This window comes from Cryptococcus neoformans (genome assembly GCF_000091045.1).
Source record: "Cryptococcus neoformans var. neoformans JEC21 chromosome 13 sequence".
Taxonomy (NCBI): Eukaryota; Fungi; Basidiomycota; class Tremellomycetes; order Tremellales; family Cryptococcaceae; genus Cryptococcus; species Cryptococcus deneoformans.
The window spans coordinates 1-117,839 of NC_006682.1; the positions used below are offsets into that span (position 1 = coordinate 1).

At 48.9% G+C, this 117,839-nt stretch overlaps 45 protein-coding genes and 2 pseudogenes across 45 annotated transcripts in view; 24 read left to right on the forward strand and 23 right to left on the reverse strand.

Annotated features, from left to right (window-relative positions):
* Positions 1–212: 212 nt before the first annotated feature.
* On the reverse strand, positions 213–2,368 carry CNM00010 (transporter, putative; the record flags this gene model as incomplete). Its single annotated transcript, XM_568395.1, has 12 exons — positions 213–298; positions 539–635; positions 692–772; positions 826–858; positions 927–1,134; positions 1,175–1,245; positions 1,301–1,402; positions 1,456–1,510; positions 1,567–1,704; positions 1,769–2,031; positions 2,081–2,134; positions 2,216–2,368. The coding sequence occupies 12 exons, from the start codon at positions 2,366–2,368 to the stop codon at positions 279–281; spliced, it is 1,275 nt and encodes a 424-aa protein (XP_568395.1). The 3' UTR covers positions 213–278.
* Positions 2,369–2,814: 446 nt separating this feature from the next.
* CNM00020 (expressed protein) lies at positions 2,815–4,183 on the reverse strand. The gene is made up of 5 exons (XM_568392.1): positions 4,045–4,183; positions 3,738–3,993; positions 3,633–3,683; positions 3,202–3,350; positions 2,815–3,155 (listed from the first exon to the last, which is right to left on the reverse strand). The coding sequence occupies exons 2-5, from the start codon at positions 3,938–3,940 to the stop codon at positions 2,953–2,955; spliced, it is 606 nt and encodes a 201-aa protein (XP_568392.1). The 5' UTR covers positions 3,941–3,993; positions 4,045–4,183; the 3' UTR covers positions 2,815–2,952.
* A 1,008-nt stretch (positions 4,184–5,191) lies between these two features.
* Positions 5,192–7,793, forward strand: CNM00030 (multidrug transporter, putative). The gene is made up of 13 exons (XM_024658239.1): positions 5,192–5,305; positions 5,355–5,472; positions 5,521–5,574; positions 5,621–5,745; positions 5,796–5,863; positions 5,926–6,066; positions 6,110–6,494; positions 6,537–6,591; positions 6,643–6,935; positions 6,977–7,066; positions 7,116–7,179; positions 7,222–7,273; positions 7,330–7,793. Exons 1-13 carry the CDS (start codon positions 5,230–5,232, stop codon positions 7,492–7,494), a joined length of 1,686 nt encoding a protein of 561 aa, XP_024513984.1. The 5' UTR covers positions 5,192–5,229; the 3' UTR covers positions 7,495–7,793.
* A 279-nt stretch (positions 7,794–8,072) lies between these two features.
* On the reverse strand, positions 8,073–10,578 carry CNM00040 (expressed protein). Its single transcript, XM_568390.2, has 11 exons — positions 10,377–10,578; positions 10,264–10,299; positions 10,185–10,195; positions 10,097–10,130; positions 9,781–10,032; positions 9,667–9,729; positions 9,518–9,600; positions 9,341–9,456; positions 9,207–9,287; positions 9,064–9,151; positions 8,073–8,988 (listed from the first exon to the last, which is right to left on the reverse strand). Exons 1-11 carry the CDS (start codon positions 10,427–10,429, stop codon positions 8,243–8,245), a joined length of 1,563 nt encoding a protein of 520 aa, XP_568390.1. The 5' UTR covers positions 10,430–10,578; the 3' UTR covers positions 8,073–8,242.
* A 1,587-nt stretch (positions 10,579–12,165) lies between these two features.
* On the forward strand, positions 12,166–15,436 carry CNM00050 (amino acid transporter, putative). The gene is made up of 11 exons (XM_024658240.1): positions 12,166–12,330; positions 12,387–13,150; positions 13,211–13,335; positions 13,395–13,502; positions 13,554–13,580; positions 13,634–13,723; positions 13,790–14,102; positions 14,198–14,272; positions 14,344–14,457; positions 14,550–14,972; positions 15,041–15,436. The coding sequence occupies exons 1-11, from the start codon at positions 12,222–12,224 to the stop codon at positions 15,269–15,271; spliced, it is 2,379 nt and encodes a 792-aa protein (XP_024513975.1). The 5' UTR covers positions 12,166–12,221; the 3' UTR covers positions 15,272–15,436.
* On the reverse strand, positions 14,954–17,136 carry CNM00060 (expressed protein). Its single transcript, XM_024658852.1, has 4 exons — positions 16,963–17,136; positions 16,606–16,912; positions 15,692–16,364; positions 14,954–15,638 (listed from the first exon to the last, which is right to left on the reverse strand). The coding sequence occupies exons 1-3, from the start codon at positions 17,096–17,098 to the stop codon at positions 16,280–16,282; spliced, it is 528 nt and encodes a 175-aa protein (XP_024514416.1). The 5' UTR covers positions 17,099–17,136; the 3' UTR covers positions 14,954–15,638; positions 15,692–16,279.
* A 185-nt stretch (positions 17,137–17,321) lies between these two features.
* CNM00070 (Rho GTPase, putative) lies at positions 17,322–18,820 on the forward strand. The gene is made up of 7 exons (XM_568391.2): positions 17,322–17,380; positions 17,429–17,460; positions 17,526–17,671; positions 17,844–17,934; positions 18,067–18,069; positions 18,132–18,325; positions 18,396–18,820. The coding sequence occupies exons 1-7, from the start codon at positions 17,359–17,361 to the stop codon at positions 18,505–18,507; spliced, it is 600 nt and encodes a 199-aa protein (XP_568391.1). The 5' UTR covers positions 17,322–17,358; the 3' UTR covers positions 18,508–18,820.
* An 80-nt stretch (positions 18,821–18,900) lies between these two features.
* On the reverse strand, positions 18,901–19,957 carry CNM00080 (peptide alpha-N-acetyltransferase, putative). Its single transcript, XM_024658241.1, has 2 exons — positions 19,209–19,957; positions 18,901–19,128 (listed from the first exon to the last, which is right to left on the reverse strand). The coding sequence occupies exons 1-2, from the start codon at positions 19,926–19,928 to the stop codon at positions 19,042–19,044; spliced, it is 807 nt and encodes a 268-aa protein (XP_024513983.1). The 5' UTR covers positions 19,929–19,957; the 3' UTR covers positions 18,901–19,041.
* A 428-nt stretch (positions 19,958–20,385) lies between these two features.
* On the forward strand, positions 20,386–22,314 carry CNM00090 (glycoprotein, putative). Its single transcript, XM_568387.2, has 8 exons — positions 20,386–20,743; positions 20,799–20,835; positions 20,898–20,923; positions 20,989–21,114; positions 21,175–21,293; positions 21,366–21,554; positions 21,622–21,665; positions 21,740–22,314. Exons 1-8 carry the CDS (start codon positions 20,423–20,425, stop codon positions 22,081–22,083), a joined length of 1,206 nt encoding a protein of 401 aa, XP_568387.1. The 5' UTR covers positions 20,386–20,422; the 3' UTR covers positions 22,084–22,314.
* A 398-nt stretch (positions 22,315–22,712) lies between these two features.
* On the forward strand, positions 22,713–24,843 carry CNM00100 (expressed protein). Its single transcript, XM_568385.2, has 4 exons — positions 22,713–23,348; positions 23,419–24,105; positions 24,184–24,385; positions 24,496–24,843. The coding sequence occupies exons 1-4, from the start codon at positions 22,752–22,754 to the stop codon at positions 24,690–24,692; spliced, it is 1,683 nt and encodes a 560-aa protein (XP_568385.1). The 5' UTR covers positions 22,713–22,751; the 3' UTR covers positions 24,693–24,843.
* Positions 24,736–27,004, reverse strand: CNM00110 (tRNA (5-methylaminomethyl-2-thiouridylate)-methyltransferase, putative). Its single transcript, XM_568380.2, has 8 exons — positions 26,693–27,004; positions 26,575–26,636; positions 26,202–26,521; positions 25,954–26,149; positions 25,755–25,893; positions 25,462–25,651; positions 25,191–25,361; positions 24,736–25,107 (listed from the first exon to the last, which is right to left on the reverse strand). The coding sequence occupies exons 1-8, from the start codon at positions 26,904–26,906 to the stop codon at positions 24,963–24,965; spliced, it is 1,437 nt and encodes a 478-aa protein (XP_568380.1). The 5' UTR covers positions 26,907–27,004; the 3' UTR covers positions 24,736–24,962.
* A 187-nt stretch (positions 27,005–27,191) lies between these two features.
* On the forward strand, positions 27,192–28,797 carry CNM00120 (hypothetical protein). Its single transcript, XM_024658242.1, has one exon. It carries the CDS (start codon positions 27,622–27,624, stop codon positions 28,549–28,551), a length of 930 nt encoding a protein of 309 aa, XP_024513982.1. The 5' UTR covers positions 27,192–27,621; the 3' UTR covers positions 28,552–28,797.
* Positions 28,722–30,480, reverse strand: CNM00130 (hypothetical protein). Its single transcript, XM_024658243.1, has 5 exons — positions 30,035–30,480; positions 29,654–29,973; positions 29,457–29,597; positions 29,208–29,346; positions 28,722–29,119 (listed from the first exon to the last, which is right to left on the reverse strand). Exons 1-5 carry the CDS (start codon positions 30,183–30,185, stop codon positions 28,893–28,895), a joined length of 978 nt encoding a protein of 325 aa, XP_024513980.1. The 5' UTR covers positions 30,186–30,480; the 3' UTR covers positions 28,722–28,892.
* A 159-nt stretch (positions 30,481–30,639) lies between these two features.
* On the forward strand, positions 30,640–33,825 carry CNM00140 (hypothetical protein). The gene is made up of 4 exons (XM_024658244.1): positions 30,640–30,883; positions 30,926–31,569; positions 31,629–32,910; positions 32,969–33,825. Exons 1-4 carry the CDS (start codon positions 30,656–30,658, stop codon positions 33,716–33,718), a joined length of 2,904 nt encoding a protein of 967 aa, XP_024513979.1. The 5' UTR covers positions 30,640–30,655; the 3' UTR covers positions 33,719–33,825.
* Positions 33,826–33,955: 130 nt separating this feature from the next.
* On the reverse strand, positions 33,956–35,649 carry CNM00150 (hypothetical protein). The gene is made up of 3 exons (XM_568388.2): positions 35,522–35,649; positions 35,227–35,462; positions 33,956–35,165 (listed from the first exon to the last, which is right to left on the reverse strand). The coding sequence occupies exons 1-3, from the start codon at positions 35,573–35,575 to the stop codon at positions 34,034–34,036; spliced, it is 1,422 nt and encodes a 473-aa protein (XP_568388.1). The 5' UTR covers positions 35,576–35,649; the 3' UTR covers positions 33,956–34,033.
* Positions 35,650–35,807: 158 nt separating this feature from the next.
* CNM00160 (conserved hypothetical protein) lies at positions 35,808–36,987 on the forward strand. Its single transcript, XM_024658245.1, has 4 exons — positions 35,808–35,947; positions 35,998–36,087; positions 36,152–36,295; positions 36,352–36,987. Exons 1-4 carry the CDS (start codon positions 35,860–35,862, stop codon positions 36,897–36,899), a joined length of 870 nt encoding a protein of 289 aa, XP_024513978.1. The 5' UTR covers positions 35,808–35,859; the 3' UTR covers positions 36,900–36,987.
* A 139-nt stretch (positions 36,988–37,126) lies between these two features.
* CNM00170 (asparaginase, putative) lies at positions 37,127–38,915 on the forward strand. The gene is made up of 6 exons (XM_568375.2): positions 37,127–37,317; positions 37,374–37,691; positions 37,740–37,936; positions 37,996–38,411; positions 38,460–38,592; positions 38,658–38,915. Exons 1-6 carry the CDS (start codon positions 37,222–37,224, stop codon positions 38,680–38,682), a joined length of 1,185 nt encoding a protein of 394 aa, XP_568375.1. The 5' UTR covers positions 37,127–37,221; the 3' UTR covers positions 38,683–38,915.
* Position 38,916: 1 nt separating this feature from the next.
* On the forward strand, positions 38,917–41,755 carry CNM00180 (cyclohydrolase, putative). The gene is made up of 9 exons (XM_024658246.1): positions 38,917–38,966; positions 39,030–39,190; positions 39,249–39,606; positions 39,965–40,018; positions 40,081–40,247; positions 40,303–40,398; positions 40,469–41,320; positions 41,404–41,476; positions 41,554–41,755. The coding sequence occupies exons 2-9, from the start codon at positions 39,119–39,121 to the stop codon at positions 41,568–41,570; spliced, it is 1,689 nt and encodes a 562-aa protein (XP_024513976.1). The 5' UTR covers positions 38,917–38,966; positions 39,030–39,118; the 3' UTR covers positions 41,571–41,755.
* Positions 41,583–43,884, reverse strand: CNM00190 (expressed protein). Its single transcript, XM_024658247.1, has 3 exons — positions 42,399–43,884; positions 41,704–42,349; positions 41,583–41,644 (listed from the first exon to the last, which is right to left on the reverse strand). Exons 1-2 carry the CDS (start codon positions 42,884–42,886, stop codon positions 42,079–42,081), a joined length of 759 nt encoding a protein of 252 aa, XP_024513974.1. The 5' UTR covers positions 42,887–43,884; the 3' UTR covers positions 41,583–41,644; positions 41,704–42,078.
* A 4-nt stretch (positions 43,885–43,888) lies between these two features.
* On the reverse strand, positions 43,889–45,234 carry CNM00200 (hypothetical protein). Its single transcript, XM_568443.2, has 2 exons — positions 45,071–45,234; positions 43,889–44,998 (listed from the first exon to the last, which is right to left on the reverse strand). Exons 1-2 carry the CDS (start codon positions 45,182–45,184, stop codon positions 44,027–44,029), a joined length of 1,086 nt encoding a protein of 361 aa, XP_568443.1. The 5' UTR covers positions 45,185–45,234; the 3' UTR covers positions 43,889–44,026.
* Positions 45,235–48,287: 3,053 nt separating this feature from the next.
* Positions 48,288–50,302, forward strand: CNM00210 (annotated as a pseudogene).
* CNM00220 (conserved hypothetical protein) lies at positions 48,435–50,990 on the reverse strand. Its single transcript, XM_568386.2, has 14 exons — positions 50,872–50,990; positions 50,632–50,802; positions 50,468–50,573; positions 50,387–50,424; positions 50,315–50,329; positions 50,051–50,258; positions 49,923–50,002; positions 49,764–49,866; positions 49,623–49,689; positions 49,295–49,574; positions 49,148–49,238; positions 48,943–49,092; positions 48,860–48,881; positions 48,435–48,809 (listed from the first exon to the last, which is right to left on the reverse strand). Exons 1-14 carry the CDS (start codon positions 50,923–50,925, stop codon positions 48,587–48,589), a joined length of 1,608 nt encoding a protein of 535 aa, XP_568386.1. The 5' UTR covers positions 50,926–50,990; the 3' UTR covers positions 48,435–48,586.
* Positions 50,991–51,135: 145 nt separating this feature from the next.
* CNM00230 (hypothetical protein) lies at positions 51,136–54,176 on the forward strand. Its single transcript, XM_024658248.1, has 5 exons — positions 51,136–51,229; positions 51,289–51,961; positions 52,018–52,165; positions 52,219–52,307; positions 52,388–54,176. Exons 2-5 carry the CDS (start codon positions 51,786–51,788, stop codon positions 54,039–54,041), a joined length of 2,067 nt encoding a protein of 688 aa, XP_024513973.1. The 5' UTR covers positions 51,136–51,229; positions 51,289–51,785; the 3' UTR covers positions 54,042–54,176.
* On the reverse strand, positions 54,152–55,736 carry CNM00240 (NADH-cytochrome b5 reductase, putative). The gene is made up of 8 exons (XM_568369.2): positions 55,584–55,736; positions 55,420–55,504; positions 55,203–55,359; positions 55,054–55,148; positions 54,859–55,004; positions 54,746–54,804; positions 54,507–54,670; positions 54,152–54,421 (listed from the first exon to the last, which is right to left on the reverse strand). Exons 1-8 carry the CDS (start codon positions 55,684–55,686, stop codon positions 54,346–54,348), a joined length of 885 nt encoding a protein of 294 aa, XP_568369.1. The 5' UTR covers positions 55,687–55,736; the 3' UTR covers positions 54,152–54,345.
* A 115-nt stretch (positions 55,737–55,851) lies between these two features.
* Positions 55,852–58,035, forward strand: CNM00250 (vacuole protein, putative). The gene is made up of 5 exons (XM_568436.2): positions 55,852–56,430; positions 56,483–57,374; positions 57,483–57,654; positions 57,736–57,788; positions 57,849–58,035. Exons 1-5 carry the CDS (start codon positions 55,913–55,915, stop codon positions 57,945–57,947), a joined length of 1,734 nt encoding a protein of 577 aa, XP_568436.1. The 5' UTR covers positions 55,852–55,912; the 3' UTR covers positions 57,948–58,035.
* Positions 58,036–62,184: 4,149 nt separating this feature from the next.
* Positions 62,185–64,628, reverse strand: CNM00260 (conserved hypothetical protein). Its single transcript, XM_568384.2, has 6 exons — positions 63,793–64,628; positions 63,636–63,738; positions 63,162–63,576; positions 62,756–63,099; positions 62,634–62,697; positions 62,185–62,568 (listed from the first exon to the last, which is right to left on the reverse strand). Exons 1-6 carry the CDS (start codon positions 64,520–64,522, stop codon positions 62,497–62,499), a joined length of 1,728 nt encoding a protein of 575 aa, XP_568384.1. The 5' UTR covers positions 64,523–64,628; the 3' UTR covers positions 62,185–62,496.
* Position 64,629: 1 nt separating this feature from the next.
* CNM00270 (expressed protein) lies at positions 64,630–67,450 on the reverse strand. Its single transcript, XM_568378.2, has 5 exons — positions 67,007–67,450; positions 66,766–66,918; positions 66,694–66,709; positions 65,991–66,633; positions 64,630–65,941 (listed from the first exon to the last, which is right to left on the reverse strand). Exons 1-4 carry the CDS (start codon positions 67,313–67,315, stop codon positions 66,272–66,274), a joined length of 840 nt encoding a protein of 279 aa, XP_568378.1. The 5' UTR covers positions 67,316–67,450; the 3' UTR covers positions 64,630–65,941; positions 65,991–66,271.
* Positions 67,451–67,556: 106 nt separating this feature from the next.
* Positions 67,557–69,595, forward strand: CNM00280 (annotated as a pseudogene).
* Positions 69,596–70,327: 732 nt separating this feature from the next.
* CNM00290 (conserved hypothetical protein) lies at positions 70,328–73,119 on the forward strand. Its single transcript, XM_024658249.1, has 15 exons — positions 70,328–70,423; positions 70,479–70,617; positions 70,702–70,872; positions 70,936–71,041; positions 71,097–71,134; positions 71,190–71,204; positions 71,275–71,482; positions 71,541–71,620; positions 71,680–71,782; positions 71,844–71,910; positions 71,969–72,248; positions 72,312–72,402; positions 72,468–72,617; positions 72,692–72,713; positions 72,785–73,119. Exons 2-15 carry the CDS (start codon positions 70,570–70,572, stop codon positions 73,008–73,010), a joined length of 1,605 nt encoding a protein of 534 aa, XP_024513995.1. The 5' UTR covers positions 70,328–70,423; positions 70,479–70,569; the 3' UTR covers positions 73,011–73,119.
* A 261-nt stretch (positions 73,120–73,380) lies between these two features.
* CNM00300 (hypothetical protein) lies at positions 73,381–79,430 on the forward strand. The gene is made up of 8 exons (XM_024658250.1): positions 73,381–74,665; positions 74,736–75,673; positions 75,720–76,610; positions 76,660–77,412; positions 77,464–77,944; positions 77,995–78,796; positions 78,847–78,921; positions 78,985–79,430. The coding sequence occupies exons 1-8, from the start codon at positions 73,459–73,461 to the stop codon at positions 79,130–79,132; spliced, it is 5,295 nt and encodes a 1,764-aa protein (XP_024513972.1). The 5' UTR covers positions 73,381–73,458; the 3' UTR covers positions 79,133–79,430.
* Position 79,431: 1 nt separating this feature from the next.
* CNM00310 (conserved hypothetical protein) lies at positions 79,432–81,616 on the reverse strand. Its single transcript, XM_024658251.1, has 6 exons — positions 81,128–81,616; positions 80,601–81,027; positions 80,302–80,530; positions 80,119–80,237; positions 79,875–80,044; positions 79,432–79,791 (listed from the first exon to the last, which is right to left on the reverse strand). Exons 1-6 carry the CDS (start codon positions 81,295–81,297, stop codon positions 79,545–79,547), a joined length of 1,362 nt encoding a protein of 453 aa, XP_024513977.1. The 5' UTR covers positions 81,298–81,616; the 3' UTR covers positions 79,432–79,544.
* A 56-nt stretch (positions 81,617–81,672) lies between these two features.
* On the forward strand, positions 81,673–84,703 carry CNM00320 (Rab GTPase activator, putative). Its single transcript, XM_024658252.1, has 9 exons — positions 81,673–81,943; positions 81,987–82,078; positions 82,126–82,163; positions 82,211–83,384; positions 83,435–83,591; positions 83,670–83,741; positions 83,799–83,890; positions 83,954–84,292; positions 84,365–84,703. The coding sequence occupies exons 1-9, from the start codon at positions 81,874–81,876 to the stop codon at positions 84,683–84,685; spliced, it is 2,355 nt and encodes a 784-aa protein (XP_024513971.1). The 5' UTR covers positions 81,673–81,873; the 3' UTR covers positions 84,686–84,703.
* An 8-nt stretch (positions 84,704–84,711) lies between these two features.
* On the reverse strand, positions 84,712–86,946 carry CNM00330 (trans-aconitate 3-methyltransferase, putative). Its single transcript, XM_024658253.1, has 4 exons — positions 86,090–86,946; positions 85,701–86,005; positions 85,522–85,607; positions 84,712–85,401 (listed from the first exon to the last, which is right to left on the reverse strand). Exons 1-4 carry the CDS (start codon positions 86,215–86,217, stop codon positions 84,787–84,789), a joined length of 1,134 nt encoding a protein of 377 aa, XP_024513981.1. The 5' UTR covers positions 86,218–86,946; the 3' UTR covers positions 84,712–84,786.
* Positions 85,551–88,862, forward strand: CNM00340 (hypothetical protein). Its single transcript, XM_024658254.1, has 3 exons — positions 85,551–86,880; positions 86,941–87,230; positions 87,298–88,862. Exons 1-2 carry the CDS (start codon positions 86,541–86,543, stop codon positions 87,225–87,227), a joined length of 627 nt encoding a protein of 208 aa, XP_024514017.1. The 5' UTR covers positions 85,551–86,540; the 3' UTR covers positions 87,228–87,230; positions 87,298–88,862.
* On the reverse strand, positions 87,239–88,837 carry CNM00350 (conserved hypothetical protein). The gene is made up of 4 exons (XM_568374.2): positions 88,324–88,837; positions 88,183–88,236; positions 87,807–88,091; positions 87,239–87,735 (listed from the first exon to the last, which is right to left on the reverse strand). The coding sequence occupies exons 1-4, from the start codon at positions 88,681–88,683 to the stop codon at positions 87,370–87,372; spliced, it is 1,065 nt and encodes a 354-aa protein (XP_568374.1). The 5' UTR covers positions 88,684–88,837; the 3' UTR covers positions 87,239–87,369.
* Positions 88,863–89,594: 732 nt separating the features above from the next.
* CNM00360 (aspartate transaminase, putative) lies at positions 89,595–91,849 on the forward strand. Its single transcript, XM_568366.1, has 13 exons — positions 89,595–89,668; positions 89,777–89,810; positions 89,870–89,889; positions 89,960–90,016; positions 90,215–90,222; positions 90,279–90,377; positions 90,435–90,509; positions 90,562–90,783; positions 90,838–90,858; positions 90,911–91,129; positions 91,179–91,360; positions 91,408–91,523; positions 91,587–91,849. Exons 1-13 carry the CDS (start codon positions 89,665–89,667, stop codon positions 91,769–91,771), a joined length of 1,242 nt encoding a protein of 413 aa, XP_568366.1. The 5' UTR covers positions 89,595–89,664; the 3' UTR covers positions 91,772–91,849.
* On the reverse strand, positions 91,630–93,739 carry CNM00370 (Aryl-alcohol dehydrogenase, putative). The gene is made up of 10 exons (XM_568365.1): positions 93,635–93,739; positions 93,498–93,578; positions 93,212–93,440; positions 93,051–93,147; positions 92,841–92,997; positions 92,627–92,770; positions 92,394–92,558; positions 92,248–92,336; positions 92,042–92,185; positions 91,630–91,986 (listed from the first exon to the last, which is right to left on the reverse strand). The coding sequence occupies exons 1-10, from the start codon at positions 93,696–93,698 to the stop codon at positions 91,954–91,956; spliced, it is 1,203 nt and encodes a 400-aa protein (XP_568365.1). The 5' UTR covers positions 93,699–93,739; the 3' UTR covers positions 91,630–91,953.
* A 1,295-nt stretch (positions 93,740–95,034) lies between these two features.
* Positions 95,035–96,362, reverse strand: CNM00380 (hypothetical protein). Its single transcript, XM_568364.2, has one exon. It carries the CDS (start codon positions 96,314–96,316, stop codon positions 95,075–95,077), a length of 1,242 nt encoding a protein of 413 aa, XP_568364.2. The 5' UTR covers positions 96,317–96,362; the 3' UTR covers positions 95,035–95,074.
* Positions 96,363–96,550: 188 nt separating this feature from the next.
* Positions 96,551–97,462, forward strand: CNM00390 (expressed protein). Its single transcript, XM_568363.2, has 3 exons — positions 96,551–96,921; positions 96,976–97,077; positions 97,129–97,462. Exons 1-3 carry the CDS (start codon positions 96,706–96,708, stop codon positions 97,375–97,377), a joined length of 567 nt encoding a protein of 188 aa, XP_568363.1. The 5' UTR covers positions 96,551–96,705; the 3' UTR covers positions 97,378–97,462.
* Positions 97,428–99,620, reverse strand: CNM00400 (expressed protein). Its single transcript, XM_024658255.1, has 5 exons — positions 98,801–99,620; positions 98,336–98,740; positions 98,261–98,288; positions 97,964–98,211; positions 97,428–97,908 (listed from the first exon to the last, which is right to left on the reverse strand). The coding sequence occupies exons 1-5, from the start codon at positions 99,342–99,344 to the stop codon at positions 97,538–97,540; spliced, it is 1,596 nt and encodes a 531-aa protein (XP_024513996.1). The 5' UTR covers positions 99,345–99,620; the 3' UTR covers positions 97,428–97,537.
* A 256-nt stretch (positions 99,621–99,876) lies between these two features.
* On the forward strand, positions 99,877–103,302 carry CNM00410 (beta-glucan synthesis-associated protein, putative). The gene is made up of 7 exons (XM_024658256.1): positions 99,877–100,776; positions 100,828–101,665; positions 101,719–101,985; positions 102,038–102,650; positions 102,709–102,726; positions 102,784–102,901; positions 102,959–103,302. Exons 2-7 carry the CDS (start codon positions 101,046–101,048, stop codon positions 103,075–103,077), a joined length of 1,755 nt encoding a protein of 584 aa, XP_024513970.1. The 5' UTR covers positions 99,877–100,776; positions 100,828–101,045; the 3' UTR covers positions 103,078–103,302.
* Positions 103,303–104,307: 1,005 nt separating this feature from the next.
* CNM00420 (expressed protein) lies at positions 104,308–105,796 on the forward strand. Its single transcript, XM_568361.2, has 3 exons — positions 104,308–104,841; positions 104,915–105,387; positions 105,434–105,796. The coding sequence occupies exons 1-3, from the start codon at positions 104,418–104,420 to the stop codon at positions 105,788–105,790; spliced, it is 1,254 nt and encodes a 417-aa protein (XP_568361.2). The 5' UTR covers positions 104,308–104,417; the 3' UTR covers positions 105,791–105,796.
* CNM00430 (hypothetical protein) lies at positions 104,498–107,332 on the reverse strand. Its single transcript, XM_024658257.1, has 4 exons — positions 106,869–107,332; positions 106,660–106,789; positions 106,223–106,594; positions 104,498–106,172 (listed from the first exon to the last, which is right to left on the reverse strand). Exons 1-4 carry the CDS (start codon positions 107,280–107,282, stop codon positions 105,832–105,834), a joined length of 1,257 nt encoding a protein of 418 aa, XP_024514018.1. The 5' UTR covers positions 107,283–107,332; the 3' UTR covers positions 104,498–105,831.
* A 174-nt stretch (positions 107,333–107,506) lies between these two features.
* Positions 107,507–108,559, forward strand: CNM00440 (ADP-ribosylation-like factor, putative). Its single transcript, XM_024658258.1, has 7 exons — positions 107,507–107,565; positions 107,610–107,670; positions 107,725–107,835; positions 107,891–107,907; positions 107,964–108,109; positions 108,159–108,239; positions 108,287–108,559. Exons 1-7 carry the CDS (start codon positions 107,562–107,564, stop codon positions 108,446–108,448), a joined length of 582 nt encoding a protein of 193 aa, XP_024513969.1. The 5' UTR covers positions 107,507–107,561; the 3' UTR covers positions 108,449–108,559.
* Positions 108,529–111,341, reverse strand: CNM00450 (expressed protein). The gene is made up of 7 exons (XM_024658259.1): positions 110,636–111,341; positions 110,199–110,572; positions 109,651–110,137; positions 109,350–109,601; positions 109,044–109,300; positions 108,927–108,989; positions 108,529–108,877 (listed from the first exon to the last, which is right to left on the reverse strand). Exons 2-7 carry the CDS (start codon positions 110,287–110,289, stop codon positions 108,717–108,719), a joined length of 1,311 nt encoding a protein of 436 aa, XP_024514000.1. The 5' UTR covers positions 110,290–110,572; positions 110,636–111,341; the 3' UTR covers positions 108,529–108,716.
* Positions 111,342–113,281: 1,940 nt separating this feature from the next.
* Positions 113,282–116,986, forward strand: CNM00460 (allantoin permease, putative). Its single transcript, XM_024658260.1, has 12 exons — positions 113,282–113,603; positions 113,753–114,007; positions 114,650–114,813; positions 114,863–114,973; positions 115,023–115,184; positions 115,232–115,374; positions 115,429–115,664; positions 115,712–115,828; positions 115,875–116,130; positions 116,189–116,238; positions 116,294–116,498; positions 116,550–116,986. Exons 3-12 carry the CDS (start codon positions 114,662–114,664, stop codon positions 116,756–116,758), a joined length of 1,641 nt encoding a protein of 546 aa, XP_024513968.1. The 5' UTR covers positions 113,282–113,603; positions 113,753–114,007; positions 114,650–114,661; the 3' UTR covers positions 116,759–116,986.
* A 204-nt stretch (positions 116,987–117,190) lies between these two features.
* The window catches only part of CNM00470 (conserved hypothetical protein), a 1,929-nt gene continuing 1,280 nt past the window's right edge, over positions 117,191–117,839 (reverse strand). Inside the window, exons 8-10 of the mRNA XM_568357.2 lie at positions 117,780–117,839; positions 117,540–117,719; positions 117,191–117,493 (exon numbers count right to left, since the gene is read on the reverse strand). The exon at positions 117,780–117,839 is cut by the window's right edge and continues 26 nt beyond it. Coding sequence (XP_568357.1) covers positions 117,455–117,493; positions 117,540–117,719; positions 117,780–117,839 — 279 coding nt within the window. The 3' untranslated portion in view covers positions 117,191–117,454. The remainder of the gene's footprint in view (positions 117,494–117,539; positions 117,720–117,779) is intronic.

A 117,839-nucleotide genomic window follows, 5' to 3' on the forward strand; every position in this document is an offset into this window, starting at 1 on the left:
TAACCCCCTAACCCCCTAACCCCCTAACCCCCTAACCCCCTAACCCCCTAACCCTAACCCCTAAGTCCGATCTCAGTTTTGAGTCGCCGTGTAGTTAATAATCTCAACCTCATAACCTTGCATTAAAATGTAAACATCATATACATTATTCGTAAGCGAAAGCTTCAAATAAAATTTAAACAAAGAGATTCTATAGCATCCAAAGTCCCATGAGAGGTACTCGAAGGATTGGTCGATTTTCGGAATACAGTTCAACCGATCTATCGTTGAATATGTACTCACTTCTCCTCCTCAATGTCTTGAAATTCCAGTTCTCGACCGCGTTGTGGTGAAATTGAGCTCTCTGCAACTGTGGCAGCTGACAATCTCTTGTCTCTTGCCTCGAGCATTTTGAAAATCCCTGTGAAGATAATGCTCGCAATGGTAAAGGCGGCTGCTGCCTTGTAACCGACCTTATATTTTGGCGCTTGACTTGCTGGGTATATGAACACTGCTGTGTATCAGCTTGCTTGCGTTCTGTATTTGATTTGGGACCCACGATTCATCCAGCTGTCCATGGCGTAAACGAGACTAACGGTAACGCCGATGATTATGGCTCGCTCCTCTGGAATGGGGCACATGTCTGCCATCCAAGCCTAAAAATGTTCCTCAGCAAATTTGCCTGCAGCGAGAATGGTTGATTTGATCTCACGACGAGGATTGGCGAGATAGCATTTGCTGTGTAAGTTAAAAAAAAGCCGGCCATTTTGATTGGGACTCCCTCAGGCCAAACCTAAACCATAAGTTTGTGTTCTAGGAATGGCCCACGATGTGACTCAAACTCACAGAAAGTATAATACAGCCGATGAGGAAAAGAATCTATTGGGTTACATAACATCAGAACAGGGGACAGGGGAAAAGCATGTCGGCGAGAAGTCGAAACTTACATTTTGCACAGAGACCCAGGTAGCTCTCCACCCCGTTCTCGAGCTGAGCCATGCGAAGAGCAGCATCAAGACGAGCATCAGCGCAAAGCCACCAATGGGAATCGCATTGATCTCCTGAATGGTGAAACGCTTGGACCCGTCAGGATGAGTCAAAGCTTTAAGCCAGAGCATGAACCATGAGTTCGCATCTGCAGCCCAGGCTGCAAAACTGAGAGGTTAGCGCAGTCAACTGCGTCGATGATACGTACGCATACGCTCCGAAGAAGATGTAAAGAGGCCAACCGGTGAATGTTTTCTTCAGAATAGCCTTGGTCAATCTCTAGTAATGTTTCGATTTTTCAGTTTATTGTCGCTAGATCGGGGTAGACACTTACAGTTGGCGGCTGCTTGTGAACTCTTGCCATACGTGCAGCAGATATCCGATTGTCTTCCTCTGACATCCAATAAGCTTTGGTCGTCCCGGGAGAATCTGGTACCTGTTTGAGATCAGTGGTGTTATTTTTGACATTGAAAATTTGGAATGGCGTACGAGGAAAAAGCCAGCGACGGCAACGAGGATAGTCATGATGGCGTTGAAAATAAACCTTGGAATATGTAGTCAGCCAGCCAAGCATTATGAAATAAATGTTGAGCTACTAACAGCCATCTCCACCCAGAAATGCCACGCGTTCCGTTAAGGGTCGACTGAATTGCGACCTGCATGAATGAGACAAACATCGATGCCGCGGGATAAGACGTGCCAAACAACGCTATCCTTGTTGCGAGCTCCGAAGGTGTACTGTATCACTGTCAGCTGATGTGTCGCCTCCCGCGCCACGAATTGTGTATGGACTGAGACCTACTACCAGTTACATAGAACGCTCACGATGCCGGGATATGATGAGGCCTCAAATGCGCCGATGAGGAATCGAAGTGCGTACATCCCCTTCACGTTGTGCGCTGCAGCCATTAAGCCTGTCATCACGCCCCATAAGAGCTCGAGTGGCGGAAGCCAGAGAGAAGGTCTGACACGTGTCAAGATAATTTGGGAAGGAAGGAGGAATATGGCATATCCTATCTTAAAGTAGGTGTTGAGATAATTGAGCTCATTGGCATCCAGTTTCATCTAACAAGTTTACATTCAGCGGACATTTTCGTGGAATCTTCTCACTCACATCCTCTTTCATCCCCGAAACGTAAGCGGTCTTGTAGTTTGATGAGTCGATTTGCTACATCTCCATCAGCCTTCCCGTCCACTGTCATACCTTCGATGATCCAACGATAATATATGGAGAAGGTCACAAACTTACCTTGATAAGATAAGCTAGCCATGCCCATGAAATGAGACACACGTCCAGTTTCCATAAAAACTTCCTCTCACGCTGTCGCGTATAAGACAGGTCCTCATAGTCCAAGTCGAAAGACGTGGACTCCACCCCAGGCGTCTCACTCAATTGTTTCATGATCCGGCCAGTATCGTTATCGCTGTGGTAATTCTAAGGCTAGATACAGACTAGATATTAGCAGTGCACAGCGTATGATTTGATGATTGGCCACGGCAAGTCACTGGTACACAAATTTATAATGTCCAACAGCGTCGGGAACCATCGAGTCCCCCCCGTGTCGGGGCCCCGAGCGGTTTCTCTTATGTAATTCTACCTTTCGCGGTTGCGACGTTATTCGCGACTGTGGCCCAACGAAAGCGGTAGCACGGCCGGGTGGTTACCCGTATTTGCAAGCGTACTGGGATCAAAAGGTGGCTAAAGAGGAGGAGATTACGGAGATGTTAGATGTTACAGAGATTACAGAGAGGTTACCCACCCATGTAACTTCTCGCCCGCCAGAGATTACCATTCTACCATTTACGGGGAGACCATTCAAGAAGATCCGGGTTTGGACACCATACGTAAAATTCATCATCGATTTCATCGATTGACTAATATTTAAGATAACTAATTACTTATCCAGTTTCAACCCAATCCTATTCCCAGCCGTATATTCAATACCAATGCATGCAGATGCGATCTGGCAGCCTATTCCTTAAAAATCATCCTGCCCACTTTGAACTCATTCCAACTGAGGCAACCAGACTGGAATTATCGATGATGTGTTTCAATAGGTCATCCATCAGCCGGAAAGCGGCCCTTCTTACATCAGCAGAACCCAATAGACACAATGTTTTTATGCTTGCATGGTTAATGATGGCGCTTGTCATGTTGTGTCGTTCGCAAAACTGATTCATCGTTTCTCCTTAGTAGAGTAGAACCCAAATAAATCCTCGCCGGATGATCTAGACGAGTGGTAGAAACGACCATAGGCGAATGTTTAAGATCCAGGTAACTGAGGAGAAAGGTGGACAGTGGCTGACCTTTGATGTGAAATCGTGAGGGATAATGTCGAAAGGGGTGGGCAGATGTGAGACGTTTTGAGAACATATCTAGCCGTCTATAAACTGAACAGTTTATGATTGAACAAGTCATTGCGAGACGAGCTGGAAGCTAATCATTGTGAAAGAGGACACGCAGTTTGTTGGGAGAGACATCAGCCACAATAAAAAGACACAGGGAAGCGAAGGTCGCTCCCAACTCACGGAACATAATACTCAGAAAGTCATCCTCAGAGCCACTCTCATTTCCGGGCATCGTCAATGAGAATTAATCGCCTGATGGAAAGATTGAAGCTAGGTATAAGGATAGAATCTCAAGGAAGTGTAAGCGGCGTTGAAACATTATACGACTGGAGCAGTTCGCAAGACAAAGATAGTATATCGCAATTAGGCTTGTATACAGCATCAGCAGATGCGAGAAAAGCGTTTAGTTCGAAAGCACTTACGTCTTAGATCCCATGTATTGCCCTGCAATTGCTTGATAATTTGGACCACTCATCGCTTTCTCCTCATCGGACATTGGTTCACGAATGTTGAGCGGCGGTCCCTCTGAGCGCACTTCCCTTCTCTTTCGTTCCTGCTCCACCAGCCTCTGATCCGGCATCATCACTTCAACTCCTCCTGATCGCAAATATGAGAAGGACGACATGATATCATATACAACATGGGCGAGCGGAGGGGAACAGATGAGAAGCCGACCTGCTGTACAACGTCAGCGGATGGTGGAAAAGCATGCAAGTTGAAAGTCCTTACATCCGAGTCCCACTCATAATCCCGCACGTTTTCCTCGCATCTTTCCTTCTCCCGGATGTAGGTATCCGAAAAAAGAGGTCGTGGTAACTGGCGAAGATGAGAGTAAATGGAAAGCCAGGTTGCCGCACTACATCAGCAGGCAGTAACCGGATGCGCAAAGCCTAAACTTACAGCCAACATCCCCATGCACCGCACGCTTTATTATATATCAAGACCTTCCTCGAGATGACTGTGGAGAAGACCAAGCGACTGGCGAAGAGAAAGAAATAAGAAATGAATAATAAACTAGGTTGATAACGACATCAGCAAGTGTCACGAATACGAGCATGTCGATGGTATTATACGCACATACAAGACGAACTCATGGATGCATCCGCGATCGCAGTCCACGCTCGAGAACGTGTAAGATTACACGTCTGTGCATTTAGATCAACAGTCAGCAGTCAAAAGGTATACAGTACGTCCTAATGGAATGATCATTGAAAGCAAAGGCGTCATTGTCAAAGCGCATTAAACTTACACCTGTGGGTTTCGCATATGTACCTATTCTGTCTTTGCATGGTGTCAATAATTAAGACGTCGTAAGTACATTGTCGAAATTAGCCGTTAAATGCTGCTTTGTATCAATACAGCATGCTACGATGGATTGATGGTGAGTAAATATGAGAAACACGAAAGCTGCCAATCCAAGTGATGCTGTGGACTGGGCTCAGCGGCTCGTGTTCCTCCAAAGGTGACGCAAAAAGCTCCCACCAAAACCATAGCAACGACAGTGGTTACAAAACATGTGACAGAATCGCCAAGCCAACAGTTGTTGGTTGATGGTCATAGATGAAAACGACGTAGCATTTACCTGACTTCCGTTAATCTGAAGGATGATGAGGTGGAGGTCGGTGGAGTTCGCAAAAAAAGGCAGCAGTACTCAAATGTCGCATCATGTCTTCCGCCTTGATAGATCGGTCTACGACGACGTAGTTCTCGGGATGTGTGTCGTCTGGCCCCACATTTTCCTGACGTCATCCGACATTACCGGCGGCAACGTAGATCTTCGATATTCGAGGAATGGATTACCATTTTGTTCGCGGTCAAAATGTTAACCCTATAAGTAATGATAAAGATGCACATCTTCATAACCTTCTTAACACCTATTGAAAGCTAACTCGTCATTACATATCAACCGGTAAAATGAACGGCAGGCAATCACAACGACTGGCCGATGTCGAGAAGGGGCATAACCAACAGCAGTCGCCTCCACACGCTGGTACGGATGCTCTCTTCAGCGCGCAAGAAGACCTGCTTACACCTCACAGATAGCCCTCACGAAGCTGAGAGCAACACCACGGAGACAACGAGATGCGCACAGTACCCTACAGATGAAAAAGGACGTGAAATCGTAGATTGGGATGGCCCGGACGATCCTGATAATCCGTCAGTTGACTCCTTTACATGAGTTGCCATGTTTGATAGTTGGGGCAGGTTCAACTGGTCAAGGAGTTACAAATGGTTGATTACTATCACAACATGCTTCATGTGAGTAAGACATTTGAGAGGCGTCACGCTGACTCGAGGGGAATAGTTCCATTCTCACGGGTCTGCCAGCGGGCTCGTATAGCGCTGGGAATTCATACATGGAACAGGATTTTGGGATCAATCAAGACAACTTTCCATGGTTGACATGGGCTACGGCTAGCTGGAACGTAGGTGAGTCAAGAAAGGCCAATGGGGCTGGTCTCGCTAATATCATTTGTTAGGAGCCGCCGTTTTTCCCCTGCTGTTCGTCCCGCTCACTGAGAACTCTGGTCGGATGCCGGGGTATTTTGTGCGTGCTTTATTTTTGGTCAATGATAAACCTCACAAATGACAAACCTCACACCTCTGCAGATCTCTTATATCATTTTCTTGATCTTCCTTGTGCCGTCCGGCGTGGGCACCAATTTTGCGACCATGGTCACCACGAGGTTCTTTGGTGGTGGCGCTAGCTCAGTTTCGATCAATATTGTCGGGGGGACAATCGCGGATATCGTAAGTTGGCGTTGTTCTCACCGTTAACTGACTCAATCTCCAGTGGAAAGGCCCTGCCGAACGGAGCGTCCCCATGTCCATCTTCGGTATGACGTCCGTCGTTGGCATCGCCCTGGGACCGTTCATCGGAGGCGCAATTCAAACCAACGAGACAACAATCAACTGGCACTGGATCTACTGGATACAATTAATTTTTGACGGTGCTCTTCTCCCCGTCTTTTGGTTCATCCTTCGCGAGACAAGGGGCGACGTAATCCTCGCCAAAAGAGCGAAACGTATTAGGAAGGAGACGGGTCGTCAGGCCTATGCCAAAGCAGAGCTCGAGAGTGAAAAGGTCTCCACGATGGTCTTAATCTCGTTTAAACGTCCAACAAAAATGCTTTTCACAGAATTCGCCGTCTTTTCCTTCACCTTATGGGTTTCGTTTGGTGAGTTGTGGTAGAACCGAGCTTTGCTAACGTGTACTTTAGCATGGGGACTGCTATTCCTCTTTCAGTCGAGCATCCCGCAGACTTTCAGTGCAAAGTGAGTGCGGTGAGGGATGTGGCCGCTGCTACCTGGCTTACACACGCCCAGCTACGGCTTCAATACGTTCCAAAGTTCACTGGTCCAACTCGCCCTTTCTGTCGGCGCGATCATCGGCACGATCATCAACCCTTACCAGGACAAATTGTACCTCCGATCCGCCCACCACAACAAGGAGACCGAGGGTAAGCCCATACCTGAGGCCAGATTGTACTTCTCCATCCCCGGCAGTTTGCTTTTCGCCGGCGCGTTGTTCTGGTATGGCTGGACCAGCTACCCGAACATCCATTGGATTGTACCTACCATAGCTATCGGTTTTATCGGTTTAGGCATCTATGCTATTTGTAAGTTCTGCTGTATCAAACCCACGCTGATGCCTTGGCAGACATGGCCACCGTGATGTACCTCACTGATGCGTATGAAAAATATGCAAGTTCTGCGCTCTCTGCGGCATCTTTGGGTCGAAATTCATTTGGTAGGTCTCCAATCAACCAAAAAGAACTACCACTGACTTCAATATCCAGGCGCTTTCCTACCCCTTGCCAGCCAGGACCTCTTTAACAATCTGGGCTTCCAGTGGGCGGGAAGGTAAGCGAATGGGTGTGAACCACGCGCTGATCATTTGGCCAGCTTACTCGGCTTCCTGGCTTTGGCACTTTCGGGCGTTCCTATCCTCCTCTTCGTGAGTATCGATCAGTGGTATTGCACGAGCATTTGTTGATTCGCGCCGCCTTTCAGTTCAAAGGCAGATATCTCCGTTCGAGATCGCCGTTTATTGCAGAAGCGACCTTCGAAGAGGGCGATTCGGAAGAACGTCGCGAAACAACTAAGCAGGAGGGGAGTAAAGGTCTTGGTGGTCCTGCCGGCCAGGCCAGGCCCACCGCGCCGACTATCGGGAGGTAAGGAGACTTGTAAGATGTCAAGTACATGCAATGTGGTGGGATTAGGTGTTTGTGACACGCGCAGGAAGCCAGGTTAAACTTCCGAACGTCGAAAGCGATCTTGCCCATTGCCGCAGCAGAAGTCAGCTAATGAGCAATGCCAAATGGGAAGTTACAGGTTAAGGAGCTTTACTTTTGCCATTAGCAACCCAGAATCTCGGGACTGTGATGTCTTTCAGAAGATTGGAGCACTGGTGCCCTCTGTCAGAATTAGCTGTTCCTGTTTCAGTCTCTAGTAATTCTCGTGGGCTAGTTACTTGCGAAACGTCGTGACTCCTTGGACTCTTTTTGCCCATTCTCATGTCGTCGAAAAATACATAATTAGTACTTACCCTTGCCTGATCTTCCTTAGGGCCATGTACTAAACACCAACAGACAGAGTCAAGAGATATACCATACAATACTTCATTGGTTAGTTAAACTACGGCCTCCAATCTTCTCTTCTCGTCTTCATGGCCGAAGATCGTGGAACGAGTCATAACAGGCACACTATTTGAGGGAGAGACGATGGAATCCATAAGGCACGCGAAAATGAAAACAGTTCAATACATGCACCAAGATGGGTTTACATACCGTTTATGCTACGATTCTAGGCTAAAAATTCCTATACTTCCATACCTTAAAACCCAAGAAATGGACATCCATCGTCCCATTCACTTTCTACCCCCGAAATACCATTCCAAACTCGTCTTCGAATGTACTATCTTCTTTTATAGGAACCTCGAGCAGCTGGGGCACCTCCATATGACAGTCCTCGCCTCGCTCTCATCCAGATCATCTCCATGCGTCAACAGCCATTCCTCCACCATTTGTAGGATACTCGGATGCGATTCATCCGCTCCAGCGACCTTGGCTGTCACATCCACTGCTTTTTCCTTTGTATCACCACCGCCATTCCTTTCGCTATCGCTTTCTACCTTGATATTGATGACAGAGTTGGCTGAGGACGAATATAGTGAGAGATTGATGGCATTGCAGATGATTTGCCGGGCTCCGAGGACTTTTCGGGCATTGCCAACTACTCCAGCTTTCTCGCCTCGTAGAATAGGAGCGATGGCTGCTTGTTGAATAACTTCCGGGATCTGCTCATCCACCTGTCCAGCCCACGCCTGAAGCTCCGCAAAACTCAGAACCCCTTCCTTCTCCTGCCTGACCTTATCGCTCTCCTGGTCATCCCGTTTTGCATACTCATTCTGACATTCTGCCAATCCTTCTTCTCTCAATTTCTCAATTTCTTTCGGTGTAGGAGTGCCGTTAACGACTTCCCAAAATGGTTTTCCAGGCGTAAGGGGCCGGATGACGTCGGATTGGACTTCGGGAGACGATGTGTAATCTGCTAGAGGAAGTAGTTGGAGGCCAGAAGAGCGGATATATGAAATGGAAAAAGGGGTGAGGGGACGGCGATAGTCGCCTCCACGCCAGTCGAGACAGCCGAGATGAAACCATTTAAGACACCCTAAATACACACAATCAGTGACGGATTCAAAGACAAGTCTTATATGGGGGAGAGAGACGAAAAAGGAGTCCTTACCAGGGTTGGGACAAAGAGCCATAGGTTCTGGGCGGTCGGTTATAGGGAGATAGGGTTCCGTACAGTAGCATGTAGGTGGTTGATATTGCTTTGATAGGTCCATCAATAACTCATCAAGTGCTCAAACAGAGATTCACACGTACGAAAAGATGTCTTGAACGAGAGATGTCAGATTGACGAGCTCTTTTGGAGCTTGCTTTCGCGGGGTTCAGTTTGGCTTGGATCTAGCACAAAAATCGTCAGCATATGAAGTATCGCAGCCAAAGGTAAATCTCACAACAGCAGATTCCTCGAGGCTGGGGGTGCGAGCTTCACTTCGATAGAAGATGGTATTGTTGTCAAAAGGCTCCTGCATGGGATTGGATTCATCATAGAGAGTCACAGGAGCGTGAGCTATGGGAAATTTCACGATGAGTGCCGGATGTAAGAAAGCAAGGCAGACGGAATGACCCACATTCGACAGTGCCGACAGGCTGGACCGCGTCAAACTCTCGACCAAGCATAAAGATCTCACGACCACCAACTTTGCCTTTTGGTCTAATACGGTACTGCAAGCTTAGCGATTGGAGATTTGGATAGGTCGATGAGGTAGACAAAACGTACAGTCCGGTCTTCACATCCGATTCTCTAAGCTCTTTTACTGTTCGGCACATCCATCTGACCTTCCTGTCATCGCCAAAATCCTTCAGCATCAATCAGCCCAAACCAGTTACTTACATCCAAACGTAAGTCTTATCCCTTGCCCTAATCTCCACAATCCTCCCTATCCAGTATCCGGCCTTCCACATCGCGTCGGCCTCCCTTCTCTGCTTCTCCTCTTCAGTCTCATCAACTTCCTCCTCCTCCTCCTCGTCATCATATTCTTCTTCTTTTTCAACCGCTGATTCGGCTGCATGAGAAGCGCGTGATTTTTTACGAGGAGGCGATTCCGGAATGGGTGGTCGTGAGTGTTCATGAGCGAGCCAAACACTACGTGGATGGATTAATATCAGCAAACTTTCACGGCCGTTATATGCGAGATAGCAATACTAACAAATCTCCAAGATAGTAAGAGATGTTCGGGGGCACTGTTGGTTACTGATCAGTGCGTATTTTGATGGATGCAAGCGTCAATAACCCACTCAGAAATGACCTAAAACGCAACCGTTAATACGGTAAACGTAACATAACAACATACCAGAGTTTATAATGGCAACTTACTTGTACCGTCTTAAGCTCTTATATTCCTCTTCAGAGCTACATACCGGTGGTCTTCTGTCAGTCAAAGCCTGTGCGACAGTAGCTCAAAGACAAACGAAGCTCAAAAGACTCACGGGGCTTCCCAAGACAAAGGCGCAAGATCGCGAGCTCGTTTGGATGGTGACATAGTATATCGGTGATAAATTCGTGATGGCGGGGTATAGTTTAGCAAGAGGCAAGGAGTGGCGAAAGAAGTAGTGGACGCTGAGATGGGACTGAAATTGAGTGAGATGAACGCGATTGACCGATAACAGACAAGCTCGCGCGAAGATGGCGCCCTCGCTCGAGGCGTAAAAAAAAAAAGACAAACAATCTAAAAATCGCCCAATCGTAATTTGGACCTCACGTACTTTCTTAAAATACCACGCTTTTTTGCACATCTAAATATGCATAAAAAGTGCCCTATAGAACACACTTTGCGTTAATTCCATATAGTTGGTTACAGCTAGCAGTTGGTTTCTCTAGCATAGCGTTGAATGCAATTACTTACTTATTCAGAGTCAATAAACATCCGTTAAGAGGCGCCACCACCCTCCCCTTTCGCCCCTAGCGAGTCCTCCGCTGGTCTTATATTTACTTTAAATTAACCAGTGAAAAGAGTCTAGGTGAATGTCGACGAGAAGACTTGAAAATCGAATCGAAAAAGTTCATCTCCGAGAAGGGGCTTCTTTCCTTTTCGATCCTTCAAAGAAGACAAATGTCATCAGATAGCGAGAGTGGCGGGCCTCTGTCGAGCGCCCGGGGGCGTTTGTTCTATGACCATCATCCCTCACAAGCTTCACCAACAAGACGCAGGCATAGCAATCACAATGATATATTATCTCTCTGTTTCTGCTTTATACATACTTCTATGCTAAAGCACCTTACGATATAGGTTATCGACCAAATGCAACGCCGCTTTCGCCGCCGCCCTCTCGGTCTTTCCTGTCAAAGCTTTGTCCATATCATCGTTATCTCAAATCCATAGCTTCTCTTAGCACCGAACTGAGACCAGATTTCATTTTCTGTCAAAATAAGACGACATAGGGTGTGGGGTGAATAAATGGGAAGAACATTCATTCAGTACAGAAAGTGAGGAGACTTGGACCGGAAGTGCCGGCAACGATGATGTTCGCTGAGAAAACGCTTAGCTACCCGCTCAAAGAATGGAACTCACACGCCCTGCAAAAAGTAACCATCACCAAAGCATTTACATCACTCTCCAAAAGCTCTAGAGAGTCATATTTCATTTCAACTTATGTGTACTACGATCCCACCACGCCACAAACGATCTCTCTCAGAATTCCGTACCTTAGGCTCCCATCTTCTCGCTCAATCAACATACCTGACAGTGATGCTAATAATGTGCCCTTCCCGGCTTGTTTTTCATTGATTTGTGCCAGCTTGAAATTGGAGTCTCGTATTCATGATCATGTAGTCTTGGCACTGATCCTTGCCCAAGCTTTCCAAAAGGGAACTAGCTGGCCTGCACAGGGCGCACAACTTGATCTTGAAGACGAAACGAACATAAAAACCTGACCCACCAATAGAATTTGTTGGAAGATTCAAACATCAAGCTACAAGCCCATGTTCAGAATGAGATTGTTGAGAAGTTCTTAAGAAGATGACCGGCCTTCCTCATCAAATAGGTTTTCGTCGTTATAAGACGAACAACGAAATCGGTTTTGCGAAGCGAGCAATCGAAAATAAAACATGTATCGTTCGTTTGTTGATCGTTCGTCACTTTAAGACGGATGAGCGATCAATATCTCGTCGTGACGTTCCTGGTGTATCTTTTTTATCATGCGCTTATCGCGGGTGGCCTATGCCGCCTAGAAACGGCCAGCGAGCAATCAATCTCCTTTTTTGTTCTGTCGTTCTACTTCATTTCCTGCTCATTACAATTCACACCCCGCCCATAGCCGCTCCGCCAAAGTACTATGTCCCCACCTCAAGGAAAGGGTGTACCGGTTCCTAACCTTGGCCTGAAGCACGAGTCAAAGAAGAAGGGACATGTCATGCAGAGCTCATTGGAACTTGTTTTCAGTTGTACGTATCGAAATTTGTTCTCGGTACGCGGCGATATGCTAATAAATAGCGAATAGATTCTCGGTCACAGCAAATGCATTATGGATCACGATCAGCTCCCTCTTTCCTAGACGACAGTTCATTTCGAGGCGATCAATTTGATGTTGATGACTACGATGAGGATCAAAATTACAACGATATCTACGACGGGATAGAGAGAACTGGAGAGGAGCAGTTTGAAGGTAGAGATTTGAGTGGCAGATTGGAAGATCTGAAAGTGGCTGGCGCTATTTCTGAAGCAAATGAAGATGGTAGCACGCAAGAAGAGCTTGGACAAGACTCGCACATTACGAGACGATCATCCGACGAACCGGCGTTCTTCCACTCCGACTCTGTGCCTATATCACCCATTTCCCAACTTCAACCGTCGGTGAACCAAGGCGCCAAAGTAAACACACTCCTTCCAGATGGTATCGGGCCGATTCAAGGGCTCTTTTTGGCTGCTATGCCATCTCCCCGACTTGCACCCGTTCTTCCACATCCCGGATCGCTCGACACTTCATATTGTACAGAGGCGGGACCATCATCTAATCCACGTACATCCAAGCGATGGAACAGTCATAGTAGGGGTGATTCGAACCCGATGGAGATTAGAGAATCTGCTGCTCTAGTATCTTCATCCCCACAATACCATGGCAAAGGCAAGAGTGCAGAGAATCGGCCTTTGCTGGATGGTCGGCCGACAGAAGGGTATGCTTCGATACAGTCGCAAAAGGAGATAAGACGAAAGTCAAATAGAAGAAAGCGAAGCGAAGATGGCCAGAGCACAGAAGGACAAACCGTAAGTCTGATCCTCTCTATCTCTCTCTCCCACACTAAAACCCGCTTGTTCTATCTCCAGCTGTTCAACGCGACGGCAGTACTAGTTGGTATAGGTCTCCTCTCCCTTCCACTTGCTTTCGCATATGCCGGATGGATAGGAGGTACGATCATGCTTCTCGGCTTCGGGTGGCTGACTTGCTATACGTATATTTTGTTCTCATCTACTAACTTTACCGGAACACTAATCATGAGGCTCGTCATAGGGCGAAGCTACTGGCGAGACTGATCAGAGCCGACGGAAGAATGATGGGATATACAGACATTGGTCTGCGAGCTTTCGGCAGTTGGGCGGGTGCGGGTATAAATCTATTGTAAGTGGCGGTCATATCAATCACTGAATGATTATGCTGATTACAGGGTAGATTCTGCATGGAGCTCTTTGCATTAGGGTACATTTCATCGTCTCGTCTTGTAATGATGGTATACTGACAACAGGCTCTAGTGTTGCCCTAGTTCTTCTTTTCGGAGACACACTCAACGTTCTCTACCCTTCAATACCATCAAATGTCTGGAAGCTCGTTGGTTTCTTCATGTACGCTCCACCGAGTTTTCACCAGTGTTCACACCCTTGGTTTGCTAACGCCCTTTTGATTGACAGTATCGTGCCCACTGTTCTGCTTCCTCTCCGTCTTCTGTCACTCCCTTCTCTCCTTTCCTCAATCTCCTCCTTTTTCCTCATCATAGTTCTTCTCGTCGACGGTTTTCTGCCTTCCCCTGAGCCCTCATCGGCTTCGACCGGCTCTCTCCTCCACCCCTCACCAACCAGCCTTTCTCCTGAATGGTCCCGTGGTAACTGGTTGGGCGGAATAGGGCTTATTCTAGCCGGTTTTGGAGGCCACGCAGTGATGCCCAGTTTGGCGAGGGACATGAAGCGGCCAGAGAAATTTGATGGGATCGTTAATTGGGCATTTGTAAGTTTCGCTATTGTCTCTTCCTATCCTCTCTCAAACTCGGTGTGACCATATAACAAACTTTTTTTCGTTTTCTGACTCGGGATTTGACACAGGCGATAGCAACTGGCATATCTTTCACAGCAGGTGCCGCTGGGTATCTTATGTTCGGTGAGACCGTATCTGACGAAGTATGTCCCTCCAGCTCTCATTTTTTCCAGGATGGTTCCCTAGGCTGATGAGATGTTGCAAAATTACCTAGGTTACGAAAGACCTGATGCGAGAGAAGTATCATTACCCTCGAATACTCAATATTGTGGCTCTATGGATGATTGTCATCAACCCCCTTACAAAATTTGGGCTTTCCTCTCGTCCTGTGAGTGTTAATTTATTTTATGTTCGCCTTTTCTTGAGAGCTAGGCTCCATTAGTATGGGATCAAACGCTAATGGATAGCTCTCTCTTGCAGCTCAATCTGACAATCGAAGGAATACTTAGGATATCCCCTTCTCCACCACCGTCCCTCTTCTCTCCCTTTGATGGTGGACTCGAATCAGCGCTCGGGTCGGGTGCACCAGAGACAAGCCAAGTTAATTTTCCCAAACGTCGCGATCGGTCATCTTTCTCTACTCGCAACGATCCCCGCACATCCCGTCGACCGTCTGCCCTCACCTCTCCATCCAACTCTCGCCCCTTTCCTCAGTCCCAATCTCAGATAGTCGCCTTCGAGCAATATGTCTCTAAAGAACGCAAGAAGAGATGGCTGCGAATGGTGTCGCGAGTGGTCATTACCGCTCTCTGTGTGGGTGTCGCTGTAGTCTTGCCGGGTTTCGGACGTGTGATGGCCTTTTTGGGAAGTTTCTCCGCATTTATGATTTGTATCATCTTGCCTGTACGTCCTCATCTGCGTTTTCACCATCCTCCCTCCGGAACTCAAAACTAACTTTTGTTTTTAAAAAGCTCCTATTCTACATCCGCCTGTCCCCCACTCTCCTTCCAACTTGTCCCCCGTCGCCCCATTCGCTCACATTCCCACCGACTGCCCGCTCGCAACCAACGTCAAAATGGGCCAGCGAGAAATTTACGAATGCGATACACTGGGTATTGGTAATCGCCAGTACGGCGCTGATGATAGCCGGGACTATATGGGCGTTCTTGCCAGGAAGTGGGCATGATGAGTTGGAAACGTAGCGGTTTCGAGGGCATAGAAGGGCTGTAACAGTTGTAGCAAGTGTTTCGTTTTGATAGTTGTATTTTTCAAATCAGGTCTCGCATTTTACTTTGCTGCTTTTGGTTAGAGATAAGGATTAGAAATTATATAAGGATCTATAGACGAATCTGAAACGTGGTAGAATCCATTCGCGATTGACTTGGCCTGGAGGTATCTTAACCCTGTTGTTTTACTTCCCTGAGCGAAAACCTGGCGAAAAACATAACGGAACTCTTCTCGTCTGTTTTCCTCCAATCTCTTGAAACAGAATAGCTATCAGAGTTGACGAACAAAATCATCACCGCCTAGCGAGTTCTCCATTCATCCCTTGTGTTTAATAAGCTTTCCCTATAACTGATTATCTCCATCCGTATCTTTCATCCATCAAGCTGTATACATACGTCAAGGTGAGTCCAACTGAGCATCCTTTTGTGGTTCATATTCCTTTCCAATGAATTAGGCCATAGATGCTATTTCATATGCTTTGCAATTTGCTATAAAAAATCTGCCAGTGTTAGGTTTTCTAGCATCTTTTCACGTCTTGACTCGAATTTCAATGGTGAAAAACCGACTGTCTCAAGGACATCTCGCTTACTCCAGGTTTTATTCCCAATCATTTCCGAGTCTCGCTCAATTCTCACTCTCACGTTCGTCTTCAGTCCAAGACGTAATTGCCACATTTCCCAACATCTTGCCGATCCGATTGCGCATCTCATCAGTTTATCCAGTACTCTCCAGATGATCCATACGCAATTGGTCGTGATCTTTGCTCTCCGTTGTCTGATCTGTATGCATACCCTCGGCACCATTCCCCTGATGTCCAAAACGCAAAATTCTACACTTTCTACATTTCTTTTCTTGGCACCGTATTGAAAAGATTTTGAGGGTTATCTCGCGGTTAATCCGCTTGAAGATAGGGATGAATGGGTTGAAAGATTGTGGGGGAGATTACGATAAAGGGCGGGATAAGGAGAAGAATGAGTGTCGTCTTATTGAGCAGGTCGGACCTTCAAATCAGACAAATCGGCTTGGGAACCGACGGCGATAGAGTGGGGGGATGCTTGTTCGAATGAGCTACGCAGGAAAATGTTAGTTGTCATTCTGCTTTTTCACCATGTCTGGTCGCGATGCCGGGGTGGGTCCTCTCTCTTTTTTCTCTCGTTTCCTCTTCCCCTTCGTTTCCCAGATTGTGCCTTTCTGCAATATCTCCCTGCACACCCATCCACCCGCACTTCCTATCACTCGCTGGTAATCGGTCCGCCGATGCAATCACCCGCCCACCCCATCTACCACTCGCTTTCGCTCACAAACTCACTTGGGATACCTCATCCTCAACACCTTTGGCCTCTCTCCCTCCTGGAACAACAACTTGGTCTCCGCGGCCTCCTTTGTCAACTCCAAATGCTTCTCATTCCTCTGTGACCACACTTCGGCCTTTTCCGTCTGCTTGGCAAACCATCTCGTCAAAGCTGGAAGCGTCTCATCCTTGCGGGCGGCCGCGAACGCTTCAGGATCGAGAGAAGGGGATGCGGGCTTGTCGGAAGGGGAAGGGAGGTAAGGGTAGATGAGGATCGAGGCGGTGAGGATGATGAATGCGTTGCGCCAGGAAGGTGTGAAGAAGGCTAACAGAGTGATGAGCTATCGCACACTGCCGGGAGCAACGTCGACCTACACTCGTTGGTATAAGCGTCACTCTGGTCCTCGGCGCCGTGGTGGTCGCTGTGGGCTGCTCTCCTGGGTGCCGAGGTGGCGATACCCCTGGCGGCGTTGAGGGTGGTGGCGTGTCGGAAGAGAGGCCTGAGTGACATTTCTACGATTTCCCGAGAGACGAGTACGAGGAGTATGTGGGATGAGAGATCCATCACCGCTGATAGGCCGAATCACTTACCGCGGCGTTACGCGGTGCTCTGCGGTGTGGCGGCGGCACTGAGATTTGGTTCCGCGGATTGTACGCGTCGCGGGTGTCTGTGCACACTCATTTCGACGCGTACAAGGGGATTCCACACTCCCCCTCGACTGCTTGAAAACAGCCCCGAACCGGATTCGCGGCACAGCGCAACAGCCCAGGATGGCCATGCAGAGTATCAAATGTACGTCGTTCCCTTCTCCCGCCGCTCAGCGCTGACTGTCCCACCCAGGCGTCGTCGTCGGTGACGGCGCCGTCGGAAAGGTACATTATCATCCCATCCCTCTCAATCCGCTACGCCATACTAACCGCAGCGACGGCGTGGATAGACATGTCTCTTGATTTCATACACCACCAACTCATTCCCCGGGGAATACGTCCCGACTGTGTTTGACAATTACTCTGCCAGCGTACTCGTTGATGGCCGGCCGGTCAGTCTGGGATTATGGGATACTGCCGGGCAGGAAGACTATGAGTGCGTTTTCCCGTCTCTCTTCTTCTCTTCTTCTGCTTTTGCACCTATTATTTATCCCTTCTTTCGCACTGTCCTTCTTTACGTCCCTTTCTTCATCTCCTTGATGTGTGACGCGTGAACAAAAAGTGGCTGACATCACCCCCCATTCCACCTTTCCCACCACTCGAAACAGCCGACTAAGACCACTATCCTACCCACAGACCGATGTATTCCTCGTCTGCTTCTCAATCGTCTCTCCACCAAGTTTCGAAAATGTCAAAACGGTAAGTCATTGGAGTCTTGGATTTTATGGATTCTGGAGGAATCGGACGCGTCTGGAACCGTCTTGACTTGAGCTGACCATTTTCCCGCTTTTGTCGTCCATTGCATCGTAAAAAAAACGTCTTGGAAAATAGAAAGTAAATCTTTCTCGTGCTTTCCCCCGCGCCACCCACGCTAACACTCCCTTGCCCACCTACAGTGGATCCCCGAAATCCGCCACCACGCTCCAACGACTCCCATCCTTCTCATCGGCACCAAACTCGATCTCCGGGACGACCCTGTCACCCTCTCACGGCTGAAAGAACGCCGTTTCCAACCGATCGGGTTTGAGATGGGTGTCAGATGCGCGAGGGAGATTGGGGCTGTTAGGTATTTGGAGGCTTCCAGTCGGACGTGCGTTTGTTGCCTTTCTCTTCTTCTGCTTTCCGCTAACGGTAACTCTTGTTGGAAAATAAATAAACAGACAAAAAGGCTTGAAAAACGTATTCGACGAAGCGATCCGTGCGGTACTCAGTCCTTCTGCAAGGGACGCGAGGGAGAAGAAGAAGAAGAAACAGCAGTGTTTGATTCTCTGAGCGGCCGCTTTTAAACGAGGCGGTTGTCTAGTAGGGCGCGAGGGCACAGCATGCGAGAGACATTTAGATTTAGATGGATTGGCCGGCGGGGCGGGGGGGTCATAGGGAAGGACAAAGATGAGGCGGAAAGGTTGGAAAGAAGGTATCACCAAGAGAAAAGGAAAAAAGGTACTGCCCCCGAGTTGACCACAAAAACCAAGCAACGATCACTGTCATACGGGGTAGTCGTTGAATTTTTCTTTTTTTAGCATCTTTTTGGATTCATCGATTGATCAAGTTTTCCCCTTTTCCCATGCAAGCACTGTATTTTTATCCCCCCTTCTTACTCCGTGGTCTATGATCTAATCTCGTGGCGGTTAGTGGGTTGCGCTTTGTCCGTTTTGACCATCCTGCCCTAGTTGCTTCATTTCCGGCTCCCGTGTCAAGGTTTGACATTGTATCATTGTGCTCTATGAAATGCTGATGTTTCGACTCGCCTATTGGCACTCGCCCTCGCCCAGATACATCCCAGCTTCGCTGCCAAAACTGCACCTTTTACGGCCTCTTGACCTTTACCTTCATCCTATCTGAAGCGCCCCTGACTTTTTCCCTCCCGTGCGATGCTGCGCGCGTTAAGCCGCCCTATTATGTCACGAACCGGAAAACGTCAGCTTACAACGAAAAAAAAAAGTAAGACCAAAAAAAAAAACAAAAAAACCCACCTTGCCAACCCATCCCCTTTTGGTCAACCAGCCCACAAACTTTGGCGTCCACGCGACGGTCAACCCTGCTCTAATAGGTAACAACGCCGTCTTATGTATCGTGTACGCCAACACTGCTTCTGCCCAAAACGTCTTTCCAAACCATCCGCTCTTGGCCTGCTTGCCCTCCTTCTTTTCAGCGGCCATCTCCTCCTCCCTCTCCCGCTCATCCTCGACCCTCATCCTCTCCGCTTCCTCGACCCCGTACCTCTTTGACCGATAGAACGCTTTCGCCGAATCCATCAGCGGGGCGATCCGCTCCGCGCCGAGCGAATGGACGAGCAGGAAACAGAGGGAAAAGTCGATGGTGGAGAGGAAAAAGTACATGCCGACGGCCCACGAGCCGTATTTCCTGGTGAGGGCTTTGAATCTTGCATAGGCTGATTTTGGTTCGGCCCCGGGTTCGTGTTCAGGTTCGTGTTCGGGTCCAGACTCACTCTCCTGTCTCTTCTGGTCAGAGCCAGAGCTCGTGGTATTTCGTTGAGAGGACGCTTGGAGGTTGGCGTTAAAGATGTGCGGGGTGGAAAGAAACGAGCGCGAGGAGAGCGTAGCGGTCAAGGGGAGGATAAACGATCGGGAGAGGTGAATGGCAGTAGGGCGCAGGAGAGCGGGGTGTATGGCTGTCGTGCCACGGACACGGGCCAACGAGACAGGGCGTATTCTGGCGAGCGGGACGGGCATTGCGCAGGGGCTATGGCTGGAAAGCGTGTCGAGAAAAGCGAGGCCTGGCAAAATGTCGTTGCGTGTCCCGGCCGGCGGGCGGCGGGGGTGTTATGTAAGTGGGTGGCATTACGTAACGCGAGCGGGTGTGTTTGTGCGGGTTAAAGTGCGGCGGCGGCTGAAGTTCTTGGCGTGCGTTTTGTGTTGCCGGGTAGAGGTTGCTGGGTAGAGGAGATGTGCACCGAGGCATGCAGAGAGTGTGTGCGTGATGGCTGGCACGTGGCCGCTGCACCCGCCACGTGAGCAGCACGAGACACCGCCTCCGCTGCAGCTCGCCGTGGGGTTTCCGATCGAGATGGGTACCCGCCTCGCTGGTTTCCGCATTTGCCCTGCCAAGGCGGCTTATACTTGGCGGTCGCGCCCGTATATAAGACTCGCCCCGCCCCTGTTCCCCGTTCCCCTCCCCCGTTCCCCCCACCAGCCCTTTCCACCCGCCCTTTCCACCCGCCACCACCATGCTCCCCCTCTCCTTCCTCCCTGCCCTCCTCGCCCTCGCCCCCCTCGCACGGGCGCAGGTGACTGCCACCTACCCCAACGGCGCCACGAACCCCGACACCCCCGAGTTCGCCCCCATCGGCTCCTATGTCAACCAGAGCTCCGAGTCGCGCCTCATCTCCCTCAACGGCGTCGACGACTTTTGTCTCTGGGGTCCCCGCAATATCTCGGCGGTGAGCACTAATCTGATAGGGAATATCGAGCCGGAAGTGGTAGCGTACTGTTCCAAGCCGAGGAATAACGCCAGGATCATCCCAGACGGGGTTGTTACTGCTGCCCACGTGGGTCGACTTTTCTCCCTTTTCTCCCGATCGAACGCTAACCATCGACGGGTAGTTTGTCAAGACCGCGCTGTACGTCCAGATCTGGGGCTGTAAGTCGTCTCTTTTCTGTCGGCCGAACAATCTGACACTGATGCGCTTTGTCCCATTCCAGTCTGGGACGCGACCAGGATCGGTATTGTACGTCGCGTTCTACACTGCAGAGATGTGAGGAGTCAAGACGAGAAGCTGACATCCGTCCAAAGCCGGACGGCGACTCTGGCGGTGAACTAGACCCCCATGGCGCTGAAAACCTCGGAAACCCAATTGGCGGCAACGCCACTTCCAACGTCGATGGAACCGACGTGTTTTACGAGGAATGGATGAGCTTTGTAAGTCGCTCGTCTCTGTCTCTTTCTCCTTTCCAATCTAATGGCGAAATCAATGGATAGATCTCGTACGACCAGTTCTGTCTCCGTATCTGTACAGCCGAAACTTCAAACGTGACTGCCGCATTGCAGTGCGAGCATGAACTTGACATCATGGGTTGTGCGTTTGTCATGGCTATCGAGTACGTGTATTTCTCTCCTCCCATACCTGCCGGCCTCTGCTAACGCCATTCGTCTCTTCTCGCGCATCACAGCGACTTTTACAACACCAACAACTCTTTCACATCCTGCGACGGTGAACCTGCCGCCCCACCCGGTCTCTACCCCCAGGCCAACGGATCGACCTCGACTTTCCGACAGCGATACACCGGTACTTGGTCCAACGCCGAAACGACCGACATGTTTACTGTAGGACAAACAGTTACGCCCAGTAGTGTTGCTTTGTGAGTTTTCATACTTTTTAAGTCTCACCTATCGCTTTCGATCAAGCTGATGCCAATCGGCGATTAGCTACCCGGCGACATCCAACTGCTATACCTACTCTACCATCTCTAGTACGTCCATGCCCCTTGCCCTTCCAATCCACCCTCCACGCTAACATCCTCCACTCACTCCTTGTCACTCGCAGACGGCATCGACACGGCCAACTGGCAAGTAACGGCCACCCCTTCCACCCTCTCCGGTGGCTCCACCGTCGCCGTCGCCTCTGTCGGCACCACCTCCCAGTCCCCTCCTCCCGGTATCTCCACCTCTTCCCCAACTTCTTCTTCTTCTTCTTCCGGCTCTTCTGGCTCATCCGCCGGCAGCTCTTCCAGCTCCAACACGGGCAGCGCGTCAACCGGTGCAACAGCCGTCGATTCTTCCGGCTCGTCCTCTGCCGCAACCAAGGCTTCCACCGTCCACGGACAAGGAATCGTCGTCATGGGTGTTGCAGCTGTCGGAATGCTGTTTGGTGCTGCCGTCTTGCTTTAAATTTGAAGAAAAAGAAAAGACCTTTTGACAAGCCCAAGCCAACTACCTCCCCGACTTTCCTAGTCGAATCTATCCCGCGTTCAGCCAAGCGTAGCATTTCTCTCGCATCTAAACCCCAGAAACTTTCGAACCATTTAAAATAAATCAATACTTGATGTACATAGCTAATCATGTCTTTTTCGAGCCCCGGATGATTTCTGAACGTGTCGTCTTCTTTTATGAATTTCTCATGGACTATTTCTTCTTTTTAAAACCTTGTGGTGGCACTTGCTCTCGTCGTCCTTTTTTTCCGTTTCGGTTCGTTTCGTTGCATTGATGTGGTGCGCGGTAAGACGAGATCGATCATCCAAAGTTGACGTTATACATCCTGAATCGCCTTGATCTTTTCTCTGAAATCATTTACGTGGCTTCCTGGTTGCCGCTTCCCGACATTAACCCCTAATACATGGTGAAATGGTGATGATGGATGATAAAACCCCTGCCATCTTGTCTTCACACGCCGGCACGCACCACTTTGAAAAGCAGTCCGAGATGACACAAAATAAGCCGTGACGTGGAACATCCACCTCCCATCGTCCGATCCTGTTTTTGTTTTCGTCCCTTTCCGTCGTTCCAGTCGAGTCCCCCAAGGCGAACTCGATACAACACCTCTGCGTATCCCAAAAAGAATGACGACAGGAACGACGACAGTGGTATCCTCCCCCGGCAAGGTACTCATCGCAGGAGGATACCTTGTCCTCGACACACACTACTCTGGTCTAGTCATCGGCACTTCTAGCAGATTCTACTCTTGTGTCTCGAGCCGCGCAACGTCAAGCCGCGCAACGTCCAGCACGCCAAGCATCGATGCCGATACCAACACCGGCATTGACACAGACACTTGTCAAAATAAAGCGACCATCTCGGTACGCGCCGGCCAATTCCCTCCCGACGCTTCGACATGGGTCTACTGCATCTCAAAACCTTCTGCTTCTGCTTCTGCTTCCGCCGGTGAGGACGGCGAAGAAGGTGAAGAAGGTGGAGATGGGACTTTATATCTTAAACTAGAGCAGACCAATGAAGAGCAAGCGGGTAAAAACAAATTCATCTTTATCACGCTTTGCAAAGTGCTCGAGTATGTTTACGAATCCATCTTGGCCCACGTTGGGGATGAGGAAACAGCATTGGACGAGTTGATGAAGCGGATAAAAGGTGGTGGGGGTGGTGAGGACGGTTTGGACGTGGTCGTCTTTGCGGACAATGACTTTTACTCTCAACGCGAGCAGGTGCGTATGATATATTTTCTTGTTAATGGGATAATACGGCTTCGGACCTGACAGACCTGTATCCCTTCAGCTCACATCGCTATCCCTCCCAACCCGGATATCATCCCTTCCCCATCTCCCGCCATTCACCCCTCTTCCCCGCCCAATCCCCGCAACCAACAAAACCGGCCTCGGCTCCTCTGCCGCCCTAGTCACTTCCCTCGTCGGATCTTTGCTCTCCCACCTCCATATCACCCATTCCTCTCCAGAGGGCAGTATCGCAGATGACGACAAGGCTGTCATTCACTCTGTCGCTCAGCTGGCGCACTGCCAAGCGCAGGGTAAAGTTGGATCAGGTTTCGACGTTTCCTCTGCCGTCTACGGTTCCCACCTCTACACCCGTTTCTCCCCATCCATCCTCACGCCGCTCATGTCCCTTGCCCCATTCTCCCGACCTCGACCCTCTCCCGGCTCAACATCTCTCCTCCTCGATGCACTCCACCCGAGCAAATGGGATAACAAATCCATCCCTTTCCGACTCCCCAAACATTTGCGTCTCTTACTCGCCGACGTTTCGTGCGGTACTGACACGCCATCTTTTGTCTCCTCTGTCCTCAAGTGGAGAAATAACGATAGGGAAAAGGCCGATGAAGTGTGGGCGAGGCTGGATAATGCGAACAGGGCCTTGGGTAAGGTGCTGAGCGATATGGTGGCCGCAGAAAACGAGATTGATTATGAAAAAACCATGATGGCCGCCTCAGAACTCACATCGGACGAGGTACGTCCGCAAATCTCCTCTCCCTCTCTCTCCCATTCTTTCATTCCCCGTCACTGACTTTTAACCGTCCTGTTGTAGCTTTTGAACCTCCCTACAACCCCGAGCCCTTCACGCACACTCCATCTCCTCCACCGCCTCGCCCTCTCCCTCTCGTCCATCCGCGCTCTGTTGCGTGAAATGTCCGATCTCTCGGGCGTACCCATCGAACCAAAAGAACAAACGAGATTGCTGGATGCATGCGGACAAGTCAAGGGTGTTGTAGGCGGTGGCGTTCCAGGTGGTACGTCCTAAATTCCCTCTCGTCCCAACCCCACTCGCAAAACTTTATTCCCAGGGCCCTCAGCCCCATCGTATAACAGCACACATGCTCATGCTTCGATTTGTTTCTAGCGGGCGGCTACGATGCCCTTTACCTTCTTACCATCGACCACCCAACCCCTATAGCAGGTGTCGATAAACTTTGGGCAGAGTGGACGGAGATGGACGTCTGTCCCCTGTCCGCAAAACAGAGTGATGGCGGGATAAGGCAAGAACAAGTTGCGGAAGTGAAGGGTTTAAAGGAAGCGCTGGAGAGAGCGAGGAGATGAGCCGTGCATCGGAAGATAGCATATAAGGATAAAGGTTAATGCCAGGCTAATAGATTCGTATTGTGTTTATACCCTGCATGAGATATGCCGTTTTGACGACTTACGTGACGTGAGTCAAATGCTCTGTGCAAAGTGAATGATGCTATATATGTTACAACAGATTGTGTGTTTTATGATGCTATGGTGATATGGTGGAATTTTCGATCCCCCCCCCCCTCAAGATCTCTCTCATTCCGCCAAAATATCTTCTATCTCATTCACACTCCCATCTCACCCCGTCCCCCCCCTCATATTTTCCCCTTCACATTTTGTACCGTCGATGACCCCGCTTCCAAGACACCAACCATCATGCCAGATGGCTACGACTTGTCCAGGGCTCACGCCGACGATCGGATCATTGAACTCTACAGTCACACTTTCATTTCACTTCATTAGCTACTCACAATTTCTTGGGGGCAAGGCGATATAAGAAATTATAGGACAAAGCTATAGACTCACTCCTTGACGTTACCACCTACGACGATTCGACCGCCAACAGGATTCATCCTATGCCTGACTTGTATACCCACTTTCTCCGGTTCTTTCACAAGCAATTCTCGTGGGAATGTGTCGTGTATCCAGTGGAAATCGGAGGTATGAACACTTTTGCAGAGCAACATCGGATGGTCCCTACAATACCCGTCAGATCCGTAAATCGCATTCTTCCTTTCCCTGTCCATACCAATCGGAAGGGGGAAGAGGAGGGGATAACAAGATGGAGAAAACTCACGATCCCGGGACGACTAATATATCAGTCCCCTTCTCCCCTACGCCTTTCTTTGCGACAAACATGGGTTTCAACTGATTCGCAACCCTGGCCCGTTGACCAATGGTGTAGTACCAGAGTCCCTTGTGCTCTGCCAAGCGCTCACCGGAAAGGTTAACAAGATAGCCTGATTCGGGTGGGGACGTGTATTGCGCTGTGGGTGGAAAGTCAAGATGGGCATAATAAACGGTGGATGGTGGATTATGATTTAGCCCAGCAATGAATAAACTGATGGAGTAATGCGATATATAACGCACAGATGAAATCTCCAAACTTTCCCCGCTCCCCAATGAAACACACGCCCATAGACTCTTCCTTCTTTGCGTTTGGTAAACCCCAATGCTCTGCCAGTCGTCTGACGTCGGTTTTTAATAAACTTCCGAGTGGAAGAATTGCCTACCACACATTTATTCAGCTTACACGAGCAAAAAAACAGAAATATACTTTTGAACGTACGCGAGATAGCTGTTGTTCGGTCATTTGAGAGAGGTAATAGGTTTGATCTTTGGATTTATCCACTGCTCGTAGAAGCTTTGAAGGTCCTGGATGTGATAGTAGAGGGACGTGAGCAACACGGCCATAATGACCCGTTGCAAGGAAATGCCTGTCTTTCTTTGGCAAGACATCCAACAGAGCACCAAACTTGATCTCTCTACATTCCATTATCAGCCGATCATAAACATGTCAGTATTATTATGACGTACCTATTACAATCCACATCTGGGTTAGGCGTTCCCCCCCTCTCCCATACTCCCACTGCGGGCTCAAACACTCTACTCCAATACTCCTTCGACAGATCTACAAGCTTGATCGAGTCCTTTGGGATCCCAACTTGTGTAGCCACTTTTAGGACATCATTCCAATCTCGCTCCCATTGGCAAGGAGAAAGATTCTGCTCTCTGTTCGAGGTTGAGCCCGAAGAGTATGCTAGAGATATGGGAGATGGTGGCAAAGAAGATTCAGGAGGCGATTCAGATAGTAGAGGGTCCCAGTTGCGCATGAATACAACGTCAAGATGGATGGGCTTTTAGCTTTGATTAGCACTGAGCGGTCAAATGGGAGGTGACAGATACGCACAAACTCTCGTAATATTCGCAACGTTGTTGCAGAATCGACCCCACCTGACATACCAACAGTTACTGTACAAAAAAGATCAGTCTGAAATACAACTACTTCAAATATTTTGCATACATACCGTGATCACCTTCTCTCAGACCGAGTTCCTCCATGGTCGGCAGAAGGCTCCGAAGCTCCCTTTCAGCCAAACTGTGGCTACTCCTCATTCGGACCAAAGGCTTCAGCTTCACATTTACGGCTCTCGGCAGACATTGTCGGGATTTCGAACCAAACACATTTGAACAACGGAATTTGGATGTCGTCGGTAGCGGTCGTAGACATGCAAACCACATCTCCTTAATAAGAGAACCGAGGCAGCAAGCAATTCTGAGCTTGCCCGTTTGGTGTGCAGTGTATGGGTGTTTTATTATGCTATATAATGTACGGACAACGAAAGATGAATGCAGGAGGATGAGTATCGACCTTTCTGTTTTAACTTTTTTTCGGCTTTGTCCGGTACGATCACGACAACCGCTGAAATCGACCAAAGGAGTTACTCTGGCTCCGCGGGCCATCAGACTTTAACGGTTGTTGCATCATTATTTCTCTTTTCATCGTTTCTACGAATTTTCGACGGGCGTCAGCACTATAGCCAGGTAATCGCCAGCCATGGAACATAGCATCGAGTCAAAAGACGTACCTTTCACGGCAAACACCTACCTTTGTGTCAAAAAAGATACATCTTTCGGCTTCCCGTTGTTCGATGCCCCAGGTCCGAGGTTCCGATTTCTGACTCTCAATAATTTACTCCCCGACACCCCCGCTTTATAGACAAGACCAGGGTACTAGGCCAGAATACACATGTAATGGAGCGGAGTTGTAACAGCGTCCCACTCACATTAGACGATAGCTAAAAGGACGAGCAGCCTCGAAGTCTCGCCCCCTCACCCTCAACGTATAAAAACTGCTTTTTTGAAAAGCAACTCATCAAAGCTCTTGTTAAGCTCCAAGGATCAAAAATTTCACTGGAAACCCTTACAAAGCAAAAGCACCCGGTACTACGACGAGATGAACCACCGAATAAACAACAGTCGTACTGATCCTTCCTCTTATGGAACCGGAGGACCCCCTTCTGGCTCTGATAGACGAGGCACGAGGGACTTGGGATGGTATGTCCAACTTCTTGAGCAAATCCAGTCTACTACTCCTCATGAGGAAAACATGCCTGTGGTAGATTCTGTCATCGAAAATGGGCAGCCTGGCATTACTGTGACGGCCAATGCCCCTGTTGGCGACCTGTTCCCGTACACAGAAGAAACATACTACATGGGTCCAGCATCATCTACTTTTCAATCTACAACACCTACAAGCGGCCTGTTCTTCCCTATGAATGAACCAGAAAGAGTGCTGTCTACGGCCACCAATTATTTCCCAAGAGGGCGCCAAATAACCACTTCTCATTTTCCTTCGGCAGAGATTGAAAGAAATGATGGTGGTATTACTCACACGCTTCGTACTCCTCCTTTCCAATCACACCCGCCTACCAACAACCTGTCAGACCTTACTACCCGTCAATATGTCCAACGGGCATTATCCGCATCAACCCTTGCAAGCTATCGATCCGCCCCTATGAATAGACATGGGAGGGCGCCGCCTACAGCCACTGATTCTTCCCGTCACAGAATAACTTTTTATTTTTCCCCTGAAGAGACTGGAAGAAATGATGGCATTAATTTTACAGTCCATTACCCTCCTTTCGTATCAACCCCAAGTACCAATGAGGCCGAATGGATAAACTACTTCAACGTTCGCGGCGTCACGACGAGAGACGGAAGGAGCGAGATCGGATTGGATGAGGCTGTGGATACCGAAGTTGAACCGACCGATGAGGGGCATCGTGAGCGTGTAATGAGCAGAATTTGGGATAACTTGATGGAGGAATTTCATATGAGGAGCGGAACGACAAGTACAGTACGAGAAACAGGTCGAAGGGGCTGATTAGTTCTAAAAGTCAATTCCAGAGTTAAGAGTTCGAGAGAGTAGGCCGTGGCATGTATATGCGGCTTTGTCAAGTACAAAATGCATGAAAATAAGACATGGCTACGACTACTATATTAGGGTTTCCTTTGTAGGAGCAGTGCTAGTCTTCCACCCACCGTCGGCTCCAACTTGCTCAACGACTGTTTTTTCCAGCTAGTATACACCGATAGGGAAAATTGGGCATTTGGAGAAAGGAACAAATCGGACGATTTTCAAAACTCTTGTAAAACAAATGTCAAAACTAGTCGATACATGCTTACAAAACAAAAACAAAACAGAAAACACTACTCTAACCCATCCTAATCAATCACGATTGGCTCACCCCTATCATCTCCCTTCCTCCCTGTAACTCCGGCCTTTCCTCCTGTGGCGTTTGTGCTGCTCGATTTCGGTGCCGGGGGTTTCACGACCGTATCAGGCACTTGGATCCTCGTATTCAACCCGGCCAGCGTCCGGAGTCTGGGAATGGACTTGATAGGAAACCGTGTTTTACACATTGCACAGATGGGTTTTGGTTCGCAGAAGACTACACGTGTTGTAGGGGTGAGGTTAGCTTTTGCCCTTTACCGAAAAGCGGGAGAAAAGTGAAGGAGAGAAAAAAGAGGGGAACGTACTGGAGAGACACACGCTACATACGAATCCCACGTCCAACGTCCTGTGATGACAGAAACATACTGCACGAAAGTTGACAGCGTCTTGTGGCGGGGTGACGAACGGGTTATGTCGGAGAGAAGGTGGTGTGAGGTATATACTCTAGTTCCCATTATGACATTACCGCATCAGCTGTCCTGCTATCACATCTTACCAAGCTTCAATGCAAGCAGATGCATGAGATGATAAAAGGGCGAGAAAAAAGAACGTACGTGAAGATACTGGAGCAAACCGCCTCTTCCATTCCATTGCCAATACACTCCATCCGTCAGATGGGCGGCTTGTTGCAAGAAGACGGGAGGGGAAGAATCGATCGTCGATGGAGGAAGGGACAGGATATCGATCGGGACTTTCTGCAGGACTGAATGTCAGACGAACGCGGTAGATAGACAAAAGAGGGATCACTTGCAGCTTTTTGAGCGGCAAAGACACAGTTCATCAGTCCGACATAACCACCGCGCATGCGTTGTTGCCGTCTCTGATTTTTCCGTTCTTCTTCGTTTGCATCCCCATTTTCCTTCTCCGCCCCATCGCCTCCTCCTGGACGACCATCCGGATCCGCTCGACCTCCCACGGCAGCTCCGGGAGTCGCGTTTATAACTAATATCCGAACTTCTTTACTTGGTAAAAGGCCGCCAGAAGTATCCGAGGTGCCGCTATTTGGGTCTGAAGATAGTGGGAGGGCTGTTGGATCTGCAGGGACTGAAGGTGATATCCGTCGGTTAATGACTATCAGTGTCACAACGCTATCAGCAGACAATACGAAACAGCTTGGGAGACGACGACTTGCAGCAGAGAGCTTTAGTGAGTGCCGAGACCATGGCGGGAGGTTGGTTTATAAACCCGGCGCCTTCGGTATTCAATTTTCCCTCTTCCTCCCTCACAACTTCTTTTAGCCCTTCTTCAATCCCCTGATCCAAAATCTGGAACGGCCTGTACATATTCGCACTCGGCTTTGCCCCTTCTCCCCTTTGCCGTATCTTCTCGTTTGAAGGCGGGTAGATCAGCTCGGCCTTTCCGGCGGATGCAGTATAGACGACGACTTCATTGCCCCATTTGCTTGCGAGATGGGCGTTGAGAAAGACGGTGAGGATGGTGATGAACTGGTCGAGCGATGTCGGGGATGATGTGGCATTGTCGAGGATCTTGTTGTCGGGCAGGGGGGGCGCTGGGGGGAGATGGGCGAGGAGGTGCCAGGAGAGGGGGTGGGTGTCGAGGACGAGGATGAGCGTGGAGGGGGGGGCCGGCATTTTGTGGTGAGACGAATGAAATCACCGGGAATCATAATAAATCGGCGGTGGAGGGACTCGCCCCGGCGGACATCCCCGCCCAATACGTAATCAATCGATGTGCATAATTTTGAATGGATATTTTGGTTTCTCGACTGTGACTATACAAGGGCATCCACAAAATGTCAGTTCCTCTGCACCGCATACGCTTCTACGACCACACGCCCTCCCCCATCACCGCCATACAATACACCCCCCTCCCTCTTCCCGCCCCTTCTTCGACCCCCTCTCAAACCCCACCAGCCCACCCAGGAGACTGTATCATCGCAAGAGAAAACGGCCATGTCGAAATATGGAAACATGTCTCGGACAAGCAAGTAGACTCGTATGGGAACTGGGTCCTCTACAAGGTAAGTCTTATCCATCCGAAAGACTAGCTAACCCATGCACAGACACTCCCACCAACCCTTACCCATCCTACCATCTCGCAACTTGCTCTAGTTATCCGTGACCCTCTCAACTGCTCCACACCTGCCTTGAACGATCTTCGACTGTTCACGTCTAGTTCAGATTCTGGAGATCTCGTCGAAAGATGCTTATTCACCGGCAAGATTCTCCAAACCTACTCCATCCCCTCGGCGCCTATATGGTCTCTTGCAGTAGCCCCTACACACGACCTCCTCTGTCTTTCCACCACCTCTCCCAACCTCCATTTCCTCTCTATTCCACCTCCGACTATGTTTGACCCCTCGCCCTCCCTTGAACCGCCTCCTCCCCATCTCCTTCGAACAGACGCTCTCCCCTCTCGAACCCGAACAACCTCTATCGCTTTCGGTCCTCCTACGTTGACCCAGCTTCCGGACGGTACAGCCGAATGGCGCAATACGACATTGGTGACTGGAAACTCGGATTCATCATGGAGGAAATGGGAGATCCCCGCGCCTGCAGACGGGTCCAGGCAGGGTCCCAATCGAGTGGTCTTGAAGGGACGAGCTGTGGTGGAGAAAGTGCAGAAAGCTGGAAGAGGTGGACGTAAGGCTACGGGTGCTGCTGGCGGACAAAAGCAGACCATTGTCTGGTCCATTGGTATCCTGCCGTAAGTTCTTGCTTTTTTTTTTCTTCTTTTTCCACGTAACACACTAACACCCCACGTAGAGATGGAACCGTCGCCACAACCGACTCTCTCGGCTCTCTTATATTCTGGGACCCCCTCTCCCTCGCTCAGCGTCAACATTTCCGCGCTCACAAAGCCGATGCCATGTGTCTCGCCATCGGTCCCGGTGGTTCAACCGTCTTCACATCCGGCCCCGACCAGCGTGTTTGCCAATTCGTTCGGGCTCGAGCTCCTGGAGGAGAATGGGTCCTGGTCAGCGCCAAGAGGTTACACGCCCACGACGTGAGGGCTCTTGCCGTTTGGCCGCCGTACGTCCCTGTCCCTATCACTACAGACACCAAACATGGCACTAGCACTGTCGGAGCTGGGCTCGCCCCCGTGCTCGCCTCGGGCGGTTGGGACATGTCCCCCACCTTCACCCCCGCCTCCCACCCTTCCTCACCTCCCCTCCCTTCCCCCTTGGCTCGCCCCTCCCAATCCCAAACCCTCCCCACATTTGAATCCACCCATCCTCGACGGATGGGCTACCTCTCCTCCGGCCTTCTCTCCTCCTCTTCCCCCATCACATTCTCCCCCTCTGCTCGCCTGGTCGTCGGGAAACGCGCCCGAGGCGTGGGCATCTGGAGAGTCCACCCCAACGAGAACGGTTGGGAAAAACTGCTCGAAATGGAACTTCGCCTCCGCACCACTATTATCGCTACCACCATCTCGGAACACGGGAAATACCTCGCCGTCTCCGATCTGTACGAGACGAAACTCTTCAAACTCGTCCCAACCTCTTCCGGCCTGAAACCCACCCGTCTCCCTCTCCTTCCTGCCCTCCTCTCTTCCCCGCTTCTTCACCATCTAAACACCCAATTAACGACTCAAGGCTGTGGCTCAACGAGTATGGTGTTCACCCCCGATGGAGGCAGGGTGGTGTTGGGTCTCGTAACCGGACAAGTGCTGATCATCGAGCTAGCCGAGGATGAGGAAAATGTAGAGGTGGAAGTTGTCAAGTGTTTTGAGCGGAAAGAGAGGGTGGTGAGGGGTAGAGTGATCAAGGGCAAGAATGTCAACGGCACTGGCGTGAACGGCAACAATACCGCTCCTGATATCGACGTCTCTATGACAGAAAAAGCCGAGGAGCAAGAATCCAACTCTGGCTCTGAATCCGAATCCGAATCTGAATCCGATTCACCGTCAACTTTCCACTCCAATGGCGCTCACAAGCAAACTCAAAACGAGTGGATCTCGACTCTCGCAGTGAGCGAAGACGGTCAGTGGCTTGGTGTGGCGGATCTAGAAGGCCGTGTCGAAGTTTTCAACCTCGACAGTTTGCAGGTAAGCCCTTTTTTCCCCCTCTCTCAAGGTCCCAGACTAATGCCATATCCACAAACAGCTTCACTCCACTCTCCCCACCCTCCCTCACCCACCTACAACCCTTTCCTTCCCCTCCCTCCCCTCTCCTTCCCCATACCTCGCCATCCTCTCCCCTACCAACACTCTTTCACTATACAACCTCGACCAAAGACGGTTCATTCCGCTCCCAAGTCTGGGGAAAGGCGAATTGGAAAAGTTTGGGAATGTTTTAAGCAAGATGCAGACGCCGGTTATGGGTATGGTTTGGAGGCCGTCAAGGTTCTCCCTCCCTGTTGGGCCCCGAGGAGATGGAGAAGGAAAAGCATTGCTTTGGGGAACAGATTACCTCGTGACCCTGCGCGTGAGCAGGGACATGCTCCACCCCACTCCGAACGCCCACGTCAATGGCGAGGTGGCCTCCATGCCCAACCACTCGGCTTCTACCACCACCATCTCATCGATTAATGGAAAAGGAGGAGAATCAAAGAGTTCAAGGAAGAAACGAGCGCGCGAAGCGCGCCAGGCGAAAGCCAGCCATGGGCAAGGGGAAGAAGGAGGAGCGGGAGTGGGACGGGACCTTGAGGAGAAGAAGGAAGAATATTACAAGATTATCGGCGATCGATTCAAATCCATCTTGTCTGTCGGGTGGCTCGTTGGTTCACACCAGTCCCAAGGTGAAGAAAGGGGAGAGGAGGGGGAGCTGGAAGTAGGTGTGGTAGAAAGGCCTTGGGGCGATTTCGTGGCAGAGTTGCCGGGTGTGTTCTGGAGTGGGTCATATGGTTCGAGCTAAGAGCCCAACGGGTCGTCCCAAGAAAAGGGTTTATGGAGAGAGAAAACGGGGAGAGGAAGGGGAAGATATTATAGGTTATAGATCCATGTATAAGGGCTTTCTGCATCAAGAACTGGAGTTTGCGACGAGCAATAGTCTCAAAACGAAGGTGCCGGAGACCGTTTGTTCCTAAGAATATACGTTTTGGACACCGACAGTCCACATTCTTTTTTACTTGTGAGACAACCATTTTACAACAGGTGATACAATCGACATACATCTTCCACGTAACAACGGCACAAGGTAAGCTCAAGGAAGTTTAATTTGAAAGACTGATTATTGTCTGGGATTACGGAACCCAGAAGGAGAGTACTTTGATCCTACCCCACGATTTCCGCTCCCATTACCACCGTTTCCACCGTAGCCACGGTTACCACCAGCGCCAGCACTGAAACCCCCGCTACCCCCATATCCATACCCATTACCATACCCTTGACCTCCCTCACGACCAGCCCCAGCACCAGCTCCACCAAACCCAATTCCGAACCCTCCAGCCTGCCCAACCCCCGGTCCAAGCGGCTGTCTCAATACACCTCCTTGTGCGCCCGACCCTAACCCTGGACCTGCAGCTGATCCTGGGATCATGTCCGTTGATGAATACTCTCCACTTCTCAACCCAGGGCTCCCATTGTCTCCAGTTGTGGTGGGTCGCCCCATTGGATTAGTCGGATTAGTCGGATACATCGAATTAGTAAGGTTTGTGGGATTGGTAGGGTTTGGAGAGCACCCAGTCCGGACTTGGGATGGCACAAGACCTGCAAACGGCCTGTCTGTCGTTCTTGCTGCTGAAGAAGGCGATGGTGAAGAAGAAGATGTGGGAGTGTATGTGTATGCGGAAGAGAGGTCGCGTGGGGTATCAGCTGGAAATCGGTTATAACTCTCGTTTCGCTGGGTGTAACCGCTATAAAACCCATTCCGCTCTCCCATGCTTCCCGCTGCACCACCATTCCCACCAAAACGGTTGTTGCTGCTGTTGTTGCTGTTATTGTTGTTCCCAGCATTGGTCCCAGTAGCGTTAAGTCCTCTCTGCCTACCGTTACCGCTTGTGGATCGTCGATCTTGTCTTCTGTCTTTATCGGATGAGTTGAGAGAAAGATTGGCGAATTCTGAAGGGGAAGGCGCAGGACTAGACGACGTGGTGGCGTTTCGGCCAGCGCTGCCTTGGGCAGAAGCACTAGATGTGTCTGAAGCGGCAGGGGCGACTCCGGCACCAAAAATCCGCTCCCTTGCTAGCCGGTATTCTTCCGCCCTCTCCTCCATACTCTTTCCCTTCTTCTCCCCATTTGCTCCATTACCGGGGGAATTAGAGCCAGAAGAGGCCGAGTTGGGAGTACGGCGTAAAAGTTGAACAGTAGGTGTTGGAAGCGCTTGAGGGGCTATGATAGTCGTAGACGGGGTGCGAGCGTTTCTGCAATTACATTTTGCAGATTAGATATGAGTTTCTCAATTTTCAATGTATAACAGCGTACGCGGAGTCCCAAATTTGACGGTTCGTCGTTGGTCTATCACCTCTGAACCAGTCATCTTCGTCTTCATTCACATCCCCTGTTCCTTTGTTTGCTTGTGCGAGTCCAGTCGCACTTCCATAAGAGGCGCCAGCATTCTGCGAGGAAGAAATTGCGGTGGATGATACGTTCGGGCCATGACCGACAGGACTCGCCACCTTGGGTTGCCTGACCAATTTTTTGGGTAGGATCACCTCTTGCTGTTTCCCAAAAACGCTATCAGCGAGAGGAAACGAGAATGGAGTAAAGAAAAGCGCACAGTGTCAATCTCCCAGTCATCTTGTTCCACTGATTGTTGCTGATTAGGAGTCATTCCTCCATGCCTGGGTCTGCTGTTGTGCGTGGGCCAGTATGATTGCTAATTTCCTGCAGAGGCAAGCTTTTGAAGACTCGTCTCTGGAGAGAAATGCTCAAAGAGCGACTTGTTATTAACCATTTGTGACAAAGTCCTGACGTGGAAGAATAATTCATCACGTGACCTATTCGCTCTTCGCATGCAAAAAGTTCAACAAGAGCGGCCAACGGAAAATAACACGATATTTCATCTTTCATCTCTTTGACTCTTACGGGTATACCAATACAAAAGACCCCATCACTATGAGACAAAAGAGAGCCAAGACGTACAAGAGGGTAATGACCCTTTACACCCAGACTTTTGGATTTAGGCAGCCCTTCCAGATCTTGGGTGAGCAATGCTTTTGATCTTATTTTCGGTATACTAATGTGAGGCACTAGTTTCCCAGGATTTGCTGCTGGAAGGAGCCAAGTCAGAATTGAATATGCCTAAGCAGTTTGTCACCGTCATTCAGGGCGAGTGCAAGCCAAGTAAGTCCTAGACAACCATGTACTACCATTAAACCAAAAGCTGATTCTGTTCGCCCATCAACAGTGATAACGCAGTGCTGTATGGAGGCGCTTTATAAGCTTGGGAAACCCGTACAGAGGACAACAGATCTTGCCAAGACGTTTGAAAGACGAAAATGTAATCACCGAACAGCACTAGAACCGGATGAGTGTTTGAAGGACGTTATCGGTGAGTCTTCTCTCTATCCCAAACCATCGTTGTAATGAGCTTACAGCCAGATGCAGGAGCTACAAACAAACATCGATATATCCTCGGCACCCAATCCACCACTCTTCTCACCGCTATGGACCGTATCCCCGGTTTACCCGTCATCCACTTTAACCCGCGCGGCGTCCTCGTCCTTTCCCCACCATCGACTGCCACTATCCGAGAGAAGAATAAAGTAGAGGAAGAAAGACGTTTGGAGGGAGTCAAGGTCCTTGAAGGTGTTGTTGATGGAGGAAACGTGGTTGGTGCGGATCTTGCGCCTGTGTCGGGTGGACCAGCAGAGAAAAGGAGTAGAAAGGTGAAGGGACCGAACCCGTTGAGTGTGAAGAAGAAGAAAACTCCAGGCCAGGATAAGGAAGGGGAGAGTAAGAAGAGGAGAAGGGTTGAGGAAGAGGAAGTGAAGGAGGATGAGAATGAAGTGAATGCGGAGGGGAAAAGAAAGAGAAAAAGGAAGAAGAAGAAGACTGCGGTTGGTGAGGCGATTGAAGAGTTGAATGCTACGAATGCCGATCGGACGGAGAAGGCGGTTGTTTCTGATGATAGTGATGGCAGTGAAGAAGAATAGAGTTTTATAACTTGTTGTATATGTACAATCCCGTTTCGGACTGATCAGACTTCTTTTGCGGTTGCAGTCGTTACCGCGTATGAATAGCCCTCATCGGAAAAAGCCCCCCAAGTCGTGCGATATCGGTAAACTTGCCCAGGAACGGGGATGTTGTGCCTGGCTTATCATTTGTTGATTTCCCATTTCACCTCCAATTTCCCATTTCATTGCACGATTATTCGTTTTTTCCTTGCACCGAGATCATCTTATAAAAACAGCAATCCATCCGAACGACTGCTCCCGCCCCGAATCCTTGCAACACGAAACCACCGCATATAACAGGATGACAGGTCAACAAACAGCTAAAAGACGAAGTGTGCTGATGATCGGTACGGGCGGTACCATCGCCTCTGAAACAACCGCAAGCGGTCTCGCACCTGTCAGTCATCTGTCCGTTCAGCTCCCATTCCCAATCCACTAACTTCACTGTTCTAGCTTCGACAAGACACATTCTTCCGCCGTATCCGACAGCATCCTTCGCTCACTTCCCCTCTTCAGTTCTCCTCCACCTCCGTCTCCTTCTCTTCCCCAGTCATCACCACGGTCATCGACAAGAACATCAAGTACCCTAAACTGGTCACCCCAGAACTGGATGATGAAGGTCGGGATGTTGAGTATGAGATTCTGGATTTGAATAGACATATGGACAGTAGTGAGATGACGCCTGCAGAGTGGAATAAGATTGCGGCGCTGGTATATCAGAATTGGGACGGGTACGATGGGTTTGTTATTTTGTCTGGGACCGATACTCTGGTACGTCTTACCGCTTTCTTTGTATACACGGAGCTAAATACTAAATAGGCGTACACCGCGGCTATCTTATCATTCTTGTTCAAAGATGCGGGGAAACCAATCATCGTCACTGGAGCTCAAATCCCTCTCTCTCGACCGAGATCAGATGGTTGGACGAATATTCTCGATTCGCTCTTCGTCGCTGGCGTCTTGCCTTATGCCGGTGTGGGCATCGTTTTCAACCACCAAGTAATGCATGGTACCAGGTAAGTCTCAATCCAACCACTCCAATCCCCAAGCTCGCATGGCCTGATATATAAAAAAGGGCAACCAAGACCAGCCCAAACCTCTTTGCCGCATTCACCACGCCCTGTATCCCCCCACTCATCAACCTCAATGTCAAAATTACTCTTGACTCCACTCTATCCCTTGCCCCACGATCTATTACACCCCCCGCACCACTCATCGCCCTCAATGCTGACCCTACCGTCCTCTCCGTCCATATCTATCCCGGCCTCACCGGTTCACTTCTCTCCGCGCAAATTGCCGCCGTTCCCACTTGCAAAGCTGTCATTCTCTCAGCTTATGGTTCGGGTAACTTGCCTCTCGACATGGAGAATGGAGTTTTGGAGGCATTGAAAAAGATGGTAGAGCGAGAAGTGCTGGTGGTCGTCATTTCACAATGTGCGATACCGAATATTTACCCGCTGTATACCCAGGGAAGGACGCTTCTGGATATCGGTGGGTTGAGTCCCTCTGATGTTCGACCATAGGCTGACTGGATTATAGGGGTCTTGCCGGGTTATGACTTGACGCACGAGGCGGCCTTTGCAAAACTCATCTGGCTTGTGTCAAGGCCCGATTTGACATTCGAACAGAGACAAGAGTTGTTCGAGACGCCATTGGTCGGGGAGATGTCTGTGTAGGTGCACTTTTACATGACGCCGTTATTATATTTGTTGTTTATTGTTCCGAAAACTGGGGCAGGACCAGCCGCTTGCGCAAGACGTAGAGAAGCAAGCTTGGAAGGATCCGCCGTGCTCGTACTATGAAATTGCACCAGATCCATACAAAGCCACGTGGCTCTCGGAGAAGACCGACAGATAACGGGTGGCGAATATTTATACAGTTGTTCGGGTTTGTGTGCTTCGGGAATGAGTGCGTGGGTACGCCGGGCCCTTCTGATGCAGTTATAAGCATGTATGCATGCATGGGATGATATATATACCCAGCTCCATCCATTCCCACTCAACAGCTATCTCTCGCACGTTCTTCTCTCTGCTGCGATATTTATCAGTGAGTCCACGCACGCGCTGCCTCCACCCGGTATCATCGGCCAATACCCGCATCCTTTCACAGATATCTCTTCTCCTCGACTCGATCTTGCTTTTGCCTCTATATTTATACCCCCTATCCGCCATCGTTCCACCCCTGCATATTCTCCCACAATGACAGACCTAGACAAAGTACTTGAATTACTCAACAACCTTACCGTAAAGCAGGAGCAGCTCGCCCAAGAGGTACATCCCTTATCTCTTTCTTATCTGACATGATAACCCACTTACCCGTCGCGCACAGCTCAAGAACCATACCTGCTCATGCGGCGCACAGTATCACTACGATCCTACGGCACACCACTCGCCACCTACATCCCCAACAGCCGGTGGCGTTGATACCTTCCGAGCGTCACGTGGCAGTATCTCCAGTCTGAGCGCATTACTCGGGTCATCGCCCACGTCGACCAGCGGCTTTTCTCCCGCTCCTAACGGCGTCGCTAATAATAGCGGTGCCTCCAATGGTTCATCCACGCCATATGGTAACCTTTCTCTGGACGCTGCTGCTAGAGGTTCTGGTGCGCCCGGTGGTCTCGTCCCACCTGAGAAGGATGCGAAGAAGAAGCATAAGGGTCTTTACCCCAGCAGAGTCATACTTACCAGTGAGTCTACTCCTTATCGCATTCTGTTTTGTTTTGTGGTCGATTCCTTCACGTTTCCAATCGTTTGCTGTTGCACCAAACCTGCCCGGTGGCTACGAGTATCGGTTCATGAATGAGACACGGAGTAGCAACCTCGGATTGGTCTGAGGGTTCCGAATGCGCACTGCTCCAAGACAGCTGCTTGTATGATTCCCCTTTTTGCAATCGGACTGGTTATTTGGGCTTTCCCATCTAACTATATTGCAGGTTCATTCTGTGCTTCATGTGCCTCTTTCGCTGCTCGGCAACCCCTGCACTCTAGGCCTATAGAGGGTCACACCTCAAAACGAGCGAGGCCGTCGCTAACAAACCCTCTTAGCCTATCCTAGCCAAGCCGGTATCAACCCAATCCCTATCAACTGGGGTGCTGGTCGTAAGCCTTGCTCTATTGCTCCACTTGGTTTTACCTCTTACCTGACATCTCTTATCAATTAGCGACCGCTCGCGAACGAGGACCTGTCGTATGCTCGCGTATCAAATCCAATCTCCCCATCCGTAACGCCATTGGTGCCCATGCCGGTTCATATTCCATCTACCGAGCACTCTCTATTGCGATGGGACAGTTGCGGCCTGACTGGAGGCCTGATCTTACCAATACCCATGTAAGTTTGCTCCTTTTGGGCTCTGGAAAAGATAAAAAAGGCTGACCCGATATAGCCACCTTTTGTTCTTCCCCCGACTGACGGTTGGTTCGGCAACAAGATTGTCTCGTTTGATCCTTGGGGTGCCATGTCGCAAGAAGTCTGGGCCAAGGTAAGTTTCACTTCCCCTTCATTACTCCACCCCTCCTTCCATCTCTAAAACCCTTTTAACCCTTTTATAGGAATACGCCGCCGGCCTCGACGTTCGCCCTACCATCTCCCAAACCAAAGCCCACATTAAGATCCAAGAACTCGATGAACTCTTCCGCAAGGGCGAATTCCCATGCGATGGCGAAATCGTCATCAAGTCACCCGATCTCCCCGCTTTCCCCGGGGCGGATCAAGGTATTGAAGTCAACACTTACAAAGCTGCCATTGACCCTGTTTGGTACCTTCCTGGCGTCGCCGACAGATTAGGTATTGAGGAAGGTGTCTTGAGAAGAGCGTTGTTCGAGGATACAGGCGGTATGTACCCCGAGCTTTTAACTCGGCCTGATATCAAGACTTTCCTCCCTCCCATCGGGGGTATGACCGTCTACATCATGGGTGACCCTGCCAAACTCCAAGATCCCGACACTGAAGTCACCTGCCGCCCACACGACTCTTGCTCCGGCTCCGACGTCTTTGGTTCAGACATTTGCACTTGCCGACCATACCTCATCTTTGGGATCAGCGAAGCTATTAAATGCGCCCAAAGAGGTGGTGTAGGAGTCATAGTATACTTCCAAAAGGAAGGAAGGGCGCTCGGCGAGGTGGTCAAGTACATGGTGTACAATCGACGTAAGAGAGGAGGCGATACCGCCGCAGAGTACTTTAACAACACCGAGCGTGTAGCGGGGGTGAAAGATGCGCGACACCAGGCACTTATGCCTGATGTACTCCACTTTTTGGGTATCAAGCATATCCACAACTTGATCTCGATGAGTAACATGAAGTATGACGCGATCATTGGCAGTGGGATTACGGTCGGGAAGAGGTATGAGATACCAGAGGAACTCATTCCAGCTGATGGGAGAGTGGAAATCGATGCCAAGGTCAGTCGTTTCATTTCCTCCTCTATACATATCCTCCAGATTATCCATGTATCTTTGAAATCAGCGCTGACGCCCAACAATAGATTCAGTCTGGCTACTTTTCAAAGAAAGAAGTCACCGAAGAGCTTGTGAAAGAGACAAAGGGTCGTAACTGGGGTACGTCTGCCCCCTTACCTCCTGCCATTCCCTTTTGTTTTCGTAAAGGATTTCATGAACCTGACACGTGTTTGCAGAGGATATCATTCATTAGATCAATGATTCAGTGCTATTCCCAGCAGTCGAATTTTCTGATATTTATGGTGCGGTTGAACCAGATCGACATTTCTAACCACTCGCATTTCAGATATTTAGTCATTGTCCTCAAGTCAGAGAGTTGTACATACATCGCGTTGGTTGCGAGAGAAATTGAGATAGTTGTAGATAAACTCGAATGCATTTGTATGACCCATAAAGTTTCCGTGGTCTATTATTGGAATGTTCTTCATCCTCCCTGTGGAGGCTTATTAGGATTGTTAACCCGGAGGGCCGCCATTAAACCTCTCCAGGTTTTCCGTCTGCATTATCCTCTACAGCTAACTTGCCTTAGAGCCAGAAGAAGGAATTCAAAGTAGTAGGTGGTTATGTGACGAGAGAAGAGGTAGTGGGCGATGTGCTTATTATTTCACGAAGTGGATACCTTGATATCATTTAGCTTGTAGTGGCGAGCGTAGAAATGTATATAGGTCCATAATAGTAGCTTGGTAACGGATTACTTTACTCTATTCAAATCTTGTTGGATACGAGAGTTTAAGTGTTAGCACCAGTAAACAAACATTTTTCAACAGCTTGACTAGCTCAGACCAATCTTTGGGAGCTCTGTCACGCCAACGGTTCCATAATACCGCTGCTGGATCGAGCTTGATCGTCGTCTGTCGCTTCTGCTTGTTCCTGATGTCTTTTAATGAGGCGCTCTCTCGAGCCGCCACATAGACTTCCCATCGTCCTTTTTTAGAGCCATTAGGCCCCTGTTTCGCCAATTTCAATTTGTCCCTGGAGAATCATTAGTGGTCTCCTGGCAACCGTGGCCGAAAATACATGCCTGAAAGTTTGTCGCAGTACTTGCCTCCCACGTAACGCTCCCATTGGACAGGAAGTAGCTTGTGTCCGCCTGCTTCTTTGGGAATCGGGAGCCCCGGGATGGGCGGGATGGGAGGACACGGGTGGAGAGGGGCAGCTGACAACCCAGTGGTCGGGGGAACCGCAACGGGCACAAGGATGCGCAGCAGAGGGTTGACGCCATTTGCAAGAAAGTCTCGTGTAGAAGGCAGTAAGAGTTTCGTCAGAGCGGCAGACGGAGACAGCGAGAGCTGCAGGAGATGACGACGCGAAGTAGGATGCCGCAGCATCAATGTTGGCGATAGTGAGTTCGATATCGGCGGCTGTCTTGCGAGCACTCCCACCGAACTGCTCGTTTCGCAAATGATGGAACCGGGAAGGGAGGCCGTGGAAAAGGGCATTGACATGGAGATCCTCCCAGTCCATCTTCATTTCCTCAAGGTTACGACGCATTGTCCCCAAGCGACGCATTCAGGCTACCACATCGTCCCCTTCGCCACACTCCATCTCAAAGAACTCTTTAACTTTTGCATAGACATGCTGAGGGTCATAGTGACCGAAGGAACGGGAGAGAGCAGGATAAAGACGATGAGTATAATTACCCAGGCCATCCATGGCAATAGGGACGAAAGTTTCGTGGATACTAGGATCAAGGCGAAGAAGGATAGCGCCGGCAATTACAGAGTCCTTGGACTCCAAGATGGGATCATAAGGCATGGGAGAGGGAGGAGGAGGTGCAGCACCAGCAGAAACGGTACTGGGTGAGGTGTCAGGAGAAGGAACAGTCGGAGCGGGTGACAGCGGAATGGCAAGCCCCACATCGAGGAGACGAGGCAACCCAAGAGTAAGGAGGGATAGGCGAAGTTGGCGGCTGTACTGAGGCCAATCATCACGTTTGGCGAGGATGGGAAGAGAGTCAAAGGTCTTGTCAACGATTAGGAGGAAGTTGCCGAGAAAGGACATGGTGACGAGACAGCGGTTCCCTGACTAACCAGAAGGTTGCTGTCTTTCAAATCTGAAAAGAAGTAAACTAGTTTTAGGTTTCTTGACTCTTGGCAATTTGGCAGATGGATGATGGCTTGGAATTGAGGCAAGGTAAGGTAGGGAGACCGTGTGTGCAAAGCGTGGAGTTTTGGAGAAGCGATGGGCACGGCTGTTGGTTTAGGCCCGCCTGATCCTTCTCACGGTAAAACAATGGATCCTCGAGCAATGTAGCTCTTAACTTCGACCACAAGGCTATAGTATTGACGCTTGTCGGGTGAACTAGACGTCGTAGGTATGTGAAGGGAGCGCTTGTGGGGAGAGTTTGAAGTGCGGACAGTAGGAGATAATAGCACCGGAATGGAGATGTTGTTGATAGATCGATATTGGGATTTCGACAATTTTGTCGAACTTGCTAGAAGGAATGACGAGCGTATTGCAGGGTCGATTCTAATGTCTAGAAGTCAAGGCTCATAACCTGTTGAAGTCTAGGTTATCTATGATGCATAAAGGAAGAGAAGAATATCTGAACGCTAAATATAAAAAACATTCTCGCTTGCCCTGAACTCCTTCCCTGAACCTCCACCACATCACACGTACTCGCATACGTACTGCTGCAACAACACGATGTCATTTCCTTCCTCGTCTTCGACAAGAGTGCTGAGTAGTCGGGGCGCCGCTGGAAGGAGTAGAACCACGCGAAGAGGAAGGTAGACTCTGAACAAGAGAAGTGTTGAGAACAAGAAGGTCTAAAGTAATCCAAGAAGACCAATCGACGGAGTCGCCAAGACTCATCCGCTTCTGGCAGACGTCCAAGTGGTAACGAAGAACGGCAGGAAAACGTTTGTTCAAGGCATGAAAAGCCAAGTAAAGCTGGATGACATGGGCGGAGAGGTAATGCCCACTACCAGGCTGAACAACGTCGCGGATTCGACAGTACACTATCCAAGGAAGGATAATATCATCCAAGGACCGGTATTTAGTCAGAGAACGAGACTGTTCGGTAAAGGCAGAGGTGATTTGCAGCAGCTCGGACAGACCGTTCAAGGCGCGATCGCTGATGACATCCTCCGCCATCTTCTCGATCTCAAGGCGACGGGTAGGATCCAACTTCCAGAGATCCCGGATCTCGAATGTGCCGTCCACCACCGAATCAAAGACAGTGGGAGGGATATAGGCCCACTCGGCCTGAGCATCCATCTTGGGGAGAGGGACAGCGTTACGAGTGGTGGCGCTAGGCGCACGATTCGAAAGTACGGGGGGCGCGGAAGAAGATGGAGGTAAAGAAGAGACGAGACCAGGATAAGAAGGAGATTCGGGCAGCACAGAAGAGGTGATCGGAAGAAGCTCATTGGCAAGACGTTGGTCCACATAGTTGCGCTGCTCCAATACCTCAATAGTCAAGTCCTCCACCAGTCGAGTAAGTGTCGCCAAGGCCTGGTCGGTGGCCGAAGGAGGGGGAGGGGTGGGATCGGAAGGAGTGTGGGATGGAAGGGTAGTCTGGGAGGTTGAGTGATCAACAGTGGGGGTTGAGGGAAAGGGAGGGTCCGAGCTTGTGTTGCCCAACTCAGCGGTGTCACTGGAAAGCAAATCACCAGTAATCTGGGCAAGAGTCTCAGTCTATGGCTCAGGGAGAGAACGGGCATTATCCGCCCAGCGAGAAATAAGACCCGCCTTATATGTGGAACCATGAACCGTGAGCCCAGCCTCGGTGGAGGCAGAGCGCAGGTCCTCCTTGGTTGCCGTGGTGAGGAAGGCGGGGCGGAGGGACTGGGGCGGAGTGCTCATAACGACAAAAAGCAAGTTGCTAGGTAGAAATATAAGTGACAGTGATGAAGATGTTGGAACCTAAACCCGGCCCAGAGACAGAATCAGTTCTTGAATCAGTTGAACGATAGACCAGGGACAGGCACTCAACTGCACGGAACCAGCCACACCCATTCCTCCACTCGATCACCCCGGCTAACGCTTTAGCCGCCCTGAGTATTTCATACCATTGATGCGAGTGGCTGTTTCCTGTCCGCGAAACGTGAATTCATTTGCGAATGGCCAAATTTACACGATTGTCAGCCCTTGTTGTGTACTAAATCTCACCCTTGAGCATCCTTATTATTTGCATCTATCTTCATTGATTCAAAGCCCTTTCCATACATATACATGGTCACGAATCACCCAGCCTCAGACATTATAGGCGCACCAGACACACCACCAAAAAAAGACATTTGTTCGATAACCTAGTTGATATTTCCGACCGACGATCATCACTATAATTTAATCTGCGGCACGAGCAACCATCCGTGGGTTTGCCAGGTCCATCTTCAAACAATTGAGCAATTCTACGATCGCCAAGCTGAGCCGTGATGGCCCAGCCCAACTCCGCCCCAAAGCATGAACGCGGCGGGAAAAACAGATGTTGCTGATCAGGACAGGCCAGATTTTTTTTCCCCTCTTGTCCTATCAATCCGAGTGGCGTCATTTGCGTCAGTAAAACACGACTTCATTGCGAAAGGCCAGACTCACACAATAATGACACAGTTGATTGGATACCTAGCACGCGCACGGCCACGAAGAGCAGGAAAAGGGGACCATCGAACGCCCGTAACGCAATTTTGCTCGCGAGGTATTGCTGGCGACTCAACTTCATCTCATGGCCCAGCCCTGGGCTGACAAGTGTAGGTCAGCCCAGTAGATATACAGGGGTGTTGTGAGGTGCCAGGCGGCTGATGAGTCGGGTGTACGGCGGGTGCTTGGCAGGTGTATGTCTCTGATGGTGTGTCTAGTGGGCCTCTAGTGTCTTAGCCTGGGTGATTCGTGACCTTGGATATGCATCCAAAGGTCTTTGAATGAAGAAGAGATCAAGTACGAAAAGGAATGGAAACACAAAGTACACGCCACGTAACCGTCCGACGCACCAGCCTCCTTCGACGCACACAGCCTTGATGAGCTCAGACCATCGGCCACTGTACCATGGACCGCGTTGCGATGTCCGTATTTTGTGCCCCCGAAATAACCATCAATATGGTCCAGAATAATACTGTAACGTACCTATATGATCAATATGGAGATTAATCTTGGTTAATTTAGCCGATTGTCACACTGCAGAACCTTTCACTATGTCCAGCGGCTTGCTATTAACTGGCGCAGTTGCTTCAATAGGATAAACTACCAATTTCAAGAATATGAGGATAATGAATATTGATAAAATAGGTACGTTGTGGTGAGGAAGATTGCATAAAGCCCAGGCGATCCTAATGTCTAGCAATCTCGTTCAAAATTAAATACAGACCATTTGTAAGCATAAGGACGTGGTGGAAGACTGACGAGAACGTTGAGTACGTTACATGAATATGTATTACTGCAAGCTGCATGGAACAATCCCTTCTTTCAACTGTACAGCTCTTTCGTTTCTCCCCACACCCTCTTCTCTCACTCGCCTCCTTTTATCGTTCTCTGGAATACCCGTCGTTATTCCTCGATCGGTCCCCGCTTGTATTTCCTCCCCGAGTGCCGACTGGGTAATCTCTAGAAGGTACTGAAGAAGCAGCTCGGTCCAGAAGTTGGTCCAGTATCCCTGTAGGAGTCGTCGTAGAGGAAGAGATGCCGGCATCATCCGATGATGCCGCTGTGGCGGTCAAACCAGGTTGAATAATGAAGTCCACTACCGGGGTCGCCCGGCTGTCGGTGGAGGGTGTTCTATCGCCGAGGAAGTATCTCTCCAGCTCGGTCATATTACCTTGAGGGCTTGAGGCAGTCGCAGAGCTACTGGGGAGCTGTACGGAATCTGGAGAGAAAGAAGAGGAGGAGTTATTATTGCCGTTATTGTCATCATTGTCACCCAACGAGGAGTTGTTATAATTGTTATTCCGGCCACTCATGATGATTCTTAGGAGTTATCTGGATATAAACGTCGATCGTGGTGCCAAGCTAAGCTATTTAAACCCTCTAGAGGACTCCTTGGAGCCTGTTTACATGTAATTATATCTATGGTAGGACGACGACAAACCTCGGTCCTTATTCAAGGTGAAAGGAGACCAAACAAGTTGTCGGGCGACTCGCTTATTTAGGTGTATAGCCATCTCCGAAATCGAGTCGTGTTATAAAGAAGCCAAACAACCGAAGGAGAGTAAAAAAGCTCTTTTATACCGACTCCGATTACATTAGTGTGAACCTGAATAATGTAACACGGCGTCACACCCATAGGTATCATACCCGTAGGTATTATAATAACAAAGGTGTTTTACAAGTGTCTCTTCTCGCTCTCCAGTTAAGATCCCCGAATTTGAAAACACTTTTTCCAGTGTGGACATCCACAACTTCTTTCATGTACTGGAGGGCTTTGATGGTTTCTATCGGAGTCATGAGAGGAGTTTGTACGAGGTGCGCTTACAGTTGATGTGGCTTGGAAGCTAAATAGTGCTTTATGAAGAAGATTTATTCGCTCTCCAGAATTGTGAAATATCCTCTATAATCCCTCGAGCTTTTATATATAGCCCCCAAAGCCGCTTTGTTAGGGTAGCTAGCAGCTCGATTACTTTACAAAACATAGGGAAGAATATGAGGGTTACGAGTACTGCATAGACCATACCTTTCATTCCCTTTGTGCAAGTTTGGTCTACATCCCTTTTTTCGGTCTCTGAAATTGGACAAGCTGTTGTTGTGCTATCTAACATGATTAACATGATTAACATGATTAACATGATTAACATGATTAACATGATTAACATGATTAACATGATTAACATGATTAACATGATTAACATGATTAACATGATTAACATGATTAACATGATTAACATGATTAACATGATTAGCGTCGTAGGGGGCAATCTCAGATCGGGACCGGCATTTCCCATAAAATCATGCCATTTAGAAGTCAGCATTCAGTTGTCCACACGCCTCATATCTTTCATCTCAACTTGAAACCCCCCTTCCTTCCTATATTCCAAGTACGCAAACGTCGTCCCTTCACTGTAGGTGTAAGAACAAGCGAGTAGCCAGTCAGTCTAAACATGAAGTCTACCCAAACTTCAGCGGAAAACGAGGGTTATAAATCCGGAATCAGTACATTTTTACGTTACCCAACTCAGCTATTTTCCGGCGGAATCCCTTTCTCACTCAACAACAATAACAACGCTAACCCTTGCCCCCTCGTATCAGGTCGCAAAGCTGGAAAGGGCAGCCCCAACAGCGCTATTGACCATTTCCCAGCAATCGCTTTCCTCCAACCAACGCACCCATCAAAAATCCCAACACAATCACCCTCCACCTCCATTTCCTCCTTCTCAGCGACTCTTCTTCATGCTCAATGGACTTCGGTCGGGAAAATTTGATACCGGCAAACATGAGGAACGGCAATATCTTCTTGGCTAAGGAGGAAATGGGGGGATAACGGAGGGATATGAGAGGTTCGAATCTAGTATGAATGGGTCAGCATGTGCACTGAGGAGTTGGGAAAGAACTTGCAGGTATGGGATCTCAAGTACGGCTGCTCCGCGGTGATTAACATGGTTTGCGCTACAACCCATGAGGGAATTAAAAGGGCCCACCTTTGTGATGCGTGAATGCGTTAAAGCCGTCTTTCCCATGGTATGAACCCCATCCACTCGCGCCCACCCCTCCAAATGGAAGGTTACGGGCAAAAGTGGCCATAGCAAAGTCATTCCAAGTCGCAGAACCACTCGTCGTCTGCGAAATAACTAACAAGTTGGGTTGTAAGTGAGATATCAGAAAGTCACTTCGAAGTCTACTCACCTTTTTCGAAGATAGATCGTTTGCCGGCACAGACGTATAAAGCAAGGGGCTTAGGACGCGCGTTCACATACGCAATAGCCCCGTCAATATCCTACCTGTATTTTCAGCTTTATCCTTCATTCACTTAGTAGATGAGATTAGACCCACTTCAACAGGAATGATAGCCAGAACAGGACCAAAAATCTCGTCCACCATCACGCCTCCCTCCTCCCGTTCCCCATTCTCGTTTAGTCTGATAAGGGATATTCCCATCCTCCTTGTTTTCTCATCCATCTCCCCTTTATACACGAGCTTACCCTCCATTTCAGCTTTTTCGATGTATGATAGTTGCCGAGAGAAATCGGCGGGGGAACGAAGAAACGAGGAGCCGGATGGGGAGCTGAGTAGTGATTTAGAGGAAGGTAAGGGAGGGAAGAGCTCATCAAGTCTGATTGTGCATTAGAGTTGACTAGGGGGATGGTGAAATTGGACGTACGTGGACTTGCAAACGGAGATAAATTCGTCAACCTTGTCCTTGACGCAAAGAACATAATCAGGGGCAACTAAGAATGGCATCAAACTGCAGCTTGCAAGGAATATATAAAAAAGGGGTAAAGAAAGGGCTTAAAGGGCTTACCGCATATTTGGCCACCGGTCATCTGCTTGATGCTGAACAATCTTCTAGCTGCAATCTTGAAGTTGGCATCTGACGCGACGATTACTGGACTCTTGCCACCAAGCTAGAATGTTCATCAGTCTTCATTATCTCCGGAAGTGCACGATTGAGCACACTTACTTCGAGAGTGGTAGGGGTGAGCGTCTTGGCAGCGGCTCCAGCGACAATCTTGCCCACTCCAGATGAACCTGTGTAAAGAACTACAGCTGATCAGCTTTTTCTCCATTTCCGATAGATCAATAGCTCACTATGTCCCCAGGGTTTTACCAGTAATGCCTGTGACTGCTCCACTTCTCCAAGGACCGCGACATACCCCTCCGGGTCGAGGTACTTTGGTAGAAGATCGGCTAGAAGGGCAGATGACGTGGGTGAGTGTTCGGAAAGTTTGAGAATAGCAGGGCAGCCGGCTGAGATGGCTCCTACGAGTGGGCAAAGAGATAGTTGCCATGGGTAGTTCTACCGAACATGAGATCAGTTTTGCCGCAAAGAGAGGGTTGTACGAGCCAGCATACCCATGTACTGATGATCTGCAGTTGGAAGTGAACTATCAGCAATTCTCTAATGACACCAAAAGAGTGACTCACCAAGGCAACCCCTTTGGGCTGCTTTTTCACCCGCGAAGCTAATAAAGTCAATACAAAACCTTTGCTCGTCCGATAACTCACGCATCGCCTTCATAGATAGAATTGCGTCAGCAGTGCGGCTCTCATCCTTCATCCAATTCTCCACATTCTTAACTGCAAGATCAATCTCATTCAACGCCGGCCACAACTGTGCATACACTTGTCAGCATGCAGTGTCGGGTAACTGGGTTATATAATTCACATACCTCTCCAATAGTCACGTCAAAAGGTCCTTTGCCTTGATCATTCTCAACTGCTGCCTGAATAAGCGCTTCATTATCTTTAATAAGATAAGCTAGTTGCTTGAGGTTGAAAAGCCTGTACGCGAGAGAACAGGTAACTCCAGAGTCGAAGCGTTTGTTGACGGTATCGTAGATCTGTTGATCCGAGTTCGAGTTCGAGTTAGCGAGATTGCTTAGATTGCTTAGAGCGAAAGAAGAGCTGACCTGTTCAATCTGCGGGAGGGGTGTTGGAGTATGCTCTGGGAAATACATATCCATGAACTAGCTCCAAGGAATAGGGGAATGGGTTGATATAGATTGATGCTGTGAAAATGGACAACGAGGACACGAAATACCCAGCAGTGCGATGCGTAAATCACGATTGGCATGGATGACGGAGATGCAAGTGGTCGATCCCCGTAAGTGTGTAAGGGTGGCCAATGCCCGCCATCAAAAGGCCCTTGAGGGGGTTTGGTGCTATTCGTTGAGCAGGATGTCGCATTTGCTTTACTCTTTTTGTGACTGTTGATCGTTTTCCTAAGTACATAAAATGCGAATAGACATCGGGGCTAGGCTCTTACAGGTGTGGTATCTGACTTAGCATTTCTAAACGGTTTATGCTGATCGTTAGGCCGTGGATAGCAGGCCGGACTTCAAAAACCCTCATGGGCACCCGCAGCTCCGATCCACCGGTCATTCTTCGACTTGACAAGTTAACAACAACGTAGTATCATCATTGCAATCCAATACTAGCAGATCCGTTGGCAGTTAATATCTGATAATGGAACAGAGAATGGGAACTGCGATTTTGTCCGTCTGTCAAGGTCAAGCGCAGCGCCGAGAAGGACAAAGGATAGTATAAGGTGAGTATCAAAGGATCGCTGGAGTGACTGTTTATTTCGCATGCTTGGAAATGTTCGCCGCCTGCGCCAGACATTGTTTTGTCCTCAAGTTCTAAGCTGTATGAACAACTCTGCGCCACTTGATCTACCTTCCTGGTCCTATACGATTTGAATTTTCATTACTAAAACTACCCCATTCAATCACTCGCACTTACCTAGCCAGACCTCTCAAGCTCTCAGCTTCCAGATATTAGGGTAGCGAATCTTACTCATACTGACATAAAATATGGGGACACGATGAAGCGCCGCTCTGTTTTTCTATCGCACCATGAATACCAGCTCGTCAACCCATCCATCTTACTCGGGGCTTTCTTTCTAGCTGCACACGCCATACAAGCACAAACATCCAACGCGACTTGTACCTTGACAGCTAGCACCCAATGGATGTTTAACTCTGATGGTGATTCCCCCTGGTATGTTGCTCGCCCCTTCACATCTACAGCCGACCGAACTAATTCTTTGTCATTAGCCTGATATGGTCTAGAATCCAGTCTTTATGTTTATTATCTTCTTCATATATCAATGTGCCACCATTACTGGACTCATCATGGTCTTACAATGCACCGACAGAGAGTAGTTCGGCTTGTTTGTGTAATTCGGTCTCGTACAATCTTATGGTGAGTCGTTCGTTATGTAACCATCTGGGAGATAGCTTATGCGGATATAATAGGCGGCATGTACATACTGCCAATGGAAAAATGCCTCGATCCTTACCGAGGATGATTGGTCTTCTGGATGCTCCTCGTATACATCTACTGGGTAAGCGCAACTGTTCTCTCTATTTCTCTTTCCCCGCTTTCAGACTATAGGTACGCTGACGACAGACACTCATCATCTAGTCTCGGGTTCGCAGAAGCGGTTGAGCAAATCCCTATATGGGCGTTTAGACCCTCTTCAAACGATAGTGGGGCGTGGGACCCATCCGTTTCAAGCGTTACAGCTGCGGCTAATACGGGTTCATGGACCACGACACTTTCAAGAAGCTTTGCGGATGCCAGTAAAACCACAGCTGGGAATCCGGCTGTGACGACTGCGAGAGTAAACGTGAGCGGAAGCGGGGTCAGTGAAAATTCCATCTGGGTCCAAAATACGGGCACTGAGACTGCTTCTTCCACCTCTACTTCCAACTCGAACTCCACTTCTTCTTCCGACAAAGACGGCGACAGCAATGATTCATCTACGTCCCACTCCATCCCTCTCGGTCCCGTTATAGGTGGCGCAGCAGGGGGCCTCATCGGATTGATAATCCTCTTCCTCCTCTGGAGATGGTATGTCAACAGCCGACATCGTCTTTCCAACCCCTATTCCCCCTCTTCCACTTCCCCCGGTTTCGGCGGACGGATCAAGAAGGAAAAGCAGAAGAAGAAAAAGAGGATGTCGTACCCTTACCCAGCCAATACCAGAGATAGCTTGGTTGCTTCCCCTCCTGTCTTTGCTTTAGGCGGTGGGGTTGGGGGAGATGAAGAAAGAGGACAATCGAGAGGGAGAAGTTTCCTAGATATGCTAGTCGGTGGTAAAGGGGATGAGAGCGGAAACTGGAAGGGACAGCAGAGGGATACGGCGCTGTACAGTGATCCGACGACATTCGCTGACCCGAGGAAAGCACCGGAGCCCTATTCGGCCAGCCCGATGAAATGGCGAACCACAAGCGAACGGTTAACACTAGAAACAGATTTATCAGACTCTGAGTCGGCTTGGAGCGTGAGCGACGATGGTGGTGAGGATGACGGTCGAAGAAAGAAAAAAGGAAGATGGAAAGAGGCGTTTATACCTTCCATCGCAATGGCAGCAGAAGCCAAGAAGAAGGCAGATAGAAACAACAGGAAGCTGAGCACGTATACGACGACATCTCAACAACGCTTGACAAGACGGACGTTGACGCCTTCAGAAATGGAAGAAGACGAGGGGGCGCCTTTCCCACTCTGCGTTCGTCCAGAATCAATTCTCACCCCGATTCCGAGTACGAAGACACAGCCCCTCAGCACTGTGTCACATCCAGGACCCAAAAACTCCAAGCCAACCACAAACCAAACTCCAAAGACAAGCCAAAGCAACCGGCAACTGCTAACCTTACCCCCCAAGCAACCTCCCCCGGCGCACCTCCCGCCTCCAGCCCCAGATGAAGCTCAGTCGCTCTCGCTTCTGTCACCTCTTGGTGGCAGAGTAGATTTCTCCCAACCACCGTCCATCCGACGAGAAAGGATCTCAGAAAATCCTACGCTACCTTCGTTGTACGAACCTCCCACAGGGGCTAGGACGTATAGGGCTTCAAGAGGGTCAGAGATGTTCAGTCCTGGTTCAAGGTATATGGGGACTATCTATGGAGACGGTGGGGATGAAGACGGTGCTAGAGGCGGAGGAGAAGGAAGAAGGTTCAGTGAAAGTACGATAGGGACCGCGTTAGGGAGCGCAAGGTCATTCAAAACGCGAGATGGAAGGGGAAGGTGGAGTGGGGAGAGTGCACCCGCTTTGCCGACGCCCAAGCCGAGGTAGATTTCAATCTGTTATTCAGATAGGGATGATCCAGAGTGAAATGGTCATGAGCGATATAGAATATTAGGTTTTCTCGTCGATAATACCTGGGTCCCTTGACGTATGCAAGGGTCGCGTATATACCGTTTTCACGTGCATACTCATGTTCATGCTTATCGGAGCGATTTCTGGTCTATTTCTACCAATTCATGCTCACGCTTATCGGAGAGATTTCTGGTCTAGTCTACTAAACTAATTTGTTTAGGAAAATCGTCCAAAGATTGCCAAGAGAAAACTAGCTTGGATGTAATGGCTTGAGGCCTTTTTAGAAAAGGAAAACTTGGTCCTCGAGCTTGGAGACGCTCCTAGGAGCAGGGTAACCGATCTGCGCGAGGTGGCCCCTATTGAAACATATGCGTCAACAGTTGTTCATCCATTCTTAGATCTTGCTGCGGAGAACTGAGGGGAAGGAAGTTAAGGACTCACTTCATAGCGGTGATCATAGGAGGAGGGCCGCACATCAAGACCTTGTGACCCTCACCGTGATTAGCAGAGCCAACACCGGAAGAAGGCATAGCTTCCTCAATCATCTCTTTGGTGACGAAACCAACACCACCAGTCCAGCCCTCAGGAGGGTTGTTAAGAACGTACTGATTGAAGAGTGAAGGTTAATTTTAATTCGGTTCAATCTGTAGGGCGGGATAAAGGGGAGAAAAGGGGCATACCTTGACATCAAAACGGCCGTTGGACTTGGCTTGTAGCTCGTCAATTTCCTTCTTGAGCACTGTGCCCCGCATCAGTGATATCCTTGAAAAGCGAGGAAAGGTACAGAACATACAGATGTCATCTTCCTGAATGTTGGCGTAGATCAAAGAAAGCCTGGTCTTGTCGCCGGGAGTCTTGATAGAGGATTTAATAATCTGGTACATGGGAGTGATACCGGTACCGCCGGCAATCATGACAAGGTGAGGGGCCATGTTGGGGCTGCGGACAGGTTAGTGTCAAGACATTATGGGGGGTAGAATAGGCATACGTGTAAACAAACTTGCCCTTAGGACCTTTGACCTTAATTTCCTGGCCGATAGTGAGGAGAGAAAGGTATCGGGAGATGTTACCCTTCTCGTATGTCTGTTGTCTTTATTAGTTGCTTGCGTCGTTACGATAATAGGCAGCTTGACGAACCTTGACAACCAAGTCAAAGTGTCCTTTGTCGTCATCCAAAGTGGTGGGAGTGTAAGATCTAACAACCTGCTTGCCATTAATCTCGGCAGCGACAGAGATGTGTTGACCGATGGGGAGACCGAGAGAATCAGATGCTCGGGGAAGGGCAAATCGGTACCTGGTCACATTAGAGAGAATCAGTGCGAGAAGATTAAAATCGCAAGCAAAAGAAACGTACAAAGCAGTGTTGTGGGACAAGTGATCCTTGTCAACGAGCTTGAAAGACCTCCACTCAACAGGGTCAAGTACTTTTCTGTCCTTCTCTACCGATGTCCAGAACAACGCGTCAGTTCAGTTCCTCTATTCCGATCATTCAGACGCGAGAAGTGGGAGAGAACTGACCCTGGAAGAAGATGAAAAGGCCGAGAATAGCAGCGACGACGAGACCGCCGAGGAAGCTGGCATGAGGAGCAAGCTTCTGAGCGAGAACCTCGATGGTGAACATGATCGGATATCTTTCACGGGTCTGTTATAGAAATGTAAATGGGAAATATCGGAAAACGATGAACGGGAGGACAACCGTTGGGGAAACATGTTGTGACGTGGAACTTCCTTCCGATGTAGCCATTCATTTCTTTCCGCGATGATGTTAAATGTTAAACAGCTCGAACAGTACCATTTCGAGATCTTCTTCTAGAGAGACCCCAAAAGGGAATCTATACGAACCGATCATGATTCCGCGAAGCTTGGTAGAACTTTATGGAAGGGCGAACCATGTCATACAGCGTATACTTGGCCCGGAACAACCGCTGTCGGAGGCCGAAGAGCCAATTCTTCCTAGGTCGTCATCATCTTCATCAATGGCATCAACTCAGCAGTCTACACCCTCGTATCGATCTTCAATAAACCAAAATCTCCTTCGAAACTCTTTCCCAAAGGCTCTTTATCCATTTCTATGTGTATGGGTCGTGATTTTTATCTGGTTGATCCGTCAGCAATACTATTATTTTACGCCTCCTCACGACCTCATTTCTTGCACGGCTTCACCATGGGACGATTGGCCCCCTGATAACTGCGGAATTAATGGCGAGAGATGCGCGGACGACTTGACATCTTTGTCTGATAGGACATTCAGATGTATGAGCGGATGTAAAGTTACCAGGCTAGGAAACGAGAGGTGGGTTGGTAATGAGCGTGTCAATGGCGTGCCGCTTGTTATTGGTGGCGGGGATATGAACCATACGTACCGGTAAGCCCCTTGCTCTCACACCAGTCTATCGACATTAACATAACCTTCGCAGAGCGGACTCTTGGATCTGCGCTGCCGCGATCCACTCCAATCTGATCTCCTCTTCTCTCGGCGGATGCGTCACCGTCCATCCCTTACCATACCCTGCCGGCCATTCCAACTTTATCTCGTCTGCCGCTCATGGCCTCACCTCTACAGCATTTTCTCAATACTTCCCAGGCGCGTTCACCCTTTCACACGTTATCCCCTCTGGCTGTTGGGACTTGCACTTTATTGTCATGGGCGTCAACGCCGTCTGCCTGCTCATCCTCACCCTCTTCCTCCGTCCTCCTTCTTCTCTCCTATTCACTATCCTCCTTGTTCTGGGATATTTCCAAATCACTTTATTTAGCGATGTCCCACATTTCCCGCCAGACTGGCAATCCCTTTTCGGCGGACTCATTCCTGTGCTGATCACAGGCTACTGGATCTGGAAACAGGCTTTCGTCATCACTCTCCTCCATTTTCGCGACGCACCATTTACCTTAGCGCTTTGGCAGGGCGCAGGATATTGGGTAGGTGTGGAGAGTTCAACAGTCTTTGCCAGGTTTCCCATCAGCAGGCTCGGGTATGACACTCTTACTCCATCTGGTCTTCTGGCTCTTGTGATCATCGTGGTCCTGATCCACGTTGTCGTCGGATACCAAGCGCTCGCCATGCGTAAGCAGGGTCTACTCCGATACTACCTCGTCCGCTATCTCCCTTTCATACCTATCCTTCTCATCCTTTCCAATATCCCATCTTACACCCTTCGACTACACCATTACCTCCTTGCTCTCCTCGCTATCCCGGTTTTGTCCCTCCCCAACCGACTTAGTTTGGTGTTACAAGCATTCATGCTCGGTTTATGGCTAGACGGCGTTGGAAGATGGGGTTGGGCTAGTTTCCTCGAAAAGACTTCTTCTGTACGTCCATCCCTCTCCGCTCTTCCTTCTCTTTTTCTCTATCTTCAAGATCTTGGACGCAAAGAACTAACCACCTCCCCTATCCGTCTTTCTTTCCTCCTCCCACAGCTTCTCGGCGATGCCCCCTCTGGCTCATGGACACCCACATTTTTCGCCAACCTCAGCTCCCCTCATACCCTCTCCTGGTCACCCATCACCCCCGAACAAGCTGCGGAGGATGTAACCGGGTACTCCATCTTAGTCAACGATATGCAGGCGTTTGCTGGATGGGTGAATAGTAGTAAGTGCAGTGATCCGCCTTGTTCTTTGCGTGAGGATTCAGATTGTGGGACTTACGCGCTGTTTTTTCCTCCTTCTTTAGCAATTGATTTGAAAGGTGTACTGCGGGACGGGGTGAATTATTTCCGTATCGCCGTACGTCCACCGTCTTGGCCTCTCTTTAACGGGTGTGCAAAGGCTGACCAGATGGAATAGTACGAGAAGAATGGAATGTCAATGGACTTTAGCGACCCCATTGTCCGATGGAAGAATGGTACATGGGGAGGCATGGAAGAGCCTGTAGATCTTTTTTAGAGTGTAGACTACTCCTGTTTGTTGCGCATCATTATTTGGGATGTTGTATTCACATTGTATGAACAATTCATGCATATATTACGTTTTCGGTCGTGTTTGCGTCAACTTGAACAGGGTACTTACCTTCTCACTTTCTCTTCGCGTCTCTTATCCCTGTTTCTGTCATACACTCCCCTCTCCTCCAACCCCCTTCCGTTGACGGCCGCGACTCTGTCAACTCTCCCACCAACTGCTCATAAACATCATCCATATGCTGCCATGTGGCAGCAACAAGTCTATCTCTCCTCCCCGAACTCAGATCCACAAACTCCTCATCAATCGTTGGACCCACAGGCGCCATCGCCCGGTTCACCCAATCGTGTTTCGACGATGCAGCAGAGATGACGGGAATATCAAGGTAAAAGGTGATATCAGTGGGGCGTTCCGTGTCTTCGGCGTAATATTTCAACGGAATGGGGCGATATGATCTGGAAGGTCTGGAAGCAGCGGAGATGGGGGCTTTGTCGCAATGAGAGGATGAACTGGCTGTGGGAGGAGCCGGAAGAGCCAATAATGTCGATTGATCATTCTCTGCGTAAGAGGCTCCATTCTCCGCCATCCACTTATTTACTCTGTCAGCAGTTGCTCGATCATTGTAAATCTCATCGTCCTCCCCGCCATCCTCGCCCGGCGGTAGGTCGCCCATAGAGATACGTGCCGAAGTGCCATTCTGGAAGATGATGATCGTTTTGTCATCCACTATAATATTGATTTCGTCCTGGTTGCATTTCGAAGTGGACTGCTGCTGAGATGATGATGGGCAACGGTGGTGTCGTCGAGTAGATTGGCAATGTTCTTTCTCGTCACTGTACGTCTTGCGTTGACTTCCCCGAGGTCCGGTTGATCTTTCGCCCCTGCCATGTCTGCTCCTTAGGTTATCCGTCCCAACATCATAATCATTAGTACGCTGATGATGCTTCCTCCGGTGTTCGCTTGTAGCAGGCGGGTAACCATGTGGATCTCCACCTTCATCCTCCACCTTTGCAGTCTCTTCAATCCCCATTGACCTCGTGCTGGCTTTGTTGTCTTCCATCCATTCCCGTTCTCTCGTATCACGAACAGGTCGAAAGGAGGGAGCAGTAGTCATGGGAGAGGAACCATATACCCCTGTAGAGCTACGGCGGAAGGTACGTGGTATTTGGAAACGCTGGTGAATAGGAGTACGTCTAATATCGGAGTTGATAAAAGAGGAGTATATCGAACTACGCCTACCATATCCGCCATCCCAAGCTAAAAAATGTTCATCATTCACCGTTCTTCCTGAGTTGATTGGAGGAGGGAGATCACGGTAAAACGCCGATCCACCCTGGCGCGTTGAAACAAGAGGTTCAGTACTTAGTCGTGTAGTGGCAGCAAAGCAGCGGGGGTCATTACAGCGTGGGTCTGAACAAGGGCCGCTTGGAGGACGACTTGAGAGTTTAGGCATGGTGGAGACTCGAGAGATTGGCCTGAGTCGACAACGAGGGTCGCGGCATGAAGGGTCGGTACACAGTGATGGCGCTTGGGTTGTACATGCAGGGTCGGTACAGTTAGGATCGGTACATCCTACACCTTGGGCGACTCTCAGCTACATGAATTTCAGAATAAATGACAAGGAAATCTCACTGGTATAAGGCCATTGCGTTGGACGGGAAACTGGGTAATAACCCATGTTTTTCGATGCCAGATACAGGCTTTTCTGGTGAAAGTCTCACTCACTAGATGATGTGGGTAAATCAAATCTTGGAATTCCCTCCTTATATCTTCATTCTCCGCACATACACAATGACCCATTAACAAAAGATACTGCATCTCACAATACTCTCGCCCCCCTTTCGACCGCGCGCTTGCAAAAAATTCAGCTTCCGAGACAAAGGGTGTGGTACCACCTCTCACACTGCCTTGCCTGAAGATCGGAACGGAGATGGAATGTGACGAGAGTCCGCTTACTTTATCGATCGATTTCGAAGTAAATGGGAAGGTACAGGCGAGTGGATGGATGTTCGTCAATGGTTAACCTTTCCCAAACAGTCGGCAATTGATAAACGAATCACCAAGTGAAGAAGAGGGGAATGGATTGCTGCGTTTTCCTGCAGGTGGAATTTCAATGGGAGTTTGATTTATGGGGCCGGACGACGGTGATGATAGGGGGTTCTGGACGGCATTACACCGAGAAGGAGACAGAACACGATCTCCCGGCGTCTCTTGTTCTGTTCAATGGGCATGGTCGGTTTTGACTAGGGCTATCGTATCGGTAGAGCCTGCAGCAGCTGTTCTAGAATGCGAGAAGAGAGCTCGCTGATTGCGAAACCTGTCGGTTGTAATTGTTCGAAGGATTTTGTGGAATGAATCGAATAAAAAAAGCGAAGTTGCGGAATAGGGAAAAATGGAAAATGACAGATGAATTTCGAGAGGAAGTTACAACTAGAACAATTTGCAACACCATCTTTGTCTATAAGGGCCATAACCTCCATGAAATCAACTATACATCCTATAAAAAACAAGCTATGTAGCGCAGACGGCATCTTCTCAAAAATCACGTCTGCTTCTACTTCCCCTAGTCGATCTTTCCCTTCGTCTTTCAGGCGCCTTTCCACTCCCCCAAGTTTGCTCATCATCGTCCTCGTACTCTTCCGCCACAACTTCATCCTGTCCCTGCCTGGATCTCTCCCGAGTTATGTCATCGTAAGCCCTATTCAGAGTTGCTTGCGTACAGTCCACAAGCCATTTTACCCTTCTTTGACTTAAATAATGAAAATGGCTTTCAAGTGTTGGAACCACCGCGTCCATGGCTTCGTCGATCCATGCCGATCTCGATGGTAAAGGTGAATCCGAAGGCATGGACAACTGAAAAGTTTCGTCCTTATCGCCCTTAACATCATCTGCGATATACCTGATAATGAATGTTTTCATTCTCTCAGAAGGTCTCGCGCCACCTTCATCCGCCGACCCGCTCCCCATCTCGGGCTCCTGGGTGAACCTTTCGTTATTTTTCATCCACTGATGAACGCTCTTGTAGTTATATCCACCACTGCCAGACATGGACGATTCCGGGTCTCTTTGCAGTGGTCTTCCGGGGGAATCTCGAGTACGTTCATTGCTCCGCCTGCTAAACCTGTTTTCTCCGTCCATTGGCATAGTCCTCGAACGTAGACCACCGGGGGCTCGCCGATCCCCCTCTGCACGGCTGCCTTGAGGTTCCCACGTAGTCGCTCTCGGTAAACTCCCACTACCATATGGCTCAACCATGCTCGCCCTCCGACTGCGATTCCTCCTAGGCGTCGCCCCATCACCTAACCTATTATTGCCCAGCCTGTACGCCAAATCATCCCAATCCCGATCAGTAACCTCGGACGATCTACGCGCACTGTGACGACGAGGGATATATGACCCACTTATGGGTTCAGCCTCGGTCGCAGTAGGCGGGATAGCGTGGCCGCTATATGGGTAAAAATCTAAACCTGAGAAGCTCCCATTACGTGAGAAGCGACTTCTAACCCCATAAGATCGCGGAGGAGGGCTGCTGAAGAACGCGTCAGAAGAAGGGTGGGTTGAGAAGGTGCGGAAAAATGGGGGTCGAGAGAAAGGGGAGGAGGGAGCTGCAATACTATAGCATGTTGGGTCTGTACAAAGCCGGTCTCCACACGTGGGTACTGTAGTTCACCCAGTTAGCAGGGTTACACTGACATATACAATGGGACGGTATCACCTCTAGAGGGAAAGTAACTCATACTGCTCTATCTTGGGACTCGTTATCAGCTTGCAGATTGGATTTCAATATGTAACTGCCACCTATTAAATCCTATGCAAAGACACACTTTTGATAGTCCCTCCCCAGCATCTGTTCAACACTCCGATTCTTCTTCTCCGAGCTTTTCAAAAGAACATCACAAAGCATTCATATTTGGGACGGCTCGCTTAGAGCACAATCATTGTCAGTCCGGATAGGTAAAATGAAAGGGAGAATTCCATCATAAGCCTAGGCCTTCCTTTTTCCTGGGCTGCTGGGAAGAAGACGTTGAACTTGAATGTGTCAGATTCGGATGGGATCTTCCTATCACTGAGTGCTTTTAGCACCTTTGTCAACTATCACAGAAACGCTCATTATTAGCTTTAGACATAATAACCCGCACAACGACTTGGCACATGGGAGGGAGGACACATGGAATGGTAGACGTAAGACATATAGGCATATATATGCATTTCCCAAAAGTTCCAGCTTTGGGCAAACTGCAGATTGAATAAGCCATGTATCACAGAAAAGAAATGATGCTTGTTGATTGCTACAGTCGTCGTGATCATCACAGTAAGATGAGAAAAAGTCCGGCATCGAATGCCAATCTGTCTTTTGGAAATGGCGTTCCTATGTTGCTGACGGTTGATTATGGAAAGCGTGATGGATGTTGATAATTGGTTGATTAACATCATATAATCATCAAAAAAAAGAAATTCTTCTATCCTCTTTTCTTCGTCCTGCCTTGTTAATGATCATCTGCAAGGTAAGGTGATACAAGATTGAAACAGATGGATTTTAAGGTTGAGCTGTAGTCTCAGAAGCAGAAGGGATCTCCAGCTTCGGAGGTTTGACCCAACGAACAGTATCCTGGGAGAGCAGTTAGCGGATATTCTAGCTCGATGGAATGTCGTCTCGTAAGACTTATAGCTTACCCATGCCCAGTAACCTTTGCCGAGTCCATCTGGCCAGTCATGGCATCTAATTCTCTGTGGTGGGCTGCCAAAACCATATAAGTAACTTTCTCGTTAAGCAAAATGATGCAAAAACTACTCACTTTGGGTTCCACCAAATAGTTTCCCCATACGAATCCTCCTCTGACGGCCATTCGACCCAACCCCTCAGCATCGCATCCCCCTTCCCATACGTCGCATGCACCCCAGGAACCACCGCTATCCTCCCAAACCCATATTTCCAAAAGTCCCACGAAATGAAGGAACTCTCCGACGCCTGACATTCCCAGAAATCATTCGTGCGAGGTGTACCTCGGCGGAAACGGACGTTGTATGGGGGGAGGAAGGGTTCGGGAGACATGACGGTGATACCGTTCCAAGCTGCAAAGACTTGGAAGGGGAGGAGACGGTTGTAGCGTTTGAGTGTTTCGGGTGAGGAAGGGAAGAGCTGGTTTAAGTGTCAATTGGTGAATGTTTCCTGTGAAAAAATAGGAATGGGCATGGACTCACCTTTTGGGGTAGATCCTTATCCTCTTCTTTGACAGGGAACGGCGTGAACAAATCTCCACTCATATCTCTCGCAACCCATCCATCATAGAACCACTTGCCCGCATGATCCCATCCACAAGTCATATCTGCATCCTGTTTGAAATGCTGATGCATCAATTCCAAAAAGTGCGTCGCCGAAAGGTATACATCGTTATAAAACACGATACCTGCCCAAGGATGGCCGTCGGGAGACAAACCTGTCGCCGCAGTGTCATAGAACGGCTGCATACCCGAATTGCGCATCTGCGCCAAGAGCTCGATACGATGGTGGTTATCCCAATCTACGGCTGGAAGCTGGGTTTGGATGTGGATGTTGGAAGGGGGCACACCGATGTTGAGAAGGTGAGTACGCATAGCATATGCGAGGATTTCACCACTGTGCAAAAATGAGGATTTTAGCTAGCTCTAGGTCGCAGTCTGTATGTGAAGACGTACCTTCCGTCTGCAGAGTCACCCTCGAAAAGCGAAAAGACGAGTGATTCGGGGCCCAAGAAGTCGGCGAGGACAGTCCAGGCATGGAACCAGTCAGCAAGCATACCTGCACAGATTCAGCGCATGCGTTTTGCGAACCCACGTATGAATTAAATCTCACCAGCAACTTGACGGCATACCGTCACTAAAAACCATCTCCGCTCGGGCCCTCTCACCCATTGACCCGTATTCTCGTCAAACACATCCCTCAGATGTCTATACCTCTCCTTCAAATCATCTTTGAGAAAAGGAGGAAATATCGGCTCTGTCAACTCATGCTCCCGGGGCACCGATGGTGTGCGCGACTTGATCTCCCGCAGTAGAGGATGCAAAAACTCCCACGCTTCATCCAATGTCGGTAAAGGACCTTCGATATACTCTGGATTTTCTGGATCTGAGCCGGGTTTAAGACGCCGTGATCTACCAGGATGGGTTGGCGGGGGTAATGTGGCATTCTGTCTGGTAAGAATAGGACGAGGTACGCGTTGGTCTGTCCGTAATTTTGGAGTGTTACTCCATAGCGACCATCCTTTTCGTGATCCTGGAGAAACCGTTCTCCCATTTCCATGGCGGTCTGACCAGCTCGACGCGTCCCATGCACCGTCGTCTTCTCCGTTACCTAGTCTTGACAGTAACACCAAGCCGATCAACAGGCTTCCTACCAGCAGTACTCTGACTATTGGTTTTGATAATGCTATTCGTAGCCTTGAGTTTGACATGTTTCGTCCTCGTGCTTTGAAATTGGTGTTGAAGAATGATGAAGAGGAGAGAGGCGTTCGAATGTGAGGTGCTCGTTGGGACGAGATGTATTGGGGAAGAGACTCTTTTCGTTTCGGTATGTCGGGAGGCATCTTGGAGGAAATTTGAATGGGCTATACAGCCATGAAGAGGCAGCCGACTGACCGACTATTTACGTACGTAATTTATGTTGACAATGTGATGGGATTCTATCTGGGTCAGAAAGAGGAACGAGATGGAAATCGGCCAATAATAGCGGTGCCGAGGCGTAATCGCGGCTAATCTGAATGAACCGTATAAATGTTCAAATCCCACACAAGATTTTTCTATAAATGCGATTATTGCATAGCCACTCGGCGTGAGTGCATGGCAAAGGCAACAAGGCAAGAGGCGAAACTGCTTTCGAGATTCTGTCCCATGTCCTCCTGCTATGTAGACGCACGCAATAGGTTATCACGCTATAATTATGGAAGCTGTGCGAGTATGCGACCGCGCGCGGCAATCGTGAATATAGAATATGCTGCAAGATAGGAGTTCACAAGTCCTTTCCTCTAGCAGACAAAGGTGCGCATTGTGTTTTTATCTATGGCCTTTGTTTCGACCTGGGAACTCGGGGCATATCAATTATACTAATAAAAAGAGCTCAACTAACCCCAAATCCCTCAAACAAATCTCGCACTTGTCACTACTTTTCAACATGAATCGCCCAATACAGTTTTCCGTTGAGTCCGTGCGTCCCCGTAGACGTAATCCCTTTAGTTTACAAACAAGGACACGCCGGACAATATGAGGGAACCCAGCAGATAGAGGCAGGAATTTTGATGGAAACCGCTCAGACCTACTGCGCTCGGTTCGCCCCTGGCGATCCAACGATCTTTCCCGACGCAGCAATGTCGAAACATCAGACGAGACCCTAATTGTGGCAGTAGATTTCGTCACTTATCCGAACTACCTGGCCGTTGCTGGTGGCCCCTCACTGGAAGATTTGAAGAACCCCTTCCCCTATCCGACAACTGAGGAAGTCAGTCAGTTTTCAAGCACATCCGCCTCGAATTATAATGGGGAAAACGGTGCAGAATCACTTGGGCAGCAAAGCTTCTTTGTTCCAATTTTTCTTGAAAGTGACTTCTCCCGCTCTGACTTTACTGGCAGTGAGACGCGACGTAATGAAAATGGAGACGACGCAGATACAGTAGTCCAAATCCGCTTTTCAACCACCCAGACAGGTAACACTGACGCATTCATCTCGCTTTGCCCGTCAATCCGTTCAGAATACCCAGAAGTCAACCAATGGATGGAGATGGTATACACCCAAGGTGGGAGAGGAAGTCAAGACGAACCGATAGGGATGGATGATGCAATCGATAGATATCTTCAACCGAATACGGAGAGCCGAAATAGTGTAAGGGAGCTGGTGTTGAGCGCTTTGGATGAGTCACACTACCGGGGTGCGACGATTTGATTCTCTTCTCAGCCCTTACCGGCTCCGAGGCTACTTATCCTTCCCCTTTGACCTACACCTTGGACTTTGCCTACCAATAACACATTCAACATCTTTTCTTTTGGCAAATCTTTACATACTTTCAATTCTAGGACCCGATTCTCCACCTGTCTCATCCCGGCCTTGTGAGATATTTCGCACCCAATGACCTCTTCAACTCGTCGAGTTTCCCTACGCTCTATCACCGAGATGAAGAAAAGTTTGTCAAGAGTCATGCCTGACGGCTTGTAGACGGTGCTAATCTAAAGCATGACCTTGCGGCTTTCCCTTTACTAAATACAATTAAAAATAGCGTTATAAAGTAGTCGGCGTCCTCTCACGTCCTCCCCTCACCAACATTATTTGGTACAACTGTGTATCATCATCGCTCTCGATTCTCACCAGTAACCTTCTTCCTCCTCAGAGCAATATCCTTATATGGCCAAGGTCTATCCAGAGGTAGATGATAGGGTGCAAATTTCTCTGGATCTGGCTTCAGCCTATCCCAAAGATCAAACCATTCCTCATCAAATCCTTCCTCGTGAAGCTTTATTACATGTTTTGAGAGAGGAATAAACAAAGGTGTGAGATGACGGGTTTCTCGTTTCCCAGCACTGTTTATTGTTGCGAATGGGAAAATACGAGGATTGTCATAATCATATGGAGGTATAGCAGCCCATTTCTCGGGAACGCAATGTTCACGCTCCCACACCTTCAGGGTACGCATCGAGAAAGTTAATTCATCTTCAGTAACAGCGGGTCAGTTTATGTTCGGGAGAGGACCGATATTGAAAGCACACTGACCAAGATAAGCCTCCCACTGGATCAGTCAAGTCAGCCGACTTGTATGACAGGCGGGAAAGCAAACAAACTGACTTTTTTCAATATCGCACCCACTCTGAGCATTTGATCCCCATACTTGGGTTCTGCTGGATTTTCCCATGCCTTCAAAGATTCCTGGAGCCCCTCGAAAAAGATCACAGCCTGCTTTGTCACCGCCCAAGCCTTGCAGTACTCCTTCCGCTCCAACTAGAATCCAATGTCAGTATGACATGACGGCTGTTATGTTCCCTTGTTCACTGTACAGGATAGAGGAGGAAGGGATGTGAGTACGCACCGTTGTTCCATCCTCCAATGTGAAGCGCATAAAATGGTAATCGGTGCGCTCAGGGTCTGGATCACCAGCAAAATAATAATACTCAATACAAGGATTGTCGGTACGCAACTCGCCATTTGTCTTGATCCTTGCCCATTCGAGGGACATTTCGGTATCGAAGATGAATAGTGGTTGATTCGTGTCGTACCATAGCTTGTATTCTTGGTAAAAGACGCGAGTACTGTTGTATATTTTGTAAGGGATGCTAACAATAGAGGAGAGAGTTGACCAGAGAGCAGACTGAGCGGAAGATCCGCTTAGGGTTGACATTGATTGTGCATTGATTGTGCAGGAGACGATGTCATGTAGAAGAAGATTTGGCTTGGTAATTCCAGATAACAAAGAAGGAGCGGAAAACAAAGGAGGCCGGGAATGATGTGACGAAGACAACAGGCTTGTTAAAAAGGAAAGGATGGATAATATAAATATATACGAGCCGGACACAACAGGAGGACGAGTGGCGGTACAGCGCGGAACGCCCAAACCCAAACCCAAAATAAAAAAAGTTCTCAAAAAGTCCTGAAATTTCGGCCAGAGATTCCTCTCGTCGAGAACATACGTCCTCGGCCCCGCCGTCCGTCTCCGTCCGTCATCTTGACTCCCTTTCTTTCAACCTTCTTCCTTTCGACCAACATTTTTCTGCACTGGGCTCCTATCCCACTGATGGGTCCTGACAGGGAATGCTAGTGCACACGTGGGTGAGAGAACATGGTGAAATCTTGCACGCAACGACGCCCAACCCCCAATGAGTGGCAGCAATATATAATAATATCTCCACGACGAACTTTCTCTTGCATCCGTACAACCAATTATCACTCTGACTTTGCCTCTTTGACAAAGAAAGCTCATAAAGCATTCACATATCTGACGCTAGTCACCAAAGCCCTGCACGGATAACGATTTCAAACAGTAATAGTCGTAACTATCAAAGATGGAAAACGCAAGGACAACCAATGAGCCGGGACTGCCTATTACTGTCTCGGAGGAATCCTCTCAAGTTGGGGGGTGCCTGCCCCAAGCAGAAAGGCGGCCAACACACAGAATCAAGCTATTTTATGTGTTTGCAAAGTCGAAGTTTTCGTAGAGGGTGAGTATCTGCAGTCAACATAACCTGCACGAAATATCCTGTAGCTGATGGATTGCTCAAAGATTTTGCAGAGCTCTATCTCTCTGTTATAAGTACGGTCACAATCGCCGTCTAGCAGTAAGTAATTGTTTATGAGCCTTTCATCAAACTATAAGTAATAGTAGTGAGCGCTAAACTTATATAAACGCCTACAGAGAAACGTCGCATGTATGGCTCACTTCCCCAATCCTGGCCTTTTGCACTGTAAAGCTGATTACAAGGTGCAGAAGAGCGAGGCAACCAGGGCAAGCCAATAACAACACGTCAAATCAGCAAAATCACTCATTCTATTTAACCTTCGTTTGGGTGATGAACGTTGTGCAGACCATTGTATCTGCAGTGTATGCCATTGTAGGACGCCATGAGCCAACATGCAGGCCTGTATATTTAGCCTTAATCGGTGAGTCTTCCAGCTCAACTCGAAAGAATTGCAGACGAATACAAATTGAATGCAATTTAGCTGTTACACACCGGACAAACAGTAATTTCATCCCGCTCTACTATTCTGGGGGCGACCCGCTGACAGGTATTTGCTGTAGCATTGACTTGCTAATCTGGGGCAGAAAGTATTTGTTCAGCTACATCTATATGGCCGACAAACCGTCAAATGTTACAGTGAAGATCGTTTTCCCTGGTGATAGTGAGTAGAATAGTGATTCGTTGTAACTGAGTCGAACAAGGAATGCTTATGCGGACTAAAGCCGTCGTCCCAGCAAATTTCTCTGCTGAGGTTTGGGCAAAGTGTTCGGATGGCAAATTTATGGAATCCTTGGCCGGGTGAGTCCGGACTCCTTTATGGCTGAGCAACATTGACTGAGGGCGCTGTACTACGTAGAGTAACCCATACTGGAACCGGCGATTTCGTTTGGCCCCATGTGGACTGCGGACTCGAAAAGCCATTGCTTGGCATCCTCACCGCGCAAGGCCCTCCCTAAAGGCAAACCCCAAGCCTAGAGGTACGCATCAGATTTGTCTTGTGGTGATTGTAATCATTGGTACATGATAGTAATAAGCATGGCGTAGAATCCGGCATGGCAGCATGTCGAGATGTCCTGGACTTTCTCAACACTCAAGGCATGGATGCTATAATTGGCACCATGATCTGCAGCCTACGAGACAAACGGCAAGTCATCGATCACTCCTCGTTCCGTGGTCAACATTCAACAGTCCTCCGCCTGCCCTCACTACCATCGCTATCGTCACTATTGCCATTGTATTGCTACCACCATCATCACCGACCATCGCTTGCTCATCGACTGCTTCTCTCCTATTACGACTATCGTCCCGACTTTCCGGCATCAAAATTACGCTCTAGAAGGTTCCATAACAGATTTCCCCAGCTTCTGTACACGTATATAGGCGGGTGTTAAACGGATTATGAAATTTACGGAATATGAAATTTATGAAATTGTTGTTAGTGCCTCCAGTTGTAATGTCATGCATTCCGGTCTTTAGTTGCGAGATCCCCTTACTTTCATAGTTTGCTCATGCAATAATAACCAGATTTTGCTCCCCCCACCTCTTACCTCCTTCTGATTGCCCTGTCCAGCCTCTGCCTCCCTCTTCCACCTTGACAGCTTATCCTAATGCTAAAGGATATTTGGGTCTATTCAAGGTCTCGTTAACCCTCGATAAACAAGTATCACGAAATGCGAGAAATAGGGACCCTCCCTAATAAAGCTTTATGCTCTCTCTCTCTTTCTCTCTCTCTCTCTTCTCTGGGCCGCGGTCAATTGATGAGAATAATCAGGCGCACCTGTTATTGGTTGCTATTTAGTATGTATTAAATGTAGCTATGCATTTCTTTATACTTATATCGTTGTCCTCCTCTTGTCCTCCGTTGTTCCTAATATGCTAGATATGCAGGTGCTGCTGATTACCCCTTAATCTCTCAGCACCATGCTCCCCATATCGCTACACGTTGCACGCTGACTTTCGAGCTCAGGTTCTAGTAATACCCATCCATGTCGTTGTCATGTCTGCTCGCGCCCAATCATTCGCAGATGCTCATGATGTTCTTCTTCCCAGACACCGAGATTGCCTAAAAGTCAGGGCTATTCGCCTCCTCGAGCAAGGTATCATCAATGAAATAGAACAAAGCTGCAGCAATACCTATACTGCAGTCAAGGCTAGCTACATGGTCCTCTAGCACAAACTAATGGAGGTCAACCTTGCGGCGGGGAACAAACTGACAGTAGCAATTGCCGGATCATACGTACGTAGCCCGAAAAGAAGATCTCGTCAAAATGAGAGTGCGTATCACAACGTAACAGCGAAATGTCATGGGAAATATTCACAATAAATAAGACCAGTCATAATGTAACGAACGCCATCAAGCTATTACCATAATCTCGGTGTCTCTCTTGCTCAGCATCTATGCTATATCACATCAACAGTCATGTCACTTCCCAAGCATATCTCCACATCTCTTTCGCAGATCGATCAGGTACGTGATAGGACTTTTCCTCCTTCCATCCGTCGGTCCCGCGTCTCGCGCTGTCCCTTATGAGCTGACTACTGTGTCTGAAAGCTATATGATACCGTTAACAAACGCTTCAATTCTGGTGTCACCCTTCCCCTCGCTTACAGGCTCTATAACCTTAAGCAGCTCGCATACCTTATCAAAGATAATGAAACCCTTATTCAAGCGGCTATCGAGAAGGATAATGGTAAAGGCCCGTTCGATGCAACTCTTGGCGACGTAAGCTACCTCATTATCAACGATTATTGTTAATGGAACTTGAGCTTACCCACTCGAGAATAGATATGGCCAACACTGAATGAGATTGATCTCGCTGTAAAAAATGTAAAGAAATGGATGAAAGATGAGAGTCGAACGGGAGATGCGATACTTGCAATGAAATCGATGCGTGAGTTATTCTCGAGGAAGAAGAAGATGCATACACTGACTTCAATACGGTTTAGCCTCACGAGTGAAGAAGCAGCCCAAGGGTGTTGCATTGGTAAGCTACCCTTGACATCCTGAGCCTCATCGACAGCGCTGATATTTGAATTCAGATCCTGGCAACATGGGTACGTTCTTAGCCATATCCCCATTGATATCCCCATTACAACACAATTGTTTACCATGACCTGTCCTCAGAACTACCCCTGGCAGCTCGCTCTCTGTCCGCTGGTAGGAGCCATCTCAGCAGGCTGCACAGCCGTTATCAAAGGCTCCGAACACGCACCTACTTCCTCTGCCCTCTTGGCCGACCTCTTGCCAAAGTACCTCGACCCGGAAGGGTATGCTGTGGTGCTTGGGGAGGTCGAGCAGGCTCAAGCTTTGTTGGCGAAACCTTGGGGGCATAGTAAGTGCTAACTCCAGAGAGATGACAGTGGATGAAGCAGAAGACTGATGTACTATAGTTCTTTATACCGGATCCGCTGTTGTAGGCAAGATCGTGGCTGAAGCTGCTGCTAAGACGCTTACACCGACAACTCTTGAAGTAAGCTTTTCACCCACCAGCTTTCCCCTTGCCTGAATCTTACTGACAAGGTATCTTAGCTTGGAGGGAAGAGTCCCGTGATTGTTGCATCGGATGCCGACCTCAAGATAGCGGCAAGAAGGATGTTCAGTATCAAACAGATGACGGGTGGTCAGATATGCGGTAAGCCCTCCATGAACACCCACTCGTATCAAGCCACCACCTGACATATCACTATTTCCAGTTGCTCCCGATTATGTGCTATGTGTGAAAGATAAAGTGGACGAATTTATCTCCATATGCAAGACCACGTAGGTTCCCTTTCCCCGCTTTCTTTTTCTACTCCTCCCAACTCTACGTCAACTGTAGACTCGACGAGTTCTTCCCTCCTTCTCCTTCGCCTCAATCTCTCCTCAACAATCAATCCGCATCTTCCTTCCTCCGCTCTCCCGCCGATTTTTCCCGCCAACTTTCTTACATACAAACCGCCGAAAAGGCTGGTAAACTAGTATACAAGGGCGAGATGGATGAGCAGACGAAAAGAATGGGGATTTCGTTGATTAGGCTCAATGAAAATGGTGAAGGAGAGGAAGGTGGTGTAATGGTGGATGAAATCTTTGGGCCGGTTTTAACTATCATACCAGTTGATGTGAGCCTTATGCCCTCCCATTTTTCTTACTTGTGAGAATACCCAAGCTAATGAAGTGAATAGAGCATTGAAGCGGCTATCGCGTACGTTAACGCCCGTCCCAAACCTCTCTCTTTGTATGTCTGCTCCAGCAAACGATCCGTCTTCGAGGATAGTAAGCTTTCTTGAACATTATCGCTTGTCTGTTGCCCTTGGAATTGACAGCCGATGCTTTATCAGTCATTACTAAGACGACTAGCGGTTCAGCCACATGGAATGACTTTGGGATAGCGACCTTATCACGTAACATCCCGTTCGGGGGTGTAGGCGAAAGTGGGTGGGGATCGTATCATGGGAAAGACGGTTTCAATACCTTTACCCACCATAAAGGTGAGCGCTCTCTCCAACACCCTTGTCACCCAACGTGCATTACTGAACTGTACTTTTTGTCCTCCTAATAACAGCCGTGTTAGAGATACCATACTTGTAAGCCATCCCCTCTTCCTTCATCCTTCCTTCTTCCCTTCTAACAAGCCGCATATTAACCCTCGTCTCAGGTTTGAACCCCTCATGTCCCTCCGTTACCCACCAATGTCCATTCTCGCGAAGCGTATCATGCCATTCCTCATGTTCAGTGGCATTCATTTCTCGCGACCCAAGTCTGTCGAGCACGAGCAACGAGCATTGAGAAGGAGGAAGTGGGGGTCAAGGCTGGTTTGGTTTGGGGTGATTTTGGTTGGGGCTTTGGTAGGGGGGAAACTGATAGTGGGAAAGGGGTATTGATCATCCCCTATTTTTTGATGAGCCCTGCTCGTTCCCCTCCCCAAAAAATCTAGCTAATGGTAATCCAGTGGTAATCTCTTTCAATGTATGCATACTCAGGCTGTTGATTATTGATTGTCGATCTCAAAACATTTCGCAATTCTAAGACGAGAGCAAAGTATGGCTTGTCGATCGATGCAGGAAATGATAGCTGAGCGTTACAGCGACGAGCGGACGTCGAACCTGGAACCTGAGCGAGTGCCTCAACTGCATCGATTGCTTACGTAAATGTAAATTAGGTAATATCGGTCGGTGCCGCGTTTTCTATGCATGGCCCACAACAACAATAACACGAGAACCAGTGAGATGCTGCCAGCAGTTGTTTAATTACTTTCATTACCACTACCGTCATTGTTCTATTTATCATTCCCAAAGTGGCCTACAGCTTGCGGCAACTGCTCACAGCTACATGGAGAGCAGGATGTCCCAGGAAGGGGGCCAGCCTGGCGCGATGGGGTCCACGTCGGTCCCCCGCTCCGTATCCGTCTCGGATGCCATCACATTGTTCGAACAAAAATCTCGATCCTCATCGACATCAATGTCAAGATCATCATCCCGTTCAGTCATCTACATGAACACAACATCAAGCCCTTCTGGGTCTGGTAATGCGGTCAAGTCTGAATCACGGATAAAACACCCCCCGAGATCCCCGTCCAACACAGCGGTATCAATATCGGGTGATGCGCAGCCGCAGTTGGCGGAAGTCAGTGTGTCGAGCAAATCCCGTAGCATGGATGTTGCCAGTGATACTGGAGAGGCGAATGAGATCGGTGTAAGGGGTGTGCCGACTATCCGACCACAACGTTCGGCGTCTCGCCCAATGGTCCCCAAGAGGGTAGCATCAAATACATCTGCCACGACATCCGCATCACGGACTCCTCCAGCATCTCCCAGAAATCATCCAGGAAGATCAATATCAAACGTATCGTCCAGCTCTTCTCGAGCATCGCTGGCAAATGGTAGTGCATCAAACAAGGCCATAGGAATAGGTATAGGTGTCCCGAGCACAGTTAGGAGCAGAGATGCTCGGAGAGCAAGCGATACTGCCAGCATTCGACCTCGTAGCCCGCGCACCTCCTACATTGCACCCAATCGGCAGCCATTCCCACATAGTATAAGCGCTCCACGCAGCCTCAGCTCTCAATCGTATGGCGTCGAACATGACGATTTCTCCCCCCGCTCCGAGCGATCACAGTCTCCCTTCCATCTCCAACCTGCCATATCTGTATCGCAAGCTACCCCTGAGAAGCTTCTCCCACCTCTGTACATGCAATCCTCAAGGTCAGACTTGCCGAGGCGTACTAATGGGATACCCATCCCGTTATCTCGACATACCAGTATCTCATCGACTCCCAGCGCGTATTACACGCCACCATCATCAAAATCCCCCATGTCATCAGAATTAGAACAAAAGGGGGAGGATGTGACTAAAAGCTCGATTCTGGATGGATACTTTCGCAACTCATTCGGAAGAGACTCTTCATTCGGACCTGAACCCATAACATTAGCAACAACACTTGAGCAGACGAGATCCGATCTGTCGATCGCTCCAGATATGGATCGCAGATCTAGTGCCATGGAATTGTATAGACGTAAAGATTCTTCTGGATCAATAAGTGAGTCCTTATCTGATTATCTTCGAACGGTCCTTGAAAAGCAACTGGCTGATAATAGCATCCTTTGTAGCCTCCCAGAGGTCTTCCAAACCACTTCCGTCTTTAGATGTACCTTTGGGTGATCCTATTACCATTGCTTCACCTCAGCAAATACCGGCAGCCCCTGCTTTGCACCACGCCAGCCTGACGTCGTCATTGAATGTTGGCACAATGGCGAGTAACCCTGAATTGACGCAACCTCTTCGCAGTACAACACCTACCGAATCGCAATCGCAACCACCTCCCCGCAAATCACCACGTAAACCGCCTCCTCCCAATCTCGGTATAACACCTCCAAATCCAGCTTCTCTACTTTCCACCCCCAATCCGTCAGGATCAGCTACACCTGCAGCAACACCACCTGTCCCACTCAAGAGTCCATTGAGGAGTATCAGCGGAGGATCCTCGGTGACTTCTTACAATTCATATTCGTCTGTTGAGATTCCGGGAGAAATTTCTGTCGAAACTGGAATAGGGCTAGGCTTCGAAGGGAAACTGGGACTTGAAGTGGAAGGCAAGGTGGAGAAAGTGAGGAGAGTGAAGAAGCTTGCTTCGATGGATTCCATCATTGCCAATGCTGGTACACCGCTCACAAGCCAAACTCGAATGACACGCCTCGTGTCCGCCACAGCAGATGATCATACGTCCCAATCGCCCTCTCAAAAAGACGTGAATGCACTGAAGAAGCCGGACGACGCACGTTTCACCATGCTCACAGCACCTTCCATTTACTCGCAAGACTCGGCTCCATCTTCAGCTACGAGCTCGGCTGGGTTGACTGATAGTCCGACAGAATCTACCTCCACGGCAGGGAAGGCTGGAAGTGGAAACGCGTCGGAGAGTACTAAAGGAAGTGGAAGGAGGAGGCCGATGTCGGGAGTGTTCACACAAATGGCGGTTGGATGGGGAAAGATGAAAGAGGAGAGGGAAAAGAGAAAAAGTGTTGATCTGGGCAACAGCGGGCATCGGGTATGTGCAACGTTTTTGTTTGGACGAAGTCTGACGTGATTTACAGAGATCGTCTTCTCTTCCTCGCCCAAAGTTAGTCTTGCCAGATGAGGGATTCCTTACTTCTGGTATTACTACCGAGTCTCCGGATACTGCCCACACCAACGCTTCGAGCACTACAGTGGCCTCTAACTTTTCAACCCGTCCAACATTAGGTCACACTCCTCTGTCGTCTGTGCCTCCGTCTTCCCTTGGTGCGAGACCAACAGACCGATCCCATGGCAAATCACCGTCACTCCCTATCCTTCGTCGTTATCCTACTTCGCCTACCTCCACTGATCCGACCTCCAAAGGCAACTCCATCCCTCCACCTAGTCCTCGACGAGCTGAAACCTCAACCGCCCTCTCTTCTTTCCTTTCTCCATCTTCTACGACGTCCCCCGCTACATCAGGTGTCAGCAAACGATCACACCTTTTGAGAGAGATTGCCACATCTGAACGAGCATACGCTAGAGATTTGAAGCTGGTGAGAGACGCGTATATGTGCTCACATTCCCAACAGTTTCGAGAAGGATCCTTATCATCCATGTCGAGCTCTGCCTCCGTATCAACTTCCGACTCTGACAAGTCAAAGCGGCGATCAATGTACATGTCCCACACTCAAAGTCTCAGTGTCAGCCAGACGTCAAGCACGCAACGTGAAGCGTTACCTAAAAGCCCCAGTGAAGGAATGAACCTTACTCTTCAAGCGGCGCCGCCTGTTGGGGCAATGTCCCCTCCAGTAGGTAAACCTCTTTCACCGGCCGATGTCAAAGCTGTATTTTTGAACCTTGATCAGTTGGCGGCTGTGGCTGAGGAGCTGGCAACAAAATTCGAGGAAGCTGTGGGAGAGGATGAGGAAGAGGGAAGGGAGTGTGAGGGCGGGAGTGATCGTATGGGAGAAGTTTTCGTTTCTATGGTGCGTAGTGGTATGGAAGAGGTTGGATACTGTTGACATTTTCGATCAGGTACCGAAACTCCAACCCCTCTATAGCTACTTTTGCGCTCGCCAATCGTCAGCCTCGCGCCATTTAATGACCCTCCAATCCAATCCTTCTCATTTTACATACCTCTCACAACGCTGGTCCTCAATATCCACTCAAACTCGCGCTTGGAATCTCGACTCTATGCTCATCAAGCCTGTTCAGCGAATTACCAAGTATCCGCTACTGTTTGAAGACCTGTTGAAAATGACAACCCCAGTGCATGCGGATTATTTCAAGATTCGGGAGGCCAAGGAGATGGCAAGAGGTATGGCGGTGGAGATTGATGAAGGGAAGAGGAGGAAGGAAGCTGTCGAGAATGCGATAGGGAAGAAGAATATGATGGCTCAGCCGACAGTGAAGGATACAAAAAATTTAGTCAGCAAGACTCAGGGATCAAAGCTCCTTGGCTTGAAGAGGTTCCGTAAAGATAAACCGAGAGCCCCTTCGTCATCTACACCCGACCTTGTATCCCCTCAGCAAATAGCTCAGTCTTCGCTCAACCAACTCAGCGAGCTGTCTGCCAGGCTTACTGCTCTTGATGAAGGAGTTAGGAAGATTGGACAGGAGATTATGCTGTGGACGGCGGCCGCAAAGGAGACATTTGTAGCCCAGGATGATCTTGTCAAAACGTGGCTGCATGTCGTGCAACTTGAACCTACCGACCCGACTGACCAGAGGATGTTGGAGATGCGAAGGGTTATCGACGGTATTGTGTCAGAAGCGTGGGGAGGGTTGGTACGTTAATCCCTGCGCGAAAGCTCCCTGTAAATGCTGACGGTAAATTAGAATATGGAGGTTGAAGACCTGATAATACCGATCCTATCCAATCTTCTCAACTCCACCAGCAACCCACGCAGAGTCCTTTCCAAACGTTCCGCTAAGCACCCTGATTATACTCGCTATCACGCTTTCAGAGTATCGAAGCGTACACCAGACAGAGATATTGTGCAGGGCGCTCTGGAGTTTGTAGCTTTGCATGAGCAGTTGATCGAAGAGTTACCGACATTCTTAGAAGGATGTCTGAGAATTTTGGATATTGCTGTTGTCGGGTTCGCAAGAGCCCAGGCAAAATACTTTCGGACGACGCGAGACCGGTTGAGGGCGTTTGCAGAGGGATGGATTCAATCGCCTCTTGGTGCCAGTTTGGCCACGGGCGGGTCAAGTGGGGAAAGCAATGTGGTAGCAGGGGCGGATATAGTAAAAGCGTGGCAAGAAAGTTGGGAACCTTATGCGGAAGCCATGGATAAGTTTGAGTGCACCAAGGCTTGTAATTCCTCTTCTTGTCTCAATTCTTTCCAAAGTCGCTGATATCCGTAGCATTCAAACCAGCCAAGTTGAAGCACAAAGATTCCGCTTATCGAGGTGATCTTCACCCTCCTGGGCTTCGACACTCTGCTTCTACCACTAGCGCATTTTCACCACCATCTTCTCGGCCCGAAAGCCCTGCTTTCAGCGTACCCACTCGTGTACGGTCGTCCTCGCTCCGCGATTCATTCACCACCGCCCCAACTATCATCACACCTCATACATCATCATCTACGTTTGCAAGTTACGGTAGTCAAGCATTGAGTAAAGACAGCCAGAGTGCAGGCCGTTTCAATCTCCTTCGCCGATCCAGCTCAAAGAACAACACCAACGCGCCTTCCAGACCCCCATCCCGCCCCACTCATTCCCGTCGTGGCTCAGGCCTTCGTCCTGCCTCTCTCGCATCGGACAGCAGTAGGTTGTCTTGGGGCCTACCTCAGATCCCAGCCGAGGGGGCGGGCAAAATCTTTGACTCACTTGGGTTTTCGCCCACTGACTCCTTTTCACTCATGTCAGCGACATCACCGACTTCAGCATCTAGCAGAATTGAAGAAATGGCCGAGAGGTCGCCTCATTTGGGGGCGAGTGCACCAGAGTTTAGCAGTTTAAGGATGTCGCCTTATTCACCCAACGGTGCGTTTGTGGGCCAAGTGCCCATGCCTAAGCACCCTTTTGCTGTAAGCCCGGCCAGTGAAACTTGTTCTAGGTCTGGATCAAGGGCCGATGCAAGAAGAATGAAAGGGGGAGAGATTGATGTGGCAGAAGGCTGGAGAAATGAAAAGGTTATCTATCAATGTGCTTGTGTTGCCGACTTGTAAGTGATTTAGTCTTCCCTGCCATATAAGAAGCTAAATACGTCGACAGCGAGCCGATTGAGCTGGGAAACAAAAAGTACAGAGGTCTTTGGTTCTTACCCATGATGGTGGGTGACCTTATCGAGTGAGTTTTTGCCCTGCTGCACGCCTTGCGTATTGAGAGCCGACTGACGGGCGTTGATCTCAGTGTATTCCATGAAGTGGGTCGTATCGAAGAACTGCCTTCTTTCCCGTATCCCGAAGTCGGCGTTGAGAATGATGGTATCCTCGTTGGACGTGCAGAGAATGGCGAGATTGGCTTGGTGATCTGCAGTTTTTTGGAGCCGTTAAGGTGAACGGATCCTGACTTTTATTCTTCTTGAGAAGATGAAAAACATTAAAATCTTGTCTTTTTGATTTGTGAAATAGCATAGTTGTATTGTATACATTTGTAGCATTTGGGTTTTTGTACCGGATAATAAGACCTTTAGTCACCAAAGTGGTATGACTAAGAGCTTGTTATTAGAGCCATATGCATAGTCTTGAACTTGCTCGGCATTATTGTTATCGCTCCCGCAGGTCTTTATCATTCGCCATAGTGCTCAAGAAGGCCGTAGAAAGCTGTAGCCATGCCACCTAAAGATCAGAGTAATATATGCATTTACTGTGACATGACGATAATGTGAAGGAATGGTATAGAGAACGTAAAAATAACGACAACTAAGAAATCTATGTCTATGATCTTATATGCGTATAATCTTTCATAATCTACGCATCAATCGTCGTAGACGCCCACGCAGCTCTTCCATTACTCTGTCGGATACCCCACTGCGTCTGTCCCGGCCATGCTGCCGCCGCCCGCCTATCATACTTTTCGTACCCTTCTTCATCCTCATCCTTTTTCGACAATGTGGGCATTCCGAGGGATCGTGAGATGAAGATGCTGTACAAGGTCATGTAAAAGTTGATGAACCAGGCTACTGTGACGGCCAGACATCCGACTACTTGGATGACCCTATTGAAGGAGCTAAACGTCAGGCTTTGTTTCCTGATGATATATATATATTATGGATAGAGAGAAGGCGATGGGATGCTTACTTGAACGTCTCGGATGGTAGTTGAGCGCCTAATTGGGCAGTAGCCATGAAGAAGCCAGTCAGGGGAAAAGTAAAACTCCACCACCCCATCGACCATTCGACTTTACGATCGAGTGCCTGCCCAAAGACCCAGATGGTCAGGGTGGAGAAAAGGATATAGAGAGCAAGACCCTAGACATCTTTGCTGTTGAGATTCATCCTTCTCATCGGTATTCAAATAAAACAAGTGAAACAGCATGACGTACGAGGAGGGTAAAGCTGTACCATACACTGACGACTTGGAATATCTGGCCTCCGTTTGAAGATGCAAGAATGTTGCTAGCCGGAAACGCGTCGACCGCGAGATTACCGAGATTTAAGAACGCTAGAACGAATAGGGTCAGCATGATGATGATGATAAATATTATCTTGACCGAAACTGAACTCACCAAAGGCAGTAAATCCTGGAGGCCCGACAGCGATCAAGTACCCGGGAAGGGAAGAGGGCGGTGGGTTGACGCGAAGCATGTTCCTCGCCATCCACACGGAGCATTTCAATAGGGAGAGCATCATCCCCATTCCTTGTAGCCAGTAGCTGATGATGATGACATAGCCGGCTTCCTGGAGGGGCAGTTTGTTGGCAAGCGCACTGCCAATGGTTCCGGAAAGCATGAGCGGCTATAGTGAGGCTTTATTTTTCAGTTTTGAAGAGGTGTCAAAATTATAGGCTGTATTTGATCCGACTCACGAAGAACAGCAAACAGTCTGCAGGGGTTATAGTATCCAGCTTACGCTGATGTCCCCGCAATGTACATTCGAGGATCAATGCGATCGCCAGACTACACCCTATATACATCCAGTACACCACGTACATCGCCCTCGTCAACCAGAACCCACAGTGAGGCACTGCATAGTCCATAATCCCGACAAAGAGCGTCGCTACCGCCAAAAGGATACAGGGGATGTACGTCCCATCCGAATGGTCGAAGAAGGAATCTTTGAAATTTGCCCAGTGGAAGACTGCACGGCAAGCCACGCCGATGACGTTGATGAAAAAGACAACGAGGTCGATCATGAAGAAGACGGTACCGATCTCGCGTTGGCCGTTGAACGGAAATTGGACGCCGCCTACGAGGATGGCGACGGCTCCTGTACCCATGTTGACTGTGAAGCAGCTGATACCGTTTTTTTTTTTCAGTCAGCACTGGATCCTTCCTTCCAAGCGATCACTGGGGTGGGCAGTGACGGAAAGGGGCGAGGGGACGTATGGCTTACTTCCAAGTCCAGAATTCACTTCTGGCTATCCATCCCCTCGGCTTGTAGTTCGGATCATTGACCTTTTGTGTATCAAGGTCATGACCTTTACTTTTTTCAAGTGCGGAATGATTATGATGATGTTCGTTGGTATGCGTTCGCTCTGGTGACCTTGATTGTCGAGCGGACATTCTACGTTGGGTATATCTTGATCTTTTCTTCCCTGTCACTTTTGCCGTTGGAATTGATTTTTAGACTGAAGTGATGGATTCGCATGTATCTCCTTGTTGTCTCTGGCGTCAGAGTTGTCTTTTATACATTTCGTTTGTAACGACATGAAAAAAGTCGAGAAAATGGGTAAAAATGACATCAATCTCGGCATAAAAACTGGGTTGATCTACGCTGTGAATGACGTGTGGAATGTCCGACGGCCTTGTTAAAGAGGGGAGGGGATAAAGTGTGTCGTCATCGCTTGGCGGACGCGGTGGCCGCCTTGTTCTCCACTTGCGACAGCTGCTCCTACTCGCCACCCCCCCCCCGCCACCCCCCCCGCCATGTCCCCCCGCCCCCCCCCACCAGGCAAGGCCCGCCTGCTCTACTGCAAAGCCCACGTGGCCATACACCCCACCGCGTTCAAGGGCGACAACGTCCCCGGCTACCTCGCCCTCGTAGAGCTGGACGCTGCGGCGAACGACGACGCGCAGAGGCCCGGCGTCGCGGGCGAGGGCGTACTTGTCACCTGGGTGCCGGACCAGGTGCTGGCGCGGATGGACGAGCAGGACAGGGAGGGGTACAGGCGCGTCGGCGAGCTTGCAGAGGGCGACAGGGAGGAGGACGGTGAGTGTGTGGGCGTGCTGGGCATGCGCTGACTGGGACGCAGGGTTTGTGTTCGTGTCTGTCCCCCCGCCAAAGGGCGAAAAGTATGCATTCTCCGTCCCAGTGACCGGTATCTACAGCATCCTCGTCTATCCGGTGCGTCGCTTGCTTTGCACTGGGGAGACGGCTCACCGCAGACGCAGCCCAGTTTGTCCCACTGGTACGGCTCAGCCACTATCAAGTAGGTTTTATCCCACACGGGCACACGCTGACCGCGACACTCCACAGTCTTACCGGCGGCGTCTCCCTCCCCACGCTCTACTTCCACGACGACGAGTCTCCGCTGCTCGCCTCGCCCAACCCCAGCCTCGAAAACGCCACACCCACCCCCCGCGCCCGGTGGGGATTCCCGCCTTTCCTATCCCTGCTCACCCACCGTGCCGTCCTTGTCCGCTCCAAACTCGTACACTCGCGCCAGGGCGCAGAACTGTGGCTCGTCAACCCGTCCAGAGCCGATCGAGAAGTCCATGAAGCAGGCGTCGACAACGACGAGCCCGAACCCGACGTCGTCCCCTCGCTCAAAAACAAGAAACCTTCTCCACCCACCAACTACCCGCCTAAACCTGATTACCCAGCCGCCTACCCGCAGTTTGACAGGCTGGACACGACGAACCCCAAACAGGCACTCCTCACTTCCCTATCCAACCTGACCAACCTTTCGCGCCGCAAAGCATCCCAGATCCTCTCCCACCCGCTCGCCCAGCCCGTCGTACCCCACCTCCCGCCGGCCGTACGTTCCCTCGTCAACGTCCCCGGCGAATGGGAACGTAACGGTCAATCGAACAGCAAATCCCTTTTGCAAAAGGGAAACGATGTGGCGAGCGAATTCGAAAGCGCGAGATTGTACTTGGCGAAATGGGCAAGGGTCGTGGCCGAAGAAGGCGAACGTGCCCGTCGATCTGAGCTTGCCGCCCAAGCCCGTATCCGCGGATCGCGCTCCGGACTTACCCCTATTCCAAGGGACGACGACGACGTGGAAGACCTCGGCTCATCGCTCGGCGTCTTCTCCCTCCTCCCTTCCAAAGCATACTCCAAACGGCCCGTTCCCTCGCCTACACGAACCCCACAAGACCCCATCACATTCCCCGAATGGGAAAAATGGGCAAAAGAAGGCAAAGACGAGCTGTTTGTGCGACAACAGATATTTAGGAGGGGGTTCTCCGATATGGAGGGTGATAAGCTGGCGAGGAGGGAGGGGTGGGAGGTTTTGTTGGGCGTTGTGCCCTGGTCGGTCGGTGGGTTTGGACCGGGTGAACAAGCTGTGGAGAAGAGAAAAAGGGAGAGGGAGGAAATGAGGCAGGGAAGGAGGAGGGTGTATGAAGGGCTGAAGAGTAAGTGGAGGGCAGAGTTTGGGGACGGGAGTGGGAATGAAACTTGGAAGGAGGAATGGCATCGGATCGACGTACGTCCCATGTCTTTTTCACAAACCAAAACGCTAACGGCGGGACACAGGTCGATTGTAGGAGGACAGATCGGAATCAACCGATCTACGCAGTCCCTACTACGCCGACTGTACCTCGAGCGTTGGGGGAAGAGGAAAACGGGAGAAAGAGTGAGAAGGGTGAATGGGAGGATGATGAAGAGGAAGGAGGTATGGCGAGTCTGAACCGTGAGTCCTTCCCTCCATCACAGATTAGTATGTATCAGGGACTGATGAGCTTTTTCGCTGGATATATCAACAAAACAGCACATATCGCCGCACTCCGTACCATCCTCATGACATACCACACCTTTTCCCCCGAGCTGGGCTACGTCCAAGGTCAGTTTTTTCATAAACCTTCCCGCTTAACCCCTAACGGTTTATCTTATTTTACAGGCATGTCAGATTTGTTGAGCCCGATATACGTCGTGTTCGATGCCAATGAGGGTGATGCCTTTTGGGGTTTGGTAGGTGTGATGAAGATGATGGTACGTCCCAAAAGTCTAGCAAGGCGATGAAAGAGAGAGAGCTAACATGAGAGGGAACGGCAGGAGAGCAACTTTCTGCGCGACCAAAGTGGGATGAAGAAACAGCTCTCCACCCTCCAACAACTCATCTCCATCCTCGACCCTGTGCTATACACCCACCTCGAACGCACCGACTCGCTCAACCTCTTCTTCACCTTTCGCTGGATCCTCATCGCTTTCAAACGTGAATTCCCATTCGACGCCGTTATCCATCTCTGGGAAGTCCTCTGGACGGGGTATTATTCCGAGAAATTCGTCTTGTTTGTGGCGATGGCGGTGCTGGAGAGCCATAGGGAGGTGATCATAAGGTATCTCGGAGAGTTTGACGAGGTGTTAAAGTATGCGAATGATCTTAGCGGTACCGTACGTCTTTTTCGTCCCCCCCCCCCTCTTCCGTTTTCCTAGCCCCGTGATAATGGCTGATGGCACTATTAGATCGACCTTGATACAACACTGGCCCAAGCCGAGGTCCTCTTCCTCAGTTACCGAGCGCTTGTGGAGGATCTTGATAAAGAGAATAATGAGATGGTTGGGTCGGATGATGGGTTACGACGCCGCACGACGACGACGACGACGATTGATCTGGCTGCCGATGGTCAGGGTAAAGGCAAAGACAAGGTTCCTGCAAAAAGTGAAGATGGGCTCGACGAGGGACTCGGCGAGGGAGATGGAGGGGAAAGGAAAGAAAAAATGGAAACAAGGGCGATTTCAGAAGAATTGAGAGAGTTGCTGGTCAGTTGGAAACCGGAGCATTGATCTAGTGTTTTACGATACTTTACATGTATTTAGTCACCAAGTCATTAAAAAGAAGAAAACTACTACGTTTCAGAACATGACACTAGAAAAAGCTCTTGAGACTAGACATTCTTCTTGATCATCATCAACACCAACGGCCAAGCTACATCAAAACTCCCTTTCCCATCTCTATCCACCACCCCTTCTTTTTCAAACGCTTCTTTAATCACCGCCATAAACCGATCTACCACATCCCCTTCTCCCGTCTTCACTTTTAGCTCCACCTTCCCCTTTGCTTCGTCTTGGGGGTTCGCCCTCCAATACTCGTGTGTCGCGGAAAACGTACGGAGATAGGCTTCAAGTTGCGCGAGCGTCCAATGTTGGCGCATAAGGAATGGGGATGAAGGGGTATGTCGGATTCGGACGGCTGTTTCCGGTGCCCACTCTGCCTCATACCATTCAAGCGTATCTGAAAAGGGCTTTGGATCCAGCGCCGGCTCGTCAATCATCATCACCGGTCGTCTCCCTACTACCCTCTCCACCTCCTCCACCTCCGCCCGCCTCGGCCCCGGCCCGGGTTTGACAGGAAATGGAACTCGATCCAATAGCCCTTCTACAATCCCCCTCCCCGGCTGGGACCAGTAGGGCCCAATCCCGTGGGGCGGAGGGGAAGAGGAAAAGCGAGTGAAAAGATGAGTGAGGTGGGGGTGCGATGGGAAGAGGAGTTCGGCGTAGCCCTGTTTCCCAGAATTTCCATATCCAATCAGAGAATAAAAGGGCAGGGAGGGGAGGGGAAGGAGCGTTAGTACAGATTAAAGGGCGGTACATAAAGAGGGCGGGGGGGGCGGGAAACATACGAGGTAAGCGACAGTCCCACCTGGTCTGACATGTTTAGTCAGCTGGGGCCATACTTTTGAATGGTCAAACCAATGCGCCGCTTGTCCTACGCCGCCATTCATCAGCTCACAAGGTGCAGTTCAAAAAAACAAGTAAGAACAAGCAAGAAGACAGAGGGCATAGTAAAAAGTGAACATACCGGCAACGACCAGATCCACACCGTGATCACCTACACCCACACCCGCATTATCCAGATCCTCCGCATTCCCTACTCTATATTCTACCTTTCCACCTCGCACAGGCTGCAAGCCAACTTGAACCATCTTCTGGGACGGATCCAACCCCAAGGTATGCTCGAAATGGGGTGCCAAGGTGGACGCTATGAAGCCTGGTCCACAGCCTAGGTCGAGGAGACGGGTGTTACCACCTTTAAGGCCGGAGCGGTTGGGTGGGAAGTGGAAATGGTAGGCGAGAATGATGTCGTATGCTTCTTGTGGGTATGATCTGTAAACATTAAAAAAAAATCATGAATATGTCAGCTGCATGCCTACTGCGGGGAGAAGAGAGAGGAGGAGAAATGCGACGAACGGTCGACAGCTGAGATATCTCTCGACGTCGAATGAGGAATCTGCAAAGCTCTTCATGGTGATTGATCTCTTGCTATAGCAGAGTGTAGTGGTGATAACCGACTTTGTGGATGTCTTGAGGAGGTGCATATCAACTGAGAGGATGGTGCATGGAGAATAGTTGGAAGATGGACAAGGGAATGTATGGTTCGTCGTGGACACAGCGGAAAGCAGCGAGCTGTGGCCGATTATACCGATATATCCGTACTCACATCCATTCTGTCCCTATAATCCATACTCTCCAGCCATAGATGGACATTGGATAAAGCTTTCGACTGTCGTGCCGGAAGTACAGAGCTGAACGAGACGAAGAACGCCAGTGTCGGGGCAACAACATCCAGCGACATTTTCTTTACACCTCCACATCCATCTCGCATTCTACTCTTTTCCCCATCACCATCGCAACCGCAAACATGGCCCCACGCGAGAGAGGTCTCACCAAACATCAGTACTCCGCTGGACTCACATACGTCGCTCAAAAACCCTCTTTCCTCCAAAACTTTGGTAAACCCCAAGCTCCCCCTCCGTCGTCTGCCTCTTCTCGAGGGGGGCGGGAGCCTCTGCCAGAACGCCCGGACAAAGGTCAGTGGGCGACTGGTAGCGGCGACGAAGCGGGGGAACGGGAAGATGACGACGATGATGATGAATGGGGAGATGTATTCGGGGGAGGAGGGGAAGAAGGACCCCAGGTGGTTGTTTTGAAGGAGGGAAGGCATTTGACGGCCGAGGAGATTAAGAGGGAAAGAAGAAAAGGTGAGTTCTAACCTCCTTTTTCGTGTTGGTATGATGCTCAGTGAGGTCGCTTTTGTCTAGCTGCTGGGCAGGACTCGCCTCCTCCCGAAGATCAGAACAAGGAGAAAAAAGACAAGAATGAGGAGCAAGTTACATCCAACGCCAATGCCCAACAAAAAGAAACCTCCAAGACCAGGATAATACCTAAACCCAATCCGAACAAACGCAGACTTGTAGGCAACGGAGGCGCTGAAGATGACAAGCAAGGACAAGAGAAAGAGACAGCTGCGACGGGAGGGGAGAAGAAGAAGAAGAAAAAGGCAAAGAAGGGGTTATTGAGCTTTGATGAAGCAGAGGGCGAGGCTTGATGAGTGTGTTCCGCCTGTATAATGTATAACATTGGTAGCTTATGGCATGATGTACTATTACCACCACTAGATGTACAAGTACAACTTTCCACTTACTCCCCCTTACCCTTCTTCCACTTACTCCCCTTTACCCTTCTTCCACTTACACTTCCTTATCGTTCCCTTTGCCCGTTTCCGAGGTATCCTCCCCGCTTCCGCTCCCGCTCGTGCTAGTACTATCACTTGAAGTATGGGCCGTATTGGTAGGAGGAGGCGCAGGAGGTGCCATCTGCCAAGCGGGTATCCCAGCTTTCCCACCCGCCCTCGGGCCTAGAAGGGCGTTCGCAGCAGCTGCAGTTGGTGTCGGTGCCGGGCTACCAACGTCGCTTCTACTTCCCGAGCCAGAGCCAGCGGCAGAACCGGTAGGAGGGAGTTGGGATCGAGAAGCAAGAAGCGTTTTGAGTGACCGGATTTCAGATTGGAGGTCTGCGAGAGCAGAAGATTGTGATTGCATGTGCTTCTCAATCATCTATTCCCTTGTTGTTAGCCTCTCCCAGATTTCTACCTCATCTTTCTCCAGCAAAGAGGATGAAGACATACCCTAGGAACCAACTCTTTCAAACTCTCCACCTCTCCCCTCATATCCCTCATCTCATCCCTCCACCTCTCTTCCCCCGCCTTTAACCCCTTTACCGCGCCTTCCACCTCTTCCACCACCTGATTCACTTTCTCCCGATCTTCTTCGATACTCACCTGGACCTTGGTCGTTTCCTCCGTCAACTCGTTCAGTAGACGCGTGGCTTCGTCATATTTGGACGTGAGTTCGGAAGAGGTGGATTGGAATGCAGTAGTAGACGGGGGTCGCAAGTGCGGGAGAAGGTATTTCTATATCCCATTCAATCACAATCATGGGACAAGGGGTAGGAGATGGTGTGAGTCACATGGCTGGGATTTGAAAAAATGACAAGGGACGTACGCGGGCAAGAGCTGTGAGACCATATACCACACCACCCGAGACCATCGCCATAATCTACACCCAACCATCCCATATCAGCTCTCCCGTCCTGATGCCCATAGACTTGACCATGGTGTGCTAGCATAGTGTGTATAGACTTACGAATAAATCTCTCCAATCCCTCTTTGGCGGCTCGGGCGGGGCATAAGTGTAGCCGTACCCATAGTTCGGAGCAGGTACACGCGGTCTTTCGGGTGGTCGTTCGTACACGGAAGACGGTCCTGTCCTTTCCCCTTCCGCTTCCCCTTCCCCCACCGCACCTTGCTTCCCAGAGCCAGCGGAAGACCCATACCCACTGCCCGCTTCCCGTATAGCCTGCTCAATTTCCTTCTCTGTAAGCCCTTTGGACTCGAGGAACTGGACACGCGAAGTAAGCGACGAGTTTTGGGTTTTGGGGTCGTTGAGGAAGAGGATGGCATTCTGGATGAGTTGCACTCTGTCCGGTGAGGTTGGGTCGGGCATTGTATTGAAGCGTGATAGAAAAGAGGAGAGAGGACAAGTGAAGATGCGCCGGGCAAGTAAACAACCGGTAAATATTTTTTTAAAGGGGGGGGAGCGCTCTGAACATTCGTTTCTTGTTTCTTAGATAGAGCATCGTTGCCAAATATTCGATACGTTTTTCCGGCATATAGAAAGTTCACTGGATAAAGATAAACCATGATAACGTAGGCATAGAAATGTTATCGATGCAAATGTTATGCATCTTCACTCATCTCTCACCTCAACAGCTCTTTGCTTAAAACCGCACCCTTCCTACCAAACAAAAAACAAATGTGCGAACTATTTATTGCTTCCATGATTGGAAGGAGATGAAGTTGTCAACTGACGAAGAAGCGGGCGCTATCAGCTCAGAGAAACGACTTGGCCTCTTCAACCTCCTCTTGAGAAAACACTTTGCTTTCGAATGAAGCAATGCGCGCTATATCGTCCCCACCTCCATATGTCTGGGAGCCTTCTTGAGGCCAAAAGAAAGAGATGACATGGCGGAGTACGTATTCAATAATCACAGAGGTTCGAGAAACTCACTGCCGATCCATTCATATCCAAGGCCCTCGGAGATCAAGCGACCTGGGTCTTCGTATTATCGCAATCATTTCACTTCCCGATGATCTCCATAGGGTGTCAGGAATAGAAGCCATCCATTTGCCTTTCGAATAGACCTCCAAAGAAGACTTTCGACACTCATACTTCTGCCCCAATGAAAAGGAGAAAGATGAACGAATGGATCTACTACAGCTTGCCGGTTTCTCCCGTCCAGCGGAGAAGACGTCATTACGTAAGCACCGGTTATATCCCCTGAACCCCGTGGGACCGACGTCGGCAACTGGAAAGCGACGAGTCAACCAAGCATCTGTTTCCCCGGTCTTTCCTTCAGCTTGTTTTGGTTCTGCATTTCTTTCCTGCTCCTGTTCTATAGACTATACAGCAACCACATCTTACAAAATGAGTGAGTCAGCGCTTCTGAGGGTTAATCCTCTTTTTGGTCGTGCGCTGGTGCGCCCGGAATGTGCCGAGCAGCTTGGCCATTAGACGGTACTGACGAGACACAAAACAGGTTTTACCAACTTCTGGGCTGGTGTTCCCGAGGGGTATGTTTGTCAACAACCTTCCAGCATGCACAGATTGCTGACAGTCATGGAAAATTTAGTCCTCCCGACCCCATCCTCGGTATGCGAATTTCTACCATGACGATCCACATCGGACCGAGCGCCCGGCAGCTGATTGACAATGTGGATAGGTGTGACTGATGCATTCAAGAAGGACACATCTCCAAAAAAGGTTAACCTTGGTGTCGGTGAGGACCAGTCTCTATGATGTGCTGCGCCAATTGCTGATTCAAGTTGTTGCTCTTGCTCTGTTGCATTAATCATCTTTGCCCTCGTTCCCCGTTCTGCCCCGATTCGCTCCGTAACATTATCTCCGGTCGCTCTTATCGCCAAACTATGAATACCCACCCCTACCTTTGATAAACTTATCTAAATATGTTGAATAGGCGCCTATGTAAGTCTTACTTACAGCTTCCCTACTTATTTTGAAATGGACTGACAACGCCTTAGCGTGACGAGGATGGCAAGCCTTACGTTCTCGACTCTGTCTTGAAGGCCGAAGACATCTTGCACAAGAAGAGGCTCGATAAGGAGTACCTTCCTATCACCGTACATCTCATCTTAATGGCATAGTGTGCTACACTGACGCGACTTTTATCTGTATAGGGTGCTGCCGACTTTATCAAGCTCGCTTCTGAACTCGCCTATGGCAAAGACTCCAAGCCTCTGCGGGAGGGTAGAGTAAGTCATTTCTATTGACCTATCCCATATTTATTCTAATCAGTTTGATCAGGTCGCTGTCTCTCAATCCATCTCTGGTACAGGCGCCCTCCGGATCGCTACTGGTTTCCTCTCCAGTTTCTACTCTGGCCCCAAGGTCATCTACTTGCCCAACCCCACTTGGGGTAACCACGTTCCTTTGGCCGAATCTGTCGGTATCAAGGTCGAAAGATATAGGTATTTTGACAAGAAGACAGTCGGTCTTGACTTTGAGGGCATGAAGGAGGACATCAAGGTAAGCCGAGATCTTTTTATCCGATAGATACAGTCACTGACGTTGACTGTATAGAACGCCGAATCCGGCTCTATTGTATGTTTATCGCAATACTCATACTCTTAGTAGACTGACGCAATGTCTACAGATTCTTCTCCATGCCTGTGCCCAAAACCCTACTGGTATCGACCCTACGCAGGAGCAATGGAAGGAGTTGAGCGATTTGCTCAAAGCCAAGAAGCATCTTCCCTTGTTCGACATGGCTTACCAAGGTTTCGCATCTGGCGACATTATCCGTGACGCTTTTGCCGTACGATACTTTGTTGAGCAGGGTCACCAGATCATCCTCTGCCAATCTTTCGCCAAGGTGAGTATCAATCATCTCCGTTTCTGTAGCTTTGCTGATGAATGATCAGAACCTGGGTCTCTACGCTGAGCGTGCCGGTACCTTCTCCATGGTCTGCGCTTCCCCCGAGGAGAAGGAACGGGTCATGTCCCAGATCAAGCGTGTCGTCCGACCTCTCTACTCTTCTCCCCCCATCCATGGTGCTCAGCTGGTTGCTACCATCCTCGGTACTCCTGAGCTTTACGACGAGTGGTATGTCACAGCAGCTGATAATGCACGCAGTACTGACGTTTACACAGGCTTACCGAGGTGAAGAAGATGGCTGACCGTATCATCGCCATGCGAGAAAAGCTTTACAACCTCCTCATTGAGCTCAAGACTCCTGGAGAATGGGGCCACATCAAGTCTCAAATCGGTACGTCCATTACACCGCTGTTTTTTTAATTTTTCTTCATCATACTGACAACAGAGTGTTTAGGCATGTTCTCTTTCACCGGTATCTCCAAAGAACAAGTCGACGACCTTGCCGAGTACGCTCACGTGTATATGACCAAGGACGGCCGTATCTCCATGGCTGGTTTGAACGAACATAACATTCAGTACTTTGCTGAGAGCTTGTCCAAGGCTGTCAAAGGCGAATTGAGGACCAAGTCGGCACTTTAGAAGGATGATGATGGATTTGTAAGAAGTTATGACAAGAAGCTTAAATATGCACTGTGATGTGGAAAATACTTCTTTTAACATGCTGGTTATCTAGCATATATCTAACTAATGATTTTTTTTTTACTTCTTCTGATTTTGGTTCGTTACTAGCGGAGTTCATATCTCCCAAGTCAAAGCAGTTTTTAAGGAAGTTGAGTGTACTTCAAGTGCGCAGCCTACGACAATCATAGTCAGTTATGTGGTTGCGGGCATATTGTGATAGAAACTGACTGTCGTAAGCAAACCATTATCTGGCTTACCCTCAGGAAGGTAATGAGGGTCTCTACCAAAGCGGTTGTAAGGGAATCCATAGTCAAATTTATAAGCGTTGTTGAGCCTGTCCATTTGCTTATCGGTGAGGGTGATTTTGAGAGCCTAAAATCATTGTGAGCTTGTCGGCCTTTGGTTCACTGGAAAGAATGTGAAAGAAAACACACCTCAATGTTAGCCTTGAGGTGCTCGGGGTTGGTACCGCCAACGATAGGGTAACAGTCGGTAACTGTCTGCCTGGCCCATGCCATTGCAACTACACATAACTCATCAGTCCTTGCACTCGTAACAGCTCAGCAGAGGCTTGACTCACTACTGGCAGGTTTGACATCGTCACCGATCTCTTTGGCAACCTCGGATAGAGCTTCAGAGATCTTGATGTCCTGCTCGGTGGGAGGTGCATTAGCTCGCCACTTGTCCTTGTTCTGGAGTTCCTCGGGCGATTTGAATTTGCCCTGACCGAGAACACCCCAAGGCGCTATGAAGGAGAAAATAACGTATTAGTGAACTGGTACTTGGGAAAAAACAGGAAACGATAGGTCTTACCGATGCTCATACCGTTGGCACGAGCCATAGGGATGATGTCCCGCTCCAAATCCCTAACACCGAGGTTCCACAAACCTTGGTAGACAACAAATTGGGCGAGGCCGTGGTGACGGGCATACTCGTTGGCCTGGGAGACGATCCAGGCTACAAATCCGCCATAGTCAGCAAACAGACAATACTGAACAAGGTCGATGTGAAATGAATGAAGACGTACCAGGGGTATCAGAGATACCAAGGTAGAGAACCTTGCCGCTCTTGACGAGGTCGTTTAAACTCTGCATCAACTCGGGAATGGACGTGGAGTAGTCCCACCAGTGGACGTAGAGAAGGTCGATGTAGTCGGTACGGAGCTTCTTGAGAGAGTCTTCTACCTGGCAAGCAAGAGTCAGTTCAAGATCTAAAACAGGCATAATAGGTGATTAACAGAGTGGCGAAGACTCTTCCTGTGGTTACCAACGAAGTTGGCACCGATACCCTGGAACTTGCCCTCTTTCCTGTCAAGGCAGAAGGTGGTGTACTTGCTATTTACGGTACGAGAGGAGCTGTCAGGGAGAGGTTATGTCAGGAAAGAAAATAGCGACGAACGTAGCAAGAACAATTTCATCCCGAATGCCTCGCTTCTCCATCCATTCACCAATAATCATCTCAGACTGCTCATGTTGGTAGTTGTTGGCAGTGTCGATAAAGTTACCCCCAGCCTCATAGAAAGTGTCGAGGAGTTTGCAAGCCTCCTCAAAGTTAAGGGCGCCACCCATGAAAGGGGTCCACTGGTCACCGATGGACATCGCACCCAAGCAGAGAGGAGAGACTCGGACTAGAGGAAAGACATTAGTATTGGGCTGATATGAGAGATGCCTCATGATCTACTTACCAGCGGCAGTAGGAGAAAGAAGCCTGTATCGCTCAAGCTCCGTTCTGGGCTCGGGGACAGGAGCAAAAAGATCGGCCATGCCTACATAACTTGTAAGCTGTTGTCGACTTTGATTCTTTATCGCCTGATCGACGTACTGAACTTGGCATTGGGGTCAGCGGGGGTGAAGTCAGTAGAAGAGGTGAGGGCAGGTCGAGGCATATTGATTGGACTTGACTGTTCAGTTAGAGTTAGATTAGAATAGAAACGGAAGTGCTCATGGTTATTCTGACGAGATCTAGAATATATATCATTTCCGATCTCATGGACCACGTCACCTGAGAGGTACCCCTCCCGGCCAGCCAGTCCGCACCATGGCGCTGCTGCCCTGTCTGTCGTTATCGAGATCGAGCATGACACATTCTGCATTTGCGATCTCGTTGGTAAGGTGGAGGAGTGGAGGTCGAGTGGAGGTTAAATGATTGGAATATGCGGGAAAGAGGTGGAGGCGGAGAGGAAAGTGGAGACAAAATAGTGGAGGCTGGTGGAGGTCTCATGTTACTTCCTCCGTCAGGACTCCCTCAAATCCCAAAAATAGAAAATTGGCCGTCGGCTGGTGAGAAATGCGTGCGGCCGACCTCGTTTTGATCGGTGCAGTACCCATCCTTAAATAAAGAGAAAATGAACTGCTTGCAGTTATCATCGCGTCAATCATCGCGCAGTGTCGAAGTCAACAGCAAGGTCTCTCTGTTCGAGCTTGATGGGATGATAAAAACCTGGATTCGAGATCCAAAGTCGGTTTAAAGAAGGTTATCTAAGGATTCGAGATCTGCCCAAATATGCGGACCACCACTGTCTGTAAGGAAGGTGACTGGCAACCTAAATAAATGCATTCAAAAGGGTTCCGGATCTGCCCAATAGTCCTGATTTGTAGTAAAGTTCCCTGGATCTCAGGAACATGACTGTAGCAAACAAAAGCTCCTTGAAGTCCTTCCCTTCGTATATTTTCCACCGCTAGACTCTATGCATGGTTTTAAGCTTGTGTCCACCATGTTTTATATGGCCGAGATGCATATTGTACCATGACAGTAAAGCACGAAGAAGCCAACCGACTGCCATCCTCCTTCAATAGTGGGTGGCAGCCAATGGCCGATCGAACCACTTCAATCGGAAAACCGTCGTCTGTTTGAGCATGATGATGACAACTTCAGGCGCCCCCTCTTCGCCTCAAGAGAAAGAAACTACCTTCAGGGACCAATACCAGACAGCAACAAGGCAAGACAATCTATTCAATCTTCATGCCACGCAAACCGGGTCCAACAGAACACGTCTCGCCATCTACGTACCGCATCATTTTCCCAATGGGGATTATGATGGGCGGTTGAGGGACGCTGACGCGCAATGTAGTAATGGTGGTGGTATAAGAATAGGCATTGCATATGGGTGGTAACATGATCTGGATTAAGAAATGTAATCGACTGTGGTTTGTTAGCGTCTCTCCTTATTGTCGTTGACAGTCCCTAGCTTGAGCACAGTGATTCTCAATGTCATTTATCTTCGTAGATGCGTAAAAATGCATGGCCGGGTACCCATAATCCTTATTCGTAGTACATTTGCTGCCGCGTCACTTCGTCCTCCATGCCTTCCTCTTCTCCCGAGCTCTTCCTGATCACTCCTTCCACCATACGCCAAAATCCTTGCTCTTCTTCCGCCTCATTCAATAATTCGTACATATCTTTCAGCACTTCCAGCTTTGCCACCACCCTTTCACTATTGAGACTTCTGTTGATTGCTATAGGGCATGCTAAGGGATCGACAACCGGTTGAGCAAGGCGCAACCACGCCATAGCTTTCTCTTCTTTCTCTTCTCCTTCACTTTGACCAACAAATTGTCGCCAAATATTATTGAGACCGCTCCCAATTTTGCCCGCTATCTTGGCCCTCACATCATCACCGGTCTCTCTCCATATACCTTTCGGCTCCAAGCTCAAGCTGGCAAGAGCAAGGCCACCGTTTTGAGGGTGCAACCCTAACTGAGTAAGAGACTCATGGAGCTTCACAGCCGTTTCGTCGATACTCTTCAACTGCTCTTGGGAAACATCAGGGCGTGTCTTTTGGAAATACGACGCAAGTCCGTTGTGTGCATGAGGATGGGGCACGTTGTGGGGATTCGACTCGGAATGGGCATGATATAAACCTGGAGTATGGGTACCAGGTGTGATTGGTGCCGTGGCGGGGCGAGAGTATTGAGCCCAGTAGGCATCTTCGGCGCCAACGTGGTCGCTTTCATAATCAGGTTCTTTGGTGTCGAACAAGGGTTCGTCGTCAAACGCTGACCAATAGCCTGCTGGGGCAGCATACGGATCGTCGGCTTCGTCGTGTGATGGTTCTGGCATGTGGTGTACTGGTGGAGGTAATAATGCTGGTGAGGAGAACCAGATATGCTCGCTTGTTGATGGAATACGGGCGGAGTGATAGACCCACCCTCTACCTTCGCTCCCTTCACTCCCCCCTTCCCATTCAAACCAGACTTCGACTCCTTCACCGCCTTCTTCTCGCTCGACGATCATCCTCGCAAAGACATCTTCGCCCTCCCTGGCATATTGCTTCTCCGACCACCTATGACCTCTTGACAACTCTCTCAACCGACTAGATATAGGCTGTTCCTCAGACGAAGGAAAAGGCGAGAGATGAGCGTCGAGATCAGAAGGTGATGGGGGAAGATACGTGAGGCGTTGTAAAAGAGATTTTGAGAGCAGAGGTTGGGGGAGAGGGGAGGGAGGCAGCAGGTGCGGTAGAAGCTCCTGAATGACAGCTGGAGAGAGCTCAGGGACGGACATTGGCGTATGCAGGTCACTGGAAGTTATGTTCAATTTGTAAGTCGACGATGCGATCGGAGATGGCCCACCATTCTTTTTTTGTACTCGGACACTCGGATGTAGCCAACTGCCGGGCCAAGACCACATTACGTAAGTTACGGGAACCAATAACCGGCCGGCAAAACCAGAATAGCAGTTCAAAGTCATGGCGTAGACGGTAATTGTTTGTCTTATTTTTGATAAGCCGAACAAACGCGAAAACGAGATTTACAAACGCACTACAAGTGATTGGGGATTGGGAACAAATATCAAAGCTTCAAATTACAGAGAGCTGTCTGGCCGACAGACATATGCGGAGTATAAGCAGAAAGACGCCGCAATAGATCAAACCAGGTACTATCGGTGCCGCCATGAGGAGTATTCGTCGTTTGCTCTCTCGTCGACTATTATCTACTACGGCTTGCCTTGCCGCCAAACCTCCAGTAAAGCTCCTTCATATCCCAAAGCTTGGCTCAGAATCTGAACATCTACTGGCAAGACAATGGGTGGATGCGTTTACGCCAGAAGATATACCGAAGGAAGGCTGGGTGGCCACAAGGAGTCGGTCCAGCGGTCCCGGTGGTCAGGTAAGATCCTCTGCATTGACGGGCCTTTCCACAATGGGCTGATGTAGTCATTAGCATGTAAATAAGACGGAATCAAAGGTTACTATAAGATGTGATCTAGATCAGGCTGTCGGTCGGTGGTTACCCAAGTTCATCATGTCAGCTTTAACGAAATCTGTACGTCTCTCCCTGCGCTCGGCAACACACCATCAATTTACCTTGGAGAAGACGCATTACCATCACTCCCCACCGTCACTCCTCATCACCTCTCAGACAACACGGTCGGCTTCTCAAAATCAAGCTAATGCTCTGAGTCTCTTACATCAAACTATCGTCTCGTCAGCCAACTCTCTCATCATAAATCCCACCAGTCCGGAACAGAAAGAACGAGTCAAGGAACTGGAGAAGAAAGAAAAAGAAAGAAGAATGGAGATGAAAAAGAGAAGAAGCATGAAAAAAGCTAGTCGAAGGGAATAAGCTTGCTTCAACAGCAGAGATTTGAGCATCTGCATCGATAGAAACGGTGTGTTTGTATGTACATGCATGTATAAGTATGACAAGGCAAATCCCAGATACGACAGATACAACGGTGAACGAGAAGGTACAATAGTCTATTTGCTCATACGATACCCCTTTTTCATTCAGTCACAAGTGCTTCATCGTCCACGTCGGGCGCCATATGCGACCCACGACCCAGATTCTGCAAGCCCAAACTATTCTCTTTTTGCCCTCCCTGCGTTGATATTCGCGTCTTCGACCCTTCCCTTGAAGGGCTTTCAACAACGTACTCACTGGCCCTGTATGCCGTTTCAACAGTTTCAACATTAATAGCTGTCTCGATCATTTCTTCTCTTTTTGGTAAGATGCTTCGTACGACGATATCACCCAACACGCTCGAAACAATGCCGGTCAGAGATCTTGTTAACCAGCCGAACCGCTTGGCAAATGGCACAAAAGTTTCGACGGCATCGCGTAGGTCTACTATATCTCTGATATATGTCGCCTTGCCTATTGAGAAGCCAGGATAAGCTTCTGGGGGAATTACTAGGAGAAGTAGACATACCGACTTCATTCATTTCTACTACTGTCGTCATCGGCAACTTCCACTTCAAAACCAGATCTAATTCACTTGCTAATGTGCCTACCAAACGTCTCACGAAAGTCGGAGCTGGAAGACTATGCAAGGCTCCGGGGAGATGAGCAGAAGATGGTGAAGGGGTAGATAATGGCGATGGGGAGGAGAATGAAGGAGTGGTGGGTTCGCTTGGAAGAGGGCGCGTTAATGATGGGAGCAGGTGAAGAGATATTATGCTGGGAGTTGTCAGCTTGCGGTTGAATGTCAGTGAAAGAAGTGTCTTACTGGTCTATCATAGCCAAGCGATATCCGTCTACTTCGTGTCAGAGAGTAATCCCATAATAGTAATAATGAATTTACCATAACATTCCATTTCGCCAATCTCACTACATTCAGCCCTGACTTCCCACACCTTCCACCAACCATCTTCTCCATCTCTTTCAGTGGGCGCACACATAGTTGCCAATGATAACCATGCTGCTTCGATTCCAAAAGCCCCTCCCTGGCCTATACCGCCCCTACTTCTTGCTCCAAACCTTCTTTCTCCAAATGTATCCCTCTTACGAAACCTAGGAATGGGATCAGCTTCTCTGGGAGTGACATTCACTAGTCTGAGCATAAAGGCCGATGTCAATGATCGAGCGTGTCGAATTACCGCGGAAGGAGTCAGACTTGGAAGAGTTAGGGTAGAAAGGAGGTGCAGTAGGCTGAAGTGGGAAAGAAGTGATGAGCGTGAGGTCAGTCGGACAAGTGGGGTGTCATAAACTAAAGTTTGTTATCAGCTATAGCGATGAGGTCCGGAATTTTTATGGGAAAGGTACTAACCGCAATCACCCTCAAAATACTGCTCTATTACCTTTCTCAGACTCCCTACCTTTTGTTCCCAGCTTTTATTACCCCCCTCTTGGTCCAAAGGTTCCTCTCCAAGGTAAAGACCACGGTGTATATCTGCAAGAGCGTCCATTATGTCCATTTCAGTTGGATTGGGCGATGGCGTCCGAGCTCTTCCTTGAAATCGAGGTTGAAACGCAACAACCTGTTGATCTTTGTCCAAAATTATTGAAGTCGAGAGTGCTTCTTGAATCTGGAGCTCTGTGCCGTCGGAACTCAAAGATCCTGTAGAGTTCGTCTCGCCGCCAAAGAGTATCCCACTTCTTGACCTGGAGTGCAGATGCTCACGCCCATACGCGACTCTACGCCGATGTTCACTTCCCTCACTTTGTCCATGGCCATGCCGAGAAGATCTCGAAGTCTGTCTGGAAAGCGCTAAGCTCGTTCCCAAGTTAAGCGTCGCCGGTGACGATGCGACAGAAGTTGGTGGGAAGAAGAAGCGGGGTTGCTGAACTTGCCGGTTGCTGGGAGTAGACATATCTCTGGAAAGGGGTTTCGTCGAACAAATAGTGCTGTTGTGATGAGTGATGGTTGGTGATTAATGTTTGTCAATCGCAGAGCAGTGCGGAAGGAGCAAGAATGTCCCCAAACTTGGTGATCTTCTTTGGGATTTGACCTTGTGATGACGCTGGCGGCCGCCGGTGACTTACCTCTTCTTCTGCCACATCATCTCGGCGTCGGCTACAGCCTAATAACTTTTGTTGTACATATTTTTGCACAAGTACGCCTTTACTTTCCCGCCATGCTGAAGATTGCTTGGTGGTTAGGATACCCGTAATTATAATGAAAAATGAAGAAAAAGAATAAAATATTTCATGCTTGGTTGTTCATCATCGCGCGCATTTTGGACGAAGCCATCTTCAGTAGTTATATAGGGGCTGTTGTTGTCTATTAGTCATATTTATCCGATACTCGAGGCCGCGGATTCGATACTTTTGCTTTTGTAACCACCTGTCTGCTGGTCGGCGTCTGGCTTTGACTTGCGGCTTGTTTGTTTGTTATCTCATTTCGGGGGACGAACTGAAAGGAGAATGAAGGGTGAAGTACGACCCCTGATTTATCGGATGAGCATCATCGACAAATGATATTGATTTGATAAGCAGTCAGGGGTGAAAAATATGGTTGCGGATAAAACCTACCCTTCATACTCGACTTCCGCTGATTGCTCCCTCGGAATATCTTCGGACAACACAATACCTACAGTACACACACACGACTTACACACACCCCCCAGAACCAACCCCCTTTCCCTTGCGTCCTCATCATTGCAACATACATTTACCAATTTGCCATATCGATGGCCACGGCCGAAGACCGAGTGACGAGTGATTGTACAGCGATTATTTGTCTGTCGATCCCATCCGCCGCTTCCTGATGAACGATTTATCCGTAAACCGTTTGTCCGACCCGTTGCCTACCTATTAGTACATTTTTGGACCTTCGTGGCCTCAACTGTTCACCTCCACCATGGCAGGCCTTAAAAAGCTGCGTCATCGATTGCCGAACTCCACTTTTTTTTAAGTTTTGCTGTAGGGTTTAGAGGGAGACGAACGATAAAAGGTAAACATGGCAGCGAACAGTGGACGGCGAAGCGATGATAGCTTAGCGTTGTCCGCAACTTGCGACCTGCAAGCCGTTACAGACAAACTCATAGGGCACTGGTACTGCATCGCATTCGGTTATTATAGCAGCAGCTCATCTGAAGAAAACACGATACAATTGTTGAGCAAATGTCAAGGAACGCCCCAAACGTCACAAACCTCGTGCTGGGCTCCTTTTTCCGGTCCATTCTGTATATGGTTTTTGTATCTGACATCCGCTAAAGAGCCAACCATTGGAAATGGGCGCTTTGCACTGGTCCGTACTCATTATTCGGAGATTAATTACTGAAGGAAGACTACAACAACACAGTGCGTATCTATAGACTGCACAACAAAGTTGATATTCAATGATTTTCCCAGTTTGCCTTTTCATTTCGTCTCTTCTACCATTAGTACCTGTTGATCTTGATTGTGTTCGTTAAACATCTCTTTCACATCTGCATCTCCGTCAGCTGCCGGTGCATTCACCCACCCCGTCCGGCCACGAACCTTTTTGAGCAAACAGTAAAACACCTGGTATTTTACAACGCTTTACAACAGTTTCTTCTCATTCCTCCCTTGATTATATTCCTCTTTTGATGTCTCACCGATTAACTTCTTCTACTTCGGCCAATTGGGGTCCAAGAGGATCAATCTCTTCATTTGCGTCAGTATCAACAGCCAACCGATATGGGCCTTCAGCAACTCCAACTAGTACTTTGTCGACAGTTCCCCTCAATGTACACTCACCTCATCAAGCAGCACTTCCAACAGACGATGATGACGATTTAGACGATAGTCTCCACACATTCACCCCGAAAGAATACAGAGAGCATTACATCTCCTCTCGTTTCAACTTGAAGTCTTGGCGAGGTTGGACTAATGCTTTGACTCTAGTGGTCTTAGCAGGTGGGGCTGTAATGCTTTTTGCCGGTTACCCGATTATATCTTTTTATTATGGTGACAGCAACTCGTCGGGCGGGAATACATCTGGCTTCAATCTCGGCGGTATCAATGCAAGTGGGCAGTATCCAGAAATACCAGGACTACCGTCTTTGATCGACCCTGATACGCCGTCTTGGGCCTATTCCAGAAAGGGGTCAGATGACGAGGACTGGGAATTGGTGTTTTCAGACGAGTTTGAGAAGGAGGATAGGACCTTTTTTGAGGGAGACGATCCATTCTGGACAGGCATGGATATTCATTATTGGGTAACTGGGTACGTGCATTATTTTCAACAAAGAGATGTTTACTCGATTAATATGGGTTCAGTGATTATGAATGGCTTGATCCCTCCGCTGTGACGACAAAAGACGGTCACCTGGTTATCACTATGACTCAAGAACCAATTCACGATCTCAACTTCAGGTCGGGAATGATTCAATCTTGGAACAAGTTGTGTTTCAACAAGAATGCTATCTTCGAAGTTTCAGCCAGTTTCCCCGGTACATCTGAAATTGGAGGGTTCTGGCCCGGTATTTGGACGATGGGTAACTTGGGCAGACCAGGATATGCCGGGACGACGGACGGAACATGGCCGTGAGTATCACTCGGATCGTACCATAAATCCGAAATGCTTAATTTGCCAAAGGTATTCTTATGACTCTTGCGATGTCGGCACATTACCCAATCAAACATGGGTGAATGGGACAGGTCCTATAGCAGCCCTCACGACCGGATCCAACGGCGGAGCTCTATCATATTTGCCTGGCCAACGACTTTCGGCTTGTACCTGCCCTGGTGAAGACCATCCCGGACCCGATATTACCGTTGGTCGAGCAGCTCCTGAGATCGATATGGTCGAAGCCCAGATCGCCATCGCAGAAGGAGAAGGACAAGTATCTGCAAGCCTACAGCTTGCCCCCTTCGATGATTATTACCAGTTCGACAATTCAACCCGATATGCCACGATCTACGACAATGATCTGACCTATTTCAACACGTATCTGGGTGGTACTACACAGCAATCAGCCTCTGGCCTCACTACCGTCCCTTCCAAAATCTACTACGATCAAGATGGTGAAAGCAAACAGTTTGTAATGTTTGCCATGGAGTACCAGGCATTCCCGGATGATCGAGATAATGCATATATCACTTGGTGGGCGGATAATAAAACGTCTTGGACACTTCGTTCGGGCGCTATTGGTCCCAACGAGAGGACTGAGGTCAGTAGGCGACTTATACCTGAAGAACCTATGGCTATGGTACGTACACTTCGGAACGTGGGCTACGCGTGCACAGACTGACATTCATAACCTAAAGGTCATGAATCTTCATTTGGTACACTAATTCGTATGAGACTACATGTGGCCTGTGCTGATATCTTATCTTATGTAGTCGAATGGCTTCCAGGCTGTCGACTTTAATCACCTCACCTGGCCAAACTATCTTCGAATCGATTACGTTCGAATCTACCAAAAGGCCGACCATATCTCTCTTACTTGCGACCCTGAAGGTTGGTAATATCAATTGCTAGGAGTCAAAGTTTAGTATTGATATCTTTATTCCCCAGATTATCCGACGGCCGATTACATCGAAGATCATATTGAAGTGTACAGCAACCCAAACATCACCACGTGGAAGGAAGGCGGCTATTCATTCCCCAAAAACAGATTGAAGGATGAGTGCTAAAGAAGCACACTCTTTCTCTTGTCGATCATTGATATCGACTCGCTTCGCATATATATACCCTCATTTTTGATCTCTGACATGGACAATGGACAACAATTGTTAGTTCGGACAACATAACGGACAGTGGTTCAGTTCGGGCAACAAAACGGACAATCAAGGTTAATCTAGGTAGACTTTTTAAAAGACCATTTTTTGCATTGTGACATGGCTATGCATTTGGATGACCTCTTGAAGATAAGAAGGTAAATATTTGCCATAATTCAACGTTTGTTATTCGTTCTTCTGAGAATAGAGTGTCACGGGCGTCACGTCAGTCAGCGTAGCTGCCCGGCGCTCAACTCGGATGATGTAGAACTCGACGAATGAAAGTGAAGGATTCACGCCTAGCAGAGCCGGACGGAAGAATTGCCAGGCTGACGGAACAGAAGCTGGACTTAGAGGGAGGAATAGCCAGGGCCTGAAGGAGCAGGAGCTGGACTAAGGGCTGACTGAAGCGACTTAAAAGAAAAGAATGCTCGGAGGCAAGGTAGTGAGAAAGGACAACAGTATTGATTTTCTGGGGACTATGAAAACTACGAAAAGCTATCTTCTTATATACCTTTCCTTCCTTCTGCTTACTCATCTCTCTCGGGAGAAAGTTACCGCTAACTCGTGGCGGGGACGGAGCTGTCGGACCGGGGGGAAATGAACACTGACCAAGTGTTGGGGAAGAAGAGGAGAGTGCTGACCAGGCGAAACGAAAGAAGAGGCAAGCCGAAAGATGCCTCGGTTGATTTTGCAAGAATCGGGCGATAAATCGCGGTCGTCTGAGGTGGAGGTTTGTTTGGTTACTTCGGGGACGAGGTGGAATAATATCCCGTTGCCCGGTTAAAGACGCCGCAGAGTGCGATTCTTGCATAACATCGTGACATAGAGGCTTACGATACACCACGATCGAGTTCAGTTTATGGCACGGTGCGTGCGTGGGTGGGTCAAGAATCCGGCCGCCGAGTGTTCTTGTTATTTATTTATATCTTATTTATCATCAAAAAGCGGATATTGCCGCCATATATTTCGGCGCGTCAGTCGCGTCTTTAAACGAAGACCAGTACAATGAAGGTAGTCGATTCTCAAACCGCGTCTCGGGACAAATCCCAACGAAAAACTGGAACAATCGACTGACCCTTGATGAAGTCACATGACGGTCGTCCCGACTGGTTTGATTCCGCTCATGTTCGCGTTTTCAGCAGTGGGACATCGAAGGACGCACTGGAATTTGGAGCATGAGTCTCTTCTCTGTGATCACAAGTCGCTTTAAAGAGTAATACAAGGCCAAGTGAATCTCGTCGCACCATACCATCATGCCTCACCTCAGCAAGAAACAGGAAGCTTTGCATGAAATCGACAATCGTATCTCTAGTTTGTTACCTTACGTATCCAACTCCCTCATTCGACACCAAACCGGACTTCTTCTTTCCTTACGCAAAATACACGAAAACAGCCGTTACTATCAACGGATTCCTCATAGTTCTCATTATGAGAACCACGATTATCTTTTTCTGAGATCCTCCCTTCTACCATCTACCGATGACAAGATAATCAAGACCCTACGTATGAATCGCGCAGAGTTCACGAGCCTTGTCGCTTTGTTCGGAGGTCACGAAATTTTCAAGTCGCAGGGGAGGAAGCCTCAGGCACCGCCGGAGGTGCAGCTGGCGACATGCATCTACAGAATGGCAGGAGGCGAGAGAATGAGCACCGTGGAGAATCATTTTAACCTGTCTCGTAAGTTGAGGGGGCCTTCAATCGTTATTCTTCGAGTTCACATTCAGGATTGATACGCATACTCGGATGACAGATGGCAGCGTATCCCTCTATACGGACCGATCGTTAATAGCCATCGTATCCTCTTTGAAGCAGTACGTTTTTTGGCCCTCTGAGGCAGAACGCGGTGTCCTTGCCCGTGAATTGTACGCGCAATATGGAATACCGTCATGTATCGGCTTCATCGACGGAACCGATATTGTCTTGCACCAAGCACCATCAATTGGACGCGAAAAGGCACATACTATGCACAGCTACAAGGAAAGATATGGTTATAAAATGATCGCTGTGGTCGATCATCTGAAGAGATTTAGATACGCCTGGTTCGGCTTCTCTGCAGCTACCAACGATCAGATGGCCCAAGATCTCTCAGATCTACACAGGAATCCCCATCGCTTCTTCTCTCCAAAGGAATATGTGTTGGGTGATGCTGGTATGAAATCATCAGACACAGTTATACCTCTATTCAAGCGAGAGAGAAGGATGCAGGTCACAGTCGGACCCAAGGTGCGTCTTTTCCCACCCAAATTTCTACTGACTCATCTCATGCCAGGCCTACTTTAACCACAAATGTGCCAAAGCTCGAGTGATGATTGAACAGGCATTCGGTATCCTAAAAAACCGATGGCAAATTTTACAAGATTGTCGTCTTACTTGCCGGACAGTAACGGATGAGGCTCGCCTTTACCTAGTCATCCAAGCCTGCATGGTTCTTCATAACCTGTTGGTTGAGACTTGGAAGGATTCGCTGACTACATGTGAAGTGGAAGGGGTGATGAATATCAATGAAAGTGTCATTAACATTGGTGATGAAGCAGGAAATAGGAGGAGGGATGAAATTGTTGCGGAGATGATCAGAGAGGAAGTTCGTAGAGATCCTGCTTTTGACGTTAATGCATATGAAATGTGAACTGCCGAAGACGAGACATGCATGCACGAAGACACAAGATATCATTCGTCTTCGCCGAAGGCCCGACTTCGTCGAAGCACGGTAAGCGCTTCTTGCAAGGAGATCTTCATTTGAGATGCGATCCTTGCAGCGGCTTCCACTTCCTCAATTTGAATTTTTCGCTCATAATACTCTTTCTTAGACTGGCTAAGGTCTTTTTGTTCTTCAAAATACCTAGCCACCCTTTCCCAGCGATCATCCTCCTTCTCCGCTCGCGCAATTTCCCTCATTTCTTTATTTATGCTGCATTGCGCTGCCTCGCGACTTAACTTCAAGTCCTCCTCCAGAATTTTGCGGCTGTCCTCGCTCATCTCCGAGGTAGGAGCTCCATGAGGTCGGCGGGCTATAGAAATGTTAGCAGACATAAAAAGAAAGTGAACAGGACGCATTTACGGTGACTGAGTCGGCTTCTGATTGATTTCTCAAGCAGAGGATGTTGTGAACTTAGATCCCCTCCACCTTCCTTATGACAAGAATTCCCTTCTTCCTGAAGATCATCATTATCATTATCGCCATGGATTCTTCTTGATTGACGTTGTAGTTCAAGATCTTCGCTGGTCCCTTCATCCACGGGGCGAGGCCCTTCCAGAGGAGCGTTGTCAGAGGTCGTTTCTTTATGAGGACATGGGACGTGCTCCCTCATGCAGTTTAGAGAGAAACTGCTGTCGTTTTCGGTACTCGTCCTAAACTCAGGTCTTGCACCTTGTCGACTTTGGAAGATCTCGTTCCAGAAGTTGTAATCGGGACAGTAGTTTTCTCGGTGATCTATAGATGATTGTCGGCCTTCATGTCATGGTTGAATATGATTTGGCTTCTGCGAGTGAACTTACCACCGAGCTTATCATAGGGAATACCCACATCGCCTGTCGGTGTATGAATTGTGATGATACCTCCGTCTCCAGCTCCAGTTTGCTGAGTAAGGTTATAGGCAGTTTTCCAACCCTTTCTCACAGAGATATACTATATGAATATTGATTCGTTGAGCATGTGGGATGGATAGAGATGGAGCTTCGTTATAGACTATCCAAGGGCAACTCACCTTGTTTTCAATGCTCTTGACAGAACGCTTGGTCGGCCCCTTTTTCTCGTACAAGAACCTTTGGAACTCCTTCGCTCCTCTCTTCAAAGTATAGCCCCCCACGGCACCAGACATATAGCTAATCCCAGTGGGAATCCAATCTTTGAAATAAGCAAAACTCGACTGTTGGTCTTCCCCTCCGCAGTCATTTTCCCAGTCAATTTTTCGATCAGCCCACCAGTTCTCTTCCGCTGGTGGAGTTCCATCTGTCCCGTGACCGGTTGATACCGCAGGATTCTTCTTTGAACGTTTGGAGGCGTTGGTGGTCGGTTGGAGCGGAACAGTCGCAGATGCTCCGGTCTGAGTCTGAGATAACTGAGCCGAAGAGTGGCGACGCTTCGAAGGGGAAGATTGTGCAGGCTGGGAGGGTTGCATTGGATCCAAAATTGGCAGAGGAAGATTTTGTAGAAGACTAGCAAAATGACGGACAAGAGAAGATGCATGCTGTTCAAATGCTGTTGGGACGTCGGGACGCTCGATGGGATCGCATTTTGCACGTCCCGATCCCGATCCCAAGAGTGAGCCTGATATGAGCCTGATATTGACCGTTCGGACAAAATCCGGACGCATCCCAAAGAATCGACTACCCTCAATGAACAGGAGTACAGAATGTCGGAATGTCTTACTATCACAACATCAACAGAATAACCAGTCATGGGTAAGTGAAGATGTACAGAGCTGTGAAAGTCTAATGATCCGTAGGCCTTTTGACAATTGTTCGCAAAAACAAAGCCAAGTCCAAGGAGATGAGGGTGCTATTCCTGTGTGTCTGCTCGCAAGAAGGACAAGTACCGTGTTGCTGAATACCAGCGCCCAGTGGACTCGATAACGCTGGAAAGACTACCATACTGAAGAAGCTGAACAATGAGAACATTTCAGACATTAGCCCAACTTTGGGTTTCAATATTAAAACACTGATTAGAGATGGGTGAGTATCAGTACCTGCGCCACAGGATGAAATAGCACTAATTTTGCCTATCAAGATACACTCTCAATATTTGTAAGCGTCGTGTAGAAGGCTGGCGGATAATGGACCGACGTATTTCCTGGAATTAGGGGACGTAGGAGGCCAACGAACGCTGCGGCCCTATTGGAGAAATTACTTTGAATCTACCGACGCCGTCGTCTGGGTTGTGGACTCTTCAGACAGAATGCGTATGGAGGACTGCCGGGATGAATTAAAGGAGCTCCTGCATGAAGAAGTGAGTGTCTCCCTGTCAAGGAAGCCTTCCGCTCACAAATGGATAAAAGAGACTTGCCGGAGCAACCTTATTGATCTTCGCCAATAAGCAGGATCTTGGTGGTTCGATGACACTGGAGGAGATACGAGATGTGAGTGAGATTTAACCAGTCGTTGGAGCCGCTAATCCCTTGTCCAGGCCCTAGAGCTGCGGTCAATCATTTCTCATCGGTGGATCGTCTATCCCTGTTCGGCTTTCACTGGAAAAAACCTCGACGATGGAATGAATTGGCTGGTAAAGGAAGTCGCCGGGCGACTATACTGGAGCGGATTGAACGCAAAGGAAGCAGACCTTTTCTGAGAGCTAGCGGATAACCGCGCCGGTACTGATATTGGCGCTCAAACAAACCTGAATATGCAGTAGTCAGGTAGTTCATTTACGTTTGACATACGTTGACATGCATATTTTGTGGATGTTACAGTTGTATTGCTATGACATATTCTATTAATCAAACTATAATGATACCACGAGGCTTATCACGGTATACACCTAATGAACGGTATCCTAAAAAAGTGGCAGAGAAATGTCCTGAACCGATCTCGCATGATGTGTATATGTAGGGAAAACATTATAGTAGACCCAAGCGTCGTTTCAGTTCCTTCAATCGACGAGAGGGTGTGTCGGCATTCCAAATTTCTTCGCCCGTCAGAGGATCGGTGCAATCCATTAGACGTGGCAGTCCGAACTGCTCTACAACGAAGGAGGATGAAATGGTGGCGTATAAAAGAGCTATGGACGGAATCAGTAGGACTCCTGATAGTGTTGGAAAGTATCTTACCTTCATAAGGGTCATTAGTTAGGGAAAGGCCTGCTACATAACCTCCCAGGAAAGAGTTGCCAGCTACGACAATGAAAACATCAATATTGACGATACATGGTTTCCAATCCAACCCACCTCCAGTCACATCTTTTACATTCTTCACATCATCACCTTCCCAATAAGCCGGACACCATTTTAATCCGCCTTTCTTGGTGCCTACACATGCTCCGAGCCGACCACACCTGACGACCACTATACCTTGTCCATTCGCGCCAATGCCGACATCGTGCAGAATATGGGTCACCAGGCGTTCAACTGTTGGACGCAGCGAGATAGAAGAGGTCGCCATGGTAGGGATAGAGTAGAAAGAAAAGAGCTCTTCGTGATTGGGGCTAAGGGCCAATCAGCATAATAGGTTTCCTTCATCAAGCAACGACTTACGAGAGTACTTCGATATCGGGAAGAATGTGTTCGAGCCAGTCCTTCTGGCCAGGATGGCATGAAGGGGGGGTAGGCTCAAAGACAATCTTAGGTCGCCAGCTATCTTTCGGCAAAGCTTTCAGATCAGAGACGATAACAGCCACATTTTCTGGAGAGTATGGAGGGGAAATGTGAAGATATTCAGCATAGAGAAGAGGTGAAGTAGAAAGCTCCTGTATTGTCCGATATGGAGCCTTCACAACGGGTTGGAAACTGATGATATCCATTAGCTATAACTATCAGATTCATGACTGTCACGTACTATCGGACATCGCCCTCATACCGTATTCTTGCTCTTGTCATTCTCGTTCCCTCACCTCTATTCCAAACCCATATTTCATTACCCAATTTCGCCAGCTTTTGCTCCACATCTTTTGGGCAGTCATCATTTTCAGCCGGGGCTCGATCGACAAGAGTTCGTAATTGGCAAGGAGGAAGCCAGAATCTCGCCCCGACGATTGCATACAGAGCACCACCGCCTAGCATTTCATAAACTTCTTCCGCATTCGGAACAGGGATATCATCGAGGGTCATCTGGGGAGTCGAAGGGCCCGAGGTTCCGGAAGTTGCCGGGGACGACAGGGGAGGGGAGAGCCGAAGGCGACGGGCGGGAATAACTAAGTGTTGAAGATGCCCCTGTGGTTGAGGCGCCCGCTCGTCGATGACTGGGGACGCTGGCCGAGAAGAAGCCTGGCTATCGTCCACAATAGGTCGAGGCAAACTGTCGAATGCATCAATCAGGACGGTTCCTAGGAGGACTGATCAGTCGAGTGAAACTAAGGAAGGAGATGTTTTGATCTCATAACTAACCGATGGACGCCAGAATGGGGGGTAGCCGTGTGGTACATCTGACAGACTCCCCGGGGGCCCTTGCTTCGGATGGATGGATGTAGGGGCTCATTTTCCGGCTATACACAGGGTCGACGACTTAAGTCCTTTATAGCTGTAATGAACAAGAGAAACTAGCCGCACAGTGGATAGGACCAACAATATATACGTCGTTGGTTAAATAGCGCTGAACCGAGGTGTTATCTGATGAAGTAAACAAAAGTCCCGAGCCGGCGGGGGAAGTGGGGGAAAGGTCGGCGAGTTGGCTGCCACTCTTTTCACTCGTCCTTCTGCCACGAATAGGAGGGCAGATAATTATAAAAAATTTAGAATACCACTTGAATCACCAGTAATAACTGCTTTAAAGCTGGAATCAGCTGATGATAAAATGGGAAGAAGATGACGAGAGCCAGACGTACGGAATTAATGATGATCACTCCTGGAATCTTTTGGCGTTGTGGTTTTCGAAAGATTGACTTTGGTCGTCGTCGCAAGGTCGCTAGATAGCGGACGTTCACAGTACTTTCTTTGTTACCGCGCGAAAAGAATTGGCCACCAGCGACGGTGAGGAAGTCTGTCGTTCGGACTCAAAGAGACAATCTATATGTGAGTCCGGGACTTGATATGACAATCGTAACGTTTAATAATGTTGTCGACAAGCGACTGATCGCTGATCCTCTTCCTTTGCGCCGGTTGATGACCTCCTTCGAGCCGTATTGAGGCTTCCAAAGCAAAACTTTTGGTGGAGCGCGGCTAACGAATCGTCAAAAGATAATGCTTGGAAGGGGGGAGTCAAAAGAGGTGGTGAAATTTGACCGAGAGCAGTGACCAGCACATGGGGGAATTTGAGTTGCAAAGCCGAAACAAGGCGAATATCGGCCTTTAGAACCGTTTACGAAGATCACCTTTCGGGGGAAGGAAGTTATTAAAAACCTGCGAACTTCTGCCAAACGAGTGACGGACAGGACATGTCCGAAATGTTTGTCGGAAATAAACCGGAAGCTGCCCAGCCGGAGGGCGGAATCGCTGTTTGTTACGACCGCCGTTGGGAATGTGGATACGTGAGTGGCAGTGTTTCGAATTTCAACAAAAAGAAGAGGAAGGAGTTTTTGCGTTGGGTTGTCAAGTTGTGAAGTGTAGAAGGCATCCGATACCCATCTATAGAAGCCCTGGAGACAAGGAACTGGTAAATAACCCAACCGCTAACAATTTTCACCGTCCTCCCGTCGTTAAGCTGCAGCTCAAGGATTAAAAAAGGCACGGTCGCAGATCTTCCGCTGATTTCTGGAAAGGCGGTTCCGGAACGCTACAAACGCACGATCCTTCTATTACAGCAAGGCGCGCGGCAGTCGACAAATGGGAAGGAAGGCGGGAAAAATGGTAAATAAAGAGAAGCGAGCAATAAGAAAACGATTATGGCGGAGAAGGTCAATCCTAAATCGTTCACTTGCGCTCTCCACTTTCGTCGCCACAGCGCTCATAGCAGCTCCTTCGAATGGTTCTACTATCTTTACCCCGATGATCTGCAGAACGGAGCTTCTTGAGTGCTTGTTGCACGCTGCTGGGTCATAATGTATGTAGTCTGACTACTGGTAATGCATCTTTTCTCCACCACTAATTCGACTGCCATACTTCCTGCTTGCTCTACTATATGAAAGTCGTCTTTACTTCTATGGTACTGTATACTCATTAAACAAGTCTCCAAATGAATCACCCACAGACGACTTGAAGCTAGTTTCGGCGGCAGCGCGAATCGACATCTGTCTTAGTAGTCTCTCCCATCATCCCGCCCCCCCCGCTCTCTCATTTCTTGATACCACACAAGGGTCTACGTCAAGTCAAATCACGCATGGCAAGGTTGATGTATTGTAATAATGATGAGAGTACCAACCATCCCTTCTATTAACGCACGGTCTACCTAAAATTAGCGAAGGTAGAGAGCATTAGCAAGATGATGGTATTTATTGCCTTTGCGCCTCGCCCCACGTGAGAATTTATCAAAAACTTTGGTAAATAGAGGAAGGTGTAAAAGAAAAAGGACAGACACCGAACAGAAGATGGTGGGAAGACTTGGGCGAATGCAGAAGATGGGAAGAGGCGAGATGGACCAGCGTTCTCGTTTATACATTTTATTATGCAAGATCGCCACAAAGTGCAACCGCCGGCCTTAATAAGCGAGCGGCAAGCGATGGCATTCCCATCTGTTTATCGTCGCACGCACGCTTCATTCTTCATATAATTTTCATTAATTTAACTAAGTTATTTAAGTAAGCGGCTTATCAATGACCAATACTGGTCAATGGATTATCCCGATGCGATTGTGATCATTTGTGGTGGAGGCTTTATTTTGTTTGGGCAACTTGTAGGATCATCATCACCACACCTTCCTACGTTTATAGTATCCGTCGGTTGTCTGTTCTACTGCTAAGTTGTTGCGATGAAGCAAGAGGAAGGAATCCCAAGTAGTAGGTAGTTGCGTGCTGAGCGGACAAGTCTTTGTCAAAGAAGATTGAGAGTTTAAGAGAGAATAGAGATGGCATGTTGGTAAATAACAAAGTGTACGTAGTAGTATCGATCTACTCGATCGCCATCTTAGGTACCTTTTCCATCCCCGTTTGTCCGTGGGACTCGCACTATGAACATTGTGTACCTAATAGGTACATGCCTACGTAGTATACAGCGGACTCGGTCCGCCCCCCCTCGTCCCATGACCCATCCTCCGTCGTCCACCACTCCCGTTATCCTTACATCAAATGCTCTTTTGTTCTCTGCAGCGAGGCAAATCTCTTACGTAACGACAAAAAGACAGGACGTGAGGAACCTGATGATGATAGTAGCCTATAAATAAGCGAAAGTAACGAATGGAAAGCTGGGGTGAGAATGAAGCCACAGTCCAGGCACCAGCGATGTTTATCTCCTAATACGGTATTTTTCAAGCTAAAAATTTCCCCTGATCTTTTTGATCTAGAGTTTGACGACTGCACCCGAGGCCCGATACACTTTTCGCAGCGCTCTTTAGTGTGAGGAACGTCCAATCTGGTTCAGAGTGGCTTTTTCATCTTGTTGCATCGCCTAGACGTCTATTACGATCTTGCTCGAAGAGAGAAAGTCAGTTGGCGAGGACTTTATAAAGTCTTCAAAATCCAAATATCTTCCTCGCCTTCCGAAGAAACTTGGGCTACCCCTTCGACCAGGCATCCTGATAAGGAACGCAACAACAGAGCGCTTTTTGTTCTCTTCCGTTTTGAGTTCTCACCGGTATCACAAGAAAGAAAGTCTTTCGACATTTCACACCTATTTTCTGTGAGGCTGTCTCGATCTTATATTGCTTGGAAGCCCTTCGCTTTGATCTTTGAGACTCATAGAAAACAGTTACATCGGGCGCTAGTAAGTTCACATTTTCCACATCCTCGGCCTTAACAACTCTTCGGCTTCCCGCTTTGTTCTCGTTATATCCCATCCACCCTACATCACATCACACACAATGCCTTGTGTTGGGGCCCATCTTTCCTGTATTTGCTGATGGCCTGACATAGCCTGGCATTTTCAGGCGGTTACAGTACGGATAATTTTGACCGTTAACAACCCCATTTGTATCCTCGTCGCATTTTTTTTCCTTTTTCGTATCTCTATCCTTATATCTCGACGCTTTACGACCTCTGCCGAAAGGGCAATCTATCTGCTTTTAGTATCAGGTACTGCACCTGACGACCGGCCATCAACCATCAAAGACTCATCAATCATCACCTCTCCTAATCACGTCGTAACTCGATTGATCGGCGAAACAATCAGTGAGTCAGGGCCTCTGAATGTCGTGAAACTCTTTGCTTCTTCAAGTGTGGCTTGGCTATGGCTGTGATATTTTTCGAGCTTTAGCAATGATACGCTACCCACGGTCTTATTTGATCTACCCTTACAAAGGAATGGAAGCCTATCAGCTCCCATGGGGCATGTGAGATCCAAAACCCTCGACGCCACCGCCCATGCAATCGCTCGGGAGCTGTGAGCATGCTCTTGTCTCTCTTTGGAGCTAGCGCGCTCTCATTTCGGGTTTGCTCTGTTTTCCTTCCTTCTTCACCTCCGTTTTCCCTTACTGGGCAAGCGTTTCAGGTCCTAGGCGACGGCAATCACGAGGGGACGTGCGTTGCGATGGGAGCTTGAAGACATTATTGCCATCAATCATCAATCACAGTTACTTAATCATCGACGGATCATGGTTTTCTCCGCTTCTCTTCTACATCTTACGTGACGGCAAGCCAGTGCATAAATATTCGGAGCTTTTCAGTTGTCATCTGCTTTCCCCATCCATCTTTTCGTTCTCATCCTTTTTTTCCATTTAGTCGTGTTATTAAGGTACTTTATGCCTGGAACCATAGCCATACTGCATGACCCTTAGCCTACACGACAGCTAATTCACAAATCTTGCCGCTCAGACATTTCACATCATGCCTATCAAATTCTCCAAGCCAGACACCAAAAAGTGGTTTACGTTGGATTATTGGCGACTCGACACTCCTCCGGCCTCCTATGCAACTCATGATGGTTGGAGTAACGCGGATGTCGATGTTGTTCCTGTGGAGCAACGGAACTGGCGAGCGTGAGTATCACGAAGTATTATCAAATGGCGAAGCCTAATCCTTCAATAGTATCAACTACCTCTTCTTGTGGTTGGCTGATGGTGCCAATGTTGGCACTATGCAACAAGCCGGCTCTATTGTCTCTCTTGGTTTGAGTTGGAGAGAGGCTTCTGTCGCCATGTCAGTTCAATGGCAAGCTACAAGGGTTATCGGCTGATCTATCATCTAGCGCCATCGGCAACATTATTATTGCTGTCGCGGTCACCCTTAACGGTGTGATTGGCTCTCGACACCATGTCCCCTTTTCCATTGCCTCTCGTGCTTCACTTGGTTTTTACTTTTCTTATTTTGCCGTCATTTCCCGTCTCGTCCTGGGTCTTATCTATTTCGGGTGAGTTCTTTCCAAGGTCCACGCCCATCACTTTCTAATCTGCGCAGTATTAATACATTCATTGGTGCATCTTGCACCCTCATCTGTCTCGAAGCTATCTGGCCTCAGCTCAAGACCTACAACAATACCATCCCCACTTCCCAGGGTGTTACTAGCAACAAGATGATTGCATACTTTGTCTTCTGGGCAAGTGCGTATTTTTAATCTGCGCGCCATTGAAGTACTGTGCTGAAGATGTCTTCAGTTCAATTCCCACTCGTGATGATCCCCCCTAGGAAAATGCGATGGTTATTCTTCGTCAAGTCTCTCTTTGCTATCGTTGCTGCTTTCGCCACTCTCGGCTGGGCTGTTAAGCAGGCTGGCGGTGGCGGTCCCATCTTTCAGCAACACACCGCTCTCACAGGCTCTGCCAAGTCTTGGGCTTGGTTGGCCGGTATCAACGTTGCTATCTCCGGTAAAACCACTCTTGCCATCAACATTGTAAGTTTAACCGCACTCTGTTGGCGACTTTTGCTGATGTTTCGTAGCCTGACTTGACTCGATATGCGCGAAAGACTAGTGACGCCTACTGGCAGATTATCTTCATCCCTATCGTCTACTGGGTATTTTCCTTCATTGGTATCGTCATTGCTTCTGCTGGCCAGGTAAGTCATATGTTCCACTCAATCGCCATATGCTAATCATATTCAGGCCATTTACGGCACCCTTTACTGGGATCCCACTAGTATCGTCGCCCTCTGGACCTCTCGAGCCGGAGCCTTTTTCGTCGCTTTTGCCTTCGGTTTCGCCACTCTCGGTACTAACATCTCTACTAATTCTATCGCCACATCTAACGATTTTGCATTCCTTATTCCCAAGTGGCTGAATATCAAGCGAGGCGCCTTCATTACCTCTCTTGTGGGAGGTTGGGCCACTTGCCCTTGGAAGATCCAAGCTAGTGCGACTTGTGAGTTGCATATCATCTCATACCTTGCTTTCTCATTACTAATTGTATCTTTCTGTAGCCTTGACCACCTTCTTGTCAGGTTACATCATTGTCTTGGCTCCATTGGCAGTAAGTCTGCTTCTGTCTCCACCATCTACGCTCACTGACATACAATGATCTTTAGGCCATCATGATTGTGGACTACTGGGTCCTTCGTAAGACCCACTTACACGTCCCTATGCTCTATCAAAATGAAGGCATTTACAAATACACCTGGGGCATCAACTGGCGAGCTTTTGTAACTCTTGTGGTTGTTATCCCCGTCAATCTCCCTGGTCTTATCCATGCCATCAACCCCAAAGTTCCCATCGGCAACTTCAGCTACTTCTGTACGTTCGCAGGTTACTTATTAATAGGACAAGGCTAACTTAATTATGCAGACAAGGCCTCTTGGCTCACATCTTTCTTCATCGCCACTGGAGTCTATCTTATCCTTTCTTCCATCTTCCCTCCTACCTCTACTTTCGTTGAAGCCACCGTCGAGAGCATGGATGAGGACATTTCAGACCCCATGACCGATTCCAAGGGCTGGGAGAAGGAAAACGGGCGAGAGTCTGACAGGAACTACCCCATCATCAACTCTGTCTAAGTTTCATGTCGCCATACCGCACCAGAAAGAGAATAGAATATCTTTATCAAGAGGATTTTTGTGAACAGTAAAAATATCGTTTACATTCTTTCACATTACTTGTTTTTATAGCTTTTGATCTATCAGAGGATAGTGACATTTGTGTTATATATGGGATGTCATGAACTTATAATTATAACTCAATTTATACTTCGTTTTTGGGTTTTTGGTATGCACTATATGTTTTATGATCGACGTATTTACTCGCGAGGCATCTCTATATGTCCTCTGGTAGAGAGTCTTCTGGTAGGGATAAAACTAGAGAGGCCATTTGTTCACTGCGTGACATGTGTGTCCCATGGCTTCAAACTATTGCTCTGCATTTTATGCCACACTGGCGAGTTGCATGATGAGAAGAAAGGTTGTTACTGCTTACCCAGTTACTTCCTATGCGCGCTTTCGGTTGACTAGACACTGATGATAGCATCTTATCTACCCATTATTATGCCGTGCATGTATTCTTTCGTTGACAAACAAGGGAGGCAGAAAGGAAGAGCCGGAGCTGTCTGTCACTAATCACATAATTCTTCTCTGCCACAAACGCCAAACACCTCACGTTTCTATGCCAGGACATTTGTACAACGATCGTCTTCATCTAATTTCTTCCTCGTCCACCATATCAATCAAATGTTACCGCTTTCTCTCTTTTCTACCACCTCAGTCAAATGTTACAACCAGTTTCCCATGCATATCCGGCTACACCTAAATTAACAACGCACAGGATTATTCTCCAGCAACTTACCTGGTGATAAACGGTGAGCAAATCGTTTACTTCATCGAGTGAAAATGTCCTAATCTTGCTTTTCACGTTTTTCATTGACGCTAGCTCAAGGAGCTCCTTGGTAACTTCTATAGTAGCGCAGAATCCACCTACGACCCGTATATCCCGCAAGACAATGTCTTTCCAATCAATTTCAATCATCTAAAAGGTCTTTCAGCATAGGACCTGTGGAAAGAAAAGAGATGCTTGCGTGTTACTTACAGGCTGGTTGCAGCAGCTCAAAGCTACAACAACGCCATGTTTTGCTGTCATCTTGAATGC

Excerpts from the sequence above, each read along its gene's own strand:
- CNM00020 (XM_568392.1), bottom strand. The coding sequence starts at position 3,940 with ATGTCGTCCTTCTCATATTTGCGATCAGGAGGAGTTGAAGTGATGATG. Across the intron at positions 3,351-3,632 it reads AACTGCTCCAGTCGTATAAT|ACGGCTAGATATGTTCTCAA; the intron begins GTTTCAACGCCG and ends TTCAGTTTATAG. Across the intron at positions 3,156-3,201 it reads TATGGTCGTTTCTACCACTC|GAGAAACGATGAATCAGTTT; the intron begins GTCTAGATCATC and ends TACTCTACTAAG.
- CNM00030 (XM_024658239.1), top strand. The coding sequence starts at position 5,230 with ATGAACGGCAGGCAATCACAACGACTGGCCGATGTCGAGAAGGGGCAT. Across the intron at positions 6,067-6,109 it reads GGGGGACAATCGCGGATATC|TGGAAAGGCCCTGCCGAACG; the intron begins GTAAGTTGGCGT and ends CTCAATCTCCAG. Across the intron at positions 7,274-7,329 it reads GCGTTCCTATCCTCCTCTTC|TTCAAAGGCAGATATCTCCG; the intron begins GTGAGTATCGAT and ends GCCGCCTTTCAG.
- CNM00040 (XM_568390.2), bottom strand. The coding sequence starts at position 10,429 with ATGTCACCATCCAAACGAGCTCGCGATCTTGCGCCTTTGTCTTGGGAA. Across the intron at positions 9,730-9,780 it reads GATAAGACTTACGTTTGGAT|GAAGGTCAGATGGATGTGCC; the intron begins GTAAGTAACTGG and ends TGGCGATGACAG. Across the intron at positions 9,601-9,666 it reads TCGGATGTGAAGACCGGACT|ACCAAAAGGCAAAGTTGGTG; the intron begins GTACGTTTTGTC and ends GTACCGTATTAG.
- CNM00050 (XM_024658240.1), top strand. The coding sequence starts at position 12,222 with ATGTCCCCACCTCAAGGAAAGGGTGTACCGGTTCCTAACCTTGGCCTG. Across the intron at positions 13,151-13,210 it reads AGAGCACAGAAGGACAAACC|CTGTTCAACGCGACGGCAGT; the intron begins GTAAGTCTGATC and ends TTCTATCTCCAG. Across the intron at positions 13,724-13,789 it reads AAGCTCGTTGGTTTCTTCAT|TATCGTGCCCACTGTTCTGC; the intron begins GTACGCTCCACC and ends TTTGATTGACAG.
- CNM00060 (XM_024658852.1), bottom strand. The coding sequence starts at position 17,098 with ATGTCACTCAGGCCTCTCTTCCGACACGCCACCACCCTCAACGCCGCC. Across the intron at positions 16,913-16,962 it reads TGACGCTTATACCAACGAGT|CCTTCTTCACACCTTCCTGG; the intron begins GTAGGTCGACGT and ends TCACTCTGTTAG. Across the intron at positions 16,365-16,605 it reads TTGAGGATGAGGTATCCCAA|CTCATTCGAACAAGCATCCC; the intron begins GTGAGTTTGTGA and ends TTTCCTGCGTAG.
- CNM00070 (XM_568391.2), top strand. The coding sequence starts at position 17,359 with ATGGCCATGCAGAGTATCAAAT. Across the intron at positions 17,461-17,525 it reads GTGACGGCGCCGTCGGAAAG|ACATGTCTCTTGATTTCATA; the intron begins GTACATTATCAT and ends CGGCGTGGATAG. Across the intron at positions 17,672-17,843 it reads GCCGGGCAGGAAGACTATGA|CCGACTAAGACCACTATCCT; the intron begins GTGCGTTTTCCC and ends CACTCGAAACAG.
- CNM00080 (XM_024658241.1), bottom strand. The coding sequence starts at position 19,928 with ATGCCCGTCCCGCTCGCCAGAATACGCCCTGTCTCGTTGGCCCGTGTC. Across the intron at positions 19,129-19,208 it reads AAAGGGGATGGGTTGGCAAG|GGCGGCTTAACGCGCGCAGC; the intron begins GTGGGTTTTTTT and ends GTGACATAATAG.
- CNM00090 (XM_568387.2), top strand. The coding sequence starts at position 20,423 with ATGCTCCCCCTCTCCTTCCTCCCTGCCCTCCTCGCCCTCGCCCCCCTC. Across the intron at positions 20,836-20,897 it reads GTACGTCCAGATCTGGGGCT|TCTGGGACGCGACCAGGATC; the intron begins GTAAGTCGTCTC and ends GTCCCATTCCAG. Across the intron at positions 21,115-21,174 it reads ACGAGGAATGGATGAGCTTT|ATCTCGTACGACCAGTTCTG; the intron begins GTAAGTCGCTCG and ends ATCAATGGATAG.
- CNM00100 (XM_568385.2), top strand. The coding sequence starts at position 22,752 with ATGACGACAGGAACGACGACAGTGGTATCCTCCCCCGGCAAGGTACTC. Across the intron at positions 23,349-23,418 it reads TTTACTCTCAACGCGAGCAG|CTCACATCGCTATCCCTCCC; the intron begins GTGCGTATGATA and ends GTATCCCTTCAG. Across the intron at positions 24,106-24,183 it reads CAGAACTCACATCGGACGAG|CTTTTGAACCTCCCTACAAC; the intron begins GTACGTCCGCAA and ends GTCCTGTTGTAG.
- CNM00110 (XM_568380.2), bottom strand. The coding sequence starts at position 26,906 with ATGTGGTTTGCATGTCTACGACCGCTACCGACGACATCCAAATTCCGT. Across the intron at positions 26,522-26,574 it reads TGCGAATATTACGAGAGTTT|CCCATCCATCTTGACGTTGT; the intron begins GTGCGTATCTGT and ends CAAAGCTAAAAG. Across the intron at positions 25,362-25,461 it reads ATATTAGTCGTCCCGGGATC|GGACCATCCGATGTTGCTCT; the intron begins GTGAGTTTTCTC and ends CGGGTATTGTAG.
- CNM00120 (XM_024658242.1), top strand. The coding sequence starts at position 27,622 with ATGAACCACCGAATAAACAACAGTCGTACTGATCCTTCCTCTTATGGA.
- CNM00130 (XM_024658243.1), bottom strand. The coding sequence starts at position 30,185 with ATGTACAGGCCGTTCCAGATTTTGGATCAGGGGATTGAAGAAGGGCTA. Across the intron at positions 29,347-29,456 it reads GTTTGCTCCAGTATCTTCAC|AGTATATACCTCACACCACC; the intron begins GTACGTTCTTTT and ends AATGGGAACTAG. Across the intron at positions 29,120-29,207 it reads ATGTAGCGTGTGTCTCTCCA|TCTTCTGCGAACCAAAACCC; the intron begins GTACGTTCCCCT and ends CAACACGTGTAG.
- CNM00140 (XM_024658244.1), top strand. The coding sequence starts at position 30,656 with ATGTCAGTTCCTCTGCACCGCATACGCTTCTACGACCACACGCCCTCC. Across the intron at positions 31,570-31,628 it reads TGGTCCATTGGTATCCTGCC|AGATGGAACCGTCGCCACAA; the intron begins GTAAGTTCTTGC and ends CACCCCACGTAG. Across the intron at positions 32,911-32,968 it reads TCAACCTCGACAGTTTGCAG|CTTCACTCCACTCTCCCCAC; the intron begins GTAAGCCCTTTT and ends ATCCACAAACAG.
- CNM00150 (XM_568388.2), bottom strand. The coding sequence starts at position 35,575 with ATGACTCCTAATCAGCAACAATCAGTGGAACAAGATGACTGGGAGATT. Across the intron at positions 35,463-35,521 it reads ATGACTGGGAGATTGACACT|CAAGAGGTGATCCTACCCAA; the intron begins GTGCGCTTTTCT and ends TTTGGGAAACAG. Across the intron at positions 35,166-35,226 it reads CGTCAAATTTGGGACTCCGC|AAACGCTCGCACCCCGTCTA; the intron begins GTACGCTGTTAT and ends ATGTAATTGCAG.
- CNM00160 (XM_024658245.1), top strand. The coding sequence starts at position 35,860 with ATGAGACAAAAGAGAGCCAAGACGTACAAGAGGGTAATGACCCTTTAC. Across the intron at positions 35,948-35,997 it reads GCAGCCCTTCCAGATCTTGG|TTTCCCAGGATTTGCTGCTG; the intron begins GTGAGCAATGCT and ends GTGAGGCACTAG. Across the intron at positions 36,296-36,351 it reads GTGTTTGAAGGACGTTATCG|GAGCTACAAACAAACATCGA; the intron begins GTGAGTCTTCTC and ends AGCCAGATGCAG.
- CNM00170 (XM_568375.2), top strand. The coding sequence starts at position 37,222 with ATGACAGGTCAACAAACAGCTAAAAGACGAAGTGTGCTGATGATCGGT. Across the intron at positions 37,937-37,995 it reads CAAGTAATGCATGGTACCAG|GGCAACCAAGACCAGCCCAA; the intron begins GTAAGTCTCAAT and ends TATATAAAAAAG. Across the intron at positions 38,593-38,657 it reads TTGGTCGGGGAGATGTCTGT|GACCAGCCGCTTGCGCAAGA; the intron begins GTAGGTGCACTT and ends AAACTGGGGCAG.
- CNM00180 (XM_024658246.1), top strand. The coding sequence starts at position 39,119 with ATGACAGACCTAGACAAAGTACTTGAATTACTCAACAACCTTACCGTA. Across the intron at positions 39,191-39,248 it reads AGGAGCAGCTCGCCCAAGAG|CTCAAGAACCATACCTGCTC; the intron begins GTACATCCCTTA and ends CGTCGCGCACAG. Across the intron at positions 39,607-39,964 it reads CAGCAGAGTCATACTTACCA|CCTATCCTAGCCAAGCCGGT; the intron begins GTGAGTCTACTC and ends AAACCCTCTTAG.
- CNM00190 (XM_024658247.1), bottom strand. The coding sequence starts at position 42,886 with ATGCGTCGCTTGGGGACAATGCGTCGTAACCTTGAGGAAATGAAGATG. Across the intron at positions 42,350-42,398 it reads GTACTGCGACAAACTTTCAG|GGACAAATTGAAATTGGCGA; the intron begins GCATGTATTTTC and ends ATGATTCTCCAG.
- CNM00200 (XM_568443.2), bottom strand. The coding sequence starts at position 45,184 with ATGAGCACTCCGCCCCAGTCCCTCCGCCCCGCCTTCCTCACCACGGCA. Across the intron at positions 44,999-45,070 it reads TTCATGGTTCCACATATAAG|ATTACTGGTGATTTGCTTTC; the intron begins GCGGGTCTTATT and ends ACTCTTGCCCAG.
- CNM00220 (XM_568386.2), bottom strand. The coding sequence starts at position 50,925 with ATGGATATGTATTTCCCAGAGCATACTCCAACACCCCTCCCGCAGATT. Across the intron at positions 48,882-48,942 it reads CGCATTCACGCATCACAAAG|CCGTACTTGAGATCCCATAC; the intron begins GTGGGCCCTTTT and ends ACCGCGGAGCAG. Across the intron at positions 48,810-48,859 it reads GTACTTGAGATCCCATACCT|ATTCGAACCTCTCATATCCC; the intron begins GCAAGTTCTTTC and ends CATTCATACTAG.
- CNM00230 (XM_024658248.1), top strand. The coding sequence starts at position 51,786 with ATGAAGCGCCGCTCTGTTTTTCTATCGCACCATGAATACCAGCTCGTC. Across the intron at positions 51,962-52,017 it reads TCTGATGGTGATTCCCCCTG|CCTGATATGGTCTAGAATCC; the intron begins GTATGTTGCTCG and ends CTTTGTCATTAG. Across the intron at positions 52,166-52,218 it reads CGGTCTCGTACAATCTTATG|GCGGCATGTACATACTGCCA; the intron begins GTGAGTCGTTCG and ends CGGATATAATAG.
- CNM00240 (XM_568369.2), bottom strand. The coding sequence starts at position 55,686 with ATGTTCACCATCGAGGTTCTCGCTCAGAAGCTTGCTCCTCATGCCAGC. Across the intron at positions 55,505-55,583 it reads CCTTTTCATCTTCTTCCAGG|AGAAGGACAGAAAAGTACTT; the intron begins GTCAGTTCTCTC and ends GGACATCGGTAG. Across the intron at positions 54,422-54,506 it reads CCTATGATCACCGCTATGAA|GGGCCACCTCGCGCAGATCG; the intron begins GTGAGTCCTTAA and ends ATGTTTCAATAG.
- CNM00250 (XM_568436.2), top strand. The coding sequence starts at position 55,913 with ATGATTCCGCGAAGCTTGGTAGAACTTTATGGAAGGGCGAACCATGTC. Across the intron at positions 56,431-56,482 it reads GATATGAACCATACGTACCG|AGCGGACTCTTGGATCTGCG; the intron begins GTAAGCCCCTTG and ends TAACCTTCGCAG. Across the intron at positions 57,789-57,848 it reads TGAATTATTTCCGTATCGCC|TACGAGAAGAATGGAATGTC; the intron begins GTACGTCCACCG and ends CAGATGGAATAG.
- CNM00260 (XM_568384.2), bottom strand. The coding sequence starts at position 64,522 with ATGCCTCCCGACATACCGAAACGAAAAGAGTCTCTTCCCCAATACATC. Across the intron at positions 63,577-63,635 it reads GGTGACTCTGCAGACGGAAG|TGGTGAAATCCTCGCATATG; the intron begins GTACGTCTTCAC and ends ATTTTTGCACAG. Across the intron at positions 63,100-63,161 it reads ATAAGGATCTACCCCAAAAG|CTCTTCCCTTCCTCACCCGA; the intron begins GTGAGTCCATGC and ends CACTTAAACCAG.
- CNM00270 (XM_568378.2), bottom strand. The coding sequence starts at position 67,315 with ATGTCAACCCTAAGCGGATCTTCCGCTCAGTCTGCTCTCTGGTCAACT. Across the intron at positions 66,919-67,006 it reads CATTGGAGGATGGAACAACG|TTGGAGCGGAAGGAGTACTG; the intron begins GTGCGTACTCAC and ends ATTGGATTCTAG.
- CNM00290 (XM_024658249.1), top strand. The coding sequence starts at position 70,570 with ATGTCACTTCCCAAGCATATCTCCACATCTCTTTCGCAGATCGATCAG. Across the intron at positions 70,873-70,935 it reads TCGATGCAACTCTTGGCGAC|ATATGGCCAACACTGAATGA; the intron begins GTAAGCTACCTC and ends ACTCGAGAATAG. Across the intron at positions 71,621-71,679 it reads TTACACCGACAACTCTTGAA|CTTGGAGGGAAGAGTCCCGT; the intron begins GTAAGCTTTTCA and ends AAGGTATCTTAG.
- CNM00300 (XM_024658250.1), top strand. The coding sequence starts at position 73,459 with ATGGAGAGCAGGATGTCCCAGGAAGGGGGCCAGCCTGGCGCGATGGGG. Across the intron at positions 76,611-76,659 it reads GAGAAGTTTTCGTTTCTATG|GTACCGAAACTCCAACCCCT; the intron begins GTGCGTAGTGGT and ends ATTTTCGATCAG. Across the intron at positions 78,922-78,984 it reads ATGGTGGGTGACCTTATCGA|TGTATTCCATGAAGTGGGTC; the intron begins GTGAGTTTTTGC and ends CGTTGATCTCAG.
- CNM00310 (XM_024658251.1), bottom strand. The coding sequence starts at position 81,297 with ATGTCCGCTCGACAATCAAGGTCACCAGAGCGAACGCATACCAACGAA. Across the intron at positions 81,028-81,127 it reads AGTGAATTCTGGACTTGGAA|CTGCTTCACAGTCAACATGG; the intron begins GTAAGCCATACG and ends AAACGGTATCAG. Across the intron at positions 80,045-80,118 it reads GGTACAGCTTTACCCTCCTC|GGTCTTGCTCTCTATATCCT; the intron begins GTACGTCATGCT and ends AAAGATGTCTAG.
- CNM00320 (XM_024658252.1), top strand. The coding sequence starts at position 81,874 with ATGGACGAGCAGGACAGGGAGGGGTACAGGCGCGTCGGCGAGCTTGCA. Across the intron at positions 82,164-82,210 it reads TACGGCTCAGCCACTATCAA|TCTTACCGGCGGCGTCTCCC; the intron begins GTAGGTTTTATC and ends GACACTCCACAG. Across the intron at positions 83,742-83,798 it reads CGAGCTGGGCTACGTCCAAG|GCATGTCAGATTTGTTGAGC; the intron begins GTCAGTTTTTTC and ends CTTATTTTACAG.
- CNM00330 (XM_024658253.1), bottom strand. The coding sequence starts at position 86,217 with ATGCACCTCCTCAAGACATCCACAAAGTCGGTTATCACCACTACACTC. Across the intron at positions 86,006-86,089 it reads AGATATCTCAGCTGTCGACC|ATCATACCCACAAGAAGCAT; the intron begins GTTCGTCGCATT and ends TAATGTTTACAG. Across the intron at positions 85,608-85,700 it reads TGTGGATCTGGTCGTTGCCG|GACAAGCGGCGCATTGGTTT; the intron begins GTATGTTCACTT and ends ATGGCGGCGTAG.
- CNM00340 (XM_024658254.1), top strand. The coding sequence starts at position 86,541 with ATGGCCCCACGCGAGAGAGGTCTCACCAAACATCAGTACTCCGCTGGA. Across the intron at positions 86,881-86,940 it reads TAAGAGGGAAAGAAGAAAAG|CTGCTGGGCAGGACTCGCCT; the intron begins GTGAGTTCTAAC and ends GCTTTTGTCTAG.
- CNM00350 (XM_568374.2), bottom strand. The coding sequence starts at position 88,683 with ATGCCCGACCCAACCTCACCGGACAGAGTGCAACTCATCCAGAATGCC. Across the intron at positions 88,092-88,182 it reads GTCTCACAGCTCTTGCCCGC|AAATACCTTCTCCCGCACTT; the intron begins GTACGTCCCTTG and ends AATGGGATATAG. Across the intron at positions 87,736-87,806 it reads TGAAAGAGTTGGTTCCTAGG|ATGATTGAGAAGCACATGCA; the intron begins GTATGTCTTCAT and ends ACAAGGGAATAG.
- CNM00360 (XM_568366.1), top strand. Across the intron at positions 89,890-89,959 it reads TCCTCCCGACCCCATCCTCG|GTGTGACTGATGCATTCAAG; the intron begins GTATGCGAATTT and ends CAATGTGGATAG. Across the intron at positions 91,361-91,407 it reads CCTGAGCTTTACGACGAGTG|GCTTACCGAGGTGAAGAAGA; the intron begins GTATGTCACAGC and ends ACGTTTACACAG.
- CNM00370 (XM_568365.1), bottom strand. The coding sequence starts at position 93,698 with ATGCCTCGACCTGCCCTCACCTCTTCTACTGACTTCACCCCCGCTGAC. Across the intron at positions 93,148-93,211 it reads GATGAAATTGTTCTTGCTAC|CAAGTACACCACCTTCTGCC; the intron begins GTTCGTCGCTAT and ends TACCGTAAATAG. Across the intron at positions 92,559-92,626 it reads TGCCAACGGTATGAGCATCG|CGCCTTGGGGTGTTCTCGGT; the intron begins GTAAGACCTATC and ends TCTCCTTCATAG.
- CNM00380 (XM_568364.2), bottom strand. The coding sequence starts at position 96,316 with ATGTCCGTCCCTGAGCTCTCTCCAGCTGTCATTCAGGAGCTTCTACCG.
- CNM00390 (XM_568363.2), top strand. The coding sequence starts at position 96,706 with ATGAGGAGTATTCGTCGTTTGCTCTCTCGTCGACTATTATCTACTACG. Across the intron at positions 96,922-96,975 it reads CCAGCGGTCCCGGTGGTCAG|CATGTAAATAAGACGGAATC; the intron begins GTAAGATCCTCT and ends TGTAGTCATTAG. Across the intron at positions 97,078-97,128 it reads TGTCAGCTTTAACGAAATCT|ACGCATTACCATCACTCCCC; the intron begins GTACGTCTCTCC and ends ACCTTGGAGAAG.
- CNM00400 (XM_024658255.1), bottom strand. The coding sequence starts at position 99,344 with ATGTCTACTCCCAGCAACCGGCAAGTTCAGCAACCCCGCTTCTTCTTC. Across the intron at positions 98,741-98,800 it reads GTATTTTGAGGGTGATTGCG|TTTATGACACCCCACTTGTC; the intron begins GTTAGTACCTTT and ends AACAAACTTTAG. Across the intron at positions 97,909-97,963 it reads AGTAGAAATGAATGAAGTCG|GCAAGGCGACATATATCAGA; the intron begins GTATGTCTACTT and ends GCTTCTCAATAG.
- CNM00410 (XM_024658256.1), top strand. The coding sequence starts at position 101,046 with ATGTCTCACCGATTAACTTCTTCTACTTCGGCCAATTGGGGTCCAAGA. Across the intron at positions 101,666-101,718 it reads ATTCATTATTGGGTAACTGG|TGATTATGAATGGCTTGATC; the intron begins GTACGTGCATTA and ends ATATGGGTTCAG. Across the intron at positions 102,902-102,958 it reads TCTTACTTGCGACCCTGAAG|ATTATCCGACGGCCGATTAC; the intron begins GTTGGTAATATC and ends TTTATTCCCCAG.
- CNM00420 (XM_568361.2), top strand. The coding sequence starts at position 104,418 with ATGCCTCACCTCAGCAAGAAACAGGAAGCTTTGCATGAAATCGACAAT. Across the intron at positions 104,842-104,914 it reads GAATCATTTTAACCTGTCTC|ATGGCAGCGTATCCCTCTAT; the intron begins GTAAGTTGAGGG and ends CTCGGATGACAG. Across the intron at positions 105,388-105,433 it reads AGGTCACAGTCGGACCCAAG|GCCTACTTTAACCACAAATG; the intron begins GTGCGTCTTTTC and ends ATCTCATGCCAG.
- CNM00430 (XM_024658257.1), bottom strand. The coding sequence starts at position 107,282 with ATGCAACCCTCCCAGCCTGCACAATCTTCCCCTTCGAAGCGTCGCCAC. Across the intron at positions 106,790-106,868 it reads TCAAGAGCATTGAAAACAAG|TATATCTCTGTGAGAAAGGG; the intron begins GTGAGTTGCCCT and ends ATATTCATATAG. Across the intron at positions 106,173-106,222 it reads CAGAAGCCGACTCAGTCACC|CCCGCCGACCTCATGGAGCT; the intron begins GTAAATGCGTCC and ends ACATTTCTATAG.
- CNM00440 (XM_024658258.1), top strand. Across the intron at positions 108,110-108,158 it reads AGGAGCTCCTGCATGAAGAA|AGACTTGCCGGAGCAACCTT; the intron begins GTGAGTGTCTCC and ends AATGGATAAAAG. Across the intron at positions 108,240-108,286 it reads CACTGGAGGAGATACGAGAT|GCCCTAGAGCTGCGGTCAAT; the intron begins GTGAGTGAGATT and ends TCCCTTGTCCAG.
- CNM00450 (XM_024658259.1), bottom strand. The coding sequence starts at position 110,289 with ATGAGCCCCTACATCCATCCATCCGAAGCAAGGGCCCCCGGGGAGTCT. Across the intron at positions 110,138-110,198 it reads CCCCATTCTGGCGTCCATCG|GAACCGTCCTGATTGATGCA; the intron begins GTTAGTTATGAG and ends CAGTCCTCCTAG. Across the intron at positions 109,301-109,349 it reads CCCGATATCGAAGTACTCTC|CCCCAATCACGAAGAGCTCT; the intron begins GTAAGTCGTTGC and ends ATTGGCCCTTAG.
- CNM00460 (XM_024658260.1), top strand. The coding sequence starts at position 114,662 with ATGCCTATCAAATTCTCCAAGCCAGACACCAAAAAGTGGTTTACGTTG. Across the intron at positions 116,131-116,188 it reads GATCCAAGCTAGTGCGACTT|CCTTGACCACCTTCTTGTCA; the intron begins GTGAGTTGCATA and ends ATCTTTCTGTAG. Across the intron at positions 116,239-116,293 it reads TTGTCTTGGCTCCATTGGCA|GCCATCATGATTGTGGACTA; the intron begins GTAAGTCTGCTT and ends AATGATCTTTAG.